At 46.0% G+C, this 124,511-nt stretch overlaps 1 protein-coding gene and 2 pseudogenes across 8 annotated transcripts; all 3 read right to left on the bottom strand.

Moving 5' to 3' along the window:
- Positions 1 to 57,724: 57,724 nt before the first annotated feature.
- LOC140845092 (cytochrome c oxidase subunit 3-like) lies at positions 57,725 to 58,380 on the bottom strand (annotated as a pseudogene).
- Positions 58,381 to 60,603: 2,223 nt separating this feature from the next.
- Positions 60,604 to 102,537, bottom strand: LOC140845282 (cytochrome c oxidase subunit 1-like; annotated as a pseudogene).
- On the bottom strand, positions 96,695 to 122,020 carry POMK (protein O-mannose kinase). Of its 8 annotated transcripts, none has more exons than XM_037014990.2 (7): positions 121,908 to 122,019; positions 114,368 to 114,460; positions 112,366 to 112,774; positions 112,001 to 112,108; positions 111,470 to 111,577; positions 110,372 to 110,631; positions 96,695 to 105,652 (listed from the first exon to the last, which is right to left on the bottom strand). In XM_037014990.2, the coding sequence occupies exons 6-7, from the start codon at positions 110,612 to 110,614 to the stop codon at positions 104,882 to 104,884; spliced, it is 1,014 nt and encodes a 337-aa protein (XP_036870885.2). In that variant the 5' UTR covers positions 110,615 to 110,631; positions 111,470 to 111,577; positions 112,001 to 112,108; positions 112,366 to 112,774; positions 114,368 to 114,460; positions 121,908 to 122,019; the 3' UTR covers positions 96,695 to 104,881. The 8 variants fall into 8 exon arrangements, with proteins under 8 accessions (XP_036870885.2, XP_036870890.2, XP_036870893.2 ...); XM_037014995.2 differs by having other exon boundaries at positions 112,689 to 112,774; XM_037014998.2 differs by lacking the exon at positions 112,001 to 112,108 and having other exon boundaries at positions 111,426 to 111,577; positions 121,908 to 122,020.
- Between the last annotated feature and the right edge of the window lie 2,491 nt (positions 122,021 to 124,511).

The following is a 124,511-nucleotide window of genomic DNA, read 5'->3' as shown; positions in this document are numbered from 1 at the left end:
GCTGTCTTTATCATTATATGGAAACTCCAGCGTGACACAGCAATGTCCACTCACGTTGATATAAGTAGCAGAGGCATTTGGAATATTAATTATAGGCTCGCTTGTATATTCACATATTAATTTTCCACACTTCAGATCCCTATAATTTGCCAATAAATGAAAACCATGTTTTCAATAAAGATAAATATTAGAATATTATTTCTAAGGCAAAAATAAATATTTAAATAAAGCGCTGAAGACGTGCAAAAAGATGTATGCAATAATTGCAAAACACCAAAAATTATGAGGGCCTTGCCTGCATTATTAATAACTGAACATTTTAATAATGATAATAATCTTGAACTACTTCTTAGGTAGCCTGATCACTTTTTTGGGTAGTTATTCCTTCATTCTTTTTTGTTTTTTAAACATAATCAATCCCAAGCTTATCCAATCCTAAAAAAAATTGTCAAGTTTATCTTATTACCAATCTTATTGGATTACCTTTTCAGCATTATGGGCAAAAAAAGTATTAAAATAAAACCACGAAGATTATTATCATGCAGTGCTGTAAACCACAGGAGAAAAATCACAAGGAAGTAACCAGAAAATTAAAAAGCATTAACAACAGAAGAAGAATAATATGACTTTCACCACAACTATGGAAACCTGAAGATTACTGAATGATGGATTCAAAGGAGAAAGAGTCTACTGTCTTCCCACTCTATATGCAGAGAAAATATCTTTCCAAATGAAATACAACATGTGCAGGCAATAATTAAGAAAATGCATCACCAGCAGTTCTGGACTAAAGAAAATGTAAACTGGGTTGTTCCCATTGAAAGGATTTATCCCAGATGGATCTTGTAGAAGCACAAAGTACATACATCTTTTACCAGAGTGAGGAACTGCCTTTCTACTCCTAGTTGGATGAAGAGTCTGTATCACGAGTAGTGCTAGACAACATGGTAAATCAGGCATAAAATGAAGAAAATTGTATAGATAAACCTAAATGCGGGAGCTATGAGAGACAAAAATATAGATAAAACATCTGCCCACCCCAATTAAATATAAAACTGAAACAAATTTGTCAAAACAATAATTTCAGGGCTATGAAAACTGATCAAAAGCAAACAGAAGATTGAGAAGCATTTATGAAAAGCTGCTATAAAATCAAGAATAGTGGGAGGCTGGGTCTTCTTGCTGAGTCTACTCCCATGCCCTCTTCCAGGTCAGCCACTGCTGTCACTTTACCAGGGCAGTGCTGGCCATAAACACCAGTAAATGCAATGGCAGATGGGTGGTTCTTATTTTGGCGCAGAAGGCAAAAAAGGAGTCACACCCTTCAGCACTCTCAGTAAAAGTAGCAACTCTGTGGGAATTAATATAAAACCAGAAGCACTGTAAGCCCGAGGTCAAGGTACCTATTGGGATCAGTGACAGACCAGCCAGACATTAAAGGCACAATCCTGGGAACGCCAGTTCCATAAAGGGTGGTGATGAATTCTCCTTGTATCACATTCCTAGCTGACGTGCATGTGCTAGAGAGACTTCAGAAGAATTAACAACAGAGGAAACGTCAAATTTGCCTAAATCTAAATGTGCTCCCTACTTTGAAATCAGACCCAGCGCAAAGACACGAGCACACTAAAAGACTGAGGCTTGCCCGCACTAAAAGACTGAGGCTTGCCCGAACGCTAGCAAGGGTCCGCTTCCCATGCCCTCCCACTACACTGATGAGTCTCCAGAATGTATAAAGAACTCATACAACTCAACACCAAACCAATCTTATTTTTAAAAAGGGCAGAGTACCTGAATAGACATTTCTCCAAAGACATACAAATGACCAACAGACATATTAAAAGATGCTTAACATCACTGATCCTCAGGGAAATGCAGATCAAAACACAATGAGACATCCCTCACACAGTCAGAATGGCTAGTATCAAAAAGGTAAGAAACAGCAAGCACTGGCAATATTCATGCACTGTTGGTGGGAATATAAATTGCTGCAGCCACTATGGAAATAATATAGAAGTTCCTCAAAATATTAAAAACAGAAATAACATACGACCCAGTAATTTAACTTCTGGGTATTTACCCAAAGAAAATAAAATCACTGATTTGAAAATACATATGTGTACCCCTATGTTTATTGCAGCTTTATTTGCAATAGTTAGACATGGAATTAACTGAAGTGTCCATCAATAGATAAATGTATTTTTAAAAAGTAGTACATGTATGTGATGGAATATTACATAGCCATACAAAAGAAAGAAATATTGCCATTTGCAACAACATGGATGGGCCTATGGTATATTATGCTGGATGAAATAAGTCACAGAGAAAGACAAAAACATATGATTTCATTTGTACATGTAATCTAAAAAATAAAAGCCAAATGAACAACAACAAAAATAGACTCATAAATACAGAGAACAAAGTGGTGGTTGCCATGAGCAGGGGGTGGTGGAGGGACAGACAAAATAGGGGAAGGGGATCAAGACATACAAACTTCCAATTATAAAATAAAATAAGTCACAGGGATGGAGAGTACAGCATCGGGAATATGGTCAATAATATTGTAACATCTGTGTATCCTGACAGGTGGCAACCACACACAGTGCAGTGAGCAATTTGTAATGTATATAATTATCAAATCATCATGTTGTCTGCCTACAACCACTGTGTTGCATATCAAACTTTACTTCAGTCACAGTAAAAATAATGGAGTTAGAAAATCATAAATAGATTTAAAACTAGCGGGTTAAAGTTTGAAGAGGGACAAAACACGTCCATAGTCTCTATATAATTTTTACCTAAAATGTCCACTATTGAGAGAAAAGGGCAAGTACCTTTTTTAAAGCTGCATGTGAGGGTATAGAATCACTTCAGTGGTGAGCATGCCAAATGCATAACATGAAGCTAACTATGGAAAAAATCCAGCAGACCCAAATTGAAGGAAATTCTCCAAAATAATAGCCTGAGGCATAAAAAAACAAAAGCAAGGAAAAGAAAGAAGTGAAAACAAAAGAAATGTTCTAGATTAAAGTTTAGAAGTACATTATGACTAGATGCAAATAGGTGACCCTTGATTTGATCCTTAACAAGGCAAAATACCTATAAATGCTTTACTGAGTCAACTAATGATGTTTTAATATGAAGTATGTTTGGTAGCTATGATATAGCTATAAGAAAATATCTTTAATCTCAAGAAAGACAAAATGATTTATTTAGGGTTAAAGGAGTAGTTTCTGATTTTCATTCCAATGGTTTAGGAAATCTTTTGAAGAGATAAGTGGGGGAGAGTCAGAAGAACAAAAGGATAAAGCCAATGGGCAAAATGTAAACAATTAGTAAATCCAGGTAAAGGGGTCCTTGTATTAGTCATGCAAACTAGACATATTTTACAGAATTTTTAATTTTACTACCAAACTTCTGCGATCACATATAAAATAATATCAAAGATATTGCAATAATATTCTAGTTCTAATATACACATACTAATGATATTATTTAATAATTAACATTTATATAGTGCATATTATGTGCAGTCCCATACCAAGTATTTTTCATAGAGTATCTCAAATTCACACTGGCAGCAGCCCAATGAGGCTGGTGGAATTTGTATTTGTCTTTTACACATCAGAAAATAAAAGCACGTCCAAGAGCACACAAGAAGGTAGACAGTGGGGTTTGGGTTGGAACCCAAGATTTCTAGCCATGTTCTTAAACAAACTGCTTTACTTCCTGGATACTAAAAATTAGACACATTCATTTCATCACTGTAAGACTGGTCATTTTTTTATAAAATGAAGTGACAGCATGCAACAAAGAAATGATCAGTCCTTCTAACTAATGGGTAATTAATGTACCTATATGTAAATTAAATCCTCTGTGGTAAGGTACAAAGGATAATTTGGATATGTAAGAAAGAGAAGTACAGATATTCTGTATTTAAGATATTCGTAATTTGATTAAATATAATCTTACTTCGTGGTCAGGTAATACTTTGATTACATACAAACAATTATCTGTTGGCATTTGTTAATTTACAGGAATAAATAAACTTTCTCAGATTTCTCAAAACGTACTTAGGTTTACGCTTAGTGTGTCCTGAAGCACTTGAACCACAGTTCCCGGATCCATCAGTTCCAGTGTTCATGTGATTATAGCACTCGGGAGGACGAAAAGCTGAACTTAAAAAAAAAATATGTGGTTGGTCATATTGAATTTAATTCAGAAGAATTACTGAATACATTTAAAATTCTGAAATGCTTTAAAATATATACTAGGTTTAAGATCACAGAAAACCACTTCAATAGAATATTTAAAACTTGAAAGCATTCTCATCTACTATCCAGAAAGGTATCTTAGAATTAACTATGACAGGCAGTTTATCTTCTAATTCTTAGTAAGTCTAAAAATACATATCTATAAGTATATAAGAAATGTTAAAAAAATGTTAAAAACTTATTGGTCAGTAATCTTTTTTTGCATAGATGTCTTTTTAGGTCAAACCATTAAACTAATACCTTGTTTTTTTCATCATAATTTGCCCAGATCAATAAATCTCATATTCACGATCCAATGAATACACATAATGTATTTAATTCTCATAAGATTCAACTTACTTAAGAGCATTAATCATAACCTCCATCAGTTCTACTTTAATTGAAGGATTAAGACTTTGATGGGGAGATTTAACCACTGCATAGTGATGCCTAAGAAAAATGGTACAGCCCCAGTGAGCACATCAGGATCTCAGCTGAAACTCCTAGAAGCAGTAGTGAACTAAAATAAGCAGTTGATTTTTGTCCCAGAGGTCACTGCAAACCTGGTTGTGGGTAAGAAGTCAAAATTACAAGCTTAGCAAGGGAAGCAGGCTGCTGCTGGTGAACATAAAAATAAGCCGAAGTTGGAGGATTTTTCATAGCTCTAGTAGCAAAATAGAGGCTCAAAGAGCCTAAACATATACTTTATTACACCCATCAAGGTTTTGTTACTTTTTAAACATGTGAAGAGCAGGCGATTAAAATATAAAGACATGACTTCCATAAAGAACTGTAGATTTTTCTGCAGTTTGTTGTGGTTACATATTTGCCAGGGAAAGAGGTCTCAGTAAATATACCAACTCTTTGTTGGAAACCCTGAGAGTTACACCCTATAAACCACAGTGAACTAGGTGTAGACTGGGCCTTATCTAAACTAACCAAACCTTAAAACCAGTTTCCAATTTAGCTGAAATGATTAGTCTCTCATTTCATATACCTAACAGAAGGGAAAGATAAATGATTTTAGTATGTATACAAGAGAAGCATTTTGACTGAAAGCTGGGCTTTTCACAAGGCAAAAATTAAAGATGGAGACAGTAAAAAAAATTTAACTAGAAATGTGTCTTTATTTTAAATATCATTCACAAAAACTATAAGACAAAGACCTCCATATGTATTAAAATAACAGTAAGAGAACCATGGTGCATATATACAGAAATTAATTGCAAAGGATGCAATATACAAGAAGGAAAAAAGTACCAAAATAAATACTGAAATAATTGTGAAGAGATAATTATAAACATAAATGAAAAAATTTTTTTAATCTGTATAATAACAGTATTTACAGCAGAATTCCAAGAAACTCAGAGAACAGTAAGAATTAAACACACACACCTATACAAACACTTCTGAACATGAATTAAGAAAACTGTTAGAAATCGGACAAAGAAAACTTGGATGTCTCAAGAAAAAGACACAATATGACAGATTTTTCTTTAGAAAATATGGAAACCATCTGACAATGGAGTAACATCTTGACAACATTCATTTGACAAAATTCAACACATTTTAATGATAAAACAACTAGAGGTAGAAGGAAAGTACCTCAATATAATAAAGGTCATCTATAAAAAACAGTTGACATAATACTCAGTGGTGGAAGTTTACATCTATTCTATGCTAAGGAACAAGAAGGGGATGCTGGCTTTTGTCACTTCTACTCAGCTTAGTACTGGAAGTCAGAGCAACAGTTAAGTAAAATAAATGATAGGCATGTAAATTGGAAAGGGAGAAGTACAATTATCTCTGTTCACTGTTGCCTTTTATGATCTTATATATGTAGAAAAGCCTAAAAATCATGCACACCACACACACACACACACACACACACACACACACACATGCAATTAGTACTAATAATTCAGTAAAGTTTCAGGATACAAATTTAACACAAAATTCAGCTGCATTTCTATACATTAGCAATTAAAAATCTCAAAAGGAAATTAAGTAACCAATTCCATTTACCATAGTATCAAAAAGAAAAAGAATACTTAGGAGTAAAATTGACCAAAGAGGTATAAAACTTGTACAATGAAACCCACAATATATTGCTGAAAGAAATTAAAGAAGACACAAATTAATAGGAAGATGTCCTGTATTTATGGGTTAGAAGACTAAATATTAAGAAGATAATATTACCCCAAAGGATGTACAGCTTCAATGCAAACCTTATCAAAATACCAAAAATGTGTTTTTTGCAGAAATAGAAAAATCATCCTAAAATTCATGTCTATTCTCAAGGGGTCTTCAATGGCCTAAACAGTTTTGAAAATAGAGAACAAACTGGAAAGTCTCAAACATCCTCATTTCAAAACTTACTACACAAGCTACAGTATTTAAAACAGTGTGGTGCTGCATAAAGACAAATATCAAATGAAATAGATATCAATGAAATAAAATAGAAATGCCACAGATAAATCCTTGCATATATGTCTAATAAATTTTGATAAAGAATCCAAAACCATTCGATGGGAAAGGACAACCTTTTCAACAACTGGTGATGAGAAAACTGGATATTGACCTGCAAAAGAATGAAATTGAACTCTTACCTTACATGACATACAAAAATTAACTCAAAATGGATTAGATATCTAAATGTAAGAGCTGAAGCTATAAAGCTCTTAGAAGAAAATACACAGGAGAAGTTCTTTGACACTGAATTTGGTAATCATTTCTTGGATATGACACTGAAAGACAGGTGACAAAAATACATACATATGAAAACTCTTAAAAGTTTTTGCACATAAAAATCAATAGGGTGAAGTGAACATGCAGAATGGGAAAAATATTTGCAAATTACATATCTGATAAAGGGGTTAATATATGAAATATGTAAAGAACTTGAGCATCTCAACAACAAAACCAACCCAGTTAAAAATGGGCAAAGGACTTGAACAGCAATTTCTCCAAAATAGATATACAAATAGCCAGACAGTACATGAAAAAATGCTCAACATTACTAATCATTAAGGAAATGCAAATCACAACCACAATGTGACACCATCTCATACACATTAGGATGGCTATGATCACAAAAAGATAAAATAACAAGTATTTACAAGGATGCAGAGATACTGAAACTCTGTGGGCATGTAAGATAGTGCAGCTGCTGTGGGAAACTAAGGCAATTCCTCAAAAATTAAAAATAGAATTAGCTAGATGGTATTATGCTCAGTGAAATAAGCCAGGCGGAGAAAGGCAAGTACTAAATGATTTCACTCATCTGTGGAGTTTAAGAACAAAGCAAAAACTGAAGGAACTAAACAGAAGCAGACTTACAGAAGCCAAGAATGGACTGACAGTTACCAAAGGGAAAGGGACTGGGGGAGTGTGGGTGGGAGGGAGAAGGGGAATGAGGAGCATCGGGATCAGCACACATAACAAAGGTGGGGCGCGGGGAGGGCGGTACAACAACGGGGACGACATGTAGTGAATCTACAGCGTCTCACTACGCGGATGGACAGTGACTGTAATGGGTATGTGGGCGGGACTTGATAATGGGAATGTAGTAACCACATTGTTACTCATGTGATTGTGTATTAATAACACCAAAATAACATCAAATAAAATAAATAAATAAAAATAACACGTGGTGGTCATCTCATGAAAAATTAGAACATTGAACAAAATGAAACTCTCCGCCTCACAGCCCTCGCGGCCAATGAGCATGCAGCGTTCCGCGCAGACACGTCCTATGGAGGCCGTCGCGGCCAATGAGCTTGTGGCGTCCCGCTCAGGCCCTCCCCCGACTGACGGCACTCGCGGCCAATGAGGGAGTAGATCCGTGAAGCAGGCAGCCATTGGGCGCGCGCGAAGAAAACGTAACTCCGGCGGCTACGTACTAGATGCAGGCGCCGCAGCCGCCATATTGAAGCGTCAGTAGCGTTGCGAGCGCCGCCAGGAGGAGCTGCTCCCGAGGCTCAGTCCGTTCTCCGGGCAGCCGTCCGTGTCCGGGCGCCTCCGGCCCGCCGTCCCGTCCGCGCAGCGACCCTGGCGGAGCCCAGATGGTGGACCCTCGCTGTGTTCGACTGCGCCTTCCTCCTGGCGCGCAGGCGCCGGCCTCTTCTACTTCGTCCCCCGGCCTCGGATCGCCTCCTCGCGCCGGCTGGGGCCCCGGCGCCGCACTCGCCCCTTCGCGGCTCTCCCGCGGCGGGCGGAGGGCGGCGATCGGCCCGGACTTGGAGCCGCCGCCCCGGCCGGACCTGCGCTCATCCAGCTCTGCCGCCTCCAGCTCAGCGCCGTCGGACCTGCGGCGGAGAGTCCAGAGCGGGCCCCGCTTCAGTATTTACAAGGATGCAGAGATACTGAAACTCTGTGGGCATGTAAGATAGTGCAGCTGCTGTGGGAAACTAAGGCAATTCCTCAAAAATTAAAAATAGATGGTATTATTCTGGGTATTCAGGGGTGACGGCGACAGCGACGGCTCTGCGGGACGGAAGGTACGTGGCCGCGGGGACCCCTGCCTCCGCCTGCGGGCGCGGCGGACCGGTGAGGGGGCGGCCGTGCGAGGGGCTCGGCGGGCCGCGCGTGGCCCGCAGGGCCGGGGGGCGGCCGACGCGGGTGGGGTCTCGCGGGGCCCGTCCTGGGGCCGTGCCGCCGACCTGGCACCGCCGCCCGGGCCGGGGGCGCAGGCAGAGGGGCCGGGCCGGGCCGCGCAGACGGTGAGGCCGGCGGGCGTCTTGCCGTGTGCGCAGTTTTCCGGCTGCGGCCTCGGGGGCGAGGGCCGGGCGAGCCGAGGGTCGGGTGGAACCCGTGGCGGGGCGGTGGGGGAGAGGCCGCCAGAGGCAGCGCCTCCAGGATTAACAGCTGTTTCCCGAGGCTCCTGTCGTCCTTGTCATTTGGGATTACCGGTTCCGTTTCCTTGCTGGTCATTGGTCTGTTGAGATTTTCTGTTTCTTCCTGGGTCACCCTTGGAAGGTTGCATTTTCCTAGAAAGTTGAACATTTCTTCTAGGTTGTCCTGTTTGTTACTATATAATTTTTCATAATATTCTCTAATCTTCATATTTCAGTGGTGTCAGTAGTGATTTTCCTTTCTCATTTCTGATTCTGTTCATGTGTGTGGACTCTTTTCTTCTTAATAAGTCTGGCTAGGGGTTTATCTATTTTATTTATTTTCTCGAAGAACTAGCTCCTGCTTTCATTGATTCTGTTGTTTTATTCTTCTCAATTTTATTTATTTCTGCTCTAATCTTTATTATGTCGCTCCTTCTAGTGACTTTGGGCCTCAGTTGTTCTTCTTTTTGTAGTTTAGTTAATTGTGAGTTTAGACTGTTCATACGGGATTATTTCTTGAGGTAGGCCTGTTTTGCAATATACTTCCCTCTTAGCACCGCATTCGCTGCGTCCCACAGATTTTGCGTTGTTGAATTATTGATGTGATTTGCTCCCATATATTGCTTGATCTCTTCTTATTTGGTCATCGATCGATTGGTTATTTAGGGGCATGTTGTTAAGCCTACATATGATTGTAGGCTTTGTCGTCATCTTTGTGTAATTTATTTCTAGTTTCATACCCTTGTTATCTGAGATGTTGGTTGGTATAATTTCAATCTTTTTGGATTTACTGAGGCTCCTTTTGTGTCCTAATATATGATCTGTTTCTGAAAATGTGCCGTGTGCACTTGAGAAGAATGTGTATCCTGCTGCTCTGGGGGGCAGAGTTCTGTAGATGTCTGTGAGGTCCATCTGTTCTAATGTGTTGTTCAATGCCTCTGTCTCCTTATTTTCTCTCTGGTTCATCTGTTGTTTGGAGTGAGTGGAGTGTTGAAGTCTCCTAAACGAATGCATTGCATTCTATTTCCCCCTTTAATTCTGTTAGTATTTGTTTCACATATGTAGGTGCTCCTGTGTTGGGGGAATAGATATTTATAATAGTTATATCCTGTTGTTGGATTGACCCTTTTATCATTATGTAATGTCCGTCTTTGTCTCTTGTGACTTTCTTTATTTTAAAGTCTATTTTGTCTAATACAAGTAATGCAACACCTTTTTTTCTCCCTACTAGTTGCGTGAAGTATCTTTTTCCATCCCTTTTAGTCTGTGTATGTCTTTGGGTTTGCACTGAGTCTCTTGTAGGCAGCATATAGATGGGTCTTGTTTTTTTTTCCATTCAGTGACTCTATGTCTTTTGATTGGTGCATTCAGACCATTTACATTTAAGATGATTATTGATAGGTATGTACTTATTGCCATTGCAGGCTTTAGATTCGTGGTTACCAAAAGTTAAAGGGTCCCTTCCTTACTATCTAAGAAGCTAACTTAACTCACTTAAGTATGCTATGACAACCACCATCTAAAGGTTGTTTTTTTTTCTCCTCATTATTTATATATTAGGTATCATATTCTGTACTCTTTCTCTATCCATAGTTGTTAACTCTGGTGACAGCTATTTAACCTTAGGAACACTTCCATCTATAGCAGTCCCTGCAAAATACACTGTAGAGATGGTTGGTGGGAGCTAAATTCTCTCAGCTTTTGCTTATCTTGAAATTGTGTAATCCCTCCTTCAAATTTAAATGATAATCTTTTTTAAAAATTTATTATTATTATTTTATTTTTGTATGATTAATCTACAATTACATGAGCAACATTGTGTTTACTAGACTCCCCCCATCACCAAGGCCTCCCCACATACCCCAATACAATCAGTGTCCATCAGCATAGTAAGATGCTATCGAATCACTACTTGTCTTCTCTGTGTTGTACAGCCATCCCCATATCCCCCTATATTATGCCCCCTTTTATCCCCTTATCCCTCCCTTCACCCATCCTCCCCAGTCCCTTTCCATTTGTAACTGTTAGTCCATTCTTGGCTTCTGTGACTGTGCTGCTGTTTTGTTCCTTCAGTTTTTGCTTTGTTCTTAAACTCCACAGATGAGTGAAATCATTTAGTACTTGTCTTTCTCCCCCTGGCTTATTTCACTGAGCATAATACCCTCCAGCTCCATCCATGTTGTTGCAAATGGTAGGATTTGTTTTCTTCTTATGTCTGAATAGTATTCCATTGTGTATATGTACCACATCTTCTTTTTCCATTCATATCCTGATGGACACTTAGGTTGCTTCCACTTCTTGGCTATTGTAAATACTGCTGCGATAAACATAGGGGTGCATCTGTCTTTTTCAAACTGGGCTGCTGTATTCTTAGGGTAAATTCCTAGAAGTGGAATGAATTCCTGGGTCAAATGGTATTTCTATTTTGAGCATTTTGAGGAACAACCATTGTGCTTTCCACAATGGTTGAACTAATTTACATTCCCACCAGCAGTGTAGGAGGGTTCCCCATTCTCCACAACCTCGCCAGCGTGGTGTTGTTTGTCTTTTGGATGGTGGCGATCCTTACTGGTGTGAGGTGATATCTCATTGTGGTTTTAATTTGCATTTCTCTGATGACTAGTGATGTGGAACATCTTTTCATGTGTCTGTTGGCCATCTGAATTTCTTTGGAGAAGTGTCTGTTCAGTTCCTTTTCCCATTTTTTAATTGGATTATATGCTGTTTGTTTGTTGAGGTGCGTGAGCTCTTTATATATTTTGGATGTCAACCCTTTATTGGATCTCTCATTTATGAATATATTCTCACATACTGTAGGCTGCCTTTTTGTTCTGTTAGTGGTGTCCTTTGCTGTATAGAAGCTTTTCAGCTTGATATAGTCACACTTGTTCATTTTAGCTTTTGTTTCCCTTGCCCAGGAAGATAGGTTCATGAAGAAGTCACTCATATTTATGTCCAAGAGATTTTGCCTATGTTTTTTTCTAAGAGTTTTATGGTTTCATGACTTATATTCAGCTGTTTGATCCATTTCGAATTTACTTTTGTGTATGGGGTTAGACAGTCATCCAGTTTCATTCTCTTACATGTAGCTCTTCAGTATTGCCAATACCAGCTGTTGAAGAGGCTGTCATTTCCCCATTGTATATCCATGGCTCCTTTATTGTATATTAATTGATGACCTATATTTGGGTTAATACCTGAACTCTATTTAGTGTTCCACTGTTCTGTGGGCCTGTTCTTGTGCCAGTACCAAATTGTCTTGATTACTGTGGCTTTGTAGTAGAGCTTGAAGTTGGGGAGAGAGATCCTCCCTGCTTTGTTCTTCCTTCTCAGGATTGCTTTGGCTATTCAGGGTCTTTTGTGGTTCCATATAAATTTTAAAACTATTTGTTCCAGTTCATTGAAGAATGCTGTTGGTATTTTAATAGGGATTGCATTGAATCTGTAGATTGCTTTAGGCAGGATGGCCATTTTGACAATATTAATTCTTTCTAGCCAAGAGCATGGGATGAGTTTCCACTTGTTAGTGTCCTCTTTAATTTCTCTTAAGAGTGTCTTGTAGTTTTCAGGGTATAGTAGGTCTTTCATTTCCTTGGTTAGGTTTATTCCTAGGTATTTTATTCTTGTTGATGCAATTGTGAATGGAAATGTTTTCCTGATTTCTCTTTCTGCTAGTTCATCATTAGTGTCTAGGAAAGCAACAGATTTCTGTATATTCATTTTGTATCCTGCAACTTTGCTGAATTCAGATATTGTAGTGGTTTTGGAGTGGAGTCTTTAGGGTTTTTTATGTACAATATCATGTCATCTGCAGATAGTGACAGTTTGACTTGGTCTTTAGCAATCTAGATGCCTTGTATTTCTTTGTTTTGTCTGATTGCCGTGGCTAGGAGCTCCAGTACTATGTTGAATTAACAGTGGGGAGAGTGGGCATCCCTGTCTTGTTCCCGATCTTAGAGGAAAACTTTCAGCTTCTCGCTGTGAAGTATGATGTTGGCTGTGGGCTTCTCATATATGGCCTTTATTATGTTGAGGTACTTGCCCTCTATACCCATTTTGTTGAGAGTTTTTATCATGAATGGATGTTGAATTTTGTTGAATGCTTTTTCAGTGTCTATGGAGATAATCATGTGGTTTTTTTCATCTTCCGTTTTGTTGATGTGGTGGATGATGTTGATGGATTTTCAAATGTTGTACCAACCTTGCATCCCTGGGATGAATCCCACGTGGTCATGGTGTATGATCCTCTTGATGTATTTTTGAATTCGGTTTGCTAATATTTTGTTGAGTATTTTTGCATCTATATTGGTCAGGGATATTGGTCTGAAAGTTTCTTTTTTTGTGGGGTCTTTGCCTAGTTTTGGTTTTAGAGTGATGCTGGCTTCATAGAATGAGTTTGGAAGTATTCCCTCCTCTTCTATTTTTAGGAAAACTTTTTAGGAGAATGGGTACATGTCTTCTCAGTATGTCTGATAGAATTTAGCGGTCAATTCTTCTGGCCCGGAAGTTTTGTTCTTGGGTAGTTTTTTGATTACCAATTCAATTTCATTTGCTGGTAATTGGTCTGTTTAGGTTTTCTATTTCTTCCTGGGTCAGTCTTGGAAGATCGTATTTTTCTAGAAAGTTGTCCACTTCTTCTTGGTTATCCAGTTTGTTAGCATATAGATTTTCATAGTATTCTCTAATAATTCTTTGTATTTCTGTGGGGTCCATAGTGATTTTTCTTTTCTCACTTCTGATTCTGTTTATGTGTGTAGATTCTCTTTTTCTCTTAATAAGTCTGGCTAGTGGTCTATCTATTTTGTTTATTTTCTCCAAGAACCAGCTCTTCGTTTCTTTGATTTTTTTCTATTGTTTTATTCTTCTCAGTTTTATTTATTTCTTCTCTGAGCTTTATTATGTCCCTCCTTATGCTGACTTTGGGCCTCATTTGTTCTGCTTTTCCAGTTTCAATAATTGTGACTTTATACTGTTCCTTTGGGATTATTCTTCACTTTTTAAATAGGCCTGGATTGCTACATACTTTCCTCTTAGAACTGACTTTGTTGCGTCTTGCAGAAGTTGGGGCTTTGTGCTGTTGTCATTTGTCTCCATATATTGCTTGATCTCTGTTTTAATTGGGTCATTGATCCATTGATTATTTAGCAGCATGCTGTTAAGCCTCCATGTGTTTGTGAGCCTTTTTGTTCTCTTTGTATAATTTATTTCTAGTTTTATACCTTTATGATCTGAGAACTTGGTTGGTAGAATTTCAGTCTTTTTGAATTTACTGAGGCTCCTTTTGTGGCCTAGTAATGTGGTCTATTCTGGAAAATGTTCCATGTGCACTTGAGAAGAATGTGAGTCCCGCTGTTTTTGGGTGTAGACTTCTATACATGTCTGTTAGGTCCATCTGTTCCCAGTGTGTTGTTCAGTGCCTCTGTGTCCTTACTTATTTTCTGTGTGGTTGATCTGTCCTTTGGAGTGAGTGGTGTGTTGAAGTCTCCTAAAATAAATTGCATTGCATTCTATTTCCTCCTTTAATTCTGTTAGTACTTGTTTCACATATGTTAGTGCTTCTGTGTTGGGTGCATATATATTTATAATGGTTATATCCTCTTGTTGGACTGCTGCTTTTACCATTCTATAATGTCCTTCTTTATTATCTCTTGTTATTTTCTTTGTTTTGAAGTCTATTTTGTCTGATACAAGTACTGCAACACCTGCCTTTTTCTCCCTGTTGTTTGCATGAAATATCTTTTTCCATCCCTTCGCTTTTAGTCTGTGTATGTCTTTGAGTTTGAGGTGAGTCTCTTGTAAGCAGCGTATAGATGGGTCTTGCTTTTTTATCCATTCTATTACTCTGTGTCTTTTGATTGGTGCATTCAGTCCATTTATATTTAGGGTGATTATTGAAAGATATGTACTTATTGCCATTGCAGGCTTTAGGTTCGTGGTTACCAAAGGTTCAAGGGTAGCTTCTTTACTATCTGACTGTCTAACTTAACTCTCATATTAGGCTATTATAAACATAGTCTGATGATGAATTATTTCTCTCCCTTCTTATTCCTCCTCCTCCATTCCTTATATGTTAGGTGTTCTCTTCTGTACTCCTTTGTGTTTCCTTTGACTGCTTTTGTGGATAGTTGATTTAATTTTTTTGCCTTTAGTTAGTATTTGGTTGGTCTGCTTTCTTTGCTGTGATTTTATATTCTTTGGTGACATCTATTTTGCCTTAGGAGTGCTTCCATCTAGAGCAGTCCCTTTAAAATATCCTGTAAAGGGTGGTTTGTGGGAGGCAAATTCCCTCAACTTTTGCTTGTCTGGGAATTGTTTAATCCCTCCTTCATATTTAAATGATAATAGTGCTGGATACAGTATTCTTGGTTCAAGGCCCTTCTGTTTCATTGCATTAAATATATCATGCCATTCTCTTCTCGCCTATAAGGTTTCTGCTGAGAAATCTGATGATAGCTTGATAGGTTTTCCTTTGTATGTGGTCTTATTTCTCTCTCTGGCTGCTTTTAATAGTCTGTCCTTATCCTTGATCTTTGCCATTTTAATTATTATGTCTTCGTGTTGTCCTCCTTGGGTCCCTTGTGTTGGGAGATCTGTGCACCTCCATGGCCTGAGAGACTATCTCCTTCCCCAGACTGGGGAAGTGTTCAGTAATTACTTCCTCAAAGACACATTCTATCCCTTTTTCTCTCTCTCCTTTTTCTTCTGGCACCCCTGTAATATGTTCCGTTTGAATTGGTCACACAGTTCTCTCAGTATTCTTTCATTCCTAGAGATCCTTTTTTCTCTCTGTGCCTCATCTTCTTTGTATTCGTCTTCCCTAGTTTCTATTTTCATTTATCGTCTCCTCCACCGAATCTAATCTGCTTTTCATACCCTCCATTGTGCTCTTCAACAATTAGATGTCCGTCCTAAATTTTTTCCTGAGTTCTTGAATATTTTTCTGTACCTCCATGAGCATGTTTATGATTTTTATTTTGAAATCTCTTTCAGGAAGATTTATTAATTCAGTCTCACTCGATCAAGATTTGCTTTGAACCAGGTTCCTTGGACGTTTCATATTTGTATGTGGCACCCTCTAGTGCCCAGAAGCTCTCCTCTCTGGAGCTGCTCAGCGCCTGGAGCGATGTCCGGGGTCCCAAGGGAGTGGTGCTGGTGCCCTGTTCCATGAGGTCTGCTGTTTTCTCCAGGTGTATGCAGTCTGGCACAGCCTCTTTCTTGGTGCTTTTTCAGGACTAGTTATGTTAATTATATTTTCATATTATTTGTGGTTTTACAAGGGGTTCTCTGTCTCACTCTCATTCCGCTATCTTTAATCCAGTCTCAGTTGTTTTGATGCTCCCCCCAGAACTTGGACTTCTGACTTGTCAACTCTGCATGGCTCTCTTGGGTGCAGTTAATTTACAGTCAAGAGAGGAGCTACTGGATCTCTGGGATTTACCTTTCCACTTCAGAATGAAGAAGTAGTAAGATTCTTAACTTATTCTTTAGCAGACAGGCAACAACTCATCCCACTTTGCGGGCTGGGCAGGCAGGCTTCTCTGGTATGCTCTGTGACCAAGACGTGGGTATCCTAGGGAGAAACCAGAGAAGTAAATGTCATGTGTTAAGTTACCTTTAAATATTCAGGCACCACTTAACAACACCACACCATTAAGCCCTTATCCGGTTCCCAGAAATCCTCCAGTGCCTGTAAAACCCCTAGACAACGCACAACTATGGGGTCTCTTGTCCCTTCCTGGCGCGGCAAGCCAGGAGCTCTGTCCTCTCACTGTATCTCTCACTGAAAGTCTCACCTACCTTGGGTGTTTGCTAAGTTCATTCTTTCACTACGCAGACAAGAAGAACCCGAGAATCATTTTGTGGGTCTCATCCAGGATAACTTCGGAGGTGAGTATGAGCATCCAAGCCTGCCTTTTCTTTCACTGTCCTTATAGAAGGAAGCCGTCTGTGGCACACAACATCAGGCGCTCGTCAGCCACTTAAATGGGACTAGCCCGGCTGCCGACCTCAAAGTCTTGAGTGACAGGTTCCCCTGTGTCTCCCTCAGTGGATCCCCCGTCTCCCTTGGGAGCTGGGAAAGTCACCTGAGTGGAGGCCAGGATTCCCCTTCAGAGGCATCTCCTTGGATGTGAGGGACTGAGGAAGGCCGTGGCCAACTGCGAGAGTCTAGGCTGAGGCTTCATACACTCTAGTGGCTCCTCAAAGGCCCACGTGTCTGGAATCAGACCCCGACAGCCCGACTGGGTATCTGTGAGGAGTGTCTCCCTTTCTGTCTCTCTTTCACTTCCAGTCTGGTTTTTTAGGCCGCCCTGGCCTCTGAGTGAGGCAAGGGATGTCCCTGTCTCTCTTCTAACTTCATAAATTTCACGGAACCCGATGCTTACCATCACAAGGTAGAAGAGCTATGCTTCACTTTTATTCCTGATTAAATGCTGTTGTGTTTACTTCTTACAAATATTTGTGGGCACCGGTTAGGTGCTTAAAAAGACAATTATCGTCATCTATCAGTCTTAAGTCTTGTGTAAGAGATTTCCCAGTGTCTGCCACTCCTTCATACCCCGCCTCCAGACGCATGGGAATGTCGGGGAGTGGCTGATCGGATCTCCTACTTTCCTCTCCTGATCTGCGGACTGCGAGGGCAGAGCAGACTAGTAGACAATGGTCCTTGGATCCCGGCTCCGGCTCATGGATCCGATGGCACTGAGTGAACCTCAGCCAGGCTGCTGCCTATGCAAGAGTCGCAGATGACCCCTGTCCTCTTGTCTAGCAGGATGATTCTGAGGCAGTGGCAGAAACTGGTGTTTTAAGAGTATAGACCTCCCCAGCCCCGTAAATATCCGTGGCAGACTCTGAATTTTATCTCTGGCTTTGGAAAAAGTTCCCCTGCTCCTTATTCAAAGCAGTCCTCTTAGGACTGAGCCACTTTCTCCTGTATAATGTAAATGAAGTCTGTGAAGTAGTCAGGCTGAAAGCTGAGTCCAACATGTCAATGGCTCTGTTCTATTGACCTCCCTTCCTTAGAGGCAGCCATCCTGGGGCTATGGCATTTCCTTACCCGCAGCCCCAGGGAAGCGAAACAGGCTTGTGACTCTGACCAAGGCTCTGGCAGCGAGAGGTCACACAGTCTCTGCACTTATCGGACAGGCAGGGGGCTCTCAAGGAATGATCTGGAGTGTACTATGCTAAAGCTTGTGCAGAGAAAGCTAGGATCTAGATTAGAAGTCCCAAAAGGCATAAAGTAGGAGCACACTGGTAAGGTCCCACTAAAAATCCAGAGCTCTGAGGTGACTCTTGCTTAGTGGGAAGGCAAGAGGGACATCAAGGCAAGGTGCAGGCCACAGTGGTAAGGAGTGGTGAAGCCCAGTAGGTCTGGCATAGGAGGTGATTGACCACTGTCACCGAGGCTCCAAGGCAAGGGGATGCCTTCATGGAGAGAGAGGCTAACCAGGTGCTGGATGTGAGGCCCCACACAGGGAGCACCCTGGCTGGCCTGCAGGGGCCGAGGCAGGTGCAGGCCCAGTAGGCCTTTGTGCCTGTGTGCTGAGGTCACCCCCGTGGCCCTGCCTGGTGGCCCATCTCCAGAGAGCATGGGTAGTCACAGGTAAGGGAGCCATCTTTTGGGGACACCCAGGCCTGGTGTGGATTAGTGGCCCTTGGGCTTGCTGAGGTGGCAGGCCAGCTAGCTTGCTGGGAAACTGCTCCCCTCTCTGCTGTTAAGGTGGAGGTGGCATTTCACTGCATTTAGGCATTTAGATGTGAGTGAGTTCTATTTGAAATGAAATAGTAGCTTTTAGAGCTATGTTTCTTTCTGTTCATATGAAAAAGGCGCTGAGCCTAAAGAGTTGGGTGAAGGTGGCAGGAATTCTAAGAATATTTATGTCCTTGCATTTCTGTTTAGGGAAGTAACTGTGAAGTAATTTTTTACACATGTATGAAGACGATGAGTGAAGTCACATCAATCATGTCGAGATGAAGTGATGTAGTAGAAATAAAGCCCCTATACCTTGGCCTTATACACAGGAGACACACCATTGGTGCTCTTTGCTCTCCTGTCCTGGTTTATTACCTTAACTAACTTCATGGTTCAGAGGGGTCCCAACCACATTTCAAGCAAAATCTTTCTAAAACTGCATAGAAACACTTGGCAGGATATTCCCTGAGGCTAGTGGAAAAATTACTCTTTCTGATCACTGTTTGCCAGTTGTTCTCTCTGTCCCACGTTCCTTTCCTATTTTTGCATTTCTTGTGATTGTAGACCAAGAGGGGCAGTGGTACACATCTCTGCTAGACGAGCCTTTGGGGCTGTTGAGGGGCCGTGCTTCTGTGGTGATGGCAGTCCTCTTACCTTAAACATAGCTTGTCCTCTGACGTATTCATACGGGGTTACTTCTCTTATGCAATCAAAAGTGTAGGAAAACCATTAGCTTTCTATGTTCTCAGTTATGTTTCAGATATAACCTGGTTTCTTAGGCACGTTATATGTTCCTTTTGAACTGTAAGCATAAAGCAACAGATCAGTTTTTATGTTCACTTACATCATTAACTGTAAAGAATTACATCAACATGTAAGTTTTATCAAATTGTGGAGCATACCAGTGTTCTAGCTTTGAATAATTCTGTGTGATCACTTAAGAATCACATGGTGTATCATTTGGCACACACCTACCATCATGTGAGGAAATGTCTGCCAGTTCTAATTCTTTGATTTTTTTCACTGTTTGCTCACTTTCACCTAGGAACTGATGTTTGAATATGTTTTAGACATTTTCTGATGATAAAATGTCGAGATGAAACATTGAATCTCTTCATGGTCACACGTCTGTTCTCGTTATTGTAATCTGAGTATTTGAGTTACAGACAGTTGATTTTGTTTCATTACTACTGAAATATAGAGATATTCTTGGAGTTTGTGAGCCAGTCACACTGGACCACTTTATTTTATGTTCTTTTAAGCAGTCTTTTGAATATGTTCAGCCATGAAGTGAAATACACACCCATAGTATCTGAATCTCTACATATATTTATGATGACATTTTTTCAGAGGGACCCCAGGACACAGCCATACCAGTGAAACAATGACTTAGAAAAGACCCTGCCAAATAAAATTATGTATAATAAGTAAATATGCACATGCATTCTCCATTAAATGTGAAAACTGTAACATAGTTTGGAAATTATCTTCCCGGGCTAATTATTTCTCTGTGGCATAAATAGTATATTTAAAAATCAAAAGAGAAGTAGTTGACAATCAGAAATAATAGTGATTTCTAACAGATAGTTTAAAGGTAATAAGTGTTCAACTATGAAAAGTGTTTTAGTACATTTGTATTTTAAGTTAGTTTCAGATTTACAGAAAATTTGCGAAGAAAGGGCCGGCTTTCAAAGTTTGCTCAGATCACTTCGCCTTCTACCATCATTACAGTTCATTGTTACAGTTCCAAACAGTGACGCTGCACTGTCACCATCCGCCATCCATTCTTTCCCTCACATTTCCATAGTTGGACCCTTTCTCGAAGATCCAGTTCAGGACACCTCAGTACAACCAATGACCTAGTCTCCCTAGGACACTCTTTGTTGTTGGCGTTTCTGAGACATTCTTTGTTTTGGATGATCTTTTCCACTTCAAGATTCTTTGCCATTAATATTGTAGAATTTTTCCCCAATCACACTTAACGTGACATTTCTCTTGTGATTACTTGGAGTTGTGTTTTGTGGGGAAGAAGGTCACAGAGGGCAAGTATAGCTCACAGCACCTCATTTCAAGGGCAGTGCTCTGAAGGAGACTGATATTGTTGAAGTTGTCCCAAATGGCAGGGTTTTTTTTCTTTCTTAGAGCTGAGTAATATGCCACAGTGTGTGTGTGTTTGTGTGTGTGTGTTTCACATGTTTATCTATTCATGTATCTACAAACATTTAGGCTGCTGCCTTATCTATTGTAAATAATGCTGTAGTGAACATAGAAGTGCATATATCTTTTCAAATTAGTATTTTCACGTTCTTGGTGTAAATACTAAAGCAAAATTTCTGGGAGATGTGGGAGTTTTATTTTGAATTGTTTGAGGAGCCTCCATACTGTTCTTCGCATTGGATACACCAATTCCCATTCCCAAAAATCAAGGGTTGCTTTTTCTCCACATCCTTGTCTACTTACTTTTTGTCTTCAATTCTAGTTTCCTTTCTAACAGATTTGAATTGAGAGCTCATTGTGGTTTTGATTTGCATTTCCCTGACAGTTAGTGATACTGAGACTCTTACCATATGTCAGTTGACCATCTACATGTCTTCCTTGGAAAAATGCCTGTCTAGGTCCTCTGCCCATTTTTTTAATTGGATTGTCTTTTCAATAGTAGTTGTAGGAGTACTTTGTATGTTTCGTATGTTAACCCCAAACTGAATGTGTCATGTGCAAACATCTTCTACCATTCAGTACATTATTCTTCTGTATGGTTGATGGTGTCCTTCGCAGTACAGAGCGTTTTAGTTGGATGTGTGAGAAAAAAGGCGGGGAGGAGGAAAATGGCCCTGGGACTCCTTGGTACAGGAGCCCAATGCTCTGTGATTGCCAAACCTGTTGGTGAAGTCTTAGCAGGGGCTAAGGTTAGATTGGGAAGATACGGAGATGCAGTGGCTGATGGTATTGAGGTGGAATTTTGGATGAAAATTGGGTGTTTGAGCAGGTTTTGCTTGAGGTGGTTGCATCCCCTTTACCTGAAAGTATTATTGGGATGGATACTACGTCTGACAGGGGTTGGCTTCCCCTGCCTAATACAGTAAAACAGGAGGCATGTAAGCCCGCCCTCAGGCCTGTTTAGTCGGACATGCTAATTGGGAATGGCTGGAACTTGACAAACATATCACCATTCTTAGGAGTGACATGCTGGAAGCTGGAGCTCTGGTGTCCACAGATTTGCTGTGCAGTAGTCCTGTGTGGCCTGTGCAAAGGTGGATGGCACATAGAGACTATTCAAGCTTAACTAAAGTGGGTACTGCCCATAGTCCCAGCAGTTCCAGGCATGGTCTCAGCCATACAGACAGTACAGCAGGTTGAAGGAGGCTGGTACTCCTGGATGGACCTTGGAAATGCTCTCTTCTCCATCTCAATTCCTGAAAAGAGCCAAGCCCAGTTTGCCTTCAGGTGGGAAGGATCCCACTTTGCCTCTGCTGTGCTAGGCGGGGATCTGAGCCATCCGGCTTATTGTCACCACGTGGTCAGGAGGGATTGGGACTTGGTGCAATTCTCGAGTGTAATAATACACAATGTTGGTGACATTATGGTAATACCAGAAACGGAGGAGCTGGCTAGGACTGATTTCAGTGCAACAAGGACATACGTGACCAACCAAGGACTGGTTAATAAATCCAGCGAAGGTCCAAGGTCCTGCTCAGTGCAATTCATAGGAATAATGCAGGCAGGAGCCACCCAGGATGTTCCACAAAGTGTGACTATCAATAAACTGCTGTCACTCGCCCACCAGATCCAAACAAGAAGCCCAGCACTTTTTTGGTTTATTTGGATTTTAGAGGACTCGTATTCCACACCAGGGACTATTTGTAGCTCCTGTGTGTAAGACTCCATGAAAGAAAGCTGCATCTGGGTGGGGTCCTGAACAGAAGCGGGCCACGTCAGAACTACACATGGCAGCTGTGCGCTTGACAGCATTGGGCCCTTGTGACCCCCACTCAGACATGATTTTGGAAGTGTCTGCCCCCCACACCCATGCAGACTGGAGCTTGTGGCAAAAAAAGAAAATGAGCACCTCGCAGCTGTGACCCTTGGGATTTTGGACTAGAAAATTCCTACACACTGCTGCCTGGTACACACCACTTGAGAGACAATTATTAACATGCTATTGGGAATTAATCAAGACTGCCTCAGTGACCAAAGTACATAAAATAATTTTGAAACCTGAGATGCCCATAACGTGTTGGTTGGTGTCAGAGAAACACCCTAATGGGGAAGGCAGAGCCCAGAAGAGTCCCATAATCAAACGGATATGGTTCCTGCAGGGGCAGGCTGCCATGGGGATGCAAGGAGGCCCCCACAGATCCATGAGCAGGCAGCCTCATTTCCTCTGGGACCGACATTGGAGCCCCCGGGGAGCTGCATGGACAGTGCCCTAAGAACAGCTCTCAGCTGAACTACAAAGCTGCTTGGTTACAGATGGCAGTTCCAGGAGGCATGGACAGTATCCTGGTTGGAGAGCTGCTGCAGTGAGACCAGAGGATGGCAAGACTGGCTGGGAGGAAGGAGAAAAAAATGATCTCAGTGGGCTGAGTTCCATGCCCTTTTCTGGGCAGTGACGGGAGAATGGAGCAGGGAGGAAAGCCCCTCGTGCTGGGGTTCTTATGACCTGGGGCTGTGGCCACTGGCCTGGCTGCATGGCCAGGTAGACAGGAAATGGGAAACAGGACTATGAAAGGAATGCCCGTGTGGGCGACGGCCATATGGATATTGCCGTGGGAATTTGAAGGGCACGTTAAAGCAGGCCATGTTGGTTTGCATCAGAAGAAGCCGTTCGAGGAATGGGAGGTGATTGGAGCTACCAGGTGGGCCTGCTGGTGCTGCCCTTGGAGGCGGCCGCTGGGGTCCATACAAAGAGTGGCCATGGGGAGCTGACGCAGTACACACACAGGCTGAGTCTACACGTATTCCTTTTGCACCCTGTGAGGCACAGAATGCCAGCAAGACCTGTTCCAACTGTCAGCTAAAGAGACAGAGACTGCATTTGGCTATAGGGAAAGTTCCCCTGTGGGCACTCCCTGCACATAGCTGGCCAGTGGGTTACAATGGACAACGCTGGTATTGGAGGCTGTAAGTGGGTCATTAGCAGAGTAGACACTTCTTCTGGACTACGCTTTGCATACCCAGCGGTACATGCAAATGCTGAAGATACCATTTAAGGTTTGGAACTGAAGATTCTGTACCAGTTTGGACAACCAAGCTACATCTCCGACCAGGGGACACGCTTTACAGACCATGGTGTTCCACAGTGGGCCGAGAAACATCCCATAAGATGGATGTACAGTGTTGCATGTCACTCTCAGAGCAATGGTTTAATAGGAAATTGGAACAGGCTGTGGGAACATTGACTGTCTAAAATGGGAGATAAAGGCATGAGGGACTGGCTTACATGCCTTCAAGAGTGGGTGCTCACACTCGACGGGAGGCAGGTAAGGGAGGGTAGATTCCTCTGCTTCTCCAGGGGATCTGTGGAAGGGGGTCTGGGAGAGTTTGCTAGTGCACTATTCTGTTCTTCCCCACATCACCACAACTTTGTTTTTTCCTAACTGATTCAGTGGTTCCAGGAACAGAGCTGCTTCTGAGGGTGCCAGAAGCAGTGAACTTTACTAAGCAAGAAAATGTAACCACACCCTTAAATCTCCATGCCCTAATTCCTAAACGCCTGCTGAGGTGAATGGTGCCTTGACCCCAGGTAGCCAAGTCAGAGCTGATTGTGCAGCCATGCTTCGTAGTGGCCAGGAATGCCCCCCGGCTCTGCTCCTGGGTAACCCTACCTTCCATGGGTGGGATGGGGCTGAGGGGAGGCACTTGTGAGACTGGTATTGCTGCCAGCCATCTGGACCAGCACAGTAGCCACACCTGGTGTCCACTCCACAGGCGGAAAAATCTGGGTAAAGATAAATGGCAAATGAAGAGAGGAAGAAATTACAGCTTAGGGTACAGGGATGGATAAGTGGGTTATGCATGGAGAGAAATCCAACATTTTATTAATACCTTGATAGAGCCTCAGACCAAGAAAATAGTCACCTGTCAGCGAAAGCACACCATACGCCCTGAAGGGTGAAGCTGTGTGTTTGCCACGACCACCACTGCGTTTGCAGCCTGGCAAGGTTGAATGGCAGCCTGCAAAATGGAGTTGCATCACTGGGAGAAACTCTGGTCATAAGATAACGTTGACAAAGTGAACCAATATAAAATGCTTGTAATGAGTTTATAGGTCTAGTGAGTTATCACTGTAAATCTGCCCCCACCTCCCACTGGCGTCTCCAAATGTCAGGCCTGTTTGTACTGGTACTATTGTTCTATCTATTGTATGAATGCTATGCCACATGTAAGGGCTGCGACAGGCATGATTGCTTTGCTTTGAGGAAGCGCGCTGCTGTGAGACCAAGGAGCGCCCTGCACGAAAATGCCCTCCTGTTACTCTGCCCTCTTCCTCCCGTACTGCCCTCTGCCCTGAATCCCTGCTTCCCTGGGATCGTCCTCACCACTGCAGCAACAGCACAGAAGGTGTTGAGCTCCATCCTGCACCTGAGCTGAGAGACAGGAGAGGAGGTGGAGGGAGCTGGCATTGCTGTGGGGCTGTGTAGCTGAGGACTGGTCCAGGGAGGGGGTGGCTAGTCCTCTGAGGCCTGAAGGTGGGTCAGAATGAAAAGGAACTGGCAGGGGCTGGGCCAGAGCCTGGAGGAGTCCCGTGTGACTGCTGTGGAGGGGTCTCAGCAGTGACCAGCTTCATTCACCTGCACCTGTGGCTGCCAGCACACCTCCGGGCCCTGTCATGTGGCCTCTCTGACAAGATTTAAGGTTTGGAACTGAAGATTCTGTACCAGTTTGGACAACCAAGCTACATCTCCGAATAGTGCTCTGCACATCTCCGGAGTGCAGAGAGTGCTGTTGTTTCTAGAACAGTGATTTTGACTGGTTGTTGGGACGAACAAGTGCACAATATTGGGGATATTTGTGTGCAGGGATCACTGTAGGCGTGTATACAGCCTTAGTAGATGCCGGCTGTTTTCCAAAGAGGTTCTATCAATTTAAATTCTCACTAGCCCTACTACAATTTATTAAAAGAGGCTTTAAAAGAAAGAAAAGAAAATGCTATTGTAATTCTCTTCCTGTTTCACTAAATACCCTGCATGTAAACCATAGAGCGTAACAAAGCAAACCCACTTCTCCCTCTCCCTGAATCGGGTGGGGGCTTGGCCCACCCCCAGTGCTGTGTAGTTACTGCTTGCCTTACGGCTCCCCCCCCCACCGCCTCCCCCCGTGCTCCATGGGAGAGCTGGACTTCAGTCCAGGCTGTTCCCTCTCTACTGCCTGGCTCCTGGGAGGCCTGTGTGTCTGCCTTCCTGATCACAGCTGGGTTGGGCTGGGGCTCCTGGATACAGGAACAGGGATGTCTCTCCCCAGCCCTGGCCAGGACCCAGGCATGGCTCTCTTAACCTCACCTGCCAGGACTGCACAGCCCTGAGGTGAGCCAACATCCAGTTCCACTGACCAGCTTGAGGTTTCCATATCCCATCTTCTTTTGCCCTCTACTTGCCTGCTGGAAACAGCTCCACTTAAAACTTCAGGGGATCTGCGGTTAGCACACATAATGTAGGGTTGTGGGGACATGGGGAAGGCAGTATAACACAGAGAAGGTAAGTAGTGATTCTATAGCATCTTACTATGCAGATGGACAGTGACTGTAATGGGGTGGGTATGGGGGGGGACTTGATAATAGGGAGAGTCAAGTGACCATAATGTTTAAGTAATTGTACATTAACGATATCAGGGGGAAAAAAAGTAATCCCCATGGACAAAAAAACAAAAAACTTCAGGGTATCTGAAAATAAAGGGTTTTATACATCCAGGTTATGGCAAAGGATCACTAGTATTTAATGACTGTGTGTGTGAGAAGGAGAAGGAGAGGGAGAGGAGAGAGCTAGCAGGAGAGCTCTTTAATGGGTTTATCCAGTTTTCCCAACATAATTTGTCAAAGATTCTATCCTTTGCTGTTCTATCTTTGCTGTTTACGCTTGGTTCCTTAGTAGTTGATTGTCTATGTTTATTTCTGGGCTCTCTCTCTCTCTTCTATTCTGTTGAGTTACATGTGCAGCATTATGCCAGTGTCATACTGATTTAATTACTGTAACTTGTAATATAGTCTCTCCCACTTGGGCTTTCCACTGCTCTATCTCACTGGTTAATTTTGATAAAAACCACCTCATAATGTTTCTTAATATGATCCAGGTTGTCATTTTCTCCTTTCTGTGTTTCTGTGTATGAGAAGGAAATTTTTTTTCTCCTCACTGTGAAAGAGCTCTGCTGTGTTCCAAATTAAGGCTATGTTTTGTGTTTATGTTAGAACTTAAATTAATAAATTAAATTAAGAAGTGATTGATTCCCTCAAAGGCTGGATTCCTGAATGGCAAGACAGTTGAAAAACAAATATCTCAAGAGAAGTGCAGTGTGAACAATATTGGAGATGTCAGGACAGAGTGGAAGGAGAAGTAGGATGTGATTGAAAGAGGAGCAGAGGGAATGCTGGGTAAGGAATTGATACCACAAGTGAAAATACACAGCATGCTCCCTGCTGATGAAGGACCGCAATCCACACGTGCAGTTAACATTCCCTAAGCACAATATTTACACTGCAAATCATAAGGGGTTACACTATGATGGAAAAACCAGAATTAACATAACAGACTTTAGGGAAATCAGAGGCCAAATAAGCAAGAAAAAGGGTGATAGGTGATGTCTAAACATATACATAAGGTAGATATCAACAGAGCACCATTTTAAGTATGCTAAAAGAAATTTTCCTGTCAAACCAGAATTCTACACCCATCAGCAGTAACCACAAAGATGTTTTAAGAAAAAGTTAAAGTGAGACACTTCATAGTTGGCAGCCTTGAATTAGAAGAACTACTAGTGTAAGTTCTTAAGTCCAAAGGAAAGTAACCCCAAGTTGAAATCCGGCAATGCAAGGAGAAACGAAGAGGAAAGGACAAGGCAATTTATTAAAAGAGATGAATTTTAGTCTATGAGTTCTAGAATGAAGTCTCATGGAGATTAAACTATATAGAATTTAAATGCTTGATAACAGTAATAAAAGTCAGGAAGGTTAGGAGAATTGAAAGTGTTCTGAGGTATTAATTAGCATTTGGGAAAGTGGTAAAAGTAATTATTTTATTAGAATTTTTCTTAAGTTTATTATTTTTGTTTTGGTATCATTAATGTACAGTTACTTGAACAACATTATGGTTACTAGACTCCCCCTGTTATCAAGTCCCTACCACACACCCCATTACAGTCACTGTCTATCAGCATAGTAAAATGTTATGGAATCATTGTCTTCTCTGTGTTTTACTGCCTTTCCCATGTCACCCCCTGCTACATTATGTGTGCTAATAGTAATGCCCCTTTTTCCCCCTTATCCCTCCCTCCCCAGCCATCCTCGCCAGTCCCTTTCCCTCAATCTTGGGTTCTGTGAGTCTGCTGCTGTTTTGTTCCTTCAGTTTTTTATTTGTTCTGTATACTCCAAGGATGAGTGAAATCATTTGATGCTTGTCTTTCTCCACCTGGCTATTATTTCACTGAGCATAATACCCTCTAGCTCCATCCATGTTGTTGCAAAAGGTAGGATCTGTTTTTCTCTTATGGCTGAAAAATATTCTATTGTGTGTATGTACCACATCTTCCTTATCCATTCATGTACTGATGGACACTTAGGTTGCTTCCATTTCTTGGCTGTTGTAAATAGTGCTGTGATAAACATAGGGGTGCACCTGTGTTTTTCAAACTGGGCTCCTGCATTCTTGGGGTAAATTCCTAGGAGTGGAATACCTGGGTCAAATGGTATTTCTATTTTTAGTTTTTTGAGGAACCTTCAGAGTGCTTTCCACAATGGTTGAACTCGTTTACATTGCCACCAGCAGTGTAGGAGGGTTCCCCTTTCTCCACATCCTCACCATTTGTTGTTGTTTGTCTTTTGGATGGTGGCCATCCTAACTGGTGTGAGCTGATACCTCATTTTGGTTTTAATTGACAAAATTGCACTTCACATTTCTTAGGAAAAAGAGACCACCTACATGCATCTTAATAAACCTTGCAGTGTTTCCTTATGTAACTGCTGTAGAGCACTGTTTCCTCAGTACCAGATGAGGCAGCTGGTTTGCTTATCTTTAAACACCAAAATCACCCTTAGCTGGAGATGCCCAAAGAATGAATGAGACTAATGACATAACCACAGAATTACATTTCCGGTTTCATAGATGCTCACTGCAGAACATAAACTTGTCAGGAAACAATGCTTCATGAATATTTTCACATTTCTGTGTGGTCAGGACTTTCTGAGCAAACAACTTTGGTATCTGGGTTAAATATGACCCAAAAGACAGAGCCCGCCAGACAGATATAAAGTTTCCTCTCTCCCCAGAGCCGTATGTTTACACTCCAGGGTATTTAAGAAATAGAGATCTTTCCTTCTTTTCCAGAGAGAGGATCTGTTTACATTCCAGAGCAAACATCTCTATTTGCATCTGCAGAAAGGCAAATGGACCAAAGTGCCAGCTATCAATGTAAGCTGCAAGTTTCATGATTTCAGAATTAATTCCTTCCTTATGGTGCAAACCCCACTGTACACATAGGGTATTTTTGGTTCTCACTGCATCACCCTATGGAGAACTGAGATACAGGGAACCAACACAACTCAGTGTCTGAGTAAATCAAAGGTATGATTTCAGATCCAAAAAACAAAAGAAAGAAAAGCTAGGACAGCCACTGGCCATTCAGGGAGGTCTCTCCCCTACCCCAATATACTTTCTGGGAATGAAATGTGCTTGTCCTAGAGACAGACCACAGACAGGGGTTCAAATCCAAGCTCCTTCACCAGTTCCTGGAGCCCACACAGGACTCCTGCCCGGCCTCACCTCTCCTCCTCATCCAGAGGCTTCACGGCCTGGAAAAACAACATGAAGTGCTCGTCGGGCTCCAGGTCATACAGCGTGGCCAAGTGCTTTTGCATCGGACCTTGTGTCGGATGGAAGCAACCTATCGTGCACTGTCATCTCCAAGAGTCATCTGTTTTCTGAGTAGGCCAAATGAGTGACTTGAATAACGGTATGTGGAAATCACAACCCCTACATCTTTCAAATCCTTGGTGGTGACACCAGTGTGTAATTTCTCCTGGAATGCATTACTGCTTTCAATATATACGGTAGAGGGAGTCCTAGAGGCTTTTACTTGACCTGCCACACAGCATGAATGTGTACAGTCCCCTGTGGCTAGCGAGGAGGAAGGCGGGGAGCTCTGTGTCCCTGACAGCTCAGCCCTGTGGGCTCTGACACTGAAGGAGCAGCACTTGCGGGCTCTTGGTCGGGGTAGGGGGTGCGGCTTCTGCTACCAAGACCGGGGTCCTTGTCCCTGAGGATAAATCACAAATGCAATGACAAGGTTTTGAGGAAAGGAAAGAATAGTTTATTGACTTGCTAAGCAAATGAGGGAGTGGCAGGCTCCTGCCCTCCTCCTGACACACAAGCGGTTAGGACTTTTCGAGGGAACATAATGGGAGAGAGGCTGGGGTGCAGACACATGAAGTAGTAGCTTGCAAGGGTCCACGCAGACATTCCTGCACTCATTCACTAACTTTTTGTTTTTCTTTTCTGCTCCTCCTCAGTCCCTGGGTACTGGATGTTTGGGGTTGAACAAAATCAGCTTTCAGCTTTATCTCTGACCCTCAGACTCAGAAAATCTGGAGAACAATTAGAAACTCCCAGCCCTGTTAGTGGTTACAAAGTTTCTGGAGCTACTTGAGTTCACTTTCCAGTGAATGTTAGTGTTCAGTTTTGAACAAAGATTTCATTTCTTACTGTTACATTCCCTTAACAGCAGTCCCAAAAGAGATCATGAAATGCCTTGAGGGAGAGTTTCTGACTTTATTTCCTGAAGATAGCCACAAGTTGAAAAACACAGCTCTAAGCATTCTTTGGAATATCAGTGCTGGCTGCCAAGACAGGAACTGCCGTCTGCAGTTCAGATTTCCAGTGGACTTGTCTTAGGTGTTCAAATTCTGCAAATGTTGCCGTTAGAATCAGCAGGGGACTGTCTCCTTGCACCTGTCTGGAGCTGACAGCCTTGCGTTTAACAATAGCATGCAGAATTTTTTCAGGAGCTCCTCCCCCACTTCTAGCACATGAACAAGTTGGGGAAATGAGAAGAGGGGACCCACGGATGCCTTTATGTCCAGACCTACTGCCCCACTCCCTCCACAGAGGCCTCAGGAGCTGAGGGGGGCAATGCTTGCAAGCCCAGTGCTTCCACTTTGCATTTCAGGCTGTTCCCCCAGCTGCTGCTACACTTGTTACCACTTTCAGAAATCTACGAAGAAAAACACAAAGGCAACTTGGGCCTTACTGAGGTTTCGGTTTAGGGAATAGGTGAGGCTACAGATCCTAGGAGTCAGCCTTTCCTGGCCCTCGCCCTGGCCCTGCCAGTCCTTCAGTTCATTCTGTGTTGTGAGTACCAGAGCTGGCTCTTCCTGCTGAGAACCTTTTAGCCGATGCTGTTGCCCAGTGCCTATTGCCTTATGCAGCCGGCCGGGTACACAGCTGGCTGTGTATGGATCCCACTATGCTGCCCCCTCTCTGCACAATACCCTGGGACTCTGATACCACCTTCACGTCTTCTCTCCCTGTCCCGCATGCCCTGTAGCTTAATTGAGGTAGACCTGACATGGAAACAATGACACACACTCCAAGGGAAGGATTGATGATGTGATTATAACGTCCTCAACCATCACCGCAGTCAAGATGACGAATGCCCATCACCCCAACGGTGTCCTCATGCCCCTTTGTGATTCCTCCTTCCCTGCAATCAGCAATCACATCCCCATTCCCAGGCTGTGCCTGGTCTCCTTCAGATCCCTATAGATGACTGTATTTTCTAGCGTTTTCTATGCACTCATTTTATCTGGCTCCTTTTACTCAGCATTATCATTTTGAGATGCATGCCTGCCTTGGCATGGATGAACAAGTCATACCTTTTCATTGCTGAGGAGTGTTCTTTCTCCTGGGGTACTAGACCATTGTTGGTTTATCCATTCCTCTGAGGATGAACTACAAATAAAGCTCTTATGCATTTGTGTGTGTTTTTGCATAAACATGTTTTTATTCCTCTTGGATAACCTTTTCAGAGGGAAATCGCTGTTAGGTGTACATAACTTTTAAACACATAGCCAAGCTATTTTTTACAGACCCCATAAGAGTACTCCAGTTGCTCCACATGTTTGTCAACATGTTTACATTCAGGTCTTTAATTTTAGCCATTCTCATGTGAAGTATCTCATTATGTTTTCCACCTACATTTGTCTTTCACTTCCATTTCCCACATGAGTCATGTTGTTCAGGAAAAGAAAAGTCAAGCCACACATGGAGTGGGGACAAATACTTGCGAATCATACCCTCAGCAAAGGACGTGTTTACCATGTATGAAGACCTCCTCCAGCCCAATGGCAAGAAGACAAGTAACCGTTCCTTGCTCCCCAGGAAACAGCAGAAAAGGCAAGTGATGTGTCCCAGGCGTCCCGCCAAGTACGTGAGGGTGATGGCCCCCATCACTAGCCATTGCCAGTCTGACCCCCATTGCTGCCCGGCCCTGGCCATCCTTCCCTGGGCCCCCCGTGTGACCCCAGCCCTGACCCCACACGGTGCCCCCAGCCTGCAGCACAAAGTGGCGGTGTCTTATTTTGATGTAAATCTTTGTGTGGCCTCGCCACTTTCAGAGTAGGGGCCAAAGCTGCCTCCCCCTGGAAAACCGTGTGGTTTAACCCAGCCACTCTCCTCCTGTCCCCAACAGAGGAGACTCCAGGAGCTCAGCCCTTTTAGGTTCTGGGTGTGCATGCTTCGGGCCCGGTGCCCATGACGACGTCTACAATGTGGTGGGTTTTGATGAACTGGGTAAGTCAAACCGTTAGCTCTTCTGCCTAAACTAGGACAGGTCACTGGGGGCAGGCAGTTCAAGAGACTCTGGCAAGTTCCACATAAAGGACTACTAGCCACCCCTCATCGTGGCAGCCTGCTATACCCCTATACCACCCCCAGGCTGGAAAGGCCTGGGTCTCTGACATCGAGTGCCCAAAGGGATAACTCCAGGGGGCTGTCTCCTGGGAAGATGGCCAAGGTGGCTCTGTGACGGGGTGAGGACCCAGGCTGGTGAGCCCACTGCCTCCACGTGTTGACTGACAGCCTGAGCCCAGAGGCCCCATCCTTCCTGGGGCTCCGCATGGGAAATTCCTGGGGAACAGCCACACACAACTTCCCAGAGCTGAACCTGGGCCAGCTGAGCATAGAGGGCGGTCACTTTTCACCAGTGCTGAGCACACCCGGACAGGTGGAGGCAGAGCATCTGACCATTCACGTCACTGTACACTCTGGATTCTCTTCCCAGGCCCAGCATCCTCCTGGTGACCCAGGTGTGCCTGCTTCCAGGAGCTCTTTCCTTATGCACTGGAGGGCAGGGCCAGACCAGGTGGGGTGAGGCTCCAAGCCCCACAGTTTCTGTGTTGGGAAGGGGCAGAGGCCGGGCCAGGGCCTCCCGTCCTCCTGTGTCCAGCTGCCCATCTGGCCAACAGGCCTCCCCTGAAGTGAGGGGCCAGGGCTGTGTCCATATACTTGGTACCCAGAGGAGCTCTGCACTGGAGTGGAGGATGGGATGCCTGCTGCTGACATCCTTGCCCCTGGAACAGCAGCTGGGGGCTTCCAAGCTGCTGGTAGCCTTAACCATGTGGCTTCTGTGCAGATCCTGATGACGGGCAGTCCCCAGAGCCCTGGTGCCTGGGCTTAGAGCAGCGCACCAGGCGCCGGAGGTCCCTGCCACCTCCCCAGCACAAGTCGGGTGAGGCAGGTGCACTGCAGCCCACAGTCAGGGTGGCCGGGCAGCCATGTAAGCCTGGTTTCCCAGCAGCATCAGTCCAGAGCTTGGCGTGTTTGGGGCACCTGCACATACCTGCCCTAGTGACCACCCAGCAGGCCCAGGGCTGCTGCTTTGTTTCTGGGCCCAGATGCTCTTCAGTCTCAGGTTGAGGCTGGTGGGCCATGCAGGATGACAGGTGTGAGCTGTGCCACTGCCCTGTCAGAGGCCCGTCTGCCCTCCTTCTGCCCAAACGTACCTCCCTATGTGGCAGATGGCTCTGAGGGTCTTGTGGGTAGTACGAGGGGAAGGAGAGTAGCCTGGGTGTCCCGGTTTTACCTCCTGTCACCTGGTCACCTGAGGATGTCAGGAGGGCCCACGTCCACTTCCCCGGTCCCAATCTGGGACTCCACCTGCAGCATAAGGCCTGGAGACTGCCTCCAGCCTGGAGCCCCCCAAGGGGGTGTTTGTGCTGATCCCGGAACTCCACTCCAGGCCAGCCCTCTCTTCCTGGGGAGGGAGGGGGTGAATACATCCTGAGAGCCCTGTGGGAGTGGTGTTATGGGGAGAATCAGACCCAAGTGCCTCCGCTCAGCTTCCCCAGCCTTTTGTCACAGACGTCAGGCCACTCAGCCATGAGCCAGGAGCACCAGGGGCCTCTCACCAGCCTGGCCTGGCGCTGGATGGCTGAGGGGCACCATGGAGGAGGACTGGGGGACCTGGGAGCTTTGGTGGGTGGCCTGAGGTGTGAAGAGTAGAGAACTTGGGCTCAGAGAAAGCCCCCCAATGGAGTGCACCTCTTGGATGTGCTTTGAGAGACCAAATTCAACATTTTTTGAAAAGGAATTTTCTGAAATGTGTGTGGCAGCTGTGTCGCATTAAATGGGACAGTGCTAGACTGATGCCCTGCAGCCCTGGGATCTACTTGAGTTACATGTGCAGTGGTGTTCCTGACGTGAAGAGACACTCCGGGGCTTCTGATCAATAGATTTTGGTGTCTGATCATAATCTATAGGTGACAGGAAGAAAGGTCCGGTTTCTGTTTGAGCAGCCCTCCCCAGTGTTGCCAAGGTGTGCCAGCCTGGTGCTTAGAGCGCCCTGCTCTTCCTGAGCACCTTATGGAGGGAGGACAGAGGATGGAGGACCACCTGCATAGGTCAGGGCCCCCCTGCATCAGAGTTTGAGGGCTGGTGGGTTGGGAGGCACATGACATCTGCATGTGCGGCAGAGCTCTGCGAAGAAAGAGCATGTGCTGGCAATCCATTCACTTACTGCATCCCACCTGGAGAGGGATGAGACCAATCCCCAGGAACCACAGACCTCAGGGGCAACATCCAGATCACACTGCCCTCAAGGAGGCTGTTTCTTTTTTTTTATTAAGGTATTATTGATATATACTCTTATGAAGGTTCACTTGAGAAAACACTGTGATTACTGTATTCACCCCTGTTATCTTGCCCGCCCCCCATACCCTATTGCAGTCACTGTCCATCAGTGTAGTAATATGCCACAGTCACTATTTGCCTTCTCTGTGCTATACTGTCTTGCCCATAATCCCCCCACACTATGTGGGCCCATCTTAATAACCCTGAATCCCTTTCTCCCGCCCTCCCCTTTGTTGACTGCTAGTCCCTTCTTGGAGCCTGTGATGAGTCTGTTGCTGTTTTGTTCCTTCAGTTTTCCTTCATTGTTATACTCCACAAATGAGGGAAATCATTTGGTGCTTGTCTTTCTTTGTCTGGTTTATTTCACTGAGCATAATAATATCCTCCATCTCCATCCATGTGGTTGCAAATAGTAGAATTTCTTATGGCTGAATAGTATTCCATTGTGTTTATATACCACATCTTTATCCATTCATCTACTGATGGATACTTAGGTTGCTTCCATATCTTAGCTATTGTAAATAGTGCTGCAATAAACATAGGGGCACATATGTCTTCTTGAATCTGAGAAATTATATTTGGGTAAATTCCTAGAAGTGGAATTGCAGTTCAGATGCTTTTTCTATTTTTAGTTTTTTGTGGAGCCTCCATATTGCCTTCCACAATGGTTCAATTACCTTACGTTCCCATCAAAAGTGTAGGACGGTTCCCCTTTCTCCGCATCCTTGCCAGCATTTGTTGTTCTTAGTCTTTTCGATGTTGGCCATCCTAACTGGTGTGTGGTAATATCTCATTGTGGTTTTTATTTGCATTTCCCTGATAATTAGTGATGTGGAGTATGTTTTCATGTGCCTGTTGGCCATCTGAATTTCATCTTTGTAGAATTATCTGTTCACATCCCCTGCCCATTTTAAAATTGGGTTATCTCCTTTTTGGATGTTGAGTTGTGTGCGTTCTTTATATATTTTGGATGTTTACCCCTTGTTGGATATGTCATTTACAAATAATAGTCTCCCATATTGTAGGATGCCTTTTTGTTTATTGATGGTGTCCTTTTTTCAGAGAAGAGTTGCTCATGTTGATATTCAGGAGATTTTTTCCTGTTACGTTTTAAGAGTTTTATGGTTTCATGACTTACATTCAGGTCTTTGATCCATTTCAAGTTTACTTTTGTGTATGGGGATAGACAATAATCCAGTTTCATTCTCTTGCATGTAGCTGTCCAGTTTTGTCAACACCAGTTGTTGAAGAGGCTGTCATTTCCCCATTGTCTGTCCATGGCTCCTTTATCGTATATTAATTGAGCATATATGCTTGGGTTTACATCTGAACTCTCTCATCTGTTCGATTGGTCTATGAGTCTCTTCTTGTGCCAGTACTAAATTATCTTGATTACTGTGGCTTTGTTGTAGAGGTTGAAGTTGGGATCCAAGTCCTCCTGGCTTTATTCTTCCTTCTCAGGATTGCTTTGGCTATTTGGGGTCTTCTGTGGGTCCATGTGAATTTTAGAATTATTTTCTTTAGTTCCTTGAAGAATGCTGTTGGTATTTTGATAGGGATTTCATTGAATCTGTTGATTGCTTTAGGCAGGATGGCCATTTTGACAATATTAATTCTTCCTATCCATGAGCTTGGGATGTATTTCCATTTTTTAGTGTCCTCTTTAATTTCTTTTAGGAGTGTCTTGTAGTTTTCAGTGTATAGGTCTTTCACTTCCTTCATTAGGTTTATTCCTAGATATTTTATTCTTTTTGATGCAATTGTGAATGGAATTGTTTTTCTGATGTCTGTGTGTTAGTTCATCAATAGTGTATAGGAGTGCAACAGTTTTCTGTGTATTAATTTTGTATCCTGCAACTTTGCTGAATTCAGATATTAGATCTAATAGTTTTGGATTCAATTCTTTAGTTTTTTTATGTACAATATCATGTCACCTGCAAACAGTGACACTTTAACTTCTTCTTTACCAATCTTGATGCCTTTTATTTCTCTGTGTTGTCTGATAGCAGTGGCCAGGACTCCAGAACTATGTTGAATAAAAGTGGGGAGTGTGGGCATCCTTTTCTTGTTCCCGATCTTAAAGGCTTTCAGCTTTTCGCTGTTAAGTATGATGTTGGCTGTGGGTTTGTCATCTATGGCCTTGATTATGTTGAGGTACTTGCCCTGTATACCCATTTTCTTGAGAGTTTTTATTATGAATGGATGTTGAATTTTGTTGAACGCTTGTTCAGCGTCTATGGAGATGATCATGTGGTTTTTGTCCTTTTTGTTGATGTGGTGGATGCTGTTGATGGGTTTTCGAATGTTGTACCATCCTTGCATCCCTGAGATGAATCCCACTTGATCATGATGTATGATCCTCTTGATGTATTTTTGAATTCGGTTTGCTAATATTTTGTTGAGTATTTTTGCATCTATGTTCATCAGGGATGGTGGCCTGTAATTTTCTTTTTTGTGTGGTGTCTTTGCCTGGTTTTTGGTATTAGAGTGATGCTGACCTCATAGAATGACTTTGAAAGTATTCCTTCCTCTTCTACTTTTTGGAAAAGTTTAAGGAGGATGGGTATTAGCTCTTCACTAAATGTTTGATAAAAATAAGCGGTGAAGCCATCTGTTCCAGGTGTTTTGTTCTTAGGTAGTTTTTTGATTACCAGTTCAATTTTGTTGGAGATAATTTGTCTGTTCAGATCTTCTGTTTCCTTCTGGGTTAGACTTGGAAGGTTGTATTTTTCTAGAAAGTTGTCCATTTCTTCTAAGTTATCCAGTTTGTTACCATATAATTTTTTTGTAGTATTCTATAATAATTATTTGTTCCTCTATGGTGTCCATAGTGATTTTTCCTTTCTCATTTTTTATTCTGTTTGTGAGGGTAGACTCTTTTTTTTTTTTTTTCTTGATATGTCTGGCTAGGGGTTTATCTGTTTCGTTTATTTTCTTGAAGAACCATCTCCTGCTTTCATTGATTCTGTCTGTTGTTTTATTCGTCTTGATTTTATTTATTTTTGCTCCAATCTTTATTATGTCCCTCCTTTTACTGACATTAGGCCTCATTTGTTCTTGTTTTTCTAGCTTCATTAATTGTGAGTTTTGACTTTTCATATGGGATTGTTCTTCATTCCTGAAGTGGGCCTGTATTGCAATATATTTCCCTGTTATCACTGTGTTCACTGCATTCCACAGATATTGCGGTGTTGAATTATTGTTGTCATTTGTCTCTAAATATTGCTTGATCTCTGTTTTTATTTGCTCATTGATCCATTGGTTATTTAGAAACATGTTTTTAAGTCTCCATGTGTCTACAGGCCTTTCGTTTTCTTTGCATATTTTATTTCTAGTTTCATACCCTTGTGGTCTGGGAAGCTGGTTGGTACTATTTCAATCTTTTTGAATTTACTGAGGATCTTTTTGTGGCCTAGTATATGATCTATTCTTGAAAATGTTCCATGTGTACTTGAGAACAATGTGTATCCTGCTGCTTTTGGGTGTAGAGTTCTGTAGAGGTCTGTTAGGTCCATCTGTTGTAATGTGTTTTTCAGTGCCTCTGTCTCCTTACTTATTTTCTGTCTGATGGATCTGTCCTTTGGAGTGAGTGGAGTGTTGACGTCTCCTAGAATGAATGCATCGCATTCTATTTCCCCTTTAATTCTGTTAGTATTTGTTTCACATATGTAGGTGCTCCTGTGGTGGGTGCATAGATATTTATAATGGTTATATCCTCTTTTTGGATTGACCCCTTTATCATTATGTAATGTCCTTCTTTGTCTCTTGTGACTTTCTTTCTTTTAAAATCTATTTTGTCTGATACAAGTACTGCAACACCTACTTTTTTCTCTCTTTTAGTTGCTTGAAATATCTTTTTCCATCCCTTCACTTTTAGTCTGTGTTATGTCTTTGGATTTGAAGTGAATCTCTCGTAGGCAGCTTATAGTTGGGTCTTGTTTTTTTATCCATTCAGTGACCCCATGAGGCTCACAGGTGTAAGCCTCTATGCTTTGTATTTGTAGTTGCCATAGGCGGGACTTCCCTCTGGCTGGCCTGACGCCAGGGCAGGGGCAGCCGGTTTGCAAGCCAGGTGCAGGCTAGCCAGGAGGAAGACACAGAAGGCTGCATGTCACAGTGGGGGGCCTTGGAGCTGCATAGCCAGCCAGGGGGATGTAGCATCTGAAGATCAGTTAAGATCCCAACCTGCTGGGCAGAGTGCACTTGGACAGTTTTGTCTGCCTGTCCTTTCTCCTGAGCAGTAAGCTCTGTGCAGTCCTTTCCCCTTTAGCAGCCCTCTCGCTTTTAGGAAGTCTTTCAGACTGCTGCCCAGGTCAGCTGGATATGAATCCCTGTTTTCCACAAGCAGGTGGAATCTCCATCTCTCCAGGTATTCCGCCTGTGTTAGCTTTCCAACCCCACTAATCACCAGAGCACGGTGCAATGTAGGTTTGTGCTCCCAGAACAGATCTCCACGGCGAGGTGTTCATCAGTCCCAGGCCTCCACTCCCTCCCTGATCTGTGTCTCTTCCTCCCGCCGATGGGCTGGGGTGGAGGAAGGGCTTGGGTCCCGCCACGTCACAGCTTTGGTACCTTACCCACTTCCGTGAGGTCTGCTCTTTTCCTCCAGATGTATGCAGTCTGGTGCAGCCATCTTTCCTATAACTCTTTCAGGATGAGTTGTATTAATTATATTTTTGTACTATATGTGGTTTTAGGAGGAGGTCTGTGTCTCACCTCTTCACACCACCATCTTTAATCCCTAGGGAGGATATATCTCAGGGATGAGGGGAGGAAGTTGCACAGGGTCTCCCCTGGGAGTATGCCCTGGGAATCTGCGGCGGCCAGCCACCCCTGGATCCTCAGATGTCTCCGCTGGTCACCCAGGGGGTGGTGGTTCCATGCAGCACTGCACCGTGTCTGTGTCCATCCCGAGAAAGGCCAGGCCTAGTGAGGATGGCCCCACCTCTTCCTGTAACCCTGTGGCTACAACTCAGTGGTTGACGGTACCCAGGCAGCAGGTGGCGTCGACAACCCGGGAGGTCACATGCAGGAATGGTGACACCCTCCATGTGGTGGGGCAGATTGCCTTTGCCCAGTGGACCACGAACAGAAGGGATGACTCAGCACAAAGGTGGCCACATTGGTGACAGCTACGTGAGGGTCTTTGAGGATACAACGGCAGCCTGGGGAGCTGCCCAAGTTGGCCAGTACAGAAGGTGCCAGAGAATGTGCCCCAGCAGAGGCTCAGGATGAGCAGCGGGAGGAAGAGGAGCAGGAAGCAGTCTAGGGTCCTGGGGCGCCAGATGCCGCCTGCCCGAAGGGAGCGCTCTCCTCTGCATGCAGCCAGGACACCACAGGCTGCTGGCCTGATGTCAACAGCTGCAGGGCCACACAGGTGAACAGAAGAGTGAGGTAATCCTGGGCTCCGCCCATTACCCTGCTTCCTTCCTGTCTTCAGTGTCCTCTTGCTCTGGGCCCTGTGCGGAGGGTACTGCCAATCACCGTCGCCCGTGGGGTCCCTGTCATGGGGAGGATCATGAGCACCACCTACTCAGAGGAGGAAACTGGGCCCCAGAGAGGGAGGGGAAGGACTGGTCGGCAGTGGAGCTGGGATCCCAACCTGTCTGTCGGATGCCCCCACAGTCAACATGGCCCAAAGCTTCCCTGAGGGTGGGGAGCAGCCCACCCCTTGCCAATCACCCCAGCCCAGAAACTCACCTGGCCCTGGCCACTAAGTTTAGATGTTGCGGGACCTGAAGAACAACAGTCCCTTTCTGCTGGCCCTCTGGCCTGGGGGCTCCAGCTGGCAGGACAGGGTGTAGCTGCAGGACAGAGGGGCACCTGTGAGCCCCTGGAGCCACATGTCAGGGGGCCCTTCTCCCGCAGCCGGCCTGCAGCTGGAGCCCACAGCTGACTCCTGCCCAACCTCACCTCTTCCGCTCATCCAGGGGCTCCACGGCCCGGAAAAAGGACCTGAAGCGCTCCTCAGGCTTCAGGTCATACAGCAAGGCCGCGTACTTGTGTATGATGATCTCACGTATGATGGAAGCTTCCTGGGGCAGAGGAAGGACAGGATGCAGATGAAGAGGGGCGTGAGGAGTGGGGCAGTGGGTTTGGTCCCGGATCTTTGCTCACGTGGGAACCTGCCTTCCCTCCAATGCCATCCAGCCCTGCGTGTTCCCACTGTTGGGTCTCTAGCTGCTCCTCCAGGAAGGCCGTCTTGATGCCACCCCCATCCTCCACCCGACAAAGCCTTGAGTGTCCTCAGCTCTGGTGTGTTAACATTCTCAAGACATGTTAGACCCAGGGGTTGGGCCGGACAGGGTCCTGCCCAGGGGCTCTGCACTACCCCTCACTTTCTGTGGTGGGGTGCTACAGTAGCTCAACTCTGCCTCTCTCATCCCATCACCCTGGAAGGCACCAAGGCAGCCAGAGTGCATCAGAAACAGCCCCCTGTGTCCAAACCTCCCCAACCTTTCTCAAGTTGGAGGACTGCTGGGCCCTCCAAGCAGCAGGCCTGCCAGAAACAGCACCCAGACCTAGGCCAGGATCTGGGGTACCGAGGAGGAGGGACTAGACTGGGGAGCTGAGGCCAGGCATCCCACTCAACTCTTTCTGATGACACACGGAGACTGAGGCCTCAGGCAGGAAGGCATGGCCAGCACCCCCATGTGCTTCCTGCCTTGAAGGAGAAACATCCCTCCCCCTGGGCAGGGCCTGAGGGAGAAGCCAGTTCTGCTCAGAGGCTGCCCCCGCTGTAGCCCTCAGCCCTACCTGCCCTGGGGCCAGGACCGGGACTTAAGGGTGGGGGGGGGTCCTTCTGGCAGTCCTCTCCAAACAGCTCAGCTCCTGGGGTGGAAGGGAGACCCCCAGGAGGCGGGGTGGCCTGTTGCTGAGAGCTCCAGCTCACTAGGGGCTCTTTCCTCTTCAGAGCTCACCATCCTGCCCCCTACCCGATGCCCCTCTGGGCTCACTCACATCCTCAGTACGTTCCAGGAGTTTGTCTGGGACCCCCAGGTCAGCCAGAAACAATCCGAATAACGGGACCATGCCCTGTACCACCGGGGTGGGGAGGTGATGAGTCCCCGCCTGTGTCAGGGGCAGGCGCCCACAGAGCCTCCCTGAACCCCTCACTCACAGCCCCTAGCTCCGCTTGGACCACCCTGTGCTGCCTCCCACCCCTCCCTTCGCCCTGCTCTCCCCTCCTGTCCCTCCCAGGGTTGGCTTTTGGCCAATCCCAAGACCTGTGGTCCCTGCACCCATCCTCCAACTTCTCCCTGTACTGTACCCAGCTGCTCTCTCCCTCCTGGTCACCCCAGTCCTGGAAGTTCAGGGCTGGTGGCACCAGCAGCAAGTGTAGGGTGGCCCCCACTGCCACAGCCCCGGCCAGGTCATTCTCACCTGCTCCTGCCTATGCCGGAGTCCCCAGGGGTCCCTCAGCCATTGCCTCAACACCGAGGTCGCCTCCTGCAAGGACTAGGACACTCAGGTGTGCTTATGCTCGCCTCCCACATGGCCTCCCACCACCAGACCTTGGTTGGTGGATGCCTCGCCTGAGTCCCCTGGTGCTATGCTGTCCCACCTCCAGCAGGCTCTCAGCTGAGGGCGACCCCCAGCTCCAGCACACACTCATCCTCCTGGGTGTCCTTGGGCCGCGGCCGGCCGCCCTGAGAGGCTTCCTCACCTGCAGAGTGTCAGGGGGGTTCCCTCTGCCTCCCAGGGTGCCCTGAGCACTCACTGTCACCTGGCTATCGCCACGGCTCCCCTCACACGACAAGGTGGGATGGGCACAAAGCTGAAGGCCATCTTGTGCTCCCTGGACCCTGCTCAGCTTGGAGGCCCGCACCCCAGGGTGACAATCCTCCATGTCCGGATGAGGAGCCTGAGGCCTCAGAGGGGCAGTGACAGGCTCAGGGGTCCTTGGGGAGGGGCCGACCTTGCTCAGCCATAGGCCCGACCCCTGCTGTCGACCTAACGCCAGCCCCAGCCCTGACCAAGGGCCTGTCCTCCAGGTCCTCACTGAATGTCAGGTCCCCAGTCATATGGAGCCAGGGAGGGAGACAAACAGGGGGCCAGGGGGAGCCTACTTTTCCCATCAGCTGCCCCCTCTCACCACGCACACCTCGAGTCAGCCCCAAGTCTGGGCCACAGCACAGCAGAGGATTTGCCCCAAGGACCCCTTCCTTCTAGACCTCTAGCCTCCATTTACCTTGAGGAGCCACTTCTGATTAAGCCACTTCTCCTGCTCTGTAATAAGACTCTTATGCATCCTGGAGGTCTTCCTGAGGGGAGGAGAGAAGAGGGAGACATGTGGCCAACAATTGAAGAGTTTGGGGGCATTGGACCCCTTTTCCTCCTGGAGACCCCAGAAGATCCACTAGCCTGCATGGGGCTTTCCACCATGGCCCTGAGTCCTGGGGAGGGGGCTGCATGTTTCCACCTGGGGCCTCCATTCCCAGTTCTCCTCGGGGTGGATCTGCTTTGGGACAGGTGGCTGTCCTTGGGGCAGAGACCTCCTGCTGCAGAACACATGCTGAACATCTCCCATTGGCTTCAACCCACACCTGACGAAACCCGATTCCTGAGGGGGAACCGCTGGCCTGACCCACGGGGGCTCTGAGAGCCCGCCATCCTGTAAGCCCCTGTCCCCAGGGTCTGCCGCCTCCCAGGAGCCCCAGCCGACTGAGGGGACACTGCCAGACCTAGGGGTGGTGTCTCTGGTCCTCTCAGGTCCCCTGGTCCCAGGGACAGGACTACCTACCGGGAAACATGTCCCCAGGTGCATTGCAGACGACGCAAGGCAGGGCTCTGCAGGGCCAAGAGAATGACGTGGAGGGACGCAGAATTTTTGAGGGCCTGGCACCCCTGGGAGGGAAGACAGAGCTGGGAGCGTGGCCTGCTTTTCTCCTTCTGTACCCCCATGAACTCCTGTCCTTAAGGAGACAGATGCCCAGGGAGCCCAGCACACCTGGTACCTGGTGAGGAGCCCTCCTGGGTGGAGGACTGTAGCTCAACCCAAGGAAGAGGCCAGGGATGGCTGTCCCACCCGTGGGGCCTGCGAGTCCAGGTTGGCATGTTCCTGGCAGGAGGGGCCCAGGGACCGGGCAGGGTCAGTCCACCGGCATACATCCTGAGAGTTGGCCAAGGAGGAGAGCAGGTCCCAAGATGCCAGGATGGACCCCGGGGGTTGTCCCATGATATACCATGGCCACATGGATCTATAACTCCACCACTCGGGCCCTGTCCCGGGCCGTCATGCCCAGGGCCCCGAGGCAGGAGAACATGACCAAGTTAGCCACGTCATCAGATTGTGTGCTGATCTTCTGGACAGTGGGGGCCAGGTGCTGAAAGTGTCCGATATGTAACTGGCACCAGGAGTAGGTCATGCAGATGTCAGCTGCCACCTTGGTGAACAGCTCCTAGGGATGGCAACGGGGGTCACATTCAGCTGTGCCCATGGTGCCCCTGGGCCCAGGCAGTCACTGGTCAGAGCTGGAGCCCAGGCCGCTGAGGATGTGCTGTGAGCCTTGTGGCAGTCCAGGCTTCAGGCCCCATCCACTGAGGCACGCAGGACCGGATGCACAGGACCCCGCAGTGGTGGGGAACAGAGGGGCTTTGCTCACAGGCATCCTCCCTCACCTCCTCCCTGCAGCACAGGGCAGCTCACTCCTGCCCATCCTGGGGCATCTGCCTCCCATTCTGTCACCCCATGGACCCCACTCCCTATGCAGATGTAGTTTCCCCCAGAACAACTCCAACCAGGCCTTTGTTGGTGTTTGTATCTCCCATGCAGTCAGGTCCATGGCAGCGTCCTCTGAAGTGCGGAGGCTGTGGATCCTGCCAGGCCAACGGCCCGAGGACCTACGGCCCTGGCAGCACTTCCCTGAGCCACCCATCCACTACCCTGCCCCACCCACCCCAGCCAGGCCCTGCCCACCTTCCCTCCGCTATTCCTCATTGGTCTGCAAGGATCTCTAAGTGCCAGCCCTGCTGTCCCTGTGGTCAGTGAAGGCTTGGGGGTGAGGAGAGTTTCTGAGGGCACATCGTGGGAAGGTGGGATGTGGGCCCAGATCACAGGAGTGCACATCAGGGGACAGCAGGTCTGGGGCAGCCCATGAAACAGGGAAGGCCCACCCCCACTTCGAGCCCGCTGTGCTCACCGAATACATCAGAGTCAGCTGCTCGGCCACCAGGCGGTGGGGGGAATGCCAGGATGGTGGGCTCCTCCTCCCCTGGCACGACGCGGGTGCTCGCAGCACAGGGGCTGGTGGGCTCTGGACCTGGCTCTGGCTCTGCCAGGGCCGGTGCCATTCCAGCAGGTGCTCCGGGTCCCAGGGCTGAGGCCACTGCTGGGACATCCCCCTGCTCTGCAGGGGCTGAAGCAGGTGACACTGGCCGTAGCTCCAGCACAGGAGTCCCAGGGAGCTCCTGAACTGGTTCTAGCCATGAAGCCGGCCCTCCCTGTGTCTCTGGAGGCAGCTGCATCTGCTGTGGCTCTGGAACAGGACACAGAGAAGGGGTCACCCCAGGGCTGATTCCCCATGCCTTACAATGACAGAAAAGCCCAGTCCAGGAAGCCCACCCTAGACGGTCTCCTGGCTGCAGCCCCTCACCTTCCAGCTCTGCCACAGTGGGCCCCAGGGGCTCCTCCTGGACCAAGTGGTGGAGGACTTGGCTCTCTGGGATGGATGAAAGCTGGCTGCCATGGAGGACGCTGGGTACGTGCTCTGGCTCCCAGGCATGGCGCCTAGTGCGGCCCATCCCGGGGCTGGGGGAAGGCCTGGGGATGGAAGAGTGAGAAACCCTGTCTTTCTAGCCGCACTGCCCTCCCGGCCCACCCTTGTGTGGGCCTGGCCGCTCTGTCTGTAGTCCCCTGCCTGTCCAGGCATCTGCCCCTCCCCCTTCCTGACCCTGTGTGTCTGTCCTGGGACCCCATCATTTCCCATCCTCCCGAACAGGAAGTCCCCAGTCATCAGCCCGCCTGTGGGAATCCAAAGATCAGTGACCTGCTGGGTTCTGCTGTGCTCCCCCTGCCCCAAGCCCCAAACTCCTCCTCTCCCCATTCTGTGCAGATGGGCAGTGCCGTCTCTGGACCCAGTGAACAGTCACATTTTCAGATCATCCTCAGGCCCCTCATCCTGTCCCCTGTTACACGAGGAGGCCGTGAGGGCATCGCCTGTGATGCTCCCCGGTTGTGACCTGCAGTTGACGCATTCACATTTTCAGATCATCCTCAGGCCCCTCATCCTGTCCCCTGTTACACGAGGAGGCCGTGAGGGCATCGCCTGTGATGCTCCCCGGTTGTGACCTGCAGTTGACGCATGAAGTGACTGCCCAACTCCACCTGGAACAGGGTCCCAGTATTGTGTCTGCTTCCTTCACTCAGTTATGCCAAGTGTTCCCAAAGGGCCTGCGCAAAGCAAGTGCTTCATACCTATTGTTGCTGAAGGAAGTCCTACCAGAACCTTCCCAGGTACTCCTCTGCTGCCCCCAGAGGTCCCTCATGTGGCCACGGTGAGGACAGGGAGCAGGCCCAGCCACAGGGAATGGCAAGCCTCCGTTCCAAAGGCTGCTTTCCATTTGCTTTTGCAAATTGAGGCCCCTGATGGGTGAGGCCAAAGGCTTTTCATCGGGTACAGAGAAGTAATAGCCCGAAGTGGCCCAGCTTGGCACACAGTCCTTTCTGCACCGCCAGGTACCAGGGGAGCCCCTTTAAGGCTCCTCCCATGTTCCTCATGGGTACCCTAACAGGTTGATCACCAGCCACCCTGCCTGTCAGAGGAGCACCCCGCAGCTCAGACGCATGTGGGGACACTCAAGAGACACAGTGGGCTGTGGGCAGAGGCCCGACTGGGGGTGAAGGATCACCTGATGGCCTACTGGCCTGTGGTGGACTGGTCAGTGTCTTCGGGAGGGAGGGAGGACTCAGGAGTGCTCCGGCTGATGTTTCTGGCTGGCTCCACTCGTGCCGTCCTCATTCTCCATCTCTTCCTCACACCTGTCCAGGGAGCCCTCCGCCTGTGGACCTTATTCCCACGGAGAGTTGACTCCTCTTCATGCTGAAGGGGGCAGGGGGCATATCGTCAGCAGGAAACCCAGGAAACCACCAGGAGGAGGGTGATTTGCAACTCACCCAAGAGTCCCCAGCCCCCTGGGGTGCGATCAAGGAGAGGGAAGGGGTGCCCCCAGGGAATGGGATTCCAGGCCCTCTGGAGTGGGACTGTCGACCACTCTCATGGGGAAGCCCTGGGAGGGCCCTGGCAGGCTGCCAGGTTTGGAACGGTGTCCTTGGTGTAGACAGCCTGCCCCAGGTCCGTCCAGGGAGATGGAGTAGGTGAATCCATCCACCAGCTCCTCCACGCTCCCCAGGGTGAAGCTCCGAAAAGCTATTGCTTAGTAGCTTGGGAGGTGCCACCCGGGGCTGCGTGGACCTCCCCTCGGGGAAATGTGGGCCTCAAACCCTGCCCCTGACATCAGGCACCCAGGGCCATCTGCATAGGACTCGTCCCTGAGGGAAGGAGAGGACACCCCCGGGGCTCAGGACTAACACGTGAGTGGAAGTACCTGGTCCCAACACTCACCTCCATGTCCTGAATTATGAGACCAGAGGTGTGACACTGACTGCCCCACCAGGGGGCCACCACCTCACAACATGCTGGCACCCAGGAATGGCCCCCTTCCTGCCCAGCCTTCCATCCTGCCCATACCCAATGCCCACTGCACACACACAGAGGGGGCTGGGGGGAGGGGAAGGTCATTCCGGGATGGGTGACACTTGGAGCCTGGCCCTGGAGTGGCCCTCTCTGGGCTGCCCTGTGTTACCTCGGGGTTTCTTGGACAACACGGACAGAGGCGTTGGAGGTGATCTCTGAGCCAACGCCCACAGCGAGCAGGAAGACCATCCCTGTTTGCTTCCCTGACTTCCATGCCTTCAGAAGGCTCTGCACACCAAGACCGTATGTTACTCTGTCAAACGTCTCTGGTCAAGTGAGCAGGACTGGGGTCTGTGACCAGGAACTGGGGCACTGGGGCACAATTCAGGTTCTACTGGGCATGTCATCAGTGACATCACTTCCTGAAGATTCCATTTCGTGGGCCCCTCCCTGCATTCAGACATGCCCACATGCCCCACTGGGCTGCTAACTGCCCATCGTTCTGGACCCCTTGCCATGCATGACTACACAGATCTCCACCAGAGCCCTCCCCTCACTCTTTGGCAATGTCACTAGGGTCCCAGCTCTGAGGAGACGAGCTGAGCTCAGACCTCTTTTTCTCACCAGTTCCCTGTCCTGCTGAAGCCGCAGTGCCTCCCAGGAGCTACACAATGTCCCAACCTGCACAGGCAGGGTCATGACAGACATTGTTCCCTAGGGACATCCTCAGGGATATATGGATGACACCTCCAACTCCTGGGGGCTGGTGTCACGTGTGTCTGACACACAGGCTCAGAGATGGATGAATGCCAACCAGGCTTGGCATGCAGTGTCAAACACCTCACAAGTCAGGCCCGGGTTCGGGCCATGAGATCTTGAGCAAGTCATCCCCCCTCTAGGCCATTTTCAGGTGTGCACCTTGGGGTGGCAATGACAGGAGACCCAGGTGTTGTCATCTGCCCCCAAGGCATCCACCTTCCAGAGGTCTCCGCTCTCTGAGGATCATACCCGAGGGCCTCCCATTGACATATGTGGTGGGCAGCCTTGTATGGTGAGCCCAGTAATCCCTCCTAGAAAGCACATACCCTGCGACCACTGCGTGGTGTGAACAGCACAGCCAAGGGGATGTGCTCTCACAGCCACATTGCATGACAGGCAGTCACTTCCCCACTTTTCATGCCTTCTGTACAAAAGGGTCCTGTCACTGCCCAGGGCAGTGAGCTTGGTAGCCCATATCAGTGTGTATGTGTCACGGCTTCTATGCACATATTCTATTTTTCAGACATAAGGGAGTGAGGTTTGAATGCAGCAAGAAAATGGATATGTTCATCCATTTTGTTCACGGTGTGACATATTTATGGGACAAATGTCACGGTTAAGATCACAGAATAAGGAGCTACTAGCTCATTTTCAACATCCAGCTTTAACCACTTGGTAGGCATTTGACTGCGGGTGAGTCACTGACCTTAGTTGCACAGTTTCTCCACCTGTCCCTTGGCCGTTATCGTAGGATCTTGATTATGTGAGGTCACAGAGAGCATTGAAGGAGTTACCCTGGGAAGAAGGCTTGGAAGGCCTGGCACATCACAAGTGCTTCTTCTAGTTAGTATAAATCTATTGTTACATTACTCTAACCTGTCTGTAAGCTCCAGAGGGCACAGAGCTAAGGGAGTCAATGCAGATTACCAGAACCTCCCACCTACCCTTAGTCCATTTACAGATCAATGGTTGTAACCAGTACAGCGCCTTGCAACCTCCCGGACAAGGGGTGGAAAGGAAATGGCCATTCTCTTCTCCCGTCCATTCCTGATATGAACTGGTCTGGCATCTGCCAAGCACCAAGGACCCACTCACGGAGTTCCTGCTAGAAGGGGCGAATAGGGGAAGGAGAGCACCATCCGCTGCTGGACGAGATGGATGGTGCTGAGCCTGGCTAGCGACTGTAACAAATAAAAGCCTTGCTCCCTGCCCTTTTCCCTTGACCGATTTCAGTTTTGCAATCTCATAGGGGGACTCGCTGTGGCCTGGGAACATCTTTCCCTCCAAGGCTCTATCCGGCATAGTTGGCAGGATCTAGTGAACCTGAAATCAGTCCTCATGGTTCCCTGTTGGTGTGAACTGCTCCTATAGATGGTGTGGAGGTACTCTTAGTCCCCTAGAGGCGGTGGGGATACATCTGGGAACACCCCTAGGGATGGCAGGGATTGCCCAGGGGATTCCCATGTGGGTGGCGAGGCTTCACCTGGAGACCGCACAGTGGGGATGGTGTCCACAGCAAGTGCGTCCTGGAGGAGTGGGCCTCTCCCCAGAATCTGGGGAAAATGGGGACTCTGGAGGCAGTGGAGTCAGCCTCGTGTAAAATCGGGGATTCAGGAACTGAGTGGCCATAACGTGGCAGGAAAAGTGGGCTGGTTGTTTCTCGCAGCATTAGAAAGGGTTGCTAATGAGAGAAATGCCCTCCAGTGGCAAGCGTCCAGGAAGATGAGTTGTGGGGTGGTCTGAGAAGGGAAAGAAAACTGAGGTCCACACTGCTGAGAGAAACACTGGTGGCAAGGGAGGGGGCAGCACAAAAACGGAGATAGAGAGACCGTGCAGGGGGTGGGGGGAGTGGTGGTGAAGGAAGGGGTGGTGCCTTCAGCCAAGCACACTGCAGGGTAGGAGGTGCAGGGGACAATGGCGGGGTGGGGCCAAGGACAGAGCTGCTGCTGAACCTGCTGCCTGAGGCACCAACCCTCCCATATTGAAGGCCTGCCCAGTTTTGTTAGGCAAAGATGCAACAAGCTCAGGTTCCTCTCTGAGTGGAGCAGACCCCACCCCACTGTGGAGCATTCCATGCTCCACGCCTATACCCAGGCCAAGCTGGAGCCTCCACCTATGTGGCCTTTGCATCTTTGGGGTTTAGGAGTAGAGGGCATTGTTCCGTCTGGGTCATAAATGAGTAAAGTGGCTTCCCTGACGACTCACCCATCTCTCTGACAGAGGATAAAAAATGCCCGTGAGCACCAGGGAATGATGTACTTTTGGATTGCCTGACTGCAGCCCTAAGGGCAGTTTGGCCTAATTAGGGTGAGTTGCCATACTTCCCTGCTAGTTGGAAAACATGCAGCACTCCAGCAGGTGCTGGGGAGCTGGGCAGGGGAAGTGTCAGCTGTTATGTGGACCGATAGGGCCCCTGTGAGGAGTTGTTCACCACGGGGATGAGAACTTTGGTGCTCCCTACAGCTCCTCCATCCTTCTCTGGGTCCCTAGTGACTGTTCTTGCTCCTCCACGTAGGAAAACCTGTAAGTGAGGTCACTCCTGCTGCTCAGATCTGGGGGAGGCTGAAATCAAGAGCACAGAAGGAAATATGGTCTGTGGCTGAAAGAAGAGGTTTACAGGGCCCTGTGAAGGTCTCGAGGACCCAGATTGTGGGTTGATTTGATAAAGGTGGGGGCAGTGAAAGAAATACTCCATGGAGAGCCCAGTAGAATCTTCCTAGAACTGTGGCACCTATTAAAGCCAAAGCAGCAGTCCAAGCCGCTGAGGTACAAGACACAGAAGCCAGAGGCAAAGCCCCTCCTCTGGCCCATGTGCCTGCAGGACTTCCTGGGTCCCTGACCCCATGGGAGGGTGATTGGGGAGAGTCACGGCCCCCACCTTGGGGACGGGGCGAGAACTGGAGGCCACATGTAACAATTAGCGATTCACTGGTCCCCAGTGACTGTACAGAATGTACCAGTTCTGACACTGGTGGAGTCCGGAGCTGAATGTTCTCTGATTTATGGTAACCCTGAGTGGTTTCCTGGGACCCCCACTGTGATAGATGCTTCGGGGGTAAGACAATTAGAGTGAAGAAAGCCCAAAATACATTGGTGAAGGGGCATTTACCCGCAAAGTATATTTCTCCAATCCCTGAATATATTTTGGGGTTGGATACCCTGCAGGGCCTGTGGTTACAGACCACTGCGGGTGAGTTCAGACTGAGGATATGTGTGGTAAAGGCAGCTCGGAGGGGACTTGCTAAGCACTCGCCCATAGCTCTGTCTGTACCTCGGCAAGTGACAAATGCTAAGCAGTATGTATTGCCAGGGGGCACAAAGAAATTGGAAGAAACCCTAGAGGAGCTGGAGAAGGTGGGCATCGTAAAGTGCCCTCATAGGCCTTTTACTTCCCCGGTGTGACACATCATGTTGACGGCCTTGCTAATGCTTTCTTCTCTATTGACATAACACAGGAGAGCCAGGAACAGTTTGCCTTCATGTGGGAAGGCTGGCCGAGGATGTTCGCTGTCTATCTGCAGGGACACCTCTGCAGCCCCACCATGTGTCACGGACTTGTAGCCCAGGACTTGGCAGCATGGGAGAAACTGCCAACAGTGCAGCTGTATCATTATATTGATGACATTATGCTCACATCTGATTCTTTTCCAGATCTAAAAGGTACAGCACCTAGACTGCTGTAGCATCTACAGGAGAAAGGATGACAGGAGGGACAGAAGTTGGGGCCAGCTATCCCTTTCTGCCTGGCCTCCTGGTTGGCTGCTGGTGGCAGAGGGGGATCTGTGGTGTAAGTCCGGGGAGAGGAAATCCCAGGCCAAAATACCTTTAACAATGGAAATCAGTCAAAGGAAGAAATAAAGTTCAAAATTCATTTATTGCTTACAAACTGCAGTCTGTGGCCTTCTCTCTTTCCTGCTCCAGCAGAAGCAAAACTAGCCCTCCCCGTCGTCTCCTCTCAGGTACAGCCGATAAGCCCTCCATTGCCCAGGTATTTACCCGTTGGTACAGAGATGAACTCTTCACCCCTGAGGAATGATGCAAATGCATTGAAGGCATACTTCTTCTTTCCACCTCTGAGCACCTATTGATATGCAGATGTACTAAAGCCAGGCGAGATATTCTGGAAATGTTACGATTTTAGCCATTCATGAGCACTCGTGGAAGATTCCGTAAAGGTCCAGGCAGAGATGGCCTGTGAGCAGATGAAAACGTAAAGCCAAAGGAGGGCTATCTGGAAATAAGTGGAAGAATCTAAGAAGGGAGGGACTTGGTTGGAAAAAGACTACACCAGGCAGTAGTCATAGAGATATTCTGAGGCCTTAAGGGGAGGACAGAAGAGGAGACCGGAGCTGCCTATTCTGGCCCCAGAGGAGAACTGGGGCTAAGCGGCAGCTGTGGAGCTGGATTTCAGTCAATCTGAGTATCTTTTCCTACAGCTGGGACTTGGGGGAAAATGGAAAGGCCAGGGACAAGGGGCGTGCCCCATGGCGTCAGGGAGGGGAGTTCCCTTCCGGGCAAAACGCACCTCCCATGGCCCCAGCAAAGCTGCTTTCCTTTCCTGCCCCAACCCTCCCTTTACCAGAACCCCCACCTTCCAGACAGCTGGCTAAGCAACCCATTAAGGCCAGCTTCCTAACTCATAAACGAACCCTTCCGTTCCATGGGTTCTTGTTCATGGAGTCAAAGAATGAACTTGACCAACACTCCAAAGTAGGAGAGCAACGGAGAGGCTTTTATCTAGAGAGGAAGCGTGAGGATAGAGCTCCTGGCTCACGCTGGGAGGGGACAAGCAAGTCCAGGGTGGTGAGTATGGTAGGGGATTCATAGGCGGTTGAGAGACAAAGGGCTAGGGATGCAGACCTGCTAAGTGGTCCCAAAGTGTTTATCTTTGAGGAGACATTAAGTTTCTTATCGGTCTTCTGCAAAATAAGCTTAACACAAGAAATGTACTGCTCTGATTCTCTCAGGATCACAGCTTCTTGGTCTCGGAGCATATCATCCAAGACTGCTTCAAGATGGGCTGAGTTATTGTCTGTCTGTTAGCGAGTATGTTAAGAAACTTACTTTTTTAACATCTTGGGTTTTTAAATGCAATCTTATCTTTATGATGGAATCCTTCTTGTTTTACCCAGATAAATGACTGGGCTTGTTTGCTGAAATCAATTGTCCAGGTTGCAAATTATTTTATTAGGGCCTGAGGAGGGAAAGCAGCATCTGAGTAAAGTTGAAAACATAAGCTGGGTCTTGCAGCAGGCTCAAGGAAATCTTACCATAGTATGACTTAACTGACACAATGAGGACTTGGGCTATGCTGAGGTATTTTCTTATCTGGGGGATATTCAAACATTCTAGGCCATGTTACTCCTGGCTTTTTAGTTTTTCTTTAACTCATTTCACTGAAGAATGCCTGTAATTCTCAGTTTGATATTTTTACCTTAGAGAATTAATGTGACTCTGACTTTGCTTAATGTTTAACATGGAGTTTCATAGGGGTTTCTTTGCACATTGTTACATTGTTCTGACTGTGATTAACCTGCTTTTTTTCCAGAGGCCCTCACCCTACTCTGTCTAAAGCCACAGCCCCTGTTTGACTTCCAACCCAAGTATTTGCAGAGATGAGGAAGAATTTGTTCATTTGAACAAATCCCCTGGGTGACAGGTGCACAGGGAAAATTTCACAATTATGGAAAGGAGCAGAGGTCCGGTACCACACCTTCTTGGCTACGTAGCCCATTGCTGGAAAAGCTCCAACCAAGGTAATAACCACCTATTCCATCACAGGGTGTGTGAGAGACTGGACCCAAAGGCCACGGAGTCATGTGGCACAGACACCTACCATATATCCTGTGCCTGGCCATTTGCCTTTGGCATCCCCAGGGAATGATGAAGCAGACACACTGGCCCTGGTGCGCTGGCTAGAAGGACAGCCTGCCTCTGATGTAGCCGAATGACTACATCAGCGTTTATTGCATGCAGGGCAAAAGACAATGTGGGCTGTAGCCCATTGGTGGGGCTTGCCATTGACCTTTGAAGAAGTCAGCGGAGCCCAGGAGAGCCCCGCACATTGTGCAGATCAGAAAACCACCAAGAGGGGCCTAGAGCATCTCTTTGCAACCTATGGCCAGCCACAGGTGACTTAAGAGCGATTGAGGCACTCACAATATTGGAAATGCTTTGCAAGGATAGGTGCAGCAATTAGGAATCAGGTGCAACAATTAGGAATAAAATGGATGTGGCCTTGGACGTTTCAACACACGGGTTTTCTGGCACCTTGGGGAAAAGGCCTGGAAGCTGGCCTCCTGTGTATTCCTGAGTGGCCCCCCACAATCACAGTTATTTACTTCTACACTCCTTGACGAGTAAATTGTAAGGCAAGATTTCCTGAGGGGTGGCCTGTGGGTAAAACTGAAACATTTCCAGAATATCTCACCTGACTTTAGTACACCTGAATATCAACAGGCATTCAGAGGTGGAAAGAAGTATGGCTTTAGTGCACTTGCATCTTTCTTCACGGGTGGAGAAGTTCATTTCCATATCAGTGGGTAATTAAGAGAGCAGTGGAGGGCTTGTCTGTACCTGAGAGGTCAGGGGGAGGGCCGGTTTTGCTGCTGCTTGAGCCGGAGAGAGCAGTGGGCCGGACTGCAGTTTATGAGCAATAAACAGGTTTTAAACTTTATTTCTCCCTTTGACTAATTTCGGTTTTTAAAGGAATTTTGCCCAGGATTTCCTTTCCCCAGACTTAACACCCAGTGTCGGTTAGAAATGCCTGTTTCTTTGTTTGAGTGAATGAATGCTATTGCAGGGATTGTGCTAATAGCAAAAGCAAATGCAACTATATTTTTACATACATATTGGTAGGACTAATTAAGATTGGTACAAGTGAAGAGCATACTATAATATTAATTACTTTTATTTGAAGTTGCACCTATTTTTTGATTCCCAAGACTAGTGGATAACTACTATCCTTTTACAAGTTTGAGAAAGCCATATATTTACATATGGGAGCATGAATTAGCAGTTCTTGCAAGTTTTTTCAGTAAATAAGGAGTCAGGGTCTTCTATTATCAGATTCACAATCTGATGTTTTTGTTAAACTATATTTCCAGTAAAGTAAGCCTAGGATAATTTAGGGGTTAATAGATAGTATTGTGAGGGGCAGTATGTATAGGGCTATTAAGAGTATTCTCTTGTGTAAAGGAGGGGTTAATGTGAATGTGATGTGTATATTTACTTCATTGAGTAGATATTAACATATATAAAGAGTAGTTGGTCATGATTATAATATTTGTTCCTGTTAGAATAAAGGTAGCGTGAGATCATGAAAATGTTGCTATTACTACAAGTAGTTCTCCAGTTAATTGTAGGTGGCAGAGCTAAGGTTAAACTTGTTCGAAGTCCTCAGGCAGTTTTCAGTGGTAGGAGTGTCTGCAATCCTCATGCTAGTATCATAGTTCGACTGTGAATTCATTCATAGTTTGTGTTGGCCAAGCAAAATAATATAGATGACGTGTGCAGTTGTGAGGGCTGTGGCCCCTATGTAGCTTCATGGTGTTTGGATTAAACTTGCTGTGATTACGAGTGCTATGTAACTTACAGATGAGTAGGCTATTAGTGACTTTAGATCGGTTTGTCATAAACAGATATAACTTGTTATAATCATGCCTCATAGAGAGAATATTAGAAACGGATAGGCTACGAAAGTTGTTATTGGCTCAAGTATAATAGTAATGCGTAATATTCCATATCCCTGAAGCTAGGACTGCTGCAAGTACTATGGATCCCTCAATGGGGGCTTCAACATGGGCTTTGGGCAATCAAAGGTGTAGGCCATATAGTGGTATTTTTAGTATAAATGTCATCATACATGGTAGTCAAATCAGTATATTGGATCAAGAGTTGTTTATAGGTTTTGCTCAGTATTGTAGTAGTAAATTGAGAGTTCTTATTATATTTTGAGTGTATATGAGGATTACTATAGGAGAGGAAGTGAGCCTACTATTGTATAAAAGAGAAAGTAAAAATCCTGCATTTAAGCGGTCTGATCTCCTCAGCGTGTAACGATGGTAAGAGTTGGTACAAGTGTTGCCTCAAATAGGATATAAAATATAATAAATTCAGAGGGGGTAAATGTTATAATCAATAGTATTTGAAGTGTAATTAATATAGTGACAATTTTCTTCAGGCTAAATGCTCGTTATATAAATGGGCTTGACTAGCTATTAGTATTAGAGGTAGAAGTCCTATTGTTAATGTTAGTAGAGGTGCTGATAAGGGATCAGAGAGAAAAAAGTGAAGTTTAGGCTATTGCTGTCATGCTGATTTAGGGTGGATAAAGATACAAGGCTAATTAGCAATCTGTGAGATGTTATGTTAATTCATACCATATTCTTGTTTGATAATCATGTTAGATTAGTATAACTGGGAATAATTAGTTTTAACGTTGGAGAAGTTTCAGTTTTGTGCATAATCTGTGCCATATATATTGGATACTAATACTAGTAAGGACAGGCCTAAGGCAGCTTCACATGCTGTGAATATGAGCAGAATATTGGGTACTATGCTAGCTAGTGTGAAATGGGTATTTAAGATTGTAATAGCGAGTATGATAAATAAAGATAATATCATGCCCTCTAGACATAGTAGTGAGGATATAAGGTGTGATGATATATCAGTATTCCTATGAGGGAAATAATAAATGGCAATATAATGTTAGTAAATACTAAAGACACTTGATAGCTATGGGCAAGTCATGATCTAATGAGTCGAAATCATTCATTTTAGCTAAAGTAGCTATCATATTCAGTTCATTCAAGGCCCTTTTGTGTTCATTCATAAGCTAGACTGGTAGCTAATAGCAAAATAAGTAATAGGGCTACTGTAAGTATCATGTCTAGATGGTTTGTCTGTGATGCTCATAGAATTGGAAGAAGTAGTGCAATTTCCAGGTCAAACAGTAGAAATGTAATTGCGATGAGGAAAATTTTTATAGAAAAGGGCAGACATGCTGACCCTATGGGGTCGAATCCACATTGTAAGGGTTACTTTTTCTGAGTATGCGTTTAGTTGTGGGAGTCAGAAGGCAACTAATATAAGTAAAGATGCTAATAAAGTGTTAGTTGCTATCGCCAGTAGTAGGTTTATTATTTTCTTCTGGGTTTTTACCAGAGCCTGTTGTTGATTAGAAGTCAACTACACTGTGTGTACTGAGAAAACAAGAGCCTCATCAATAAGTGGAGACATATAGGAATGATCGTACTATGTCTACGAAGTGTCAATATCAGGCAGGAGCTTTGAAACCGAAATGGTAGTTAGATGTAAAGTGATATTTGAGTTGTTGTAGAAGGCATGCAGCTAGGAAGGAGGATCCGATAATAACGTGTAATCCACGAAATCCGGTTGTTATGAAAAATGTAGAGCCGTATACTCCATCAGAGATTGTAAATGGTGCCTCATAGCATTTGGATATTTTTAGAAGGGAGAAGTAGATGCCTAGGAGAATTGTGATCGATAGGGCTTGGAGTATATGACTCCGGTTACCCTCCGTCAGACTAGATGTGCTGAAGTCATTGAACCTCCAGAGGCTAGTAGCACGGATGTGTTAAGTAACGGAACTTCTAGGGGATTAAGGGGGTTAATGCCTGTAGGAGGTCAACACCCTCCTAGCTCAGGAGTTGGAGCTAGATTTGCGTGATAAAATGCTCAGAAAATACTTCGGAGATGATAAGATTATACCATATTGAAGTCCTTTTTGGACTGTTGGTGTGTGATGACCTTGAAAGGTACTTTCTCACATGATATCATTAAAAGAGCAGGCAGTGCTCCAGTTAGAGGTCAGGGGCTTGGATTCACTGTGTGGTAGGAGTGGGTTTGGTGGGTCATTATGTGTTGCCATGCAGGTAGAGGCTAACTAGTAGAGTGAATACATACACTTGAATAAGTGCTACTGCAAATTCAAGAATTGTAAGATTAAAATAATAAAAGTAGTTGTTGTCACAATGAGGCTAATTGATATTAAAGCTAAGGTTGCACTTCCAATCAGGTGTATTAATAAGTGACCTGCAGTAATGTTAGCTGTTAATTGTACTGCAAGTGCAACAGGTTCAGTAAATGTACTGATTGTCTTGATAACCACTAATATAGGGATGAGAGGGGTCGGTGTGCCTTGAGGTAAAAAATGGGCTAGATACTTTTATGTCGAAACCCTGTAATAACTGTTGCTGCCCATAGGGGATAGCCATGCCTAGATTTATTGATAACTGGGTTATGGCAGTAAATGAATGAGGTAAGAGACCTAATAAGTTTGTAGAAGCAATAAAAATGATTAGTGATATTAATATTAGAGTTCAGATTTGTCCTTTGTGGTTGTGCATAGTTATATTTGGATGTTTGTTGTAGAAACCATTGTTGAATAGACAGGGTATGATTGGTGACTAGTTCTGATGTTGGGAAGAGGATGGTTGGGAATATAATAATAATTGTAATAATAGGATTTCCTATTATTGGGGTAATAAAAGAGGCAAATAGATTTTTGCTCATTTTTCTTGTCGGGGTGGTGATTTTGTTGTACAGTTTTATTGTAATTTCTATGCTTAGATACTTCTAATTGAAATAAAATAAAGAGAGTTAAGATTATAGGTATGATTGTGATAAATAATGTTGTGTTGTCTGAGGCATGTCATTAAGGAAAAGTATGTATCTTTAACTTAAAAGGTTAATGCTACTAGCTTCTTAATGCTCTTACAGAATTATACAGATCAGTTTTCGAATGTTTTCAGTGGAACTGATTCGAGGACAGTTGGCATGAAGCTGTGATTTGAGCCATAAATTTCTGAGCACTGCCCCTGAAATAAACCAGGTCGGGTTGGTATGAGAGTTGTCTGGCTCAGTCGCCCAGGGAGAGCATCTGTTTTGAGGCCTAGACAGATGGGGCTGCTCAGGAGTGCAGGGTGTCTTCTGATGAGATAAGTATTTGAATGGTTATTTCTCTGGGTAGCACAAGTCAATTATCTACTTCTAGGAGTCGTTCACCTGGTTTTAAGTCTTGTGCAGGGATTATATACATGTCAATTTAGATCTTCATAGTCTCCTAGTCTGTGTATTCAGAGCTTCAGTACCATTGGTGACCTATTGTTTTTACAGTTAGTGAAGGGCTGTTAATTTCATCCATTATATAAAGAATACATAATGAGGGCAGGGCAATGAGAATAAGAATAATTGCAGGTAGGATAGTTCAAATAGTTTCTACTTCTTGGGCTTCTCTTGTATGAGTGAGTTTAGTTAATATAAGTGAAATAATGTATAAGGCTAAAGAACTAATTAAGAAAACAATGATCAGTGTTTAGTCGTGAAAATGAAGTAACTCCTCCATAATAGGGGATGTGGCATCTTGAAAGCCTAGTTGAAAGGGGCATGCCATGGAAGTATAAAGGACTTAAACCTATAATTGAACTTTGACAAAGTTATGTAAATTTTACTAATACTTCAATAATTGAGAAACACATAGAGGTTATGATACTGGCTTGAAACCATTTTTGCGGGGTTCGATTCCTTCCTTTCTCGTTTGCTCAAGTTTACAAAGGCAGGCTCCTCAAATGTATGGTAAGGTGGGTGGCAGCCGTGTAACCATTCAAGATTAGTATTAGTTAGTTCTACTATGTGCACTTCTCATTTAGAAGCAAAAGCTTCTCAGATTATAAAAATTATAAGTATAATGGCAGTTAGTGAGATAAAGGATCCTGTGGATGACACAGTATTTCATGTTGTGTAAGCATCTGGGTAATCAGAATAACGTCGTGGTATTCCTGCAAGTCCAAGAGAATGTTGAGGGAAAAAAGTTATATTAACACCCATAAATGTAATTGTAAAGTGAATCTTTGCTTATGTAGGGTTGAGGGTATATGCTGAAAATAGAGGAAATCAATGTACAAATCCCCCCATAATAGCAAAAACTGCACCTATGAAGAGCACATAGTGAAAACTGGCTACTACATAGTAAGTATCATGAAGAACAATATCTAATGATGAATTAGCTAGTACAATACCAATTAAACCCCCTACTGTAAACAAGAAAATAAAGCCCAGAGCCCATAATATAGCTGGGGATCATTTTACATTTCCACTGTGCAGAGTTGCTAATCAACTGAATACTTTCACACCTGTTGGAACTGCAATAATTATAGTGGTGGATGTAAAATAGGGGCATGTATTAACGTCTACGCCTACTGTAAATATATGATGTGCTCATACAATGAAACCTAGAAAGCCGATTGACATTATTGCCCAGACTATGCCCATATGCCCAAAAGGATCTTTTTTCTCTGAGTGGTAGGCTACAATATGAGAGATTATTCCAAAGTCAGGAAGGATTAAGATATATACTTCGGGGTGACCAAAAAATCAGAATAAGTGTTGATATAAAATTGGATCCCTTCCCCCAGCAGGATAAAAAAATGTTGTATTTAGGTTGCGGTCTGTTAAAAATATTGTAATGCCGGCAGCTAGAACAGGTAGAAACAGTAGTAGGAGTACGGCTGTAACTAGAACTGATCACACAAATAGTGGAGTTTGATATTGGCTTATAGTGGGAGGGTTTATGTTAATAATAGTTGTGATGAAGTTAATAGACCCTAGAATTGATGAGACACTTGCTAAGTGAAGAGGAAAGATAGTTCAATCTACTGAGGGCCCTGCATGTGCTAAATTACCTGCTAAGGGGAGATAAACGGTTCGACCGGTTCCAGCTCCTGTTTCGAGTATAGAGGGGATGCCGGCAGAAGAGGAAAAAAGGGAGGGAGGAGTCAAAACCTTATGTTATTTATACATGGAAATGCTATGTTATGTCCGGGGCACCAATTATTAAAGTCACTAGTCAGTTTCCAAAGCCCCCAGTTGTAATAGGCATCACCATAAAGAAAATCATTACATAGGCGTGTGCAGTTACAGTTACAGTTACATTACAGATCTGGTCATCACCTAAGAGGGTCCCAGGCTGGCCGCCAGTTCAGCACGGATAGGGAGGCTTAGAGTGGTGTCCACTATTCCCGTTCAAGCGCCAAACAGAAGATACAATGTGCCGGTGTCTTTGGGATTAGTTGAAAATAATTGACCATTGAGGAACATGGGTAATGTGGCTGAATAAGTATTAGACTGTAAATCTAAAGATAGAGGTAAAGTCCTCTTCTTGCCAAGTCTGAGGTGTTTTACATACTGAATTGAATTGCAAATTCAGAGAGGCAGCTTCAATTCTGCCAGGACTTCTCCCACCTTTTTTTTTATGGCAGGAGAAGCAGATTGAAGCCAGCTGATGAGGGTTTTAGCTGTTAACTAAAGTTTCATGGTTTTGTATCCCCTCAGTCTAGCGAGGATTTAGCTTAAGAAAAGTTTGATTTGCATTCAAGTGATGTAGGATAGAGTCTTACAGTCCGTAGGACCAGAAATTAAGTGTTTTATACTTGCTTAGAGCTTTGAAGACTCTTGTTCTGTTTAACCTAAATTTCTAGTTTAGAATTGATATGGTTGGAATTAGTGGAAGTATTACTGTGGATAGAATAATTAGGGGTGGGGCTAATTTTTTGTGTTTTGTAGTTTCAAATTGTCACTTTATTTTTATGTTGTTGGTTATTCGGAATATTGTTAGTGTTGTGGAGTAAGGTAGGCGCATATAAAAATGTAAGTTTAGTAGTGCTATCACTGCTATTATTGTTGGTCATTATTTCATTGTTTTTGGTAAGTTCTTGAATGATCATTCATTTAGGTAAAAGTCCGGATAATGGTGGAAGGCCTCCAACAGATAGTAGGATTCTGAGCATAATTACAATTAGTGGTGTCTTATTTGATAGATGAGACAAAGATAAGGTTGATGTCAATGAGTTGTATAGTAGCATTATGAATATTGATAGGGTCATTATAATATATATTAGGAGGTTGAGAATAGCAATAATTGGGTTATATGTTATGATTATTATTATTCAACCTATGTGGGCAATTGAGGAGTAAGCTATAGTTTTTCATAATTGCGTTTGGTTTAGACCCCCTCAGCCCCCAGTTAAAATTGAGAATGTTGCTATAGTGCTTATCAAGTTTATGTTAATTGTGGGTGAAATCTGACATAGAACTGAAATGGGTGCGATTTTTTGTCAGGTTCATAGTAGCATGCCCGACGATGGCACGGTTGCTTGTGCTGCTTGTGAACTCAGAAGGGGAATGGGGCTATTCCCAGTGTTATGGCTGTGGCTGCGGTAATGATGAGAGACGCAGTGGTATCATTCTTTTTTTTTAGGAGAGTACGGCAGAGGCTTTTATTTAGAGAAAAGGCAAGAGGACAGAGTTCCTCACTCAGGCCAGGAGGGGACAAGAGAGCCTCTGGGTGGTGCGCTGTCTAGGGGTTTTATAGGCGGTTGAGAGACAAAGGGCTAGGGATGTACACTTGCTAAGTGGCCCCAAAATGTTTACTTTTGAAGAAACACTATATTTCTTATTAGTCTTCCTGGTTACTTACAAGAATTTTACAACTCTGATTTCCTCCCAGGAGAGCAGCTTCCTGGTGTGGGAGCATATCACTCAAGCTGCCTGCTTTGCTCCCAAGGTGGGCTGAGTTATTGTCTGTTTGTTAAGAAACTTACTTTATAACTAATTGGGTTTTTTTCTATCATTAATGTACAATTATATGAGCAACACTATGGTTACCATTATCAAGTCCCCAACACATACCCCATTACAATCACTGTTGATCAGAGTAGTAAGATGCTACAGAATCACTACTTGTCTTCTCTGTGTTGTACAGCCCTCCCTGCCCCCTCTCCCCCACATTATGTGTGTTACTCCTAATGCCCCTTTCTCCCCCTTATCGCTCCCTTCCCACCCATCCTCCCCAGTCCTTTTCCCTTTGGTAACTGTCAGTCCATTCTTAGGTTCTGTGAGTCTGCTGCTGTTTTGTTCCTTCAGTTTTCCTTTGTTCCTTCAGTTTTCCTTTGTTCTTATACTCCACATATGAGTGAAATCATTTGGTACTTGTCTTTCTCCTCCTGGGTTATTTATTTCACTGAGCATAATACTCTCTTGCCTCCATCCATGTTGTTGCAAATGGTAGGATTTGTTTTTTTTATGGCTGAATAATATTCCATTGTGTATATGTACCACATCTTCTTTACCCATTCATCTACTGATGGACACTTAGGTTGCTTCCATTTCTTGGCTATTGTAAATAGCGCTGCGATAAACATAGGGGTGCATATGTCCTTTTCACACTGGGCTGCTGCATTCTTAGGGTAAATTCCCTGCATTCCTGGGTCAAATGGTATTTCTATTTTGAGTTTTTTGACAAACCTCCATACTGCTTTCCAGAATGGCTGAAGTAATTTACATAACCACCAGCAGTGTAGGAGGGTTCCCCTTTCTCCAAATCCTTGCTAACACTTGTTGTCATTTGTCTTTTGGATGGTGGCCATCCTTTCTGGTGTGAGGTGATATCTCATTGTGGTTTTAATTTGCATTTCTCTGATTAGCAATGTGGAGCATCTTTTCATGTGTCTGTTGGCCATCTGAATTTCTTCTTTGGAGAGCTCTCTGTGCAGTTCTTCTGACCATTTTTTGATTGGATTATTTGCTTTTTGTTTGTTGAGGTGCATGAGCTCTTTATATATTTTGGATGTCAACCCTTTATCGGATCTATCATTTATGAATATATTCTCCCATACTGTAGAATGCCTTTTTTGTTCTAATGGTGGTGTTCTTTTCTGTACAGAAGGTTTTCAGTTTGATATAGTCCCACTTGTTCATTTTAGCTTTAGTTTTCATTGCCTGGGAAGATATGTTTATGAAGAAGTCACTCATGTTTACATCTAAGAGAATTTTGCCTGTGTTTTTTTCTGAGAGTTTTATGGTTTCATGGCTTACATTCAGGTCTTTAATCGATTTTAAGTTTACTTTTGTGTATAGGGTTAGACAATGATCCAGTTTCATTCCCTTACATGTAGCTGTCCAGTTTTGCCAACACGAGCTTTTAAAGAGGCTGTCATTTCCCCATGGTATGTCCATGGCTCCTTTATCATATATTAATTGACCATATATGTTTGGGTTAATATCTGGGGCTCTCTATTCTCTTCCACTGGTCTGTGGCTCTGTTCTTGTGCCAGTACCAAATTGTCTTGATTACTGTGGCTTTGTAGTAGAGCTTGAAGTTGGGAAGCGAGATGCCCCCTGCTTTATTCTTCCTTCTCAGGATTGCTTTGGCTATTTGGGGTCTTTTGTGGTTGTATATGAATTTTAGAACTATGTGTTTAGGTTTCTTCCATTTCTTGGCTATTGTAAATAACTCATGTGTTATTAAGTTAGTTAATTTTCAAGTGACTGGAGATTTCTAGATATCTTTCTGAAGGAACAAAACAGCAGCAGACTCACAGAACCCAAGAATGGACTGAAAGTTACCAAAGGGAAAGGGCCTGGGAACTATGGGTGGGAAGGGAGGGATAAGGGGCTAAAGGGGCATTACGATTAGCACACATATTAAAGCAGGTGACAGGAGAAAGATTCTATATACAGAGAAGACAAGTAATGATTCTGTAGCATCTTACTATGCTGATGGACAGTGACTGTAATGGGGTATGTGGGGTGGACTTGATAATAAGGGAAGCTTAGTAACCATAATGTTATTTAAGTAATTGTACATTAACAATACCAAAATAATAATAATATAGAAAGAAAATTCATTTAAGCACCACTGTTGTGTATGTGTCTGTTGTTTGGATCCTCCCTTAAAGTACTAGGGACATCTTACTGGTTCCCTTGTTAATTAATGAATTAAATAGAATATTTACAAATGTTCATTTTATGTTTGTATGAAAGTCACGATTGTTCCTTTTTAAAACAATTATCCCCTAGCAGCGTTTAAAATACTAAACTATGATAAGACTCTAGTAAATGAAAGTGCAGAGAAATCAGGGTGAATTTTAGAATTACTTTCTACATGGCCAGCGCTGTGCCAGAGGCTGGAATAAATGAACCTCAAGACTTGGCACCAGGCCCTGGGAGCTTAGATGCTGTCATGCACGACCAATGTATGTGGCTGTTTCCCATCAGTGTTCCTCAGGGATTGGTTAGCTTTTCTCATCCATCTCCCCTCTCCTGTGATCTCAGCTATGTCTTAGTTTTCGCCCCCATCTGCACGCTATCCCCTCTTCCATTGCTTCTCCACCATCCACTTCTTGCTCCCCAACCAGACCCCTGTAACCAACCACCTGCTTGTACTATTTCACTTTGATGCTCCACCAGTGCCTCAAGCTCAGCATGTTCAAAGCTTGATTCATTCTCACGGAAGACCTGCTTACCCTCCTCCATTTTGTTTCCTGATAAATGGCTCCACCAAATGCTGGCTGCAATATGCCAGAATGCAGGGGTCCATCACACAACTGAGCCAGCCTGTTGTACTTCAAAGTGCTTGACCACAAACCTCAAATGGGTACTCAACAATGGCGGCAAACTGCCTCATCTCTCAGGTGAGTTTGCCTTCTCTCTAATGGACATGACTATCTCACACCTTGGAAACTCATTGCAATGCCCTCCAGCACCCACCTCTTCAGAGCAGCCCCCTCCCTTCAGCTCATACCCTAGTGCAACACTTCAGGAAAATAAAAGCAAGCTGTGCAGGAATTCCGTATCTTCCCACCATCAGATCAAGTGTACCCCTGCATCTGTATCCATTTTCATTTGGTTTTTTAGCATTTATTCAACAAGTACTTATTAAGTAGCCACTGTATGCTAGGCACTACTCTGAGTGTTGGTAATCAGGAGGTGAGCAATACAGAAAAGTCCTTGCTGCCAATGGAACTTACATTGCAATTGGAGAAATACACAATGAACAAAGAAAAAGAAAATGTTAGCTAAAGAGAAAGCAGGGCTATTGAGGAGAGCAGTGAGAGACTGTCGCAGGGGAGCATGTGTCCCCGCTCTCACCCACCTGGGTCCCCCTCTTGTGCTTGGGATTCATTCCGCAGCCCTTTCAGGACTCCAATCCCATAATTAAAAAGCAAGGGCTCCTTTCTAATGGATCACTCCCATCAATGTACAGACAAGCTCCCATCCGGAAAATAAAAAAGCAACTTCTAAAGTACTTGTCTATACCTGTGGCTGTTCCGCTGGGGTCCTGTGCCCCTGAGGATATTTGAAAGCTCTCTAAAGAATCCTTGTGTGTTGACCATTCTCAGAAGGTCCCTTCCCAGACCCTCTGCTCTGCACCTGCTCTTTAGTAAATGCCCAGGAAGGAGATGATGTTCTAACATCCCGTCTCTTGTTTTCCCACAGGGCAGCACACTGCCCCCCACAGTCTAGTACAGCAGGGCCTTGGGATGGTGCCGAAGCAGAAATACTGGCTTCATGTCAAGTGACCTCCTTTAGTGGCTCAGCTTGGTGCCTTTCACCTTTATGCTGTCCTTCTCTTCTCCTAAAGGTTGAAGATTAGAAAAAAAGGTGTTTGGAATGATGCTGAGATGCTCTGAAATCAAAAAAGAAGAGCTGGTTTTGGTTAGTGACACTGATTCTTTTAAATGAAACTATATTGTTTTGAGGGACTACCAAATGTTTCCAGATACAATAGAAAAAAAACATACAAATAAGCATTTTATTGATTTCATTCCGATTTAGTGTGGCTTAGTAAATAAAATAATAGAAAACTACATTTACAAAAATCAAATTGGGTCAGGAAACTTGTATTCCAATGAAGTCAATTTTTGCATGTTTTATTTGCAAAAATTATTTAATGCTTTTAACCTCTACATAATAAAGTATATATACATATAAACACGATGAAACACTTATCATGAAAAGTTTCATCATAAATTTAAGGCGTCAACTTAAAAATGTTCAATATAGGACACTAGTTCTATTAGAGGACAAAGGAACAAAAAATATCTACTACTGGCTATGAAAAATTGACATGACCGGAGTTGTTTTACAATAGAGCCGGAGTGGCCATTGCCGAGAAATCACCTTCACCTCCTTTGTTTGAACTGGGCCAAAACCTTTGGATGGGGCAAAATTGCTGGAGAAGTCAGAGAGGACAGACATCCTGATCACAAGACTGATAGCAGTGGACTTTCTGAAGATAAACCAGCAGTCAGTCAAGGCACCCAGAGCAGCTTAGCTTGTTAACAACCACAGAGAAACTTTTCTTCTTTCCATCAACTCACGTCATCACCCCCCTTCCTTTTTCCTCACAAAAATCCCTTGCTTTCATCTTACAGGCAAGAACACAATTTGAGTTTCTACCTGAATCTCCCTGAACTGCAGTTCTTTACTATCAAATTAATTCTCATTTGCCTCTCATTGTTTTTGGGGTGACTCAGCAAACACGACATGCACTTGGGGTCTCCAGGTCTCAGCCCCTATTCCTTCTGTAGTGTACACTAGTCACATGGTTTCTCTTCCTACCATCCTGGGCCTCTGTTCTTGACCTCTTCTTCTAACTGATCTCTGCACTTCCCAAAACCCTAGAGCATGACCATGGGCCTCCACCTGCAGCCATGTTCTTCGCTGTGGGGCTGGCCTATGCACAGTAGGATTTTTATGGCATCTCTGGCCTCCACCCACTAGATGTCCATAGTGCCCCCCCTAAGGCATGACAACCAAAGATGTCTCTAGATATTGTCCAGTTTGCACTGGGAGTGAGATCCTCCCCCACCCCAGTTTAAGAGTCATTGCTCTAGGTGATTCCATCCAGTGTCATTGTTTTAAATACTTTGTATGCATTGAAAGCTCTGAAACCAGTGCCTCCAATCCTAACCTGCCTTTGGAGCTCAGATTTAGGTGCATCTGCCTACAGGCTTTCTCTGTGTGAATTTGTAAAGGCATCTTACTTTCAACATAACTTCTCCCCTGCTCCTGCTGCATCTGTTCCTCACCCAGTGTCCCCAGCCTAGTCAATAGCACCCCCACCTACCTAGGGGTTAATGCCTCGGTCCCTGGGATGATCTCTCACCTTCCCTTATCTCTGTATCTAATCCATCAGCAAATCAGCAAACATTTTTTATTTTCCTCCGAAACAGAGCACAGATTGATCACTGCCCCTCATATCCACCGCTTCTGTTTGGATCTTTTTAACTTCAGACACTGCAACAGGTTTTGGAAAAACTACCACCCCTACACAGGTGTTTTACAAGGTCACAGACACCCAGCACATCGCCCCGCCCACCGGTTCTCAGAACTCCAGGGTCACACTCTGGGAGCCCTAAGCGACCCCACGTACCCTCTTTCTTCTTGAACGCTCTATTTTTCTCACCTAATTTCTGGCTGCACCTGTTCGCACCCTGGTCATTGGCCATTCCCTTTGGCCTTCCTTGTTGGGCTCTTTTGAACTTCCCGACCTTGACACACTGGTGTGCTCTGGGCCCCAGACCTTCAGTGTTAGTTTTCTGTTGTGTTGAAAAACAAAATTCAACTGAGTCAATCTTAAAGCTCTTACTGTCTTCATTTGATGATTCCTGAATCAGGCAGCATCTGATCCAGCAGATGGAAAGGAGCTCTGAGGAGCTGTACATAATGAAGATGTTTATAGGCAGAAAGGATCAGGAATGAGGAGGTTATAGTAGCAAAAAGGCAGATTGGTTATGGAGCGGTCACCTTCCTGCAGAGGATGGCACTGTCTGTCAGGCAGGTGACCCCACTGGTGCTGATCAGACGGCTCCTGACTGAGTGGCCTCAGATTCCTTCTCTGGGAGAGCAGAAACTTGTAATTAAGTCTCAGGTTAGTGACATGGGACTTAGCATAAATTACTGCTCTTGGGGCCTGTTGTCCCATTTTGAACAGTTACTTCGTAACAAATGACAATACATTTTAAACAACACATGTTTATTCAGGGAAGGCAATATAATACAGAGAAGACAAGTAGTGATTCTATAGCGTCTCACTATGCTGATGGACAGTGACTGTAATGGGGTGTGGGGGGGGACTTGGTGATGGGGGGAGTCTAGTAACCACAATGTTGCTCATGTAATTATACATTAATGATACCAAAATTTAAAAAAGTTTAAAAACAAAAAAACCCTACACACGTTTATTATCTCACGGTTCTTGTCAGGAGTCCAGGCACAGCTTAACAAGGTTCTCTGCTCAGGGTCTCACTTGAGGTATAAATGAAGGTGTCACCCAGACTGTGTTCTCATCTGAAAGTCCGACCGGGGAAGAATCTTCCTCCAACCTCACTCAGGTTCTTGGCAGAACTGATTTCTTAACACCTGCCTGATTCAGAGGGTGGGGGAAGCCCTCTTCTGGTTGTTAACCTGAGACCACCCTCGGGAACGAGAGGCTGCCTGCAGTTCCCTGCACGTGACAGTTCACAGTTGGTTCACGACACGGCTCTGTGCTTCAAGGCCAGCAAAAGAGTCTTACTTTAGGTAATATAACCACAGAGTGACACCCCCTTTCCTTGCCAAATTCTACCAGTTAGAAGAAAGCCCTAGGTCCTGTCCACTTTCAGAGGTTGTAACACAGGGGGACAGATATCATGGGGCTGTCCTAGAATGCTGCCTGTCACACCGCCTGTCTCTGCTCACTGCCTGGAGAAGTCCACTCCATCTTAGACTTGAAATATCACCCATATCCTAAGGACTCTCACATTTATGTCTCCAGCCCAGCTCCAGAACCCAAACTCCAGGCTTGTGGATCCAACTGCCTCCTTCTATCTCCATCTGGGTTCAACCAGCATGTCAGATTTAACAGGTCCGAAAGCAGACTCCTGATTTCCCATCAAACTCGCTGCTCCTATAGTCTTTGCCATCTTTGTACATGGCCTCGTCATCGCTCCACTGCCTCAGGCCTCACATCGTAAAATCATCCCAACTCGTATCTTTTCCAGACACCCACACTTGATATATTTACAAATCCTGTGTGTTTGCCTTCAAAATACATCCAAGGTCTTAGCGCTTCTTCCCACCCGACACCCACCGCTTTGGCCCATGCCCATGTCAACTCTCACCTGTCTCAGTGGTCCTCAGCCAGGACAGTGGTGACCCCTGCCCCCAGGAGGTTATGATGTCAGGAGACACTCTTGGTTGTCATGACTCAGGGGAGGGGTGCTGGTGGCACCTAGTGGTTAGAGGCCAGGAGTGCCACTAAATGTCTTCCAAAGCTAAACATCCAGCAGAAACTTATCCAGCTTGAATGTCAGTAATGCAGTCAACAACTAAGGCAAAGGGCCTCCTAACTGGCCTGCCTGCCTCCACCCTGCCCCCACCCTGCAGGCACACAGCAGCCTGAGTGATTCTTTTAGAACCTAAGTCAGGTCAGGTCTTCTCCCTATGCAAACCACCCAACGGGCATCTCATCTGGGGCAGAGTTGGAGATAAATCCTCACAATGGCCTTTGAGGCCGCATGTGCTCTGATCCACGACCTCTCTGGTGCATCTCCCAGCCCTTGCCATTGCACTGTCTCCTCCAGCATCATCTCTCCAGAGCCACCAGGCATGCTCCCACCTTGAGTTTGCTGTTTGCTTTGTTTGGAATGCTCTTCTCCAAATAGCACCACTGCTCATTCCTTTATTGCTCCCAGGTCATGGATCAAATGAGAGAGGATTCCCCACTCACCTCATTGTTCTGGCTATGACTTCCAATACTATGTCGAATGAAAATAATGAGACTGATTATCCTTGTCTCTCTCCTGATCTTAGAGAAAAAAAACTTGATTTTTCGCTGTTGAATATGACGTCAGCCTTGGCTTGTGATTTCTGGCCCACAGTATGTGGAAGTATAATGCTGCAACCGGGGATGCTTGTGCAGAGGAGAAAGTGAAGCTGGGCAGGCTGAGGGACACTGACAGCTGGACCTTGCTGCTGTGTCTCTGATGGGCTGCCCTCCACAGTACCCAGCAGGCTTAGCTCTGCTTCTGCCTCTGAGAAAACAGGTTGTGGGTCTGCCTCCAGTGTGTCTGAGGGTCAGTGAAGCACAGAGAGCCTGCTGGTACCTGGCTGGTATCCTGCATGCACCATGCCCTTACTCCCAGCATCTGAGAAGTGTGTTTCAAACTGCTCACATTTTCCCACGTAAGACTTGTCAATGGGCATAAAGCTGGTAGAGAGGCTACAGAAGAGTTTCCCTCACACTTTTATGAGGTCAGATGAAGCAACTATAAACACACTCAAATCCTCAGCCGCTGCTGGATTTGTCACAGCGTCCTCTACCTTGTTGCAGGGAGATCCTTAAGTGATGCTCGTGAGGCATGTTTCCCGCTTTGTATCCATGGAGTTTCTGCTTCTTCGACTGTGGTATTTAAACAGGAAATCACCCATTGCTGCCTTGTAGTTCCTGATTAACTGGAAAGATCTCTCCATCCATCTTTTTTTTTTCCATTTTGTTTTATTGTGGTAAATATACATAAAATTTGCCAAATAACCCTTTTGTGGTATAGTTCAGTGGGATTAAGTACATTTACATCATTGTACAACCGTCGCTATCATCCACTTCCAGAATTTTCTCATCTTCCCAAACTGTAACTACGTGCCAATTAACAACAGTTTTCCATTGCCCTCCCTGCTGTTCCTGGCCACACCATTCTATTTATGTTATTTCCTGTCTCTATGAATCTGTCTAGGGAGCTCATGTCAGTGGAATCACACAGTATTTATTCTTCTGTGTCTGGCTTATTTCACTCGGCATGATGTCCTCCAGGTCCATCCACGTGGTAGCATGTGTTGGAATTTTCTCCAGCCACTTTTGCAAGGAAAACATCATTCTCTGTGTGGCTGTTCATGCTGCTCCTCAGCATTACTCCTCTGTTCTTCTCTGTGGTCGGGGAAGAGGTGTGGAGAAGGGGCATGAGTGATCCACCCATGCCTGCACGTCTGTTTCCTGCAGGGCTGCATTTTTTCTCCAGTTATGAAAGCATTACCCTGGCAACTAATCACTTTTCCAATTTTTTTTTTAAGGCTGTGAAGAGATGACCAAATCACAAGAGCAAAAGGTTATGAAGAAGACAGAGTGTACATAAATGGACTGGAACGTTGTAATAATCTTGTCAAAATGCAAAGTGATTGTGGCATAGTTCGTGCACTTGATACTACAAGAAATGTGTTTTGAGCACCCTGCTATGGGCCAGGTGCTGCGCTGGGGTCTAGGATGCAGTGACGAGCTAAATGGGACAGAGCGCACATGGCCCAAGATGGGGAGCCAGAGAAGGTTTCCCCAGGGAATGAACACGTGAACTGAGACCTGGAAGATGAGTGGGCGCTGGGCCTGCAGGTCAGGAAGGGAACAGTGTGACGCAGCTGAGCAAGCGTGCCAATGGAGGCTGGACATAACACTCACCCGTGTCTCAGGAACTCCCAACAGCTCTAAGTCCTCCCAGTACTAAAATAATCTTGTGATCAGGGGTCCCTAAGACCACCCGCAGGTTAAATAGAAAGACCACCTTCAGAAAGAAAGTTTGCCAGTGATTTGCCAGAAGAACTCACAGAACTCAGAGAAGCTGTTACACTCACAGTTACTGGTTATTACAGTCAAAGGATGCAGATTAAAAGGAGCAAAGGGAAAAGGTGTGAGGGAGTGGAGTCCAGGAGAACCCAGGCTGAGGCTTCCAGGGATCCTCCTTTGCTAGAGTCATGTAGACAGCCCTTAATTCTCTCAGCACTGATATGTGACAGTGTATATGGACTACTGGTGACCAGGGAATCCCCCTTAAGCCTTGGTGGGTAGAGTTTTTGTGGGGGGCTCGTCACATAAGCATGGAACACCCACATGATTAAAGTTAGTTCTCAGCCTCCAGCTACTCCAGGAGTCAAACTGATATGGCTTGGCACAAGTCCCCTGCATAAAGCACACTGTTAACCTTGACTGTGCATCACGGCCCAGAGTTCCAGATATACAAAAACACTCTGAGCAGGCAGCACATCCCAAGGGGTGGAGCTAGAAGCCAGTCAAGAGCTAGTTTCTTTGAACACTCTAAATCTGCTAAGTTAAAACCCTTTACTACACAATCATGAGTGGCCAGTGGCAAGAAATTTAAGAGGAATAGCCATGAAAAAAGAAAATCTACCCTGGATAATTATCCCTTGCACAATTTTGCTTTGTCTCATGCCTGAATCTTGGGGCCTTCCTGCCTCCAAAACGCCCCTGCAGCTGTTATGTGCCTTCTGCCAGGTCCCCTCAGCCTCCATGCCCTTGCCTTGCCTGAGACTAGACCAAGCGGGTCGGTGGGGCACCAGAAGGGATCAAATCAGCTCTGAGCAGATATTTTATCCCTTTCTTGGAAGTCCTGTGAAGCTAGGCTGGCTCTGCCGTGGTGCATATGGAAATCTGTGCACAGCTTTCAGGGTTCATGCCAGCATTTGCATACACAGCTCACAGATGGCGTGTGCAAGAGGTTTTATCCCCCACACCATGCTCAGTGTGACACTAGGGTGCTCACTGTCTTACCTCTTCTCCCAGTGTGACCTCCACTCCCCCCCACCATACATACCAAATAATGCTTATTTTTGCGTGAGAAATATTTTTTTATTAAGTTATAGGCCTCAGCATTTACCAAACTGCTTCTACTTGCAACTTCTTGCAGGCTATTAACCAGAGACCAATTATTTTCCCTGGAGATGTTTTAAATGGATATGAACAAAACAAAACTGATTTTAAATGGAATAAAAAGTGATCTTCACTACCTCATTTTGACTCTCCCTTTTGACCAACTTTCCCACCATGTAGCTCATTATTTTAGGAAGCCACTTTGCAGTGAGATGATTTTCAGTGACAAAATGCCCTATGCCTATGTTTATGTCACTTATTTTGATATTTCTCTTAGGCAAAGCTTCCTAGAGATGAAATGTCATAATTCACACAAACAACTGCAGTTTTTTTTCTGGGTTAAGGCCTTTTGGTATTTATCAAACCATTTTACCTTTTCAGTCTAAAAGAGAGGCCACACGTTAGCACTAAGCAGAGGTGATACTCATCTGGTGCACACTTTATATGGCACATTGGTCCATGTCTGTATGCTTGGTCACTGCTCATTCTGCTGGTTATTAAATACTTTTGAATGTCACGCCAAGCTCCATGTGGGAAGCATGAGCATGGGAGGCCCTGAGTCATACCCTAGTCAGTGGAGCATATTATAGATGGATAATGTGCTTTTCTTAACCAAAAGTTGGCAGAACAAAAGGCGTCAGTCTGTATGCCATCAGCAGATCCCAGAGGAGTAACGATTCCAGGATTCTCCATGAAATTAATCGTAGTGTTTACGATGGCCTACATATTTCGGAATTTTATTTTAAAAACTGCTCACTGGAAGATGGCGGCATGAGTAGTTCAGTGGAAATCTCCTCCCAAAAACATAGATATTTATGAAAATACAATAAATAACCACTATTCCTAAAAGAGACACCAGTGGATGCAGTACAACAGCCAGGATACATCTACATCTGCGAGAACTCAGCATCACACGAAGGGGGTAAGATACAATCTGTGGCCAGGCGAGACCCGAACACTCCCCCACCCCAAAACCCAGTGGGAATAAAGCTGTCGTAACGGGAAAGGAGTGAAAGCCCAGGAATGCTAAACAACCAGCTCTAGAAATCCACACCCGGAGCGCAGACACAAGGTGCATGGGGTGCTGGATATTAGAGAAATGAAAAAGCAAAACCTGCCGGTAGGCCAACACAACCAGCACCCTGAGACAAAAGAAAAGAGAGTGCTTTTTGCAAGTCTTAAAGAGACAGGGAACCCACAACTGGATGAAGCCGTGCCGGCACACTTAGCCAGCAGCTGGGAATCCCGGGGAACTTTAGGCGCCCTAAACCCTTGAGTGGCAGTGCAACTCTGAAGCCCCTCATGGCACTAAGCAGCCTGCCAGTTGTTCCCCCAACTGGTGCAGACCCCAACATACCGGCCCAGTAGTGGGAGAGTGGCAGCGGGCACTGGGGGTGGCGGCGCTGGAGGGGACTGGGAGCGGTCCGGGTACGCCAGCAGTGGCAGAGGGGACCAGGAGGGGTTCATGCAAGCCTGCCACGGCAGCGACCAAACAACCCAAGATTGCCCACGCACGTTGGCGGCAGTGGCATCAGAGGACCCCAGGAGCGGTCCGTGCAGGAGAGGCCCACACACACCTGCAGCAGTGCCGGAGGGTGCAGCCGCACTCCCAGCAGTCGACTGGAATCCCAGCCCAACGCACAGCTGCCTGGGCCAAACCCAAAGGCCGCTGCTGGTATACAGCTGCCCAGCAGGGGCACTGCTATTGAAGAGGAGCACACCTGGCATGCCTGCCACTCCCTGCAGGGCTCTGCACTGCTCTGCCCACAGCAGCTTAGTGGACTAACCCGGTGGCTGCTCCAGGAGTGTGGGAAACTGACACAGGCAGCAGAGAAGGGCAAGGCATCCAGCAAGCAGGAAAGCACTTTCTTCTCCCAGCTGACACACCTACAACCTGCCTACAGCCACCGCTATTACCATGAAAAGGCAAAAAAATTTAGTCCAGTTCAAAATAGTTCAGACAACCCCTGAGAGAGGATCTGCGGAGACAGACCTAACCAGTCTCCAAGAAAAAGAATTCAAAATAAAATTCATAAACATGCTAACAGAGCTGCAGAGAAATATACAAGAGCTAAGGGATGACATCCGGAGCAGGATTACAGAAATGAAACTATCTCTGGAAGGATTTATAAGCAGAATGGATAAGATGCAAGAGGCCATTGATGGAAAAGAAACCAGAGAACAGGAATGCATAGAAGCTGATGCAGAGAGAGATAAGGATCTCCAGGAATGAAACAATCTTAAGAGAACTGTGTGACCAATCCAAAAGGAACAATATCCACATTATAGGGGTACCAAAAGAAGAAGAAGAGAGAAAAAGGGATAGAAAGTGTCTTTGAAGAAATAATTGCTGAGAACTTCCCCAAACTGGGGGAGGCAATTGTTGCTCAGACTACGGAGGCACACAGAACTCCCGAGAGACAGGACCCAAAGAGGACAACACCAAGACACATAATAATTAAAATGGCAAAGATCAAGGACAAGGACAGAGTATTAAAGGCAGCCAGAGAGAGAGAAAAGGTCACCTACAAAGGAAAACCCCCATCAGGCTATCATCAGACTTCTCAACAGAAACCTTACAGGCCAGAAGAGATTGGCATGATATATTTAATGCTATGAAACAGAAGGGCCTTGAACGAAGGATACTGTATCCAGCACAATTATCATTTAAATATGAAGGAGGGATTAAACAATTCCCAGACAAGCAAAAGTTGAGGGAATTTGCCTCCCACAAACCACCTCTACAGGGTATCTTAGAGGGACTGCTCTGGATGGGAGCACTCCTAAAAGGAGCACAGAACAAAACACCCAACATATGAAGAATGGAGGAGGAGGAATAAGAAGGGAGAGAAATAATCATCAGACTGTGTTTATAATAGCTCAATAAGTGAGTAAGGTAGTAAACAAGCTAACATTGAACCTTTGATAACCACGAATCTAAGGCCTGCAATGGCAATAAGTACATATCTTTCAATAATCACCCTAAATGCAAATGGACTGAATGCACCAATCAAAAGGAACAGAGTAATAGAATGGATAAAAAAGCAAGAGCCATCTATATGCTGCTTACAAGAGACTCACCTCAAACCCAAAGACATGCACAGATTAAAAGTCAAGGGATAGAAAAAGATATTTCATGAAAACAACAGAGAGAAAAAAGCAGGTGTTGCAATACTAGTATCAGACAAAATAGACTTCAAAACAAAGAAAGTAACAAGAGATAAAGAAGGACATTACATAATGATAAAGGGCTCAGTCCAACAAGAGGATATAACCATTATAAACATATATGGACCCAATACAGGAGCACCAATATATGTGAAACAAATACTAACAGAATTAAAGGAGGAAATAGAATGCAATGCATTCATTTTGGGAGACTTCAACACACCACTCACTCCAAAGGATAGCTCCCCCAGACAGAAAATAAGTAAGGACACAGAGGCACTGAACAACACACTAGACCAGATGGACCTAATAGACATCTATAGAACTCTACATCCAAAAGCAACAGGATACACATTCTTCTCAAGTGCACATGGAATATTCTCCAGAATAGACCACATACTAGGCCACAAAAAGAGCCTCAGTAAATTCAAAAAGATTGAAATTCCACCAACCACCTTCTCAGACCACAAAGGTATAAAACTAGAAATAAATTGTACAAAGAAAGCAAAAAGGCCCACAAACACATGAAGGCTTAACATGCTCCTAAATAATCAATAGATCAATGACCAAATTAAAATGGAGATCAGCAATATATGGAAGCAAATAACAACAACACAAAACCCCAACTTCTGTGAGACGCAGCAAAAGCAGTCTTAAGAGGAAAGTATATAGCAATTCGGGCATATTTAAAGAGGGAAGAACAATCCCAAATGAATAGTCTAATGTCACAATTTTTGCAATTGGAAAAAGAAGAACAAATGAGGCCTAAGGTCAGCAGAAGGAGGGACATAATAAAGATCAGAGAAGAAATTAACAAAATTGAGAAGAACAATAGAAAAAATCAATGAAACCAAGAGCTGGTTCTTTGAGAAAATAAACAAAATAGGTAAGCCTCTAGTCAGACTTATTAAGACAAAAAGAGAATCAACATACATCAGCAGAATCAGAAACGGGAAAGGAAACATCATGACAGACCCAAGAGAAATACAAAGAATTATTAGAGACTACTATGAAAACCTATATGCTAAGAAGCTGGAAAACCTAGAAGAAATGGGCAACTTCCTAGAAAAATACAACCTTCCAAGACTGAACCAGAAAGAAACAGAAAATCTAAACAAACCAATCACCAGCAAAGAAATTGAAGCGGTAATCAAAAAACTACCCAGGAATAAAACCCATGAGCCAGATGGATTTACCTTGGAATTTTATCAGACATACAGAGAACGCATAATTCCCATTCTCCTTAAAGTTTTCCAAAAAATAGAAGAGGAGGGAATACTCCCAAACTCATTCTATGAAGCCAACATCATCCTAATACCAAAACCAGGCAAAGACCCAACCAAAAAAGTAAACTACAGACCAAAATCCCTGATGAATGTAGATGCAAAAATACTCAATAAAATATTAACAAACCGAATTCAAAAATACTTCAAAAGGGTCATACACCATGACTAGGTGGGATTCATCCCAGGCATGCAAGGATGGTACAACATTCAAAAATCTATCAACATCATCCACCACAAACAAAAAGAAAGACAAAAACCACATGATCATATCCATATATGCTGAAAAAGCATTTGACAAAATTCAACATCCATTCATGATATATACTCTGAACACAATGGATATAGAGGGCAAGTACCTCAACATAATAAAGGCCATATATGACAAACCCACAGCCAACATCATACTGAACAGCAAGAAGCTGAAAGCATTTCCTCTGAGATCCGGTGCAAGACAGGGATGCCCACTCTCCCCACTGTTATTCAACATAGTACTGGAGGTCCTAGTCATGGCAATTAAACAAAACAAAGAAATACAAGGAATCCAGACTGTTAGAAAAGAAGTTAAACTGTCACTATTTGCAGATGACATCATGCTGTTCATAAAAAACCCTAAAGACTCCACTCCAAAACTACTAGAACTAATATCAGAATTCAGCAAAGTTGCAGGATACAAAATTAACACACAGAAATCTGTGGCTTTCCTATACACTAACAATGAACTAACAGAAAGAGAACTAACAAAAAGGAAAACAATTCCATTCACAATAGCATAAAAAAGAATAAAATACCTAGGAATAAACCTAACCAAGGAAGTGAAAGACCTATACCCTGAAAACTCCAAGACACTCTTAAGAGAAATTAAAAAGTACACGAAAAAATGGAAACTCATCCCATGCTCCTGGCTAGGAAGAATTAGTATCATCAAAATAGCTGTCCTGCCCAAAGCAATATACAGATTCAATGCAATCCCTATCAAATTACCAACAGCATTCTTCAATGAACTAGAACAAATAGTTCAAAAATTCATATGGAACCACCAACGACCCCAAATAGCCAAAACAGTCCTGAGAAAGAAGAATAAAGTTGGAGGGATCTCGCTCCCCAACTTCAAGCTCTACTACAAAGCCACAGTAATCATGACAATTTGGTACTGGCACAAGAACAGACCCACAGACCAATGGAACAGAATAGAGACTCCAAACATTAACACAAACATATATGCCCAATTAATAGATGGTGCTGGCGAAACTGAACAGCTACATGTAAGAGAATGAAACTGGCTCACTGTCTAATCCCATACACAAAAGTAAATTTGAAAAGGATCAAAGACCTGAATGTAAGTCATGAAACCATGAAACTCTTAGAAAAAAATATAGGCAAAAATCTCATGGACATAAACGTGTGACTTCTTCATGAACATATCTCCCCAGGCAAGGGAAACAAAAGCAAAAATGAACAAGTGGGACTATATCAAGCTAAAAAGCTTCTGTACAGCAAAGGACACCATCAATAGAACAAAAAGGAATCCTGCAGTATGGGAAAATATATTCATAAATGACAGATCCAATAAAGGATTGACATCCAAAATATATAAAGAGCTCACATACCTCAACAAACAAAAAGCAAATAACCTAATTAAAAAATGGGCAGAGCAGCTGAATAGACAATTCCCTAAAGATGAAATTCAGATGGCCAACAGACACGTGAAAAGATGGTCCACATCGCTTGTCATCATAGAAATGCAAATTAAAACCACAGTGAGATTTCACCTCACACCAGTAAGGATCGCCATCATCGAAAAGACAAACAACAACAAATGTTGGCGAGGTTGTGGAGAAAGGGGAACCCTCCTACACTGCTGGTGGGAATGTAAATTAGTTCAACCATTGTGGAAAGCAGTATGAAGGTTCCTCAGAATGCTCAAAATAGAAATACTATTTGACCCAGGAATTCGACTCCTAGGAATTTACCCTAAGAATGCAGCACTCCCATTTGAAAAAGACAGATGCACCCCTATGTTTATCGCTGCACTGTTTACAATAGCCAAGATATGGAAGCAACCTAAATGTCCATCAGTAGATGAATGGACAAAGAAGATGTGGTACATATACACAATGAAATATTACTCAGCCATAAGAAGAAAACAGATCCTACCATTTGCAACATGGAGCTAGAGGGTATTATGCTCAGTGAAATAAGCCAGGCGGAGAAAGACAAGTACCAAATGATTTCACTCATATGTGGAGTATAAGAACAAAGGAAAACTGAAGGAACAAAACAGCAGCAGAATCACAGAACCCAAGAATGGACTAACAGTTACCAAAGGGAAAGGGACTGGGAGGATGGGTGGGAAGGAGGGATAAGGGCTGGGAAAAAGAAAGGGGGCATTATGATTAGCATGTATAGTGTTGGGGGTGCACGGGGAGGGCTGCGCAACATAGAGAAGACTAGTGATTTTACAGCATCTTACTATGCTGATGGACAGTGACTGTGAAGGGGTATGTGGGGGGGACTTGGTCAAGGGGGGAGCCTAGTAAACATAATGTTCTTTATGTAATTGTAGATTGATGATACCAAAAAAAAAAAAAAAGAAACTCGGAGGTCTACGTGTGTTGAGGCTTTATTTCACACTGGCAGGCTCAGAGGGCAGTAATCTCCCAAAAAGTCTTAGACCTGAGCAAAGGTAAAGGAAGCAATATATATCTTTCTGTTTCAGTATCTGAAACATTCCCACGTGCCCAGCAAAGGAGCAGGCAAGGGGGAGGTAGTGTAGGGAGTGAACCTGGGGACCCGGTGCTCAGCAGAGCAGGAAACCAAGGGAGTGTTTTTTTGTTTGTGTTGAGGAGGGTTCCAGACAAAGGGGAGCCACCCGCTATCCCTTGTAAATTGCTGTCCTTGTAAATCTTTCCCTCCAAAAGTTGGGTAACAGACCCTAGAATCTATTTAATGTGAATGCTTTGATATTTTTATACACTGCTCCTACAAGCTGAGAAGTAGGCAGAGCATATTCTGTGAATCCAGCCCATTAAAATTCCACCGCAAAGCATGAACTTGACTGACTGCCAGTGGAGCTGTCAGCTCGTACAGGCATCACTGTGGAAGGGCCGTGTCATCTGTCAGTGTCGGTTCCAGCTCACTGTTCCACTGGGCTGGAAAGAGGGAATGCACTGTTGCCTCCCGATTGATAACACCCTACCAGAACAATGTTACTTTCTCATCCAGCTTCTTGTTGCTGTCAGAAATGGAATCCATTACTTAGTTTATTCTTGTGGATTTTAGCTGTTCTAAAGACATATAAATTTCAATATAAGGCAAATAAAAATCCCAACCCAAACCATGAGGCCAGGAAGGGCTCAAAATCCCAAGTGGCAGCTTTTGCTGACGGTGAGAACTGGCCAGCTAAACTCTGCCTTAAGTGAATGTAATGGTGTGGCTAGTTTCCCACCCCTTTTAATCAGTAGCAAGCTTCCTGAGGCAGCAGAGGGAATAGAGAGTTTGAGAAAAAGGCGGGAGCTGCCCTGAACGTGGCTCTAACTAGTCCGACATGACCTAGGGAGGCTGGTGGCTGCTGGTACTGCATGATTACCTTTTGGTATGTCATTCCTCTCCCCTGGCTTTTGAAAAAGTGTGATGGGCTTTACTCTGGTCATTTTGGTGGTCCTGCAAAGCCCAGGCAATTTTGTAAATTCCACACGCTGTAGACAGGATGCCTCATGCGTAACTCACTCCAGCATTCCAATATACAGTATACCTGTGGATTGAAGGAATATTCTATAAGAAACTTATAACAAATATATTGAACAGTCTTCATGTCTGATACAGTATATTGCACAAATGAGTATGCTTCAGCTTGACCCAGTATTTTCCCTTTTCTATCTTTTCAAGTCAGTGATAAAGGATCACACTGACAGTACATTATTTTATACTTTTTAACTCAGTGAGCATTTATTAAGTGACTGTTCTGTCTAACTCACTGTGCTAGGCACTCTGGGAAATACAAAAATGATTAAAATACAGCTGTAGTCCACCAGAATCTCATGCTTTAGGGGAAGAAGCAGACATATACACAAAGAGCCTTAAATCAAGACAGTCTATGGGAAGTACTAAACAGTGAGCCATGGGATAGAGGGGAGGTGAGCTCCACCTCAGAAACGGATTTCTGGAGAGGGAATCCTGAAATACACATGTTTGAGCAGGGATTTCAAGGAGGGGTTGGTCTTTGCATGGCTGTAACATCCTCAGTCTTAAAGGATAGGCCACAGATGGAAGAAAAAGCACGCACCAAAGGGGTGACTGCAAATGGCCAGGAAGGTGTAACTTGCCCAGCAGAAAATATGCAGGGAAGAACTTTGCATACAGAGGTGCCGGCCCGAGGGCTGACCCAGTGCAGGGCAGGGAGATTCCAGGCCAGAGACATCCCTCCAGGCACGGTGCATTTTGCCAAAGGGGCTCCTTTTGTGAAAAATGTCAGGGGAAGTAGTATATGAGGATTACACCTAATGATTAGTAGCATAAATAAATGCTAAATATAACAAAAAGGATCTTTCTGAGATTGTCGTCTTCTTTTCATGTTTGCTAATGTCCAGCTGGGTGTAGTACGGAAAAGCATGATCACTACAATGCATGAAAAATAAAATAAAAAAGGTTCTTTCTCCTAAATTATTCTTTAAGGTCCTCAGAACTTTCAGGGAATTTCTGATTCTTTTCAGGCAAAGAGCACCGTTGTTCAGGATTACTTTAAGGCCAAGAGGGAAGGGACCCTGTTTTTCTCATTGCTGAATCCCTACAGCTCAAAGAGTACATGGCTCATAATAGCAACTCCATTAGCATTTGCTGAATGCACTTTCATAAAACTGATCAACCTTATAGCTCAGCCACATCCCAGAAGTAGAGCAAACACTGCTCTGCTCAGCCTCATGCAGCCCCCGCATAGGCGGGATAACTTTAGTTTGAGATGAAACATTCCTATAAAGACAAGGGCTTTTTACTGGCAGTTTAAAATACGGACATTTGTGAATTAACTTCGTATCTTGCCAGTGGGTTTCAGCCCTGGGCAAGTTTGCTATGGATTCAATGTGACCAAAGAAACTGACAGCAAAAAGTTCTTGGGGTGAAAGGGTTTATCACCCGGCTTGTTCTCTTGACAGTAGATGGAGCACTAGCATCTCTGGCTCCACGCAGAGCACTGGGCCGAGCTGTATAGCATAATAATAGCTTATTGCCTAAAGGTGTGGAAGCGGCAGCCCAGCAAAAGCCAGTTACATCATCAGGTGGTTTAAGTTCAGTGAGGATCCGGGCCATAGGAACCCCAGCTTCCCCACAGTCCAACCCTCCAGGATTCTCGCCTTACAATCTACACGCTTTCAATCTTCCGCAATGGTCCCTGTATGAGAAAACTGGAGCACTGTAACCAGATTCCACAATAGCAACAAAGGATAATGACAACTTAGAGATAATAAAAATTAAGATACAGCAAGATTTTGATACAGGTAACAAAAATTATAATAATCCTCAAGCCAGAGGAGGTTCCTAACAATAAAAATTAGAATAATCCTCAAGCCAGAGGAAGTTCCCAGTCCTCAAAGACTTTAGGGGTGATAAGACACATGTTTTAATGACACCAACATAGGGAAATCTTGTCCATCAGGTAGGATGCATGCAAGAGAGTGGGCCTGTGATGGGACTGTAGCAGAAAAGGGGTCCCTTCCAGGTCTAGTATACTGTACTTTTACTCCTTTCCCCATGGGGGTTACTGAAGGATCTATATATAGTGCTAGTGGAGGTGCACGCACTGGCCATGATAAAACAAAACTCCCTGGTAAGATGCTCTTACCTTCTGGCCGTTCAGGATATACTACTGTGACCTTTGGCGGCCACTCTGCTGTCATTCCAGGAATACAGAGGAGGCCAGCTTCCAGGCCTTGTCCCCAAGGTGCCAGGAGAGCCAGCCATCGTTGGTCCATGTGTCAAAAGGTCCAAGGCCACATCCACTCAATGGAGTCTCCAGGGTTCAGTGCAGTTGGTGCTCACAGCAAGATGTTATTCTGGTGGCCAAACCTCGGCTTCAGTGATTCTTCCTTGGTTTGTACTTGCAGTTGTATGGGGGACGCAGCCATATGTGTTAACATGTCTACTGGGCTCAGGGCTCCCTTTTGGGGCCTCTCATTCAAACGCCATATTTTGGTCCATAAGTGGACTGACCATCCCCACAGAATATTGGTATCTGACTTTAGTCTGGATTTTAACAAGCCATTGTGCCTGCTGTGGTAGGACTGTAGGGCCCATGAAACTTCCACTTGATTCCCAGCTGTCGTACCCATTCTTACAGTGCATGTCCAGTAAAATGGGTGCCCTGATCACTCTCAATCGCCTGTGGTCGACCATAGGCAGCAAAAGACGCTCCAGGCCTCTTTTGGTCACCTGCTGCTCTGCACAATGGGTAGGAAAAGCAACCAGAAGTCCAGTAGCTGTGTCCACACAAGTTGTGGCATACTGATATCCTTCTGACACAGGTAGAAGCCCAATATAGTTTATCTGCCACCTGATGAGGGGTATAGGCCCCTTAGCTATTGTCCCATGTTGCTGTGGAACTCGGTGTAAGTCTTTTGGAGCACACGACACACTCCTGAAGGGCTTTACTAACTTCTTCAAACGTCAAAGGCAAGCCCCACCAATGGGCTACAGCCCGCATTGTCTTTTGCCCCACATGCAACAAACGCTGATGTAACCATTGGGCAACATCAGAGGCAGGCTGTCCTTCTAACCAACGCATCTGGGCCAATTTATCTGCCTCATCATTTCCTGGGGATGCCAGTGGCAAATGACCTGTCACATGGTGTACTGTAATTATTTTAGTCTGACCACAGGCCCATAAGTCTTACCACAGTTCTTTCCCCCAAAAGGGTTGGTGACCAACCAGCCAGTTGGCATGGTACCAGATTGGTAGCCACAGGGTCAAACCCCGATAGACAGCCCAGCTGTCAGTGCAGACAACTCTAGGGGAGGGCTCCTGGCTGATCACAAGCCACACAGCCTGCAGCTCTGCCCATTGGCTGCTCTTTCCCTCACCATGTTCCATCCATATTGTCTCAGTCTTAGGATGGAAAGCTATGGCCCTCTATTTTGGGGGCTGCCCACGGCTGGAGCCATCTGTATACCATGCATTTTTGGGTATAGGGGCTCTTCCCTCCCAATAGGGACTCTCTGCTACTAATGGTTCAAAAGCAAGTTCTTCCTGCTTTTCACTAGTATATGTCACCAGCCCCAACAAGTGTTGGAGTTCTTCACTCAGGGGCCTGCTAGAGAGGGCACTACGCTGCTGCAGGTAAGCACCCCACTTGGCTAGTGTGGGTGTTTGTGCCACACCACTCCTTGGCTTTTGGGTCCAGTCTCATACCCACCCCAAGATGGGATAGATTATTACCTTTATTGGGGCCATTCCAGTGATGGGTTCTGTAGCCAGCAAGGCATGATACGCAGCAGCCAGTTGTTTTTCTGTCAAAACATATCATACCTCTGTCCCCTTCCAGAGTTGTGACCAGAATCCAGTGGGTTGGCGACTTCATTCAAGCTGTTGCCAGAGACCCCAGCCGTAACCATCTTCAGTCACATGAACATCCAACTCGCAGGGCCTTCATTGGTCTATCACACTCAAGGCCTTTACTACCCATTTTGCTGTAGTAAAGGCAGCTGCACATGTCTCATCCCAGTCCCACCTGATGCCCTTCATACCAGCTGGTATAAGGGCTTCAGAATTTGTGCCAAGTGCGGGATAAACACTCTCCAGTAGCCTAGAAGACCCAGAAACTCCTGTAACAATGCTACAGTTGTAGGGGTAGAAAGGCCTGGACTTTGTCTATAAATGCTTCTGATATAACTTTGGTCTTACCCGACCAGACGACCCCCAAGAATTTGACAGACAAACCAGGTCCCTGAACCTTAGTGCTGTTCACAGCCCATCCTTTCTCCTGTAGATGTTTCAGCCATCTAGGTGCTGCACCTTCTAGATCTGAAAGAGAATCGGATGTGGGCATGACATCATCAGTATAATGGTACAGCCGCACTGTTGGTGGTTTCTTCCAGGTAGCCAAGTCCTGGGCTATGTGGGGCTGTGGAGGTGTCCCTGTGGAAGGACGGCTAAAGTCCATTGCCATCCTTCCCACGTGAAGGCAAACTGTTCCTGACTTTCCTGCTCAGTGTCAATGGAAAAGAAGGCATTAGCAAGATCTGCCAAACAATGGCATGTTCCTAGTTCATGGCTGAGGGTGTCCATCAGGCCTGCAATAGAGGGGACAGCAGCATGCATAGGGGGTATGACTTTATTCAGTTCTCTGTAATCCAAAGTCATACGCCAGGAACCATCTGGCTTTTTTACTGGCCACACTGGGGAATTGAAAGGACTATGAGTGGGCTTTATAATACCCACCTTTTCCAGCTTCTGGAGAGTTTCTCCAATCTCTTTATGCCCTCCAGGAAGTTTGTATTGTTCGGTATTAGTTACCTGGCGAGGCACAGGCAAAGCTATGGGCAGGTGCCTAGCATGTCCCCTCAGAACTGCCTTTACCACATGTACTCTCAGTTTGAACTCACCTGCGGTGGTCTGCAACCATAGACCCTGTAGGATGTCAATCCCCAAAATATACTCAGGTATAGGAGATATATACACAGTATACTCTTTTGGGGGTAGATGCCCTATTTCCAAAGGGATTTGGGCTTTTTCACCCTGATAGCCTTCCCCCCCACCATATCCATCTATGATAGTGGGGGTCCCAGGGAACTGCTCAGGGTTACCATGAATCAGTGAACATTCAGCCCCTGTGTCCACCAGAGCCAGGACACATATGTTCACTGGGGACCAATGGATAGCTATTTCAACATGTGGCCTCTGGTCCCCCCCTCCCGGTCCCTCACGGCAGATACCTTGACCTTCCCATCAGTCAAACCATGTTCCCCAGTCACCTTCCTGTGTGGGCTCAGGTGAGGTTGGCTCGTTCTCCAGCAGGAAGTGTTGCAAACACACAGGCCGGGCTTGTGGCTCTGTCTCTGACCTCTGCCTCTTTGGACTTTATGGCTGGAGTTGCTGCTCTGGTTTCAGCTGTTGCCATAGCTCTAGTAAGATCCTGTTTGACTTCCCATCTAAATTCCTTCCATCTGCTCCTGCCCGTATTAAATCAGCCCACATTTGGGTCCTCGTAAACTTCATGGGGCCCTGTAAATTCTTCCTGTGAGTAACAGGTCTGTCTTATTTCTTTCCATGTTCTCATTGCTTCTGCCTCTCCTAAGTCTGCTACTGTACGTGTCACCTCGCTTATGGGCTGCCCTAAGTGAGGGGAAAGAATGGCCACTTTAGACCCAAAGAGGGATGTGGGAGCTGTTTGAAGTACAGTATCTCTCATCCCAGTAGTGAAAATCTCTTCATCTGGGCCATAATTCTCTGGACTATAGATGGCATTTCTTAACAAACACCCCAGCCTTTCTCCCATGATTTCCCTTTGAAAAGCCCTAACTGCCCGTGTGTCAGGAGGACTGTGGTTCTATAAGGCAGGAGCCTGCCACTCATTTGCTAGCAAATCAATAAACTATTCTTTCTTTTCCTGAAAACCTTGTCACTGTGTTTTGTGATTTGACTTCAGGGACGAGGACTGAATTCTGGCATCAGGAATGGTCCCCAAACCAAGTGCCCACAGTGCTTTCCGCTCCTTTGGTGTCAGAGCCCACAGGGCCAGGTTGTCCTGGAGGAACGCAGAGCTCCTGCCTGCCCTGCTAGCCAAAGGGCACTGTGCTGACAGGAATTCATGCTGCCCATCCCCAAGTTCTACAGTTCAAGAACAGTCCATGGACACGTACAAGAAAAGGCCCCCCATGTGTCCAGGAGAGCACCAGCTGGGGCTGGACATGCAGACCTGGAGTCAGCCAACCACAGGGAATGTGTGCCGCCTCAGGCTGCTTTTTCTAAATAAAGGTTTTTTGGAACAGGACCTTGCCTGCTGTTCTCACACCTCAGTGGAAGAGCGGAGTTGAAAGGTGACACAGAATGTCAAGTCTCTGGCCCTTTGTAGAAAAAGTTGTTGACCACTGGCCAGGACCCAGGCTCTCTGGCTGCTGCAGGGACCCAGAGGCATTTTGCGTCCGAGTCACCTGGCTCCACAGCCCTCCAGCAGAAGGGCATGTGTGTGATAAGGGGCCGCTGTGGCATGCTCGTTCCTTCACTGCTTCCACGAGCATGGGGAGAGAAAGCAGCTCTCACTTTACAGTGGCTTGGGCCGTGGCCAAGTCCCCACCGCTGCCATGGTCTCTGGTGAGCCCCAAATGGGTCTGCAGAATGCCAGCATTGCAGTACTGGTCTGTCTGGCTGAAAGGTCATCCCAATGTATACTTGCTCCTGCCAATCGAGCAGACCTCTCCCACCCAGCCCATGCAGATGACTGCTCCTGCTGTCCAGTGACCCCTGGGCCTGGCCTTCCTTCACCACAAAGGCATGGGGATGCCACCCACATCTGGGGGCCTCACCTTCTGACAGCACCCATCTGGAGTCTGCCCCCTTGGGCTCTGCCACAGTCTCCTATAATGAGTCCTGGACTCCCCTCTCTGAGAGGCCTCTGCGTGCCCAACATCTCCCCAAGGTGTGGGTCCCCCTTGCTGCCATGAGTAATCAACCAGACACTGGCTGCTGGCAGCACCTTCTTGGTAATCTTTGGTTGTGGGCCTCAATACAGGTGACCGTTTCATCCAGGCTGTCACCCCTATGTATCATGGGAGCCATTTACCCACCGCTCCAATGGCTTTCTCATTCCTGGGTCCCAAAGCCAAGATTCCCAGACTCAAGCCATTCCTGGGGCACCTCTCCCCCAAGGCTGGGGCTAATGTGTTGTGGTTTGCTGGCAGGGAGGTAGTAACCATTCGGGGTAATATTAGGTGTGGGTAAAATTGCCATATTTCCAGAATCTCTTGCCTGACTTTAGTGCATCTCCGTATCAATAGATGTTTCCAAGGGGTGGAGAGTAGTCTGTCTCCCTATCTATACGTAATTACAAGGGCGATCCAAGACATTATCTGGACTGGAGAGGTGGGGGGGGGTCTCTTTTTCTGCAGCTGGGTCGTGAGAGATGTGGGATAACTGCTTGTGAGAAATAAACAGGTTTCTTCCACTTTATTTCTCCCTTTGACTGATTTCAGTTTCAAAGATACTTTTCTGCAGGATTTTCTCCCTGGAGTTACATCTGGCAGTAGTCAACAGGACCTCTGAACCCAAAATCTGTCTACATGGGTGTGACCCTTGGTGGGCTGCCCCTAGAGATGGTGGGTAGATGCCCATATCTCCCCCTGTGGTTGCGGGGAGACCCGAGTGGCTGCAGTGGTAGAGGTTCCAGCTTCACCTCAGAGCTCCCTCTCTGTGGGCCTTCCAGGTGGGGCGCCCCTAGAGGGGAATAGATCTAGGGTAAAGCACCTCCTATAGGGGTGGGGCCTTCCCCAGAATTGGGGCAGGGTGCGGCCAACGAAAGCTGGGGAATTAGCCCTCCATGGGATAGAAGACTGCTTAGAGGCCCTGAGTGGCCAGGGAGCAGCTGGAATTGTAGGATCTCTCTTCCTTGGTATAGTGGAAAGTGTTACTGAGGAGGGAGAGAGGGTTATCAAGGAAAGAGAGAGACTTTGGCAGGAGAGGGACACGCTTCAGCATCACATGGAGGACCTGGGTGATGACCGATGGGACGCCCTTAAGAGAGAGAGAGTTGTTGAGAAGACAGGTGAAGCTTCTAGAAGGTACGTGAGCATCATCGAGGAAGCAGGCAGCAGGAGAATACGTGTGGCAGGAGGCCGTGGGGGAGGGGGAGGAAGAAGCGGTGCACGGTGCCTTCAGCCCCAGTGGTAGAGGAGATGGTGGGAGAAGATGAGGGGGTGGGGCCAAGGGCCGATCTGTGGCCAAAGCCACCACCCGAGGCACCAGCCTCTCCTGTGTTAAAGGCCCTCCGAGTTGTAATTAAGAAAATTAAAATGCAACAGCTGCGGGCTCCTCAGGGGGAGGAGCCACCCCCTCCCCAGGCCGTGGAGCACTCCATGCTCCACCCCTGTACCCAAGATGAGCTGGTGGACATGAGCGTTCGGTATTGGCAGAAGCCATCGGAACCTCTGCCTACATGGCTTTTGTATCTCTGGGATATGGGGGCAGAAAACATTGTTACATTGGGTTCTGAAATGAGTAGACCTGGTTCCCCAGCAGCCATTGCAAAGTGTCTGTCACACCTCATGGAATCAGGCACTTCTGGATTGGCTGACAGCAGCCATCAGGGCAGTTTGGCCAAACCAGGGTGATTTCCCATACTTACCCACTAGCTGGAGAACATATGCAGAGCTCCAGCAAGTGTTATGGGTGCTGGGCATGAAAAATATCATCTGTCATATGGACCTCCCAGGGCCCCAGTGAGGAATTGTTCACCGTAGGAGTGAGAAATCTGGTGCCCCATACAGCTCCCCCGTCCCTCTTTGAGTCCCTAGTGAATATTTTTGACCCCCATATGAGGGAACCCATAAATGAGGTTGCTCATACTTCAGCAGATCTGGGGGAGGCTGAAGCAATAAGGGCACAGAAGGAAGTACAGGCTATGACTGAAAGGAGAGGTGCAAAGGGCCCGATGAAGGACTTAAGGACCCAGATGTGGGTTGATTGGATAAAGGCCAGGGTAATGAAATAAAAACTTGATGGGCAGCCCAAAAGGTCCTTTTTAGAACTGTGGCACCAGTTAAAGCCAGAGCAGCAGTTCTAGCCCTGAGATTTAAGACCCAGAAGCCAGAATTAAAGTCCCATGTCCAGCTTGTGTCTCTGGAAGACTTCACTCAGACTGTGCCTGGGCCCTCATCCCCCACAGGACGATGATTGGGCATCATGATTTGACTGGGGGTGGGTCAAGGTCACCACCTTGGGGGACGTGGTGGGGAACAGAGGCCACATGTAGAATTAGCAATTCATTGGTCGCCTGTAAATGTACAACATGTCCTGGTGCTGCTGGACACAGGAGCCAAGTGTTCTCTGATTCATGGCAACCCTTAGCAGTTTTTCAGGGACCTGTGCTGTGATAGATGGCTATAGGGGGAAGGCAATTAGAGTGAAGAAAGCCCAAATCCCCTTGGGGCTAGGGTGTTTACCCCCAAAGGAGGATACTGTGTACATTTCTCCATCCCTGAATATATTTTGGGGGTAGATATCCTGCAGGGTCTATGGTTACAGACCACTGCAGGTGAGTTCAGACTGAGGGTACGTGTGGTAAAGGCGGTTCTGAGGGGACATGCTCAGCACCCACCTGTAGCTCTGCCTGTACCTCGGTGAGTGACAAATACTAAGCAGTATAAATTGCCTGGGGGGCACAAGGAAATGGGGAAAGTCTACAGGAGTTGGAGAAGGTGGACATCATAAAACCCACTCAAAGTCCTTTTAATTCCCCAGTGTGGCCAGTGAGAAAGCCAGACGCTGGTGTATAACCATGGATTACATTGAATTGAATAAAGTCACACCCCCTTTACATGCTGCTGTCCCCTCTAGAGCAGCCATTCTGGACACCCTCACCCATGAACTAGGGACATATCATTGTGCTGTGGACCTTGCCAATGCTTTCTTCTGTATTGATACAGCACAAGAAAGTCAGGAAGAGTATGCGTTCAGGTGGGAAGGCCGGCAGTGGACATTCACTGTCCTTCCTCCACAGGGATACCTCCACAGTCCCATCTGTCATGGACTTGTAGCTGAGGACTTGGTGACATGGAAGAAACTGCAAACATTGTGGTGGTATCACTAAATTGATGATATTATGCTCCTCGACTGCTGCAACATCTACAGGAGAATGTATGGACTGTGAACAGCACCAAGGTTCAGGGTCCTGGTTTGTCTGTGAAATTCTTGGGGATTGTCTTGAAGGTAAAACTAAAGTTAACCCAGAAGCAGTCATAGACAAAGTCCAGGCTTTCCCCACCCCTACGACATTGGAGGAATTACAAGACTACAAGACTTTTTGTGTCTTTTGGGTGACTTGAGAGTGTTTATCCTGCACTTGGCACAAATTTTGAAGCCCTTATACCAGTTGGTACGAAAGGGCATCAGGTGGGACTGGGATGAGATGTGCAGCTCCTTTTACTGCTGCCAAGCGGGCAGCCAAGGCTGTACAGGCCTTGAATGTAATGGCCTGTGAGCTAGATGTTATGTAACTGAAGATGGTTATGGATGGGGTCTTTGGCAGCGGCTTGAATGGACACAGCAACCTATTGGATGCTGGTCATAATTGTGGAAAGGAGCAGAAGTCTGGTACACCTTGACAGAGAAGCAACTGGCTGCTGTGTACCACACCTTAATGGCTATGGAGCCCATCACCAGAATAGCTCCAACCAAGGTAATAACCACCTAATCCCATTACGGGGTGGGTGCAAGACTGGTCCCAAAGGACACAGAGTGGCGTGGCACAGACACCTACACTGGCCAAATGGGGCACATATTTGCAGCAGCACAGTACCCTCTGTACCAGCCCCTTAAGTGGAGAACTCCAGCACTTACTGGGGCCAGTGACCTATACCAGTGGAAAGAAGGAAGAACTTGCTTTTGATTCATGGGTAGCTGAGAGTCCTTATCAGGAGAGAAAAGCCTCTATAGCTGAAGATGCTTGGTACACAGATGGCTCCAGTCGTGGGCAGCCCCCCAGTGGAGGGCTGTGGCTTTCCATCCTAAAACTGAGGCAATGTGGATGGAGGATGGAGAGGGGAAGAGCAGCCAGTGGGCTGAGTAGCAGACAGTATGGCTCATGATCACCCAGGAGCCTTTCCCTGTAGTTGTCTGCACTGACAGCTGGGCTGTCTATTGGGGCTTGACCCTGTGGCTACTGACATGGCATCATGCCAACTGGATGGTTGGTCACTAGCCCTTTGGGGGCAAGAGTTGTGGCAAGATCTATGGGCCTCTGGTCAGACTAAGGCAGTTACCGTATATCATGTTGCTGGTCATTTGCCTTTGGCATCCCCAGGGAGTGATGAAGCCGACACACTGGCCCAGGTGCACTGGCTAGAAGGAAAGCCTGCCTCTGATGGGGCCCAATGGCTATAACAGCGTTTGTTGCACACAGGGCAAAAGACAATGTGGGCTGTAGCCCATAGGTGGGGCTTGCCATTGACCTTTGAAGTCAGCAGAGCCGGTAAGGAGTGCCTTGTGTGCTCTAAGAGGGATTTACACAGAGTCCCACAGCAGCATGGGACAATAGTAAGGGAGCCATATATATATATACCCCTTGTCAGGTGGTAGATAGACTATATTGGGTCTCTGCCCATATCAGAAGGATAACGTATGCCATGACTTGTGTGGATATGGCTACTGGACTGTTGGTTCTTTTCCTGCATGTCATGCAGATCAGCAAACCATCAAGAGGGGCCTGGGGTGTCTCTTTGCAGCCTGTGGCCGGGCGGAGGTGATTGAGAGCAATCAAGGCACCCACTTTACTGGACATGCATTACAAGGATGGGTGCAGCAGTTAGGAATAAAGTGGAAATTTCATGTACCATATAATCCTACTGGGGCAGGCATGATAAAGAGGTACAATGGTTTGTTGAAATCTGGCCTGAAGTCGGACACTAATAGTCTACGGGGTTGGTCAGTTCACCTATGAATGGTGCTGCTCTGTTTGAATGAGAAGCCATGTAAAGGAGTTTTGAGCCCTGTGGACGTGCTCACACACCTTGCTGCCTCTCCTATACAGCTGTATGTGCAAACCAAAGAAGAGCTATTGAAGCCAGGATACGGCCAGCAGAGAAACATCCTGCTGCCAGCCCCTACTGCATTAAGCCCTGGGACACTATTGAATGGATGTGGCCCTGGACATTCCAATACACATGGACCAGTGATACCTGGCCCTTCTGGCATCTTGGGGAAGAGGCCTGGAAGCTGGACTCATGTGTATTCCTGTAGTTACAGCAGAGTGGCCCCCAGAGATCATGGTAGTGTACCCAAAACGTCTAGGATGTAAGAGCATCTTATTAGGAAGTTTTATCTTTATGGCCAGTGCATGTACCTCCTGTAGCTCTGTATATTGACCCATCTGTAACTCCCACAGGGAGGTGGGTGAAAGTCTGGTCTACTGGACATGGATGAGATCCCATTCCTGCCACTGTTGTATCACAGGACCACTATCTTGCATGTATTCTGCCTGATGAACAAGATTTGCCTACGGTGGTGTCATTAAAAGGTGTATCTTATCGTCCTTAAGGTTTTCTTCTTCTACAGTCCTTTGGCCTGAATGCGCCCCCTGGCTGCAGCTGCCGTGTGATGATTGCTCTGAACCCCCTCTACCTCTTCAGCTAGTGCCTGCTTATGTATGGGGGAGATATAAACTTAATCTGAATAGGACTTTGAACCCAGCTGAATCCTGCAGCTTGAGCATCATGATTTTATTGCTGTTGCTATTGTATGTCATTGGTCTGCTCACAATGCTCCACTTTTCTGGCCCGGGGTCCATTGCAGAGGAGGGAAAATTGAGTATATTGTAAAGCGAGATTTCTGGAGGGGTGGTGTGTGGGTACAACTGTAATATTTCCAGAATATCTCACCTGGTTTTAGTGCATCTGCATTATCAACAGATGTTTCTAAGGGGTGGAGAGAAGTTGTTCATCTCCATATCACTGGCCAATTTCCTGGGTGACCTAGGGCTTATCTGGATCGGAGAGGTTGGGGAGGGGTTTTTGCCAGAGCAGGAGAGAGAAACAGCCCCAGACCGTAGTTTATAAGCAATAAATGGATTTTAAACTTTATTTCTCCCCTTTACTGATTTCGGTTTTAGAGGTATTTTGTCCCAGGATTTCCCCTCTGTGGAGTTACATGTAGAAACTGAGTCCTTACAACCCCAGGATTTGGGAGAGCCACAGAGCACTGGATGGAGTGAGATTATGTTCTCCAAACTTTCTAGAGGCAAAGAAAGTTTCAGGCAGGCTACTAAAGAGCATGACCGTCAGCTGCAGTTCAGTCCGGTGCACCCAGGTGATGGTAACTTGCAAACCCAGATATGAGCTCTCAACAGCCCCTCTTTACTTATCTGAAATAGGATAGAGGGAGAGAAAGTTTGAGCTTAAATACAGAGGATTAGAATGAAAAAGCAATTTAACAAAGCACTTACCACTAGAAAAATGCAGAGACAAAACTTTATAAGTTCAGCAGTGAGAAGTTTATTCAGGGTAAAAAGATACAGTCAGAGAAAGTGGAGTGTGGCCTTCCTTAGAGAAGAGGTGCTAGAAGGTTTAAGTTTTATGTAAGGCTATGCACTTAGAAAGTGCGGGCGACCTTAGAGGCGTGCACTGAATGGTTGGGGTTTCCCCCTTAGGGATTTTTTTTCAGGAGTGTGACAAAGGGTAGGGATGTGGACTTGTTAAGCGGTCTCAGGATGTTTATCTTTGATGAGAGACATTTTCTCTTCTCTTACCAGCCCTCCAGGTATTTCTGCAAAATTAATTTAACACAAAAACGTACTAATCCAGTTCCTTCCCAGGACGGCAGCTTCTGTCTGAGATCATATCAATCAAGACCACCTGCCCTGCTCCCAAGGTGGATGAGTTACTGTTGTGTTTGCTGAAGGGTATGTCAAGAACCTTACTTCTTAACTTCCTGGGTTTCAAACTGCAACTTTACCTTTAAAATAGAATCTTTCCTGTTTTTATTATGCTGTTTATAGCTGGGCTTGTTCACTAATTACACCACTTTTCTCTTGCCCAGGCTGCAGATTACTTCACCAGGGGCTGTAGGAGGAAAAAAAACAGCATATAGGTTAAATTAAAGAATAATCCTGGCCTTTAAGCAGGCTAAAGTGAATCTTCCAATGGTATGATGTAATTGACACAATGAAGACATGAGCTATGCTGAGATATTTTTCTTTATCTGGGGAATAGTCAAACATTCCAGGCCAAGTTGCTCTGGGCCTTTTGAGCTTTAACCAATTAACTCAAGTCTGTGAGTCTTTTCTGGCTCTCTAGTTTTCACTGGTTAACTTGAGTCCCTTCTAGAGGGCTTTGCTGGCTTTATTCTCTTTCCATCCCGCTCATATCTATTTTTCTGCCTAACAAAACCAGTGGATACTGGCATAAAGACACAGACAGGCCAATCAAATGGAATAGAGAGTGCAGAAATAAAGGCATTACATGGTCAAATAATTTTCAATAAGGGAAAAGACAGTGTTTTCAACAAACCATGCTGGGAACATTGGATGCCCATATGCAAAAAACTGAAACTGGACCCTGTCTTTTTTTTATTGAAGAATCCTTGATATACAATCTTGTATTGGTTTCAAATATACAAGACCATGGTTCAACAGTTACTCACAATATTAAATCTTCACCCCAACTAGTAGTTACTATCAGTCAACATAGAAAGATGTTACAGAATCATTGTCTATTTTCCATACTGAACTACCATCCCCATGACTAACTTATATTATGATTGAGATTTTTGTGCCCCTTTATACCTCTCACCCTCCCCACCCACCTACCCCAAACTCTCCCCCATGGTAACCACTTCTCACTATATATGAATCTACTGCTATTTTGTTCATTTAGTTTTGTTTTGTTTCATTTTGTTTTGTTTTTAGATATTTGGACCCCATCTTACACTGCATACAAAAATTAACTCAAAATGGATTTAAGACCTAAATGTAAGAGCTAAAACTATAAAACTCTTAGAAGAAAACATAGAGAAATAGCTTAATGATGTTGGATTTAGCAATGATTTCTTGGGTATCATTCCCAAGAGCACACACAACAAAAAGAGATAAATAAATTGGACTTCATCATAACTAAAAACTTATGTACATCAAAGGACATGATCAACAGTGAAAAGGCAACGACAGAGTAAGAGAAAATATTTGCTAATCATATATCCAATAAGGGATTGATATAATATATATATGCCTATATATACACACATTTTATATGTATATATAATATACACATTAAACAACATATATATACATGTATACATACCTATATATATATGAAAATATATGTATAAAACAGCATATAGAACTACAACTTAACAACAATAAAAACAAACCAATTAAGTGGGCTAAGAAATTGAATAGACATTTCTCAAAAAAAGGCACACAGATAGCCAATAAGCACATGAAAAGATGTTTAACATCACTAATCATTAGGGAAATGCAAATCAAAACCACAGTAAGATACCACTTCACACCCATTAGGATGGCTATTATTAAAAAAATAGAAAATAGCAGGTGTTGAGGATGTGGAGAAATTGGAACCTCTGTGTTCTGGCAGGAATGTGAAGTGGTGCAGCCACTATGGAAAACAGTATTGCAGTTCCTCAAAATATTAAACAGAATCACCATATGATCCAGGAATTCCCCGTCTGGGTATATGCACAAAAGAAATTAAAGCAAGGTCTCAAAACAAGTATCTGTACACCCACGTTCATAATAGCATTATGGTGGTTGCCAGGAACTCGTGGGATGGCAGCGTGGGGGGGATGGGGACTTAATGTCTATTGGGCACCGAGTTTTTCAGTTGAGAAAGATGAAAACATTCTGAATGTGTATAGTGGTGATGGTTGGACAATGTTAATGTCCTTAATGCCACTAAACTGGACACTTAAAAATGGTTAAAATGGAAAATCTTACATATATTTTACCACAAAAAGGGGGGGACCACCCTGAAAGAAAGCTATTATCATTCCTGTTCTATATATAAAAAATGGATGATTTGTGAGATTATAACAATTAATGACACTCAAATTGGAAGTATCAGAAGCCACATCTAAAAACATATTAAACTAAACCCACCCCAAAAAAACCACAAGATACCACTTCACACCCATTAGGAGACTGTAATCAAAAAGTCAGATAATATAGAGAAATCTGAACTCTTTTAACACATTGCTTATGGGAATGTAAAATGGCGTGGCTGCTTTGGAAAAGTCTGTTTAATGGCAGTTCCTCTCTAATGATTAAACTTAGTCACCATTTCATCCAGTAATTCCACTCCTAGTGTGTAACATGAGAAATGAAAACAAATTGAAAAACTTGTACACAAGTGCTTTTACCAGCATTATTCATAAAACAACCCAAATGTCCATCAGTGGAATAAAGGATAAACAAATGTGGTATATCCATGCAATGGAGTATTACTTGATCTTAAAAAGGACCAAGTACTGATACATGTTAGCAACAACATGGATAAACTCGACAACATTATGCTGAGAAAAGCCAGTCACAAAAGTCCACATATTAATGTTACATGATTCCAGTCCTATGAAAATCCAGAACAGAGAAACCTCCAGAGACAGAAAATTGATTATTGGTTGCTTAGGGCTGTAGGTTGGGGCTAGTGGGGGGACGGGATGATGGCTCAAGGGTATGGGGTCTCTTGAGGTGATGAGAATATTCTAATTTTTTTCAATTTTATTGAGATAAGTTGACAAAATTGTCCATATTTAAAATGCACATGATTTGACAGAGGTAATACTTTGTGAAGTGATTCCATTAATCGGGCTAATTAATACATTTACCTCACATAGCTGTTTGGTTTTTTCAGTGACAACATTTAATACTTTCTTAGAAAATTTCAAGTACACCACACAGTATTATTAACCACAGTCATGCTGCTGTGTACTATATTCCCAGAGCTTAATCATCTTCTAACCGAAGGCTTGTACCCTTTGGCCAACATCCCCCATCACCACCCACCAGCCCCTGGTAGCCACCATTCTACTCAATCTTTATGAGTTCAGATCTTTTTTACATCCCAAATCATACAGTATTTGTCTTCCTCTGCCTGGCTATTTCATTTAGCCCAAGGTCTTTTGTTTCATCCATTTTGTTGCAAATGGCAGGATTTCCCTCTTTCATGGCTGAATAATATTACCTTGATTATATATGTGTATCACACTTTCTTCATCCATTAATCTGTTGATGGACAGGTAGAGTGTTCCTGTATCTTGGCTAATGAGAATAATGCTGCAATAAACATTGAGTGCAAGTATCTCTTAGACATACTGATTTTGTTTTCTTTGGATATATACCCTCAAGTAGGATTGCAGGACACATGGTTGTTCTATTTTTAATTTTTTGAAATACCTCTATACGGTTTTCTATAGTGGTTGCAACAATTTGCCTTACGACCAATAGTGTACAAGTGTTGTCTTCTCTTCACATCATCACCAACACATTTGATCTGCATGTTTTTTATCAAAGCCATTCCAACAGGTGTGAGGGGCTATCTTGACTGCATTTCCCTAATGATTAGCGATGCAGAAAATTATTTAACTGTTGACCACTTATATGTGTTCTATGAAAAAAATGCCTATTCAAATCCTTTGCCCATTTTAAATCTCATTTTTTTGCTATTGAATTGTATAAGTTTCTTATATTTTTTGGGTAGTAACCCCTTATCTGATACATGGTTTGCAATACAGGGCTTAGGGGTGTCAGCCCCCCCAAGCTGAAAATCCTCGTGAAACATTTGACTCCCCAAAACTTAATAGCCTAGCACTGATCACAAGCCTAACTGATAACACTCAATTAACATATTATTATATGTATTATGTATGGTATTCTTATAACAAAGCTAGAGGAAAGGTTTTTTCAAATTGTTGCAACTCTATAAAGAAATTTCCAATATATTTACAGAAAAAAATCTGCATATAAGTGGCACCATGCTGTTCAAACCCCTGTTGTTCAAGGGTCAACTGTACTACCTAGTAACAAACTAAACAAGAATAAGGAAAATGGAAGGTATTGGGTGTGCTGGCAGGCTGGGGTGGGGGTTGGTGTCTTGTTGACTCATGAGTTTTTTGGGGTTCAGATCCCAAAATTGCACTGGGTGGTAAACCTCATTTGGAGTATGGTTTCTCTGGAGGGGAGCCCTCCAGGGCGCTGACTGGTGGAGGAAGGCACAGGAGTAAGCTGCCAGCGCTGTGGGGCGTTTGTGGAGAGTGGGGTGGGAAGTGCAGGCGAGGGCCCCATCATCCCCTACACAGAGTTGCAGGCAACCCCTCCATCTTATTATTGCTGTTGATCCTCCCCAGGATATGCTGCACCTGGTGGCCCTGAGTGTCGTGCCCTCTAGGTCACTTTTAAATGTCCCTTTTCCTGTACAGAGTAGAAGTACCCTGACTCTAAGTGGCTTGTGAAGGGGATCAGGCTCACTGCCTGGCACAGCCACCTTCACCCAATCCTTGGGACTTTCAGCCACCTTGCTCTCACCTTCCAAGAACCTCAGCAGCTCCAATTTTAGGGCCTTTCCAGAATTCTGAGGCTCTGTGTTATGTTTGGCCTTCTGGCTTACATCTGTTTATCTCCTTACCTCCATTTTAATGTGGCTTCAGATGGAGTGGAGGTAGATGTGTGTCCCATCTGCCATGTTTAACCAGATGAACACAGCAAAACCAATGGTCTGCTTTCTAAAGGGCAACTAGAGTTCAGCTATGTCCCCCTAGGAATTTTAAATGATAATCTATGAGACAAAATATCAATTTACTTGGTTTTATAGGAATATACCAGTTTAATGTGGTCGTCTGTACAGACACACTGTATGCCTGTACTTTATGGTTAATGTAACATATAGTCACAATAGTTAAGAATTTTAACTATATTACCTAGTAGTGATGGAATCTGACATAATTGTTTAATTACTAATCTTTAAATAAGCCAAGTAATCCTAAAAAAAAAAAAATTATAAAATGCTTATTGGAGTGACCTGTTGAGAGCCTTATAAAAGACTGCACAGCCTACTTTGATAAAAGAATGAGTTAAAAAAACCCTCAAAAAATTATTTATAATTCTAACATGTGGCAAAGTTTGAATTGCTTTTTGACAACTTATTTCTTTCTTCAATTCCTAAGAACCCATTGAAAAGGTTAAAAACAATTGCCAGGCTAAAAAACGTCTAGCATATAGTTTACTATTACATTCATAGTTTTTTACCCTTGAAGGACAAATAAACCCACAGTGCAGTGGGGGTGTGCCAGCTGCTGAGTCCCTTGAGTTCCAGAGTCCCTGGTCCTGGTCAGCTGGCTGCCCTTTCCCAGCTCTCACTGCGACCTGTGGGGAGTCCTGCAGACTGTAGCCGCCCTGTGGCTGCAAGAACTTCTGGCCATCAGACTGAGAGCCTCGGATCTGGTCCACCTGAACTCGGGAACCCTGAGGGCCAGGCGTCTGTCCGTGGTGACTGATCCTGGAGCCGAGCGCCACAAACCGGTCCTGCTGTGCATCTGGTAGCAAGGAACTCTGTAAACACAAGGCTGTGTTTTCACAGGCACTAGGTCCTTTTCAGAAGTAAAAATGACTATTAAGCCTTATTCATGTGCGATGCTACACAATCCATCACGTAAGACCATTAGTGAATGACCCTCATTTTCTTTCCAGGGAAGTTAATTCCAGTAGCAAAACTTGGACCAGTATCTGTGGTATAAGAAAAACATTACACCTAGGAGCAGTACCCTGCTGACTTCCTTAGAGATTTGATTCCAAACTATCTCCAAATAATCTAATTTATTTCCTTCATTGTTTGTCCCCACAAACTATTACAAAGGGGTGGAAAAGCATGGTTTCATGTTGTAAACTGCCCTTAAATGACCAAAAGTCACACAACATTACTGAAATGGAGCAATGCTTATTTTTAAAATACAGGAGACACAACAGAGCAGCTTCCCACCTGCACTCCGGTACCTGCCTCCTCTGGGGAACGCCCTCCTGGTCCGTGTCTGCTGCTGAATCGTTAACTATCACTGGATGCCCTAGGGGCATGGAAAGTTTGTGGCATCAAATCAGACACTGAGAAAGCACATTATAAACCATACAGAGCTGTTTGTTCTTTTCCTGCACACCTGGAGTAAGGTAAGCAGGGACAGAACGCAGAACCCTGGGCTGGGCTTTGCAATGGGTCCCCAGGGCCGCCCTTTCTGATCTCACTTCTGCTGGCTGTGAGGCAGCCGGCTGTGTGGGCAAGGAGGTCTGCGCTTAGGTTCAAGTCAGCACGTAACTCCCTTGAATGATTCTGCAGTTCTCCTGGTACCAAATTATGTCCGAGCATGAGCTGAACGCTGAACCCTGACAGGCCAGGTCCCATTGGGTGTCTGGCCCTGGCATTATAAAGCCTCACAGGACCTGCAGAGGCAGTTCAAGTGGGAAATGACTCCCACCCACACTCTCATTTTATAAGTCGGTTTCTCTGTGGCCACACGGTGACCACGGCAGAGCTGGGATCCTAACTCAGGTCTTGGGACCCCAGTATAGTGCCCCTTCCCTACACCATGCTGGTTATTTTAGCTGATTGTCAATATTTAAAAAGTTCTGTTTAAACTGAGTTTTGCTCCAAGGCAAAGTCCAAAGCTAAGAAAAATCCTCAAATAAGAATTACAGCCTCAACTGGGTAATACCAAACCTCTGAGCTGACAGCCCTCACAGCAACACCACGTGAAATGGCCATGTGGGGGGGGAGGGCGGGGCGGGATCAGCTTTACTGAGACATAATTCACATACCATAACTCTGCCCTGTTTATACAATTTAATGTAATTTAGTATATCTGCTGAGTTGTGCGACCATCATTACATAATTTCAAACGTTTTCATCACCAAAAAGAAACTCGGCCTATTAGCAAACACTACCTCCGTCCCCCCGCAGCCCCTGGCAGCCACGAAGCTACTTTCTATTCTGTGGACTTGTCTCTCCCAGACATTTCACATGGACAGAATCACACAACATGCGGTCTTTGGGCACGGCTTCTTTGAGCCAGCATGTTCTCAAGGTTCATCCCCGGGGGCACGGGGCAGTGCTTCAGTCCTTTTCACGGCTGAGTAACACCTTGTATGGAGAGACGTTTTCTTTATCCACTCACCAGCTGACAGACTTTGCGTTATTTCCACCTTTCATCTGTCATGATGTTGCTATGAACATTTGAGCCCAAGTGTTTCTGTAGACACGTTTGCAATCCCCCTGGGCATTCCCGAGCTGCCGTGGCTGGGCGCACATGCTCTGCTGCAATCTGGCCTTCCCGAATGCGAGCAGGCTCCAGAATCACTGGGCTCCCAGGGGCTGGGCCCACCCAGAGACCCCGACCCAGCTGGTTTGGGGCTGGGTCCAAATACTTGGGAGTGGAATCGCTGGGTCATGGTAACTCTATTTTTTAAACTTTTGAGGAACTGCCAGACTCCTCCACAGCAGCTGCACCATTTTACTTTCCCAGACCAGCAGTGTATGAGGGATTGGACTCTCTACATCCTTGCCAGCACTTATTTCAATTACAGCCAACCCAGTGGGCCGTGGTGGAGGTTTTATGACAGTTAAAACACACTGGGCAAGTGTATTCTCTGATCACCCACAGGTGGAAGAGTCTGAATAATACTGATAATGCTGCCCCCCCTCACTGTGTGCAGGCCCTCCCTGACAGAGGGTCTCAAAACGTGGTCTCCAGAACAACAGCACCTGGGAACCGTTAGAAATGCAAAGTCTGGGACTCCCAGGCCAGCTGGGCTGGGGTCTCTGGGTGGGCCCGGCCCCTGGGAGCCCTGAGATTATGGCGCCTCTCGCGTGTGCCCAGCCATGCTGGCCTTACCGCCTTACTAGTGACAACTGGGCACCAAGCCCCTCCGTACCCTGCAGACGAAGATGACAGGGACCAAGGAGCTTTCTGAAGGAGTAAACCTCACGGCTCAAGTGGAAGGGTTTGACGCTTTTCAGTAAGGAGGGACACTGTTGATATAAAGTGCTCACAGTAATTAATTTTGGACAGAAAAACCCAACTAGAAGATAAAGAAGAATTTCACAAGCACCGTCCAAGGCAGTAATGTAGATACACTCTCTCACACTTGCTGCTTTATATATTCCTTATCCACTGAGAAATCAAAGAGGACACTGTCATTGCTCGCCTTTATCTCGCTGGAGGACGGCGGCACAGGGGTGTCACAGAGCCACCACTCAACACTAAATCAGCCTCGGGGAGCCCTCACAACACAGACCTCAAACACTCCTGTGACCCCAGATGTTGATTACCATCTAAAAACATGGTAAAAACATATTCTGTGGAGACCTACTGTGTGTTTCCTTCACATGCCACTATTTAAAATCTCCACACACATTTCTCACGAGTTCACAAACTCAGCTATTAGGGTAGGTGAAGCCTGTTTGCAGCTACACTCTTGTTACTTCCCTCAGGTACTGGTCAGGCTCCCAGCCTCTCAGAACCTTTGCAGGGGCCACTGGAGGCGTGAGGAGGTGAGCCAGACGCGGTGGAGCCTAGTCTGCTCTCCCTCAGCAGCTTCCGGCCAGGGAGCCAGGAGAGGCAGAGCCTCCATGTGCAGGAGGACGGAGAAGAGTCGCACGGCGGGTCGGCAGGAAGCTCGCTGCCAGAACAGAGCTGCTCCGACTTTGCATTTGTTCCTTAAACCCCAACCCTGGCTGCCTGGTGCGTGCTCTACAGCATTTCCCTTGTCTGAGATGTCGTGGTGTCTCTGAGCAGGTTCAAAACCTTCTGATACATGTCCAGAATATCCTGAGTGGTGGGCCTTTCTGCAGGAGTGCGGCTCTTACAGGCTTTATGAATATCAAACAAATGGAATCGGACCATATCGCTCCCTTCAACGTGCCCCAAAAGGAAACTGGAGACGTCTGGAATCTTCCAGATGTCGGTCTTCTCATCATAGGATGGCATGAGATCATCGTGAAAAGGCCTGTCCCCCGCGTAGGGCCACAGCTGCTCGGGAGCCACAAAGTCCCCGAGGAGCTCCCGGTGGCCGCACTTCACCAGCGTCCCGGAGCTGCGGTCCACCAGGGGCAGGGCATCCAGGTCGTTTAGCACGATGCTGAAGTTGCTCGTCAGCAGGTACTGGGACAGCGTCTTGGGCAGGTCGCTGGAGTCACACATGACCAGGGGACCCAGGGGGCTGTGGTGCAGGTAGTGGATGACGCCCACGTAATCCATGGCCAGTTGCAGCCGGTGCTGCCACGTGTTCATGGCCTGGTACCTGGGCAGGTTCAGCGTCTCCTCCAGGCTGCTCAGGGAGCCCAGGGGGTGGTACTCGGTGAGAATGACACCGTCCTCCTCACAGTAGCCGAGCAGCGTGACGACATGTTTGCTCTGCAGCGATTTCAGCATCTGCAGCCCATGGAGGAAGTCATCTTTCATCTCCAGACTGGTGAGCTGTGAGAGCGCTACCTTGTGCCCCTTCCACTCAGACAGGAACACCTGCAGCAAAGCCATGGAGAACATGAGACCTGAAACCTGTACCTGGAACAGGTGAGCTGGGACGGGACCCAACAAGCATCTTGGCACAGATGCTGCCAGAGGGATTAGGTACTTTCCCCTATGATCTTAAGTGATCTAGAGATGGAGAGAGGAAATTTATAAAGTATAGTGGAGGGTGAAACGTGTTTTCAAGAAAAGTTGTGCAGGGAAGAGTTTAAAATTCTAAATAGGGTCCGAGAAGTCCTCACGGAGTGACTCTGCAGAAGAACCCGAAGGAGTGGGAGGATGCGCCCTGCACTCCCTGGGGACTGGGTTCCACAGAAGGGACAGCAGGGGCAGAGGCCCTGGGGTGGGAGCTGCTGACCGACACAGCCAGGGAGGCTGGGGCATGAGGAACACAGGAGGTAGGGAGGCTGGCCAGCGGGTGCAGCCTGCATGAGGCCTGTCGTTACAAGGACTGGCTCTCATGCAGAGTGAACCAGGCAGCCACGATTTGAGTCACAAGAGCAGCACTTCTGGCTGCTGTGCTGAGGGCAGGCTGAGAGGGTGGGAGGAGGACCACCGCGAAGGCTGAGAGGCCACTCGGGGGGCTGCTGAGGTAACTGAGGTTAAAGGTGAGAGTGGCGGGGCGGCCTGGGGGAGAGGATACGGGTGGAGTCTGAGACTGAGGAGAGGTCAAGTTCTGGATCTCTTCTGAGCACACAGACAATACAACTTGCTGCTGGATAGCACGTGGGTGTGAGAGGAAGAGAGAAGCCTACGAGGCCTCTGGGGCTGGAAGCCTGAGTGCCGGCCTGATGGAGCTGCCGTTACTGGTGACGGGAAGAGTAAGGGGCAGCAGGCCCAGGGCGACGATCAGGGACAGTCAGCGGGAGAAGCCTCTCAGGCCTCCGAGGGGCGATGTGGGGTAGGCAGTTGCACAGAAAATTCTAGAGAGTTCAGGAGAGTTCTTAACTGCAGATGGTGACCCAAGGAGCGAGCACGAAGAGAAAGGTACAAGGTTGAGGGGTGAGGAGGAGGAGTCTGTAGGGGAGACTGGGAAGTGGACGCTGTTAATTCACACTTTAAAATATGCCATTCATGTGACAGCTGCTTTCTCTGTAGCCTTATGTATTAAAAATAGCTCACAGAAGACCCTTCCAGAGGCTACATGAGACCAGAAAGCTACAGAGTAATTAGGAGAAAGAATCGATCCAATTTTCTGACAGGCTCCAACCCAGAGTTTATGGTGTTTTAAATGTAGTACACTTTTATGTTAAAGGAGATCTAACTGAAAACCCTCAGAGATTTGTGATCTCCTGAAGTCACCTCCCACCTTCTTCCTGTTGTCTGCACTGGCTCCACACTGAAGCACTGAGGATGGGCAGCCCCCCGAGATGCTGGCATTGCTGCCCATGAGAGGCTGGCAGAGTGCTTACCTGGTTCTACTAATGTAATATCGGGCTTGCAAATCTAAAAGGGATGAATCACCAACTGTTTCCCCAGGAAGTAAGATTAGAGATTGAGAGAGCAAGAGGTGGAAGGGAGCTTGTACTCCAGAATGCACTGCTTTTATGATTAAAGAAAAGAAAAAGGGAAAGCAGTGGGTCAACGTGTCTTTCCGGGGTAAGGGTACACGCTGCTCCCAGGAGGGGACACATGCCCCTGGCGATTCCAAACACAAACCACACGTGCACAGTCTGGGGCGCGAAGGGGCTGGCTTGTCTTATATTGAGGAAGCCATCAAAGCTAAGCCAGTATTTCAGGAGTTGTCTTCTGGCCCCTAAAAGTGGTTCTAGGAACCAGGCAGAGCAACGCAACTGCAAAGCCCTGAGCTGAGAGCTTGTCTGATCAGGAAACAAAGAAGGGTGGGGCAGCTGCAGGGACGGAGGGAAGCAGGGCCAGGTCTGAGAGGGAGGCAGACCTTAAGAGGTTTGCATTTTGTTTCCTAAGGGCAAAGGGAAGCCAGCAAAGGGGTTTTAGGGAGGGCAATACCTGAATTGTCTGAAGGCTGCCTGGTGCCTGGTGCCAGGTGCCAGGCGAGCAGGGAGGTGCCATCCAGGTGGGAGCTGTGGTGACTTAGAGGCAGTGGGTGAGGGAAAGGAGAGATGGTCCAAGTCTGGAACCTATCTTGACAGTGGAGCTGATAGAAGACTTGAGGTGGTGCCGAGGTTCCGGCCCCAGCAACCAGGTGGGAAGGGGTGGCGCAGAGACAGGCACAGCTGAGGAAGAATGGGTTTCGGGGAGGATCAAGCGTTCTACACGGGATACACTTAGATACTCGAGAGGCCTCAAGTGGAGATGCCAAATACAGAGCTGAATACACGAATCTGTGGCTCAGGCAAGGCTCAGGCTGGAGACAGAAATGTGGGAGTCACCGGCCTATATACAATGTATTTAAAGCAACGGAAGTAGATTAAATCACCTAGGGGAATCTAAAGGACACAAAAGAAGGGGACCCAGGAAGGAGCCAAGTGTTCTCACGTCAGCACTGCTGACACATCGGGACAGTCATTATTTGCCCATGGTGAGGCTGTCCTGGGCAACGTGGGAGGCCCAGCAGCATCCCCAGATGTCAGCACCCCACCCTGACACCTCCCCAGCTGTGATAACCACAAATGTGTCTCATCCTGTTGCTAAATCCCCCTAAGGAGCAAAATCTCCTTGGGTTGAGAACCTCTGATTGAGAGGCAAAATATAGGCTGTAAGTCTCTAGCTAAGGAGAACGATTAGGAATTGCCGGTGAGGGAGGAGGGAACTAAAAATGGGTGGAATCAAGGGTGGAGAGCCAGAGCAGCAAAGGGCGAGGCCACCAGACCGAGGGCGGCCAACAAGGTCAAGCTCCAGGAGGGCAGAGAACGTCCAGTGTGGCGTTTGCAGGCACGTGGGTACAGGCCACCACACGGGAGGGAGCATTTGGAAGCCCTGTGGCAGAGGACAGGCAGTGACCGGGAGGAGAAGACTTCTCTGAAGTGCGTGTGTTTGCGCGCCCGTAGGAATGTCCATGGTGTGGGTAAGATGGATGACCCAGGAAAGTAAATGAGTGAGGTGCAGAGGTGGAGCCCTGAGCTGCAGGGTGACGGTCTGGTGGGGGTAAGGAAGCACCCTCCAGAAAGTATGTTTGCAGAGTCACTCACGTAAGGAGATCATCAGCTATGGCAAGGGGTGGGGCAGAAACGTTCGGAGGAACAGAGGCAACAGGCAGGGCTCAAGAGGCCAGGTGCACGGCTGCGGTCTGCCCGCAGACCCACGGTGTGCGGGACCCAGGAGGCCGCCATGCTGACGGCGTTCACAGGCCCCTGCAATGCACACACAGTCTGTTCCTGCCCATCTTCCCCGTTCAGTAATGGGGGCCCCACTCCTCCTGTTGCCCAGGCTGAGAACCCCGCAGTCACCCATTCCTTGTCTTACACCCAACACCTATCTATTCAGAACTATTAGTTCTACCTGTAAATATCACCAGAACCCACTGATTTCTCGCTACATCTGCTGCTAACAGCCATGTCAAACTGACCATCTCCCACCCCTGCCTGCCTGCCTCATCCTGCTGCCTCATCCTGCTGCTTGAACAGCTCCCACAGCCTCTGCAGCCCGCCAGACCAGCGCCTCCTGACCTCGCATGCTGCCTCTCTCCCTGCCTCTGCCACCCAGGTCTTTCCTGGCCCCTCAACAACCAACCACACGTGTGCATCCTGGGGTCTCCGCTGGTACCCATCTTTCTTACTGGAGCATCTGTCCCCCAGACATCCACACAGCTCGCTCTCCAGTCGTTCTCCACCTGGAGGAAGGGGCCTGTGCGGTCCCCTTACCCTGCTGTCCTCACAGCCCACTCACTGGCATGCTTCGTCACATGGAAGCTTCCTAATGTCTTGCTCGTCTGACTCCCCAGCTAGAAGACTCCAATGGGCTTTGTCCCACTCACTGACCAACCCAGGACCTACACCAATCAATGAGGGAATCTGTAAAAGACCCCATTACTGTGTGTTGTATGGTTTTACTGACATAAATTCCTTCTCCCTGCCTGCCTCCCTCAAGATGTCCCTTCTCCACATTCCAGGGGCAGCAGCCACAGTGTCCTAGTCTCCCCAAAATCAAAGCCAGCAGTTTATCAAACTGCAGGCCCAAGAATCACTGTCTGCTCCCTCCCTTTTGCAGATCACCCAGAACACACTCACAGACGAACAGTCTGTGCGACAATCTGGCCTCTGGAGCCCATCTGCTGGCTGAGGAAGACCGTGACTGCCAAATGCAGCCGCACATGCTGCTTGCTGGGAAGACAAGGGCCCTTAAAACTTCTATCTGAGAACTGAATCCACGCCTTTGGTTTCTTTTTAAAATAGAAAATTTTTAGAAAATCAATATCATTCCATCATAGAATCTTAAATACAAGAACAAGAAACCCACCCATAATCCTCTACCACAGCATGATTCCTATCTTTTACATTTTCTACATAATTGTGGAATTTTGCAGTTGGAAACAGTGTATTGTACGATTTTGTACCTTACTTTTCTCGCTTGTCATCGTATTTTTCTCACGCTGCTAAATGGGGCTCCTAGCAACATTCCATGGCTACAGCATATGCTCCCAGCGCCTGGGCCACACTCTAGCCGCTCCCCTAGTTCCTATGCTCCCCCTCGTCCCGGCCTCTCGCTGCAGTGGTTCCCCACCAGGAGGGGCCGCGAGTGCAGATGCCGGCTCGCGGCGCCGGGCTGCCCCCGACCCATCAGGGCCAGACTCACTGTCTTCACGGCTCCTTGTCCGGCGCACCTCAGCGGCCTCACTTGCGCCCGCAGCTCCTCGCAGGTCAGCCAGGGCGCGCAGCCGCCTGCAGGTCCCCGGTGGAAGTGGCCGTGGGGGCAGCGCATGGGGCGGACGTGGCAGAGGCCGAGGTAGAGCAGCGCGTCCAGGAGCGCCACGCAGAGCAGCAGCCCCACGGCCGGCGGCACCGGGCCCCGGCGGCCCGCACCGGGCTTCGCGTCCATGGCGCGCCGGGGATCGCCTAACACAGGGACCGGAGAGCGGTGATCGGCCGGGCTCCCGGGCCTCGCCGCCCCTCCTGGGCCCGCCCTCCAGGCCCCAGGCGCCGCCGTGAGGACTGAGACGGTACTGAACACGGGGCTCGCCGCAGGCTCAAACCAGTCCTGTTAGGGGCCGGGGTCTGGGTTTACCCTCATCACGGTCGCTAGCAGGGACGTGTGTTCTGACTCTCGCTCCCACAGCAGTTTGCACTGAGTTGATAATTCAACGAATGGCTAGTAAAACGTAAACAAACTGTGGCTTGTTGGTCCCGGCGGGGCAGAAGATGGATGAGGGCAGCAGGGGATTAATTAGCTAGGGCATGGGTGGGTGGGGAGGCCGAGGCCCCTCACCCACCAAGGGGCTGGGATGTCCCTCAAAAGCTCCTTAATGGTTTAAAGAGGCTAAGGCTATCCTTCAGCAGGTGGAAAATGGCACCTGGGTGGGAGGGGCAGAAGGCCCGACTCGTGGAGGCCCTGGTGGTGACCCGGGTGAGAGCTGGAGCAGTGGAGGTGGGCACCTAGGGGATGGCTGGGGCGCCTCTCCAGCCAGGGGCTGCTGCCTGGGCATGGGCACTTGGCGGGTCCTGGCAGAGGCTGGCACTGCAGTGAAACTGTTGGTGGGGCCCTGGACATCCAGGGCTGGGTGCTCAGGGTGCTTGAGGCAGAGGCTACTGAAGACCCCGAATGGAATAAGGGAGATGGTCATGCCAGTGCAGAACAGAACAGCCGACTACCAGCACTGGAGTGGGTGGAGGGCCCCAGGGACAGAACTGACCCTGCGCTTCCCGTGCCTGAGACAACTGTGAGAGGAATGGTCACCTTCCAGGAGCGTCTGCCTCCTCCCAGCTCAGGTCTCCACTCAGACAGCTGGTATGTCAGTGTTCTGGTTGGCCCCAGCACCAGTGTGAAAATACTCTGCCACAAGTACTGAAAAGAAGATTTGTTAAATAAAAATCTCAACACTGTGCATAGACAAACAGCACTAGTCCCCACGGTCCAGCTTCCCCAGGGCCCTCCTAGTACCAGGGTGTCCCTCAGGCCCCAGAGCCAGGGTGGTGCTGCAGCCGCAGGGGATCTGGATCAGCTTGTCTGGGCTCAGAGCCCCATTCCCACCAGCCTCATTTTTCTCTTTGGTACCAGTCTACACCCTCTACCTCCACCACTATCTTTCAGCCACTCATTCATTCAACACATACTAAGTGGCTTCCACATGCCCAGCCCCACTCTAGGCACAAGGGATATGTGAGTATTTAAAACAGGCATGGTTCCTGTCTTCTTGGAGCTTAGGGGGAAACCTGGCGGGGAAGACAGACAGTAAACCAGTCGAGGAAGAAGTTTATCATCATATACTGTGAGGAGCACTCGAGGACAGAGTAACAGGGAGGATCCTTGGATGAAACCGTTCCAAAGACGTCTCCGAGGACGTGACACCCTGAGACTGGAAGCCTGTGAGGAGCCCTGAAGGAAACAGGAAGGCAGCTTTCACACCTTCTCCTTGAGAAAGTAAAGCCCACCTGCCATTCATGGACACTGATCAAGCCAGCTGCCAAGTTAATAGGAAACAGTGTTTCTCCTAAGATGCTGTGGCTATAACGCCTCAAACAACCCCTTTCTTTAAATGACCATGGCCTGCTTATTTGCTGAGCAACTCTTCTAAAAAATCAGACCAGAAATTTTGCTACTTAAAGTCCAAGCAGGAGGAGAAAGTACCTCACCTGCCTGCAGAAGCTAGTGGGGCTGACGGAGAAGCCGCCTCCACCTCCACCTCCAGCGGGAGCAGTTCTGGAGACAAGACTGCACATCCAGGTGAGCCTCAGAGTCCACAGGACACCAGGTCCTGGAGCCCACTTTACAGTCCAGATGGGATCTTGACCTCTTTCCAGGCAGCCCTGTTTGGCCTTGAGCCCATCAAAACGCTGCTTCATTGAACTTTTGCCCAAACTCCACACCCATCCCCCCAGTTCTGCACTGCCTCATTTGCTCTAACAGAGATGGGGCTCCACCACCAGGCAGTCTCTCAATCCAGTGGGTCAGTAACCTGACAGGTCCGTCTGCTGGCCTAGGTCCCCTCTCATCACGCTTCTGGCACCTCACTCTCATCTCATGACCTTGTTTCCCATTTTCCTGAAAAAAAAAAAACAAAACAGAAAGCAGAGAGCACTGTCACAAGCCCCCAACACCCTACGGCAGGCTCTGCCCCCCCCTCAATCCACCTTCTCCTGGGACAGTGGTGGACCGGCAGGCACCCAGCTGGACCCCTGTGCCAGGACCCAGCCTCCCAAATCATCAGCAGAGTGCCCTGACGCTCCCATGGCTGAAAACAGCCTCTCCACAGCCTCTCCCCCTCAGTGATCCCCTCTCTGCCCTACTTCTCTCTCCCTCTTCCGGCAAACTCCTTAAGAGGAGACCTACACCCGCTGTTCCCACCTCTCCCGCTTCTACATGGGAACCCACCATCCGAGCCCACGCTGAAGCCCACGGCTCCGCCCTCATCTCGAACCTCTCAGCAGTAGGGAGTTCGGCCAGTCACCCCCGCCTCCTGCAGCCGCGTCCTGGCTCCAGGAGACTGTGCTCTGGGGGCTCCCCCTGACCTCTCTGAAGGCTGGACCATGCTCAGACCTCTTCCTGCCCCTGGGAGACTCAGGACTCTCCGCCTCCCCCAGCAGACTGCTCAGGGTCACGGCTCCACGCCCAGCCTCCTCAGGGCGCTCCTCTAGCTTCTGGACTTCCTGCTGTGCCATGCATGCTCCGCACAATTCCAGGCCCGCATCCTTCCCCCTGGCCTTTCCCCTCCTGTCATGTTCAGGGCCTTCAATGGAAAACTGTGACGACCTTACCACTCGGGTATCATGGTGCCTTGAGCTCCTCTCACCCGCACCCGACCCTCCGAAGGGGCTCAAACAAGTGGATAAAACAGGTGACTTAGAACTTAGGTCAGGGGCCAGCACAGTGATTTCTGTACAGGGCCAGATAGGAAACATTCAGGTCTGGGGCCCAGAAGCTACAACGGAGCGGTAACTGCATCACCTGCACCTGTGGTGCAGAGCAGCCATGCAAGGTGATGAGAGGCCACAGGCTGTCCCTGTCACAGTGACCTGTCGCCAGAGTGGGAGAGCAGCCCCAGACACTACATATGCAAATGAGCGTGGCTGTGCTCCCATACATTAGGTACACACAATGATATTTGAATTTCATATCATTTTTATGTGTCACAGAGGAGTCCTCTTGATTCTATTCCCCAACACTGAAAGTTAAAAAGCATTCCTCAGTTGCAGGCCATACAGAAGCAGGTGGGGGCGGAAGGTGGCACCCCTGTAGGGTGACTGCTCTGCTGCATGCCACCTTTCCATTCCAGCCCCCTGCCTCGCAATCTCACCCACGCCTTGCAATCTCACCCACGCACGCAGTGCTGGTGACGGTGTAAACCTGGTGACTTCCAGGTCTCTACTGTGACCCACATCTTTCTCTTACGTGTTCCTTGGCTGGCGCCTCAAAGTCTAGGATGTCCATAATGAGAGCTCACTGCCCTGTCGCTGGCAGGGCCCTTCTCCAGGGCTCTGGCTCTGACAGGAATACAACCCACCCAGGCACCCAAGTCGCAGTGCACGTGACATGGCTCCACCCCTAACTTCTAAACTAGCCAATCACCACGTACGAATCTATTTGTGCCTCCCCTTCCTTGGTACCCAGCCCTGGTCCCAGCCACCAGCATTTTACCTGGGCTTCTGCAACAGTTTGTCACCTGATCTCCCCCTTCTTTTTTTCAATCCATTCTTCACACAGCAAATAGGATCTTTTCTTTCCTGAAAACTTTCAAGCACAGAGAAAACGAAAAGATAAAGTCAGGAACACCCACCCAACTTTGTCAAGTAACAGTGTATCATATTTTCTTAAGTTCACTCTCCTTTTTTTCCCTTAGAGTATTTATTTATTCATTTATTTAAAGTTATCTTTTAAAGAAATAAAACATTACTTATATAAATACCAAAACCAGGCAAAGACACAAAAAAAGAAAATTACACACCAATATACCCCATGAACATTGATGCAAAAATACTCAAAAAAATATTAGCAAATCAAATTCAAAAAATACATCAAAAAGATCATCCATTATGATCAAGTAGGATTTATTCCAGGGATGCAAGGATGGTACAATATTAGAAAATCCATCAACATCCACCACATCAACAAAAAGGACAAAAAACACATGATCATCTCCATAGATGCCGAAAAAGCATTCGACAAAATTCAACACCCATTCATGATAAAAACTCAACAAAATGGATAAAGAGGGCAAGTACCTCCACATAATAAAGGCCATATATGATAAACCCTCAGCCAACATTATACTTAACAGTGAAAAGCTGAAGGCTTTCCTCTAAGATCAGGAACAAGACAGGGATGCCCACTCTCCCCACTGTTATTCAATATAGTACTGGAGGTCCTAGCCACGGCAATCAGACAGAACAAAGAAATAAAAGGCATCCAGACTGGTAAAGAACAAGTCAAACAGTCACTATCTGCAGATATTGTACATAAAAAACCCTAAAGAATCCACTCCAAAACAACTACAGTATCTGAATTCAGCAAAGTTGCAGGATACAAAATTAATACACAAAAATATGTTGCTTTCCACACAGTAATGATGAACTAGCAGATAGAGAAACCAGGAAAACAATTCCATTCACAATTGCATCAAAAATAATAAAATACCTAGGAATAAACCTAACCAAGGAGGTGAAAGACCTATACCCTGAAATCTACAAGACATTCTTAAGAGAAATTAAAGACACCAATAAATGGAAATACATCCCATGCTCTTGGCTAGGAAGAATTAATATTGTCAAAATGGCCATCCTGCCTAAAGCAATCTACAGATTCAATGCAATTCCTATCAAAATACCAACAGCATTCTTCAATGAACTGGAGCAAATAGTTGTAAAATTCACATGGAACCACAAAAGACCCCTAATAGCCAAAGCAATCCTGAGAAGGAAGAGTAAAACGGGGGGGTATTAGGCTCCCCAACTTCAAGGTCTACTACAAAGCCACAGTAATCAAGACAACTTGGTACTGGCACAAGAACAGACCCATAGATCAGTGGAACAGAATAGAGAGCCCAGATATAAACCTAGGCATATACAGTCAATTAATATACGATAAAGGAGTCATGGATATACAATGGGGAAACGCCAGCCTCCTCAACAACTGGTATTGGCAAAACTGGACAGCTACATGCAAGAGAATGAAACTAGATTACTGTCTAACCCCATATACAAAAGTAAACTCGAAATGGATTAAAGACCTGAATGTAAGTCATGAAACCATAAAATTCTTAGAAGAAAACAAAGGCAAAAATCTCTTGAACATGAGCAGCTTTTTACTAAACACATCTCCCCAGGCAAGGGAAACAAAAGCAAAAATGAACAAATGGGACTACATCAAACTTCAGCAAAGGACACCATCAGTAAAACAAAAAGGCATCCTACAGTATGGGAGAATATGTTCGTAAACAACACATCAGACAAGGGATTAACATCCAAAATATAAAAAGAACACACAGGCCTCAACACCCAAAAAGCAAATGACTCAATTAAAAAATGGGCAGAGGATATGAATAGACACTTCTCCAAAGAAGAAATTCAGATGTCCAACAGGCACATTAAAAGATGCTCCACATCACTAATTATCAGGGAAATGTAAATTAAAACCACAATGAGATATCACCTCACACCAGTTAGGATGGCTAACATCAAAAAGACAAACAACAACAAATGCTGGTGAGGATGCGGAGAAAGGGGAACCCTCTAAACTGCTGGTGGGAATGTAATTTAGTTCAACCACTGTGAAAAGCAATATGGAGGTTCCTCAAAAAAACTAAAAATAGAAATACTATTTGACCCAGGAATTCCACTCCTAGAAATTTACCCAAAGAAAACAAGATCCCAGATTCAAAAAGACATATGCCTATGTTTATCACAGCACTATTTACAATATCCAAGACATGGAAGCAACCTAAGTGTTCATCAGTAGATGAATGGATAAAGAAGATGTGTTATATATACACAATGGAATATTATTCAGCCATAAGAAGAAAACAAATCCTACTATTTGCAACAGCATGGATGGAGCTGGAGGGTATTATGCTCAGTGAAATAAGCGAGGCGGAGAAAGACAAGTACCAAATGATTTCCCTCATCTGTGGAGTATAACTAACAAGGAAGGGAAATTGAAGGAACAAAACAGCAGCAGATTCACAGACTGCAAGAAGCGACTAACAGTTACCAAAGGGGAGGGGTGGGATGGGCCAGTGGGGAGGGAGGGAGAAGGGGATTGAGGGTGCATTATGATTAGCACATATGGTGTGTGGAGGTGGGTCACGGGGAAGACAAGATGACAAGCAGTGACTGTGTCATCTTACTACACTGATGGACAGTGACTGCCATGGGGTACGAGGGGGACTTGATAATATGGGTGAATATAGTAACCACAATGTTTTTCATGTGAAACCTTCATAAAGAGTGTATACCCATGATAGCTTAATAAAAAATAAAATAAAAACATTACATATACACTGAAGCCCCTTTGGAACCCTCCCAGTCCTAGTCTGCTCCCAACCAAGAAGTAATTGCCACCCACAAGTTGGAGTGTGTCAGAACTTCTCAAACTGTGGTCCCTAACCTGCCACAGCAGCATCGCCTGGAATCTTGTGAGACACACCAAGACCTGAGCCAGAAACGTTGAGGAGGGCCTGGACTCAGTGCTTGCACAGGTCCTCCAGGTGGTTCGGATGCAAGCTAACACATGAGAACCGCAGGTGTACGTAATTCCCACACACGCCGTTCAGTTCCACCACCTGGCTAAGTGCCATCAGTAACAACATAATACCTGTATGTTTGCGAGCTTCATACAAGCAGTGTTGCCCTGTATATATAAATATATATATATATATATCCTTCTGCATCTTGCTTTTTCAAAAGCTCAACATTATATTTTTGAGGTTTACCCATGTAGAGACTGAAATTCTAGTTTGCTGTTCTCAACTGTTTGACCACAACTAGTGAAACAGTTTTGCACACACTTCCTCGTACACATGTGGAAGTTTTCTCTGGGATCTACAGGGTGATCTTTCTAAGACCCAAATTTGATCACTCCTTGCTTTAAAACATTTCTCACAGCCCCCAACTGCCGTCAGGATAAAATCCAGACTCCCAGTGTGGACCTGGCCCCCAGAGATCCAGCCTCTGCCTGCCTCTCCAGGCCCCTCCCCGCACCCCATGCTCCAGCCTCAGCTCTCCTCAGTCCTCGCAGGCACCTCTCCGGGCCGCCCAAGTTCCGGCACATATTTCTTCTTCCTGGACTGTGAGCTCCCTGCGGCCCTGCACACACCTGTGTTGTGGGTGGCCGGCAGGTAGCAGGGACTCAGTAAAAACGCACTGACTCCTGATCATCCAGAAATTCCCATCTTCAGAGCCTCAGGTGCGGCTTCCTCTCTTGCACCTGTCCTCTGACCTCTCACTCCCCACCTCCTCCAATCTGGGTTCACCAGCCCAAACCCCACAGCCAATCCTTTTAACCCTCAGACCCTCCTGGCCCCTGACTTCCACTGATCCTGCCTTGCCTTTAGGGGTTGGTTCAGGTTCCAAAGGGCCTCAAGCTTATGTAATTTTTTTCCTTTTGAAAAGATACCACTTTCTTCTTTCTTCATTTTCCCTCAAAGGCTGCCAATGTAAGGTACAAAATTCTGTGGGACTTTAGAAACTCATTGCAATATAATGAGTCATAAAAAATAAATATTTGATCATTCAGATGACCAAATATATACTTCCCAGGTATTTCTGGTCTTCATCCAGTCCCTGAAAACACTACAGTCTTAAAGGTTATAAATTCTGTTCCTCTGACATCAAATGCAATGGTCTATTTTTCCCTACATATGTGTATAACAATGACAATATTATACACAGCAGTAAGAGTATAACTTCATTTGGGTACCTGGAACCGATTCCAGTGTGTGTAAGTATGTGGGTGGGGCCCTTCTCATACTTACACCAAGCAATTCTCAAATACCAGCAGGGTATCCGAGAACTCAATTCTGAAGCTATCTGCCTGGAGACACCCAGATTCCCGGGTGAAGGGCTCCATCCTACAAGACTGCCCTCCACCCCCATTCAAGACGCTGGTCGCAAGCCCCAGGCAGTTCCCTGTGCCCTTGACCTACCCGCTACAGACTGGGGGTTCCTACGACCTCCCCCTTAGGTTTGATTAATTTGCTAGAGCGGCTCACAGAACTCAGGAAAACACGTTTACCAGTTTAATAAAGGAGACCATAAAGGATACAAGTTAACAGCAGATGAAGAGAGACACAGCAAGGTCCCAAATAAAGGAGATTCTGTCCTCGCGGAGCTGGTGGCCTGGCTCGGTGGCACATGGAAGCTCTCGCTGATCAAGAGGCAGGAGCCAACCGAACAGCATGGAGCAGAGCAGAGCGCAAAAATCTCTTCAGGGAATTTTGTCAGGGCTTTATTGCAGTCATGATTGACTAAATTATTGGCCATTGATTGGCTGATTCAGCCTCCAGCCCTGCCCCTGGGTGGGGTCCAAAGATCTCGCATTAACATGACAAAATACCTCTTTAACCTTTAAGATCGCCGTGTTTTTAGGAACTGTGGAAGAAGGCCAGATATACCTGGGAAACATATATGAATGACCAAATATGTATTTCTTATAACTCATTATATCCCAAAGGTGAAATGGTGTCTTCTCATGTTAATGAAACTTTTGGACCCTGCCCGAGGGCAGAGGCTAGAGGTTGAATCAGACAATGGCTAATAATGTAGTCAATCATGACGATGCGATGAAGCCCTCACAAAAGCCCCAGAAGAGCTATGGCTCTCTGCTCTCTGGGACCCTGCTTCTCTGTCCACGCCGCCTCCATGACACCAAGGCAGGCCCCAAGCTCCAGGAAGAGAGAAGCTCCTTTATTTGGGACCTCGCCCTATGTCTCTCTTCGTCTGGCTGTTAACTTATATCCTTTATTAAACTGGTACATGTAAGTGTTTTCCTGAGTTCTTTGAGCTGCTCTAGCAAATTAATCGAACTTAAAGAGGAGGTCGTGGGAACCTCCAATCTGTAGCGGGTAGAGGGCAGTCTTTTTTGTTTGTTTTTGTTTTTTATCTGGGGGAGGAGGCAGGGCATGGACATCATAAATGGGATAAAATCCCAGAAATGTACTAGTAGGTGAGTGGAGGAGGTATAGTGTGAATGTGCTTTTTACTCCTTTATGATACAAAATATTCCTAACAACTAATACAACATTGGAATATGAAAAAATCAAATAACTACCACCATACTAACAAGAGAAGTTCAGGGCCATAAAATAAAAAAGGAACACTAACATATTCCTTTAGACAAAAGTGTCAAAGGCACTAGTTGAGTATGTCAGACTTCTTTGTGGTCTTTTCCTTCAAAATGGCACACAGCTGGCAAGGTTAAGCCCACGAAAGCTGGACATTCACTGTTTTCCGTTTCGCTGAATGTTTTTCACATTTCTTATTAACTTTTTTTGTATTTTGGTATCATTAATATACAATCACATGAGCAACACTGTGTTTACTAGATTTCCCCCATTACCTAGTCTCCACCACATACCCCATTGCAGTCACTATCAGTGTAGTAGATGCTATAGAGTCACTACTTATCTTCTCTGTGCTATATTGCCTTCCCCGTGACCCCCCATACAGGGTAGTTTTGTAGGAGGGAGCCCTCTGGGGAATCTGGTGCTGTCTCCAAGCAGATTAGCATTAGAATTGAGTTCTCATCACACACACACACACACACGAATCCTGTCCAGGAACCCGAAGGAGTTTGTGTTTACTACTACTGCAGTGTATAATATTATTGTTGTATATAGGAAAGAAACAAAACTTGTATTTTCAGATCTGCATTAGATCTTCATCATTAGCCAGTTACCCATTACGCACTTCTTGCCACTCTGCAGTTACAGGCCTCAGCAGCCTTTCAATTAGCCATAAATCCTCACATCCAGTTCTGAATCCTCCCCCAGAAAAGCACCCATCCAAAAAATCAACTAACTTTCACACAGTGTCATCCTCACATCAATTCTGCAAGGTAAATAAGATTCTTACATGCATTTCACAAATAAAAGGAGCTAGAGGTGAAATGACTCATCTGGGGTCATTAAACTACACGGAGAAGCCAAGTTTTTTGGCCTGAACCCCACATCTTCCTTTAAGTCCTGCAGCCCTCGGGTGTTTGACAGAATTGGACACAGTATGGTCACCACAAGGGTGTGGGGTGGCCACTGATTCCCATTTCTTAAAGATGACAGCCCGCACCAGCACCTGATGGAACTGTTTAAGACCAACTTCTGGAGTCGACTGCCCAGGGCTCAGGACAGGCCCTATGGCTAAAGATCTTTCTTGTCCACGAAAGAAGCAAAATGACACTGAAAGTTACTGTTTCTGCAAGTTAAGGGATAATAATTGTGGGCCCGGTTGGGTAAGAGAAATTCAAGTACTGTTTATAGACAGAAAGGATTCCTGTCATTGATAGGAAACGGCTGGAAATGGAAAAACCTGGGTACCACCGCTCTACACTCACAGCTTAATTGTTTAAATAAGAAAAAAAAAGCAATGAAACAAAAGTTTTTACCAATTTACAGGATATTTTACATAACGAGAAAAGCGAGTTAGCGTCACCCAATAGGATTTGAGGCAGAATCTAATTCTGCTAATAAAGCACAAGGTACATTAATTATTTTAAATATTCGGATGAGTACTTGGCCTTAAGGTTATGCAATAACAACAAAGGATGGAACCGACAAGACTACAACATAAAAGGGCCAAACCTTTTTAAGAGCAGCGTGTGATCACACCCAAGCCAGAGATTGCGCCCAGGGGCAGCTGGCGGGGCGGGAACCGCCACCAACCACCCCAAAGGAATGAGCCTCGGCCGCCCGGGAGCACCGGGAGGCGGGGCGGGTGCCGCGGGACTTGGGGGCTCGGCGGGGCCGCAGGATCTGGGACTGGAGGGCTCGGCGAGGCCGCGGGGACCTGAGCATGGGGAGCTCAGGCCGGGCCTGAGGCACGCCCAGCAGAAAACCGAAATGCCCTCCGCGCCCGCCCGACCCACAGCCTCTCTCGCGCGGGCGGCGGGTCCCGCACGGAGTTCCGGACCGAATCTCCCACCCTCCGCAAGGTCACTCGGGTAGCCCCGCCGCTAACCCCGCAGCACCTACCTGCAGCCCACGGCCGGCACGCGGACTCCTGCGCCTGCGCAACCGGAAGCGAGCCCAGCAGGGCGCGCGCAAGGCTGCCCCCCTGTGGCCGCCTCCCGCCGTGCACATGGAGGCACGTGACTGAGACGCGTCGGGGGCGTTCCCCGGCGCAGGCGCACCCTCCAGACTCCTCCTCTTCGGGCTTCTTTCTGAGCATGTGAGGGCGACGAAGTGTTGACCCATGACTGCTTTAGCCCGGACGCCCAGACTGGTGCTGTGTACGGTGGAGAGGAGCGGTACGATCTAGACCGATCAAAAAGCTCCGGTCTGTGCAAAGCGGTGGTTTCCAAAGAGTGGTCCTCAGAGCGGATGCTGATGCTTCACATCTCCTGGGAAAGTGCAAATTCTCGGCTCCATCCCAGACCTCGGGTGGGGTCCAGCAATCTGCTTTACTCAGGCCTCCGGGTGATGCTGATGTGAAGGTTGAGAGCCACTGGTGGAAGGGAAACTCAGGGGCTTGCTTAGCCCAGAGCAGAAAAGCTGCACGTCTTGCCCTCAAGGGCAGGCAGGCAAGAGCTTGGGCAAGCCCCGAAGGAGTGAGGAGTGGAGAGGGGAAGGACGCTGGAAGGCCTCACCACGCCACACGGCGTTTGTACCTGGTGGAAAAAAAGAGAGGAAAGGCTTCGACATGGAAAGGCATAGCACTAACTTTTTGTTTAAATCAGAAGTGTTATTTACTTCTACACTGGCATTTTCCAACTTTGGAGTCAAGAGACTAACAGTTATGTGGGTTAAAAACTGAAACTGTACTGGTAATAATCCAAACCTTAAAATGACTAGATGCTACTTGCCTACCAGGTTGGCAAAAAAATAGCAAGGAGAATCTAAGTGTCCCCACAGCCATAGGTGAATGTAAATTTTTAAAACCTGTACCAATTCCTCCTATGCATAAAGGGCTCCAGAAAATTCCATGCCTGTGAATTTATCGTGCAAAAATAATTGAATATGTCACAATCACAATATAGGTAGGTCACAGGGAAGGCAGTGCAACATGGAGAAGACAAGTAGTGCGACTCTAGCATCTTACTATACTGTAGGACAGTGACTGCAGTGTGGAGGGGGATGAAGACCTGATAATATGGGTGAATGTTGAAACCACAAGGTTGTTCATAAGATTGTATATAAATGATACTTTAATGAAAAAATTGAATGTGTGTGCAAGATGTATGTACAAGAGAACTCACTGAAGTGTTAATAAAGGATGTTTGTAGTAGTAAAAGAAACAAATGTTTAAGAATAGGGATTCTGAAAGAAATTATATCTTTAAAGCCATTAAAACTGATACTGTAGTAACACTTTGGCTCTAGAATTACTCTGAGACCTTGAAAAAGTTTTACCTTAAGTTTCAAGTTTTGAAGAATAGCTCTCCTCTTTGGGACTATCTTAGGAAAAAGTAATGAACAACTCAACTGAAAGTAAATATTTTTCCCTCTGCTATCTAAACAGCTGAATTATTTACCATCTTGCAAAAACCTAGTATGTGTAAGTTCTTGACTTCTGTGTTAGGTTACCATAACCTCGTGGTTAGGGAGTTGTTAGGACCATGCTATTATTTTCCGCTGGATGACTAAAGGGTCAGGGCTGAACTGTTGCTGCCTTTTTATCTACTGCTCACCTGCTGCTATTTAAATCCTGAATTTGGGTTCTCAACAAGCTACTGAGATCACCCACCTAATGCAAACTTTAAAATGTAATGCATTGATAATAGCAATTGCTGGAACACAATGCATGTGTTCCTCTGCTGTGCAAAATTATGAATAAAAACCAGGGACTCATGGCAAAATGGAGTTCAGGACACAACACTTGAAAACTTAATCACTTAAAAAAATAAAAGAACCTAATAAAAACCGCAACAGTTTTACACATGATGATATTTTACCTTGGAAAAGAACTGAGGCTTCCCCGTGGATGTGGGCTCTGGAAGAGTCTGTGGGTTATCGTGAGGTGACAGAGGGGCAGTTCTTGCTGTAACCCCAGATGTACATGGCCGTGGTTTGTAACCCCGATAAGCTGAAGACACTGGTGGTTGATGGGTGTGCCTGTGTGTGTGCTGTGCTCACACACAGCCCCCAGTGTGGCTCAGCAGGATATAGTTTTCTGCGTTCACCTGGTGTTTCTGCAGGATGAAATCAACAGGACAACTGTGTTATGCTCAAATTATATCTTAATACATCAGTCATGTTGAAACAAATTTGCTTTTAAAAATGTGTTAGAGCTGAACTGGCTGCACTTAACTTTATTTTTTTCTTTCCTCAATTTCCTCTATCAGTTTTCAATTCCTGATTCTTTTCTGTACCAGTTTATGTCTCTGATTAGCCACTGTTAGCTGTTTTATCTTTTGCATGCCTTGGCCATTTGGACTTTCGGATTGCTGTACTATTTACTAATGTGTAATAAACAGGTTTTGTACATAGTCCCTATATTAAAAAATGGATGTCTAATAAATACTATGTAGATACTCTGCAAGAAATGTTCTTTTTGAACCTGAAAAGGGTAGGTGTTTTTCTGACTTAGGGTCAGTTCTTGGGAGAGATGAAAGACCTCTTTGTATTGTCAGTCACAGCG

This window comes from Manis javanica, chromosome 12 (genome assembly GCF_040802235.1).
Source record: "Manis javanica isolate MJ-LG chromosome 12, MJ_LKY, whole genome shotgun sequence".
In the NCBI taxonomy this organism is placed as follows: Eukaryota; Metazoa; Chordata; class Mammalia; order Pholidota; family Manidae; genus Manis; species Manis javanica.
Note: the sequence above shows the minus strand (reverse complement) of the source record. Positions and strands in the feature narration are given on the sequence as shown.

Bases quoted from the DNA above. Each gene is read 5' to 3' on its own strand.
- POMK (XM_037014998.2), bottom strand. From the start codon at position 110,614: ATGGACGCGAAGCCCGGTGCGGGCCGCCGGGGCCCGGTGCCGCCGGCC. The intron at 105,653-110,371 runs GTGAGTCTGGCC...GCTTTGCTGCAG, and splicing joins GACAAGGAGCCGTGAAGACA to GTGTTCCTGTCTGAGTGGAA.